General features: G+C 42.8%; 6 protein-coding genes and 4 non-coding genes across 13 annotated transcripts; 3 read left to right on the forward strand and 7 right to left on the reverse strand.

The window, feature by feature from the left end:
• Window positions 1–45,782: 45,782 nt before the first annotated feature.
• On the forward strand, window positions 45,783–50,688 carry pole3 (polymerase (DNA directed), epsilon 3 (p17 subunit)). Its single transcript, XM_024146469.1, has 4 exons — window positions 45,783–46,252; window positions 48,492–48,577; window positions 48,772–48,890; window positions 49,536–50,688. Exons 1-4 carry the CDS (start codon window positions 46,187–46,189, stop codon window positions 49,718–49,720), a joined length of 456 nt encoding a protein of 151 aa, XP_024002237.1. The 5' UTR covers window positions 45,783–46,186; the 3' UTR covers window positions 49,721–50,688.
• A 2,612-nt stretch (window positions 50,689–53,300) lies between these two features.
• rpl12 (ribosomal protein L12) lies at window positions 53,301–56,098 on the reverse strand. Its single transcript, XM_024146468.2, has 6 exons — window positions 55,939–56,098; window positions 54,686–54,759; window positions 54,288–54,386; window positions 54,104–54,185; window positions 53,695–53,781; window positions 53,301–53,454 (listed from the first exon to the last, which is right to left on the reverse strand). The coding sequence occupies exons 1-6, from the start codon at window positions 55,973–55,975 to the stop codon at window positions 53,336–53,338; spliced, it is 498 nt and encodes a 165-aa protein (XP_024002236.1). The 5' UTR covers window positions 55,976–56,098; the 3' UTR covers window positions 53,301–53,335.
• LOC112080635 (small nucleolar RNA SNORA65) lies at window positions 53,520–53,641 on the reverse strand. Its single transcript, XR_002896206.1, has one exon. It is a non-coding gene; the product is annotated as a small nucleolar RNA SNORA65 (small nucleolar RNA).
• Window positions 53,891–54,016, reverse strand: LOC112080634 (small nucleolar RNA SNORA65). The gene has a single exon (XR_002896205.1). It is a non-coding gene; the product is annotated as a small nucleolar RNA SNORA65 (small nucleolar RNA).
• On the reverse strand, window positions 54,491–54,614 carry LOC112080637 (small nucleolar RNA SNORA65). The gene has a single exon (XR_002896208.1). It is a non-coding gene; the product is annotated as a small nucleolar RNA SNORA65 (small nucleolar RNA).
• On the reverse strand, window positions 54,878–55,001 carry LOC112080636 (small nucleolar RNA SNORA65). Its single transcript, XR_002896207.1, has one exon. It is a non-coding gene; the product is annotated as a small nucleolar RNA SNORA65 (small nucleolar RNA).
• A 2,837-nt stretch (window positions 56,099–58,935) lies between the features above and the next one.
• On the forward strand, window positions 58,936–75,112 carry lrsam1 (leucine rich repeat and sterile alpha motif containing 1). 2 transcript variants are annotated; one of them, XM_024146470.2, is made up of 24 exons: window positions 58,936–59,802; window positions 60,233–60,482; window positions 61,449–61,505; window positions 61,813–61,857; window positions 62,045–62,122; window positions 62,666–62,734; window positions 63,216–63,300; window positions 63,486–63,607; window positions 63,716–63,806; window positions 64,106–64,215; window positions 64,503–64,532; window positions 64,653–64,775; window positions 67,019–67,158; window positions 68,270–68,314; window positions 68,593–68,663; window positions 68,843–68,942; window positions 69,323–69,410; window positions 69,842–69,916; window positions 70,458–70,538; window positions 71,353–71,547; window positions 71,843–71,974; window positions 72,654–72,729; window positions 72,848–73,023; window positions 73,095–75,112. In XM_024146470.2, exons 2-24 carry the CDS (start codon window positions 60,411–60,413, stop codon window positions 73,215–73,217), a joined length of 2,184 nt encoding a protein of 727 aa, XP_024002238.1. In that variant the 5' UTR covers window positions 58,936–59,802; window positions 60,233–60,410; the 3' UTR covers window positions 73,218–75,112. The 2 variants fall into 2 exon arrangements, with proteins under 2 accessions (XP_024002238.1, XP_070298747.1); XM_070442646.1 differs by having other exon boundaries at window positions 67,025–67,158.
• Window positions 75,113–75,486: 374 nt separating this feature from the next.
• On the reverse strand, window positions 75,487–95,413 carry fkbp15a (FKBP prolyl isomerase family member 15a). The gene is made up of 27 exons (XM_070442636.1): window positions 95,265–95,413; window positions 91,222–91,328; window positions 90,842–90,911; window positions 90,569–90,638; window positions 89,785–89,859; window positions 89,591–89,689; window positions 88,815–88,964; window positions 85,801–85,869; window positions 85,378–85,521; window positions 85,088–85,227; window positions 84,938–84,986; window positions 84,668–84,799; window positions 84,352–84,433; window positions 84,158–84,258; window positions 83,945–84,023; window positions 83,726–83,835; window positions 83,414–83,515; window positions 83,109–83,203; window positions 82,709–82,945; window positions 78,687–78,789; window positions 78,418–78,589; window positions 78,106–78,242; window positions 77,612–77,749; window positions 77,311–77,433; window positions 77,115–77,210; window positions 76,604–76,711; window positions 75,487–76,391 (listed from the first exon to the last, which is right to left on the reverse strand). Exons 1-27 carry the CDS (start codon window positions 95,309–95,311, stop codon window positions 76,014–76,016), a joined length of 3,213 nt encoding a protein of 1,070 aa, XP_070298737.1. The 5' UTR covers window positions 95,312–95,413; the 3' UTR covers window positions 75,487–76,013.
• A 143-nt stretch (window positions 95,414–95,556) lies between these two features.
• Window positions 95,557–106,631, forward strand: ndor1 (NADPH dependent diflavin oxidoreductase 1). 2 transcript variants are annotated; one of them, XM_024146478.2, is made up of 15 exons: window positions 95,557–95,647; window positions 97,384–97,523; window positions 98,322–98,399; window positions 98,578–98,675; window positions 99,008–99,106; window positions 99,306–99,407; window positions 99,521–99,724; window positions 99,918–100,045; window positions 100,188–100,405; window positions 100,620–100,727; window positions 100,954–101,068; window positions 101,288–101,434; window positions 105,504–105,622; window positions 105,690–105,784; window positions 105,999–106,631. In XM_024146478.2, exons 2-15 carry the CDS (start codon window positions 97,389–97,391, stop codon window positions 106,141–106,143), a joined length of 1,791 nt encoding a protein of 596 aa, XP_024002246.1. In that variant the 5' UTR covers window positions 95,557–95,647; window positions 97,384–97,388; the 3' UTR covers window positions 106,144–106,631. The 2 variants fall into 2 exon arrangements, with proteins under 2 accessions (XP_024002246.1, XP_070298748.1); XM_070442647.1 differs by lacking the exon at window positions 95,557–95,647 and adding an exon at window positions 96,722–96,802.
• Window positions 106,632–106,877: 246 nt separating this feature from the next.
• Window positions 106,878–111,263, reverse strand: ntmt1 (N-terminal Xaa-Pro-Lys N-methyltransferase 1). Of its 2 annotated transcripts, XM_024146480.2 has the most exons (5): window positions 111,136–111,253; window positions 109,167–109,307; window positions 108,474–108,637; window positions 107,981–108,233; window positions 106,878–107,743 (listed from the first exon to the last, which is right to left on the reverse strand). In XM_024146480.2, exons 2-5 carry the CDS (start codon window positions 109,249–109,251, stop codon window positions 107,487–107,489), a joined length of 759 nt encoding a protein of 252 aa, XP_024002248.1. In that variant the 5' UTR covers window positions 109,252–109,307; window positions 111,136–111,253; the 3' UTR covers window positions 106,878–107,486. The 2 variants fall into 2 exon arrangements, with proteins under 2 accessions (XP_024002248.1, XP_024002250.1); XM_024146482.2 differs by lacking the exon at window positions 109,167–109,307 and having other exon boundaries at window positions 111,136–111,263.
• Between the last annotated feature and the right edge of the window lie 9,745 nt (window positions 111,264–121,008).

The following is a 121,008-nucleotide window of genomic DNA, read 5'->3' on the forward strand; positions in this document are numbered from 1 at the left end:
AACCTTGCATCACCTTGGTTACCCACGTTCTTCAAGATACTTAGTGTCTCTTGATGAAAGACATCAATTTAAAATTCACCCAGAAATACCTCATCTGTTCACATATTCATACCAGCAGCCTTATCAAGCATTCTCAAGAACGGATAGTGTTACCATATATTGTTTGAGCCTCATGTCTTCAGGTTGTCAACACATTTTTAAAGATTAATACCTCCCGTAACATCAGTCGTGATCTTGTGACAGAGGAAAGTACTTTTACTGTGCTTCAGCACTCGGCGTACCTCGTTTCTGTGAGCTTGTTGTGGCCTACACTTCGAGTTAAGCTGTTGTTGCTCCTAGGCGTCTTCACATTCACAAGAACGCAACTTACAGTTGCCCGTGCAGCACTTTCTTGGGCGGCGGCGGACTAAAATGTAAGAATGACTTGGTTGGTAAAGGTTGCATGCCTATAGACGGGTCGACCACGCTTTGAAGTGCACTGGCGTCTTCAGTATGGGGTCCATTCTACTGCATATTCTTGCTGAGTCTTTTGGTCCGATTCCAAGTATTGCTTGTTATTGCTCGAATTCTCTTTTCTACTCACCTCTGTGTTCAGTCTCTCCTGGCTTTGGTCTGATACGCTTGCAACATCGTATCACATTTGTGGCCATATGTGTGTATGTGTATGTATTAAAGAAATACACTCAAATAAAAAGTTGACATTCTGTACTATCGCCTCAATAAAACGATTTTGATGCATCAAAGAGCCAAAATGAAAGTTGTAAGCTTCACTAAGACCAAATAAATATGGAGAGATATACAGCTCATGTGCCCTGAAAAGGGAGCTCGTACTTCGTCTGTTGAAGTTGCGTGTTTTCAACCACTAGATGGTCATTTAGTGGTTCCAGTCAGTGTCCTTAGTTGGTCGTATCTGTAGGGCTAACACTATGATGTTTCTACTCCCCTTTCATCTGTGTTCGACCAAGCTCCCTGAAGTTATGAATCCTCTTCAACTCCTCCCATTCCCCCTTTGCTAAACAGTCGTCTCGCCGACATAAATATTCCCCTCCTCCTGAAACCCATTTAATATGCGAAATGATGATATCACAAGTCCTCCTCAGTGTGTCCAGCCGCATATGGGTCTCTTTTAGTTAGTCCTAATCTGATCCTCCCTCTCCCTCCTCAGTGTGGCCAGCCCATTGGGTCTCTTAGTTAGGCCTAATCTTCCTTCCTCTCCTCCTCCAGTGTGGTCCAGCCCATTGGGTCCCTTAGTTAGTTCCTAATCCTGGGCCTCCCCTCCTCAAGTGTGTGGTCCAGCCTCTTGTGGGTCTCTTACTTATTCGGCTATCCTGTCCTCCCTCTCCTTCCTCAGTGTGTCCAGCCATGGGTCTTTCTTAGTTAGTCCCTATCCTGTCCTCCCTCTTCCTCTCAGTGTGTTCCAGCCCATTTGGGTCACTTAGTGAGTTCCTTAATCCTTCCGCCCTCCCCTCCTCAGTGGGTTTTCGCAGCCCATGTGGATCTTCTGAGTTATTGCCTAGATCCTGTCACTTCCTCTTCCTCCTCAGTGTGTCCAGCCATTGGGTTCCTTAGTTAGTCCTTAATCCTGTCCGTCCCCTTCCTCCTCTCATTTTGTCCAGCCATTGGGTCTCTTCAGTATGTCCTTAATTCCTGTCCTCCCTCTCCTCCTCAGTGTTGTCAGCCCATTGGTCTCTTAGTTAGTCCTAATCCTGTCCCCTCTCCTCCTCAGTTGTCCAGCCCATTGGGTCTCTTAGTTAGTCCGTCAATCCTTGTAGCGATCATGCCTTCTAATGAAGGATTAGTCCTTTCAGATCCGCTACTGCCAGCCACCGCTAAAGTGATGGAAGCCCTAAATTGCTCCCCTCCTAATCTCTCCCTCCCTTCCTCCATCCCTGTTCTTTCAAGATCTCTGCTGTCCGATACGAGCCACCACTGCTCGCCGATAGATAAGCCACCCACTGTTCCTGGCAACCCCATCCCATCTCTGACTAATAGGCACTATGTCTTCATCACAGATTAATAAAGCGCACTTGGTAGGTGCAAAAACGGGCAGGTCTTGAGAGGTTAATCGAGTTTCGCCGAAGCGGCCTACATTAAGAAACATAATACATTGTTTGGTAGACTGTCACATGTTACATTCCACAAATGGCGTTGGACAGTTAACACAGGCTTCTGGACTCTTATTCTGAAGTATTCCCTTTATTAAGTTTGTTTATGTGGAACTTGACGACAATAGGCGCACTATTTTCATTGATCGTTATTTAGACAAGCAGAGGGGACCAAAAGGAGAGTATCATGGGGTATAAAACAATGCAGCATACACAACAAACACAACATTGCTTCGCCTCAGCAAGATAAAGCAATCCCATGGACACTGAGCATAGATTGAAACTATATTTAAAGAGAGTCTGACAAAAACACGACTGGCGTTCTACTCTAAAGCAAATATAGGCACGAGCGGGCGTGTGGTTATTTACATGTCCCAAATATTTGCGCACTGGCTATTAGTTTTTATGTTGGGCCTTAAGACACGAAGAAACGCGTAATTACGTCCTTATACGGTGGTGTAGATATACCCAATATGACCACAACCACGCGTATGGTGCCCCCTTTATGGCTATATAAATAAAGACTGGCTTAAGTCCAAGAATGTAATTAGAGCAGTAGTAAACATGACAGGTTATTGTCATATACCCATGGCTAACTAAACGTCTGAGTAGTTGAGCCGAACAGCTGGCTCTGCAGGGATCAGCGAGATTCGGGGGACATCCCCCAACCCCAGGTGTCTCATAATAAAAATGGATCAAGAGGCGTGGCAGAGGAGCCTGAGAAAATATTTGTGCTATGTGTTCTAATCAAATATATTCCTAATTTGAGTGCTTGCGCACCATATGGAGTTATTTAGTTGTCCCGGTGTTAATAAGGTCAAGGTCAACAGGCTTTGAAGACAAAGGCAGTCGGCTTAATCTAAGAGACACTTAGGTGGATAGACTCTACTGATACTTTATCTAAGTTTGGTGCTTAGATCCAAACACAGACAAACCAGGGAGGAAAGAACCAGATAATGTAACTGCAACTGATCACTGGGCAATATGCATTAGTGTCAGACCCAGTACCATACTTCGGACCATCTCCTTTGAGGTCATGTTATAATATCATCTGTTTTGTAATGGAGGTAGAAGTTAATATGTCGAAGACACTTTTGGGGCAGAACTAGCAAGAGGGTCACTTGGGTACTTGAGGAAGTCTGGCCGGTGCCACAGCGCAGAGGTAAGTTTGTTGAAAGTGGCCGGAAGTCTGATATGTTCGGAGTGACGGAACAAAGAAATATAATGAACAGAGTGTGTTAATCCTTATATTAAAGTGCACCGGACCTGGTGTGCAGAATAGCGCACAGTCTAGTTTCACAGTTACCACGAGGAAAGCAGAAAATGGTTAATGTTGAAGATAGTATGGGGGTGCACTGTTATTATATCTGTTAAAAGACTGCCAGAGTGTCAGGACAAATGAGCGATCTCACTTTGATTTTAAAGGCACAATTCAGACGACACCTACCCACGCAGGTGGAAGACAAAAAAGCAGGCCCCAAAGATGACCAAAGAGCTTCAGCTGTTAAAAAACCCACTGTCAGGGCAGTTGAATCCAGCATCAACTGAATCTTCCCCAGGCGAGGGCCGGGGGCAGCGGGCTCTTAGGCAGAGTGCAACGAGAACAGAACATGGCTCCCACTTACCCATCCACCAGAGGAGGAATTAAGTTACTTGTGACCCATAGGTCCCAGTCAGTGACAACTGGACACAGAGTGCTCAAAGCCAGCCTCCCGTACGCGTTAAATTGGTAGTAGAGCAGGCAAGGTGGCCGTGAGCCTCGTGACATTAACTCAGGCACTTAAATTAAGTGACAGTCTATTAGCAGCATCTGGGGACAGTGTCCATGCTGTTTATCTACAGGAGGGATAGAATGGATATATTCTAATCTGGAACAGCAGCACTATCAGGACCACAGATATGAGATCAACTTGTATGCTACTCAGTTCTAAATCACAGCAGTCGACACCAAGAGCAAGAGCAGACCACATTCATCCCAAGAGGGTTATTGGTCACCTGTACTGTACAAACTGGTTAGTACATTACCATTTGAACACATGTATGGCAAAACAAAATGGGGATGGATGTTGGAGGTGTAGCTAATGCTTACATCTAAAAAGTTGACTTGAAATTGGTTATCATAAAGTTGAATGAGAATTATAATGGAAGAGTAAGGAGATAATCGTATTAACTCTGATCCTTGTTAAGGTCTAGACGTTAGCACACTTTTGAGTTTGGAACATGAAATTAAAATAGTTATCCAGGCCAAGAGTAGATCGAGAAAAACCGAGAAAAGGGGGCATAATGTTAAACAAAGAAGAAAGAGTTAGAAAGGTAGAGAGAATAGTGACAAAGCAGAAGGACAATCTTAACTATAGATCTAAGTGACTATAAGGGCCTTTTGGTTGGGCCATCTGTGTACTTGACATGGGTCATCCTGGAAGTGAACTTTTTGACGAGTGAGGATCAGATGAGACATGTTTATGATTTATGACTGTCTTAGCAGGGTCTGTAAGCCAGGCGCAAGTGTTCTCTGAAGATGCCATCCTGAATTTGGTCAAAATGGCTTGATGTCCAAACATAAGGCCTTTTTTTATCTGTGCTGCATTGCGCATTTGATTAGACTTGTCAGACACTAGAATGATTAATTCCGCAAATGCAATTGTTATAGAAGGTCTGCTCCAATTATCTTCCAACCAACCCAATTATAAAGCTGACAAGCATTGGGTGTGTATGCTGTGTTCTGAAAATGTGAGGGTCAAATTTAACTATTGCACGCTTTTAGAGTGTCGGAGAAACCAATGCAGGTGAATGGAAAGAAATGTAGATGTGGTGTGGTGTCCAGAGACTTTACTTGTGGGTTGGTCAACTCTTATCAGATGGGGGTAGAGGGATCTGTGTGGGGAGGAACATTGAAAAGAACATGTTGAGACGCAGAAAACACAGTTCTGCGGGGGTATATGGAGCTGCCTCATCTTGAACTCAGCTCTGACAAGGGCAGGACAGACAGACAGGCAGGGCAGCACGATCGTGACTAATCTGCAGATCAGATTCTGAGAGCTTCACCTATGAGCACCGGTCTGGATAGGGGCATGTTACAGAGTGTTCAGCATGGATTATCTTTGGTGACGTTGCTGACGAAAAGGTAAAACGTCTTGGATGAATTCCTGCCGTGTACCTCTTTGTTTTGTGTATGTAGCCACTAATTGGAAGCTTAACATCCTCATTCAAACAGAAAAGTATAAGTCCTTGTGTGTACTTGAATGTGTTAGCCTCCACAGCGGATAGTAGGAAGTGGATAGTGGGGTCCCTATCGCCAGAGGGAGCAGGGTTTAGAATTTAGATTTGAGCCTGTTAGCACTGCTAGCGAGATTTGAAAACGGACCGCTAATGATTGTAATTTGTGTTGGTGGCATTCCAAAAGTGAAAAATAAGGCAGAGAGGAGAGTTTTTCTGCTCCCTCCCGAGAGGGGCTTAGTAGGGAATATGGAAGTTATTGAGGATTATGTGTCAGGATTATAGGTGTCCTGCGTTGCAGTAGGTACTGTGCACTAATGGGAAGTTACAGAGTCCTCCATCGTGCCCAGTTCCACAATGTTTTATCTGTTTAGTGGTCTAGACCAGATTAGAGTCACCACAAGCTAATAGGTATTTTATCTCTAATAATTTTAGACATGTGCTCGCTTAAAAAAATGTAGAGTACCTAAAAGAAGGATATACTGTTATGTTTCTAATAATATAATAAGTGAACTACGCTAAAGCCATCAGTGCTGTGTGGAAAAGACGCGAGAGAGGTCATTTAGTAAACATTTAGGGCCAGTGCAGGACAATGATTTCTGACCTCCCAGTACCACAAGAGAAAGCAGCCTACATACTTACCTGAATCCTTCTGCCAGCCAGTCAGTCATCGTACGGATTATCCACACCAGAGTCAATTCTGTTTACCATATCAACACAAGAAAGATGCCTCAACAACAACAAATGTTAACGCCAGGCAGCCAAGGTGCGCTTGACTCCAGCGGTTGTGACGTAACCTGCAGAATTGGAGGCGTAAGAGGTACAGCCAACATATCACGATCAGCATCTGCTCTGTGACACAGTAGGCACCGCCGGTCATTCTGAGGGGCGTCTCTGCAGTGGCTGGGTTCTGGCGGCTGGAGTCGTGCAACCTGGCATTCAGCTAAAATATAGCCTCTAAATGGCAAGCTTAGATCGCTCTTCCAGTGGGCAAAGAATACAAGAATGCCAAGTTAATTAAACAATCATAGCCCATTTGCTAGCACAGACCTAACAATGTCACATGATTTATAGAGATTGAATGCTCTGCGCATATGCAATAGCATATTATGTGGCACTTGGAAAACCCACATATATCTGGACACACTCTTTGCTGATTACGCTTTCCTATAAGAATCGTCCCTGTATTATTGAGAGCTTGATTGTGGCGTGGCCTGGATAACATACCCTGGTTACATGTAATCGTTTTTCCAGCTGGTGCATGCTGCGGGAGCATCATGTACCAGCACGTGCACCACACGACACACACACACACAAGTGACTCTCGTGTTTTGAACCGTGAGACCTCTTTCTATACCCTCCCGCCTACAGCTCCATTCACCGACACGCATGGTGAGGAGACATAAGGGGACAAGCTGGCAGGCATAGATTTGTGGACTTGTTAGAGTTTTGCCAGCATAAAAGGTCTTACCCTGGACCGAGGTGCCACATCATGCTATAGTTATGCACGCGACTAGATTTATTCATTGAACACCCCCACTGCACCTACAACCGGCCAATTGGAGTGGAATGAGAAGCTCAGGCAGCCGAGGGTTGGAAACGATCCGCTGCAGGAGAGCTGTTCCGTTTAATATTTATATTGGGAATTGGGTAATGTAGTGGAGGTTAAGATGAAAGATGGGAGACTTTAGAAAACAGGTGATGAAATGTGAATGCATGTTTATTTCCAGCTTATGACAAGAGATTTTTTTTCTAGTTTGTGGACCGTGTGTGAAGTATTTAAAGGGGAGGTCTACGCCAAAGCGGCTTTGTCCTCCATCTGTGTACTGAGAGCTGGCCCTGAGCCAGCAAATACCAGCTGAGGGCCTGTTTGCAATCACACAAGAACCTAGAGAGATGACTGTTTATACCAGGAGCCCACACACTTGATTGCTCCACAGCATGATGAGATTCCACACAAACAACTGACTGCTCCACACATCGTAATCGCCTTACACATACATGAAACACTTACTGTACAAACCCTTTCTCACACTGTCCACAAGTCACGCCTCCATACAGAACAGATTACTCAGTAGGAGAAATATTGACAGCCCCCAGTTAGGTACGCTCCACATAGGAGGACCCGCCAGGATGTTAACTCCCCCCTCCATCTTCCATCCTTGCTCCTTCCTCGCAACAGTTATTAACTTCACTGTGGGCTAGGGCGAGAACGACTGCCCCCTCTCATTGTAGCCACGGAATGTTGATAGGATCGGCTCGCAGCTAAATGCAGGCAGTGCAGTTAGCAATAGAAAAATCAGGATCCACGCATGTATATTGAATGGAAAATTGCAAATAGTCTCACATGTCAGTCGATGTGTGTAAATACCATTTCACAATTTCAAAGACAATCATGGAGTTCAATAATTGCTTATATAAACTATTCCAAATGTATGTCCCCTTGAACCTTATTTATACAAATTGCAACACACAGATAGAAGCTAATAAGATCCAAATAATAGTTACTAAGGCACGGTATCAACTCATGTCTTAGTTTATTCAATAGAGAGGGAGCAACCCTTAGACTGCCTGGTACTCATGCACTGCTAATTGTCCCTCTAAATCATTTCTCAAATCAATGCAATCTTAATTCGAAGAATACTAAGTGCATTACCACAATTCATTGGAGTACCATGAGCTTCATGTTGCGCCACATTTGCTTATTAGGCTGTGCCATTTGTGCTGACGAAACAATTGATGGCCCGTACCCCTAATTAAAGAGAGTAGGACTCGGAAGTTGTAATGCCGTACATCAGTCTTTCGGTATGGCCATGGCTACAATTTGCCTGTAGACAACCCTATATCAAGCACATTTGCTTTCTTTGTTTACACGAGGACCGTTCGCAAGATACCTACGCTGAAAATGAACAAAAGGGGCTAACAAGCGGGTAGTTCACATTCATAATTCTCAAAGTGCACTAGATTGACATGTATTTTTTTCCCCCTGACCTTTTTCGAGATCAGGGTAGCAATTGATCTAATACATCAAGAACAAAATTGTACACACATACCAGTGATTCAGCACAGTATTACAGACCCTTTTCTCCACGATTTCGTACATTACATCGGCTTTACTTTCAAATTGGATTGACAATGAATAGTGTTGTCATCATCAATCTACACCAATACCCCATAATATACAAAGCAAAGACCAGGATTTTCTTAAATTTTCTTTCTTGTAAACGACCCGATTCCTTATTCTCAATAAGTATATTCAGACATCCTTGCTATTCATACTCACTAACATTTTGGGTATCAGCGTGACTCCCTGCCTTTTCCACTTGATCATCCTTAGAATGTCTACAACTTGAGTTGGACACTGTACTCGGAAAGGCACACAACTGTCTATATACCAGGTCCCACAGTTGACAGTGCAATGATCAACAAGTCAAAAAACCAAACGCCATTAGAATCGCTGGTTTCACGTAAAGAGCTCATGAGGCAGAATGTTGTATGTTCGAGGCACGGCATGATTAGGAAGGGTACCACGAAAAGATGTCTGCAGTCATTGAAGGTCCGCTAAGACACAGTGGCCTATCCAGATTTTCACTTATATATGGAAGAATGTTGTGAGGTAACCAACCAACAAGATTACGAGCTCTGTGAGAGCTGGCCTACAAACTGAGCAAAACAGGTTAGCAAGAGGCATCGGGATGCAATTAAGGGAGGTTGACCAAGTACACAACGTGGTCAATTTGCACAGCCTCTCAGAGTTTCCTCTGTGGGAATAGGGTGGCGGATATAAATTGTCCAGAAGGGCATAACCAGCTCTGTCAAGCCTCTCCAATCAACAGCCGCTGTTATGGTAAAGTTCGGCCAGACAGAGAGGCCTACTCACTCAGTTAAAAAAAGCATCATAAGAATAATCTTGCAGAGTAAGAGGGAGAAACTCTCCCAAAAATACAGGGGTAGTGCTAAGCTTTTCAGACGTCATACAATCCAAGAATACCAAGGCTGTAATCACTGACCATAAGGTGGTGTCCTCAACAAGTACTCGAGATGAAGGCCAAATCGTATGCATTATCGGTAAGAAGGGCCTTTCGGCTAGGGGGTAGAAAGGAACAACACAATGATCTCCCTAGAAGCTGGTCCGGCCAATCACTCAGTAGAGGTGCACCAAGAAAATCCAGAGGTCGCCTACTGACAGAGCTTCAGAGTTCCTCTGTGGAGACTAGGAGGAATCTTTTCAGAAGTGACAAACCATGCTCTGCAGGCACTCCACCAGTAGGGCCTTTTGGTGTAGAGTGGCCAGACCGAGAAGCCATCAAGTAAAAGCACATGACAGCCCACTATGAGCTTTGCCAATAGAGGCACCGTAAAAGACTCCAGACCGATGGAGTAAAACACGTTTCTCTGGTCTGAATGAAACCAAGATTGAACTATTTGTGCCTGGAATGACAATGCGCGAACCGTCTGGAGGGAAACCATGGCCACATACATAACGGTGAAGAATGCATGGTCGGGGTGGCCAAAGCATGCGATGCAGTGTAGGTATGTTTGTTCAGGCAAGCGATTGGCACCTGGAGCTGAGTCACAATGTGATGAGAGGAAAGAATGAACGATTAGCAAAGTACAGAAAGGTCTCTTTGGATGAAAATTCCTGCTCCAGAGCATCTCAGGACTCAGAACTGGAGGCGAAGGTCACAACTTCACCCAAAGGACAAGAAGTATCCCTATAGCACAATAACTGCACATAAGAAACGTCAGGAGTGGCTTCGGACAAGCTCTACTTGAATTTCCTAGATGATGGTCCAGCCAGAAGAGCACACGGACTGCTGAACCCGATTGCCCTTGAAGTGCTTGTATAACAATCTCGTGGATAGGTACTGAAAGCAGCTGTGCGAGCGGACGCATACCCTCCTTTTTTATCCACAACAGGGCTTGAGAGGATCTGGCAGAAGAAGAGAGTGGAGAAACTCCCCAAATTACAGTTGTGACAAGCTTGTTATGAGTCATACACCAAAAGTTGGGGCCAGATCATTTCTCACCATACAAAGCAGCACCTATAATACAAGGCAATACTATAGCGGCTATAGATATTTTCGGCTCAATCTTTGGGAAATTGGTGTTTGGCTGACATGTAAAGTAAAGTGTGGATCAGTTTCTCCATTCCTCACTATGCCACCCCGGAATTAGAGCTCCAATGGCGAGGTGCGCAGCTTCTCCCTGATGGTGTTCTGGTCCCCTTTCAGCCTGGGAGGAAGAACCGCAATCACTGTAAGAGCTGCGGATTAGGCTAAGTTAAAAATGTAAGCTATCTGAGAGAGCGTGTAGGTAGGACGACGTTGTTCGCGCGCATGCAGCCAGGCAGAGAAGGAATTCTAATTATTAATAAAGTTAGCCCAAGGGCACACTACGGCACAATGGCCGAGCAAAAATGCATGAGATTTTTTTAGGGGGCATCCACGTCACAACAAATGGGATGCTACGGGAAATTCGAGGCATTTCAAACAATAGCTACATGTGCACACTCTCAATATTGTTTGGAGATAATACAAATAAATATTTTTCTTTTTATTCAGCCTATATCAATTTGTATATCTTTATACATAAACTCCGATCTGTGGTCATGCTCCATGAACTAGTGTAGGCTCACAGCCATGGATGACATAGGCCAGGTACTAAGGATACGCAAGCCTACACAAGAAATACACTAATATTAACCCATCTAGATGTCAACCTTGATAATTACATACAGTCTACTACTCAATGGGGCTGGGCATGAAATGGTATACAACACTGGACAACAGTGCCCCTTTGGCTCCCGCCTTGCCAAGCACTACTGTCACTACTAGTACTACTACTCCTCAGGCCACTATCATTGGTAGTTCCATGGTGAAAGCACATCTTAGTTCCTGGATGCTAAAACCGGCTGTGCTACCCTGGGGCTACGGTGAACGATTCACAGGAGATTTTTTTTCCCAGCTCAAGAGGTGCTGTTGTATGTGCATGTGGGAACAAATGATATCAAAAATGGTAAATCAGAGATAATGAAACAGGGATTTTAATTTGAAGCTGATCAACCCACCCTAAAAGCTGCTGAAAAAGCCGCCCGATTATATCTGGCCCGTGCCATCTGGCTGAGTTCTCGAACTGTGAAGTGGTCAGCAGGCCTTTATAGCACTATATCTGGCTTAAAGATCTGACTGCCATTCTGTTTGGCATAACGTTTATTGAAATTTTTTTAAAGCTTTTTGGGAAACAAAAGATGCTATACAGGGATGAAGGACTCACATTCAAACCATCTACGGTGGAGCTCCGGACTCTCTCGTCACATTTAAAGCTGTGTAAGATATTGACTCGGAGACAGACCAAAGCCCTCCACTCAGGATAAACCCGCCATCCTCTCTGAACGTTATCTTCGTGAGGCTGTTGTCTATACTGCCAGGGAATGTTGTCAGTTGTAATATTTGTTAACTCATTCGAATGAAATTTCCACTCTTGATCTGCTATTGTTAGCTCAAAAGGGGAGCCACTTGGGTCTGCTCACCCAGTCTTAAAGTGTTCAAATGTGAATGTACCATATAACTTGATACCCTCGGGTTTCAAATCACTTTAGAGGCTTGGCGGTTGCACATAGCAATCAACAGCCCATGTAAGTCAGTTATTACACGATTAGCGCATCATTGTTAACTCTGAGAGGTTCCTCATCATTGACGATTGCTGTGGCCTCAGGCCCCTATGATAGCTAACCTTGGAAGGTAATTTCCATTTCTCTTTACTAGGAAGGGATAGACTAATGGTCTAGTTCTATGCAATCTTATAGTCAATACCAACTAAATCAATATCAACCATCAGAACAGGGCCCGCAGACCGCCTATTGAACATACTTGCTTGTTTGAGTTGGAATTTCCTGTGACTTCAGAAATTGATAACGACTTGGTTGATGCATCTGAAACATAATAGGCGCTTACTTCCTGAACTGAATTACATTAAGATTTGGGCTATGACAAATGCATCGGACATTCGGTATTGACTGAAACTTTCTGCGAACATTCTCGACTCTGATATTAATATATGAGGGTTATCATGAGTAGGTTTGACAGAACAGGGCTAGATGCGTGAAATCCATTTCCCATTGCCAAAATCAGAATACTATCTTTAAGTCCATTCATAAAAGAGATGATGCTTGGGTCAAGGCGACACAGGTGTAGGCCTGGCTGGCAAGTTTAAGCAGACGTGAAGGAACCATTGTTAAAACAAATGTATTATGTATACCACTCTACTGATGTAAGAACCCTGCCAAATTCTCGCAAAACTGCAGAGCCCCATTCATAGCTGGCTCAATACTCCACATTTTTTATTTAACATTGGTATCGGGGAAATATTAAAAAAATGACTAAAATCAGCTCCTTGGTGCGCCACTCCATAAATTGGTGAGGATAGTAACATTAGTGATCTTAATCATTATCAGCCCATTTCAGGCTTCCTTGTCTCTTTAAGATATTTATAAGTCCTTGGTAAATGCTACAACTTTGCTCTTTTATCTGAGAAATGCTATTCTTCGCAATTGCTCAGGGTTAGACCTGGTCTTGACAATATTACTCCAACCACTTTAGTTGTTAATGATCTTGTCAATACTTTAGATCACTAAAATGAAATGTGTGCTGTTTTGTAATGTGACCTGTCCAAAGCTTTGTATACTGTTGATCCACTTTGCAATTCTTATTGAATTAAGTTGTCCTCGATAGGGCCTGACTCTGACGCCTGTTTGGTTTCAATGAAATTATTTTTAGTGAACAGGATCTCAGAACTAGGCTCAAGTCCCGAATTTCTTGAAGTGCCATAAATGTGTACCACCGGTTCGATTTGGGACCTTGTTCTCTTCACGTATTTATGTAAACACCTAGTGGTCAATCTGTTTAATAATGGTAAACTTCGATCTATATGCGGATGATTACTAGAACTCGGCAAAAAAGAAACGTCCCTTTTCGGACCGCTGTCTTCTAAAGATACATTCATAAAAATCACAAATAACTTTCACAGATTTCATTTAAAGGGTTTAAACACATGTTTCCCATGTGTGTTCAATGACACATAAACAATTAAATGAACATGCACCTGTGGAACGGTACGTTCAGACACTACAGCTACAGACGTGTCGTGTGCAATTAAGGTCACAGTATTGAAAACGTAGGACACTGAAAGCAGGCCTTTCTCCTACTGACTCTGGAAAAACACCAAAAGAAAGGTTCCTGCTCATCTGCGTGAACGTGCCCTTAGGCATGCTGCAGCGAGGCGATGAGGACTGCCAGATAGGTGGCCAAGGGCAATAAATTGCAATGTCGTACTGTGAGACGCCTAAGACAGCCCTACAGGGAGACGGACGACAGCTGAATCGTCCTCGCAGTGGGCAGACCGCACTGTAAACCAACACCTGCACGGCGATCGTACATCCGAACATCGCACCTGCGGGACAGTAACAGGTGGACAAAGAACAATGGCGCATTAACCAAAGCACAATCCCTCCAGCAGTGCTCAGACTGTCCCGCAATAGGCTGAGAGAGCTGGACTGAGGGCTAGATGTGCTAAAGACAGGTGCGCATATAGTCGCCTCTTGTGCACAAACCCACCTTCACTGGACCGAAGACACAAAAAGTGCTTTCACTGCACAGCTCTGCCGGTGTATTCTCCGATGAGGTGCATGGGTCGACGATCAGAGTTTATCTCGAAGGAATGGCGTTACAGCCCGAGCTCTGTTACTCTGGAGCGGACGAGTGGAGGGTCCGTCATGGTCTGGGCAGCGTGTCGTCACAGCATCATACAGGACGAGCTCTGTTGTCAGTGCAGCAATCTTAACGCTGTGCGTGACAGGCAAGACATCCTCCTCCCTCATGTGGTAGCCTTCCTGGCAGGCTCATCCGTGACATGACCCTCCAATATGACAAGCACCAGCCATACTGCTCGTCTGTGCGTATTTCCTAGAGACAGGAATGTCCGGTTCTTCTACCATGGCCAGCAAGAGCCAGATCTCAATCCCATTGCACGTCTGGGCGTTGGAGTCGGAGGTGAGGGGCTAGGGCCATTTCACCACCAGAATGTCTGGGAACGTTGCAGTGCCGCTGGTGAAAGAGTGGGGTAACATCTCACAAGCCCAAGAACTGGGAAAATTCTGGCTCAGTCTCCATGAGGCAGAGGCACGCCTGCAGTACTTAATGCGCTGTGGCCACACAGATACTGACTGTTACTTTTGATGTTTGATCCCCCTTTGTTCAGGGACACGTTATTCCATTTCTGTTAGTCACATATCTGTGGAACTGTTCAGTTTTGTGTCAGTTGTTGATCTTGGTTTGTTCATACTAAATTAAAAATTTGTACCACAATTGGTTCTAAGTTTGGCTGAAAATAAACGCCAGGTTGACAGTGAGAGGACGTTTTTCTTTTGTTGCTGAGTTTTACAAGCATGAAGCAAAGTACACCCATATCAATACCTTTAATCAAAAAATACCAGTAGTACCATAATAACAACAGGACTGTATCTAATAACCAGTAGTACAATAAACAACAGGACTGTATCTATAAACCAGTAGTACAATAATAACAACAGGACTGTATCTAATAACCAGTAGGACAATAATAACAGCAGTTAATACCATACAGTGAGGCTATACAAATGGGCAACATAAATAGCAATTATTACACATTAGAAATGACACTAAAGGTCAATAATAGCCAATACTAATACAAACTTCAGCATATATAACATTGTAATAGCTACATAGTGAATACAAAGCCAAGCTAAACAACAACTTTATTTGTGTGCACGCATCCCATGTACAATAACTCCACCCATGATCACACGTCAAGCTCAGGGGAATATGCATACACTTGAAAGAGCATTCAACGGTCCCGACTGGCCGCAGTGCTGAGCTAGATATGAGCATCTGACCAATCACAGGATGCATGGGCAAAGTGTGGGTGCATGGGACAGTCTGATTGGCTGAAGCCATGAGCTGGAGGTGATCAATATCTCTCACGTGAGGGGAGAACTAGACTAGAATAGTGCCAGCCAGACATAAACAGCAACACACACGCTGGAAATTAGCCCCACAGCGCCCTTGGCAGGGAAATTCTGTAAGAAGGGCCCTCTGTGTAGATAAGGTACTGGGGCCTCTCTGTGTAGATAAGTTAGTGGGGCCTTTCTGTTAATAAGTTAATGGGGCCTCTCTGTGTAGATAAGGTATGGGGCCTCTCTGTGTGGATTAAGGTAGTGGGGCCTCTCTGCGTAGATAAAAGGTAGTGGGACTCTCCGTAAGATAAGGTAGTGGGGCCCCTCTGCGTAGATAAGGTACTGGGGCCTCTCTGTGTAGATAAGGTACTGGGGCCTCTCTGTGTAGATAAGGTACTGGGGCCTCTCTGTGTAGATAAGGTACTGGGGCCTCTCTATGGGAGAGAGGGAGGGAGAGGGAGAATGCAAAACTAAATGCATGCTCTTCAACCGATCACTGCCCACACCCGCCCGCCCGCCTAGCATCACTACTCTGGACGGTTCTGACTTAGAATATGTGGACAACTACAAATACCTAGGTGTCTGGTTAGACTGTAAACTCTCCTTCCAGACTCACATTAAGCATCTCCAATCCAAAATTAAATCTAGAATCGGCTTCCTATTTCACAACAAAGCATCCTTCACTCATGCTGCCAAACATACACTCGTAAAACGGACTATCCTACCGATCCTTGACTTCGGCGATGTCATTTACAAAATAGCCTCACACTCTACTCAGCAAATTGGATGTAGTCTATCACATTGCCACCAAAGTCCCATATACTACCCACCACTGCGACCTGTATACTCTCGTTGGCTGGCCCTCGCTTCATATTCGTCGCCAAACCCACTGGCCCCAGGTCATCTATAAGTCTTTGCTAGGTAAAGCCCCGCCTTATCTCAGCTCACTGGTCACCATAGCAGCACCCACCCGTAGCACGCGCTCCAGCAGGTATATTTCACTGGTCACCCCCAAAGCCAACTCCTCGTTTGGCCGCCTTTCTTTACAGTTCTCTGCTGCCAATGACTGGAACGAATTGCAAAAATCACTGACGCTGGAGACTTATATCTCCCTCACTAACTTTAAGCATCAGCTTACCGATCATTGCACCTGTACATAGTCCATCTGTAAATAGCCCACCCAACTACCTCATCCCCATATTATTCTTTTTTTGGCTCCTTTGCACTCCAGTATCTCTACTTGCACATTCATCTTCTGCACATCTATCACTCCAGTGTTTATTGCTAAATTGTAATTATTTCGCCACTATGGCCTATTTATTGCCTTACCTCCCTAATCTTACTACATTTGCACACACTGTATATAGACTTTTCTATTGTGTTATTGACTGTACGTTTGTTTATCCCATGTGTAACTCTGTTGTTGTTTGTGTTGCGTTGCACTGCTTTGCTTTATCTTGGCCAGGTCGCAGTTGAAAATGAGAACTTGTTCTCAACTGGCGTACCTGGTTAAATAAATGTGAAATAAAAAAATTTAACAAATAAAAAAGGAGAGAGGGAAAGAGAGATGGAAGGAGGAAGGGAGGGATAGAGAGAGATGGAAGGAGGAAGAGAGGGGATGTGTCCCCCCCGCGAAGCTGTTAGGCCCGACTGTGAAGGACTGAAGGCCCCACAATTCCCAATGAGTCTCTCATTAAGCACTACTTCAGGGAAGAAAACACATTCGCGGAGTAGGAAACTATTCTAAGATGGAAACAGCCTCACAGCATTAACTCCTTAAATATGTATCTTCATTGAATCACCTTCAATTTCTAAACACCCCGACCAGTCTTGCATCAGTAACGGTGGTTCTATGATATTGTTCAGAGGTGCACTGATGTGGAAAATATGTAGCGCTCCCGCCAAGACAACCGAGCAACCGTTTCTTCACCGGAATTTCAGAGGTCACTTAAAATACCATCGGCAGATACCGGAGATAACTCAGGATCATTAAGAAAGCTCTGACGTACTGTAAGCAACGTTTGCTCCATCTTAATTTATGTGATGTGCTCCTGACCATAAAAGTATTGTTCTAGAGAAGTGAGTGCTCTATCGAGTGTTGATCCCTTTTTTCCAATGTTGACGCTGGGATAGGTCACTGGGCTTATCGAATACTCAACAGGAACTCAAGTAAACTGTGTGAGTACGTGTGTGTATGTATCAGTGGAGGCTTCTGAAGGGAGGACGGCTAATAATAATGGCTGGTACGGCGCAAATGAAATGGCATCAAACACAAAGAAACCATGTGTTTGATACCATTCCACTTACACAGCTCCAGCCATTACCACAAGCCTGTCCACCCCAATTAAGGTGCCACCAACCTGCTGTGGTATGTATATTACACAAACCTGCAAGTATACATGCATGACCTTCCATATTCCTGTCTGAGTATTATTCACTTATAGTTGTGTTCATATGAAAGGGTATATAGCATCTTTGTATGAAAATGTCCACATGCCATCTCTGTATCTGTATTTGTATTTATTAGGGATCCCTAGGTGTGTGCAAAGCTGTCATCAAGGCAAAGGGTGTCTACTTTGAAGAATCTCAAATATAAAATATATTTTGATTTGTTTAACGCTTTTTTTGTAACTACATTATTCCATATGTTTATTTCATGGTTTATGTCTTCACTATTATTCTACAATGTAGAAAATAATACAATTTAAAAAGAAAACTGGAATAAATAGGTGTGTCCAAAATGTTGACTGGTACTGTACGTGTGTGTCGAGTGCGTGTGCTACCGCTTGTGTGTGTATGTGTGTATGTACCTTTGTGTGTGTCTCTTCACAATCCCCGCTGTTCCATGAGGTATATTTGTATGTTTTTTTAAATATGATTTTACTGCTTGCATCAGTTACCTGATGTGCAATATAATAACATTTGATTTGATTTGAATAGAGTTCCATGTAGTCATGGCTCCATGTATGACTGTGCGCCTCCCATGTCTGTTCTGGACTTGGGGATTGTGAAGAGACCTCTGGTGGCATGTCTTGTGGGGTATGCATGGGTGTCCATGCATACCCTTGCATTCAGTTTGTCACCTCTTGTTACAAAAACAAGTAGTGATGAAGTCAATCACCAGTCTCAACGTCAACAGTGAAGAGGCTTCTCCGGGATGCTGGCCTTCTAGGGCAGAGTTGCAAAGAAAAAGCGATATCTCAGACTGGCCAATAAAAATGAAAGATTAAGATGGGCAAAAGAACACAGACACTGGACAGAGGAACTCTGCCTAGAAGGCCAGCATCCCAGAGTCGCCTCTTCACTGTTGATGTTGAGACTGGTGTTTTTCAGGTCTATTTAATGAAGCTGCCAGTTGAGAACTTGTGAGGCTTCTGTTTCTCAAACTAGACACTCTAGTGTACTTGTCCTCTTGCTCAGTTGTGTACCAGGGCCTCCCACTCCTCTTTCTATTATGGTTAGAGCCAGTTTGCACTGTTCTGTGAAGGGAGTAGTACACAGCGTTGTACGAGATCTTCAGTTTCTTGGCAATTTCTCGCATGGAACAGCCTTCATTTCTCAGAACAAGAATAGACTGACGAGTTTCAGAAGAAAGTTATTTGTTTCTGGCCATTTTAAGCCTGTAATCGAACCCACAAATGCTGATGCTCCAGATACCTAACTAGTCTAAAGGCCAATTTTATTGCTTCGTTAATCAGAACAACAGTTTACAGCTGTGCTAACATATTTACAAAAGGGTTTTCTAATGATAAATTAGCCTTTAAAATTCTAAACTTGGATTAGCTAACACAACGTGCCTTTGGAACACAGGAGTGATGGTTGCTGATAATGGGCCTCTGTACGCCTATGTAGATATTCCATAAAATAATCAGCCGTTTCCAGCTACAATAGTCATTGACAAGGATTGGCCCCTTTTTTTCCCCATTTTCACCTAAAATGACATACCAAATCTAACTGCCTGTAGCTCAGGCCCTGAAGCAAGGATATGCATATTCTTGGTACCATTTGAAAGGAAACACTTTGAAGTTTGTGGAAATGTGAAAGGAATTTAGGAATTTAGGATAATATAACACATTACATCTGGTAAAAGATAATACAAAGAAAAAAAACTGTTTTTTTGTATTTTCTTTATACCATCATCTTTGAAATGCAAGAGAAAGGCCATAATGTATTATTCCAGCCCAGGTGCAATTTAGATTTTGGCCACTAGATGGCAGCAGTGTGTGCAAAACTTCAGACTGATCCAATGAACCATTATATTTCTGTTCAAAATTTTGTATCAAGACTGCTCAAATGTGCCTAATTTGTTTATTAATAACTTTTCATGTTCAAAACGGTGGGCTCTCTTCAAACAATAGCATGGTATTCTTTCACTGTAATAGCCACTGTAAATTGGACAGTGCAGTTAGATTAACAATAATTTAAGCTTTCTGCCAATATCAGATATATCTATGTCTAAATTTTCTTGTTACTTACAACCTCATGCTAATCGCATTAGCCTACGTTAGCTCAACCGTCTCGCAGGGGACCCACCAATCCTGAAGAAGTTTTAACAAAGTCTGACCGATTTGATGTTATTTTAATGAACAAAAAATGTGCTTTTCTTTAAAAAACGAGGACTTTTCTAAGTGACCCCAAACTTTTGAACGGTAGTGTATGTCTGCATGTACAGTATATGCAGAGTATATTGGTCCCGTTTGGCTCAGTTGGTAGAGCTTGGCTCTTGCAATGCCAGGGGTTGTGGGTTCGATTCCCATGGGGGACAAACAAATGTGAAGAGATACAGTGCATTCAGTCTTCAGACCCCTTGAATTTTTCCATATTTTGTTTCGTTACAGCCTTATTCTAAAATGTATTCAATTGTATTTTTCCCTCATCAATCTACACACAATGACCCATAATGATGACGCAAAACAGGTTTTATAAATTTTTGCAAATGTATGAAAAGAAAAACCTGAAATATCACATTTATATAAGTATTGAGACCCTTTACTCAGTACTTTGTTGAAGAACCTTTGGCAGCGATTATAGCCACGCGTCTTCTTGGTTATTACCCTACAAGCATGGCATACCTATATTTGGGGAGTTTCTCCCATTCTTCTCTGCAAATCCTCTCAACCTTAGTCAGGTTGAATAGGGAGCGTCGCTGCACAGCTATTTTCAGGTCTCTCCAGAGATGTTTGATCGGGTTCAAGTCCGGGCTCTGGCTGGGCCACTCAAGGACATTCAGAGACTTGTCCCGAATCCACTCCTGCGTTGTCTTGGCTGTGTGCTTAGGGTCGTTGGAAGGTGAACCTTCGCCCCAGTCTGAGGTCCTGAGCGCTCTGGAGCAGGTTTTCATCAAGGATCTCTCTGTACTTTGCTCCGTTCATCTTTCCCTCGATCCTGATTAGTCTCCCAGTCTCTGCCACAGAAAAACATCCCCACAGCATGATGCTGCCACCACCATGCTTCACCGTAGGGATGGTGAAAGGTTGCTTGGCATTCAGGCCAAAGAGTTCATGCCAATCTTGCTTTCACCAGACCTTGTTTCTCATGGTCTGAGTCCTTTAGGTGCCTTTTGGCAAACTCCAAGCGGGCTGTCATGTGCCTTTTACTGAGGAGTGGCTTCCGTTTGGCCACTGATTGGTGGAGTGCTGCAGAGATGTTTGTCCTTCTGGAAGGTTCTCCCATCTCCACAGAGGAACACTGGAGCTCTATCAGAGTGACCATCGGGTTCTTGGTCACCTCCTTGACCAAGACCCTTCTCCCCCGATTGCTCAGTTAGACCAGGCGGCCAGCTCTAGGAAGAGTCTTGGTAGTTCCAAACATCTTCCATTTAAGAATGATTGAGGCCATTGTGTTGTTGGGGACCTTCAATGTTGCATACATTTTTGTAACCCTTCCCCAGATCTGTGCCTCGACACAATCCTGTCTCAGAGATTTATGGAAAATTCCTTCGACCTCATAGCTTGGTTTTTGCTCTGACATGCACTGTCAACTGTGTGACCTTATATAGACAGGTGTGCACCTTTCCAAATCATGTCCAATAAATTGAATTTACCACAGGTTGTCTCCAATCAAGTTGTAGAAACATCTCAAGGATGATCAATGGAAATAGGAAGCACCTGAGCAGAATTTCGAATCTCATAGCAAAGGGTCTGGGGACAATAAAAGGCCACTCTAAAACTATGCACAGTTTTGTCACACAACACAACACAGATGTCTCAAGTTTCGAGGGAGCGTGCAATTGCCATGCTGACAACAGGAATGTCCACCAGAGCTGTTGCCAGATAATTTAATGTGAATTTCTCTACCAAATGTCATTTTAGAGATTTTGGCAGTACTTCCAACTGGCCGCACAACCGCAGACCACATGTATGGTGTTGTGTGGGCAAGCGGTTTGCTGATGTCAATGTTGTGAACATAGTGCCCCACGGTGGCCGTGGGGTTATGGGCAGGCATAAGCTACGGATAATTGCATTTATCGATGGCAATTTGAATGCACAGAGATACCGTGACGAGATCCTGAGGACCATTGTCGTGCCATCCATCCGCCACTATCACCTCATGTTACAGCATGATAATGCACGGCCCCATGTTGCAAGGATCTGTACACAATTCCTGGAAGCTGAATATGTCCCAGCTCTTCCATGGCCTGCATACTCACCTGACATGTCACCCATTGATCATGTTTGGGATGCTCTGGATTGATGTGTACGACAGCTTATTCCAGTTCCCGTCAATATCCAGCAACCTCAAACAAACAGTCATTGAAGAGGAGCGGGACAACATTCCACTGGCCACAATCAACAGCCTGATAACTATATGGGAAGGAGATGTGTCGCGCTGCATGATGCAAATGGTGGTCACACCAGATACTGACTGGTTTCCGATCAGCACCCCAATCTTTTTTTTAAGGTACTTGTAACCAACAGATGCATATCTGTATTCCCAGTCATGTGAAATCCATAGATCAGGGCCCAATGAAATTATTTCAATTGACTGATGTCCTTATATGAAGTGTAACTCAGTAAAATATTTGAAATTGTTGCATATTGCGTTTATATTTTTGTTCAGTATACGTGAGTCAGTGTGTGGGTGCGTGTGTCAGCATGTGAATGGTCGAGTCTGTGTCTCCATGTCACAGCGTAGTTGGGGAACACAGGTGCTGTCTGGCACACTCAAGGATTTCTGTATTCACAAAAATCTCTACCATGAGAGTCTAATGCATCAAAGCTCTTCCACAGTAACTAGGGAAATGTCTGGATTCACAGCGCCTCAGAACGGGACTTGACTGGAAATCTGTAGCAGCAGCAGACGAAGCAACCACAGGTTGCAGGTTTTAACACACACATACTGTACAAATGGGAATCTACTCAAGTTTATATCAGATGAATTCAAAGCCCAAATCGCTTGCAGCCAATAGGCTAGCTGCTGTACAATTTCACCAGGTTAACCTGAAGATCCGCAGATGGCAGCAATGAGGGCAACAATGTCCAATCCATGCACATTCGTATCTATAGCGATAGAGCTAAATTCACATCATGCAGTGATGTCACCTTCTTGAAACCTGAAGTACTGCCATGGTTCTGATGGGATGCTAGCAGTGAAGAATTATTCTTCAGTAATGTCCATAGCTTTGTGGAGTTCATTATGTTTTTGAGAACGCTGGTTCAAATCTCAGGTTCGCCATGGCAGTGGTGAATCACCTTCTCCAGCTGATGACACCAGCCTTGTCCAACCTCACCTAGAGGTCCTCCTCCTCATAGCCTCACACAAGTGTTCAAGAGCCTTCCAGGTGGGACTAGGACACGAGCACCTGAGGGTACAATGGAAGCCTTCATTTAGCTTCTGTCCTCCAATCCTTTCCCAATGAGAGGGGTGTTTTTGAAGTGATATGACACTGCAAGTTACACTGTAGGCTATACATACCTTCACCCATCTTAATGTGAGCGATGAAAGCTGAGGGGTGGTGAAAAAGCTTCTTTAAGTCCCCAACTTTCCCACCCCCTGCATGGCCATAGACTCCCTATTGTGGGGTGAACGTGCCCAGGTGTGCTCCTGCAGCTGGTTCATTAGTTAAATGGACATTCCATCAAGTGTTTAAGTGCCATGGTACAAGATGAACGACCACATTGGAAAAAGAATAATGAGTTTGAAGAGGAAGATGGAGGAGGACAGAACAGTGACAAGGTAATGGAAAGGATTGTCAAGTGGGCTACCCATGGATGCCAGTATCCTGTAAAGGGTTAACTCTGCAATGGTCAAGCTCAAGGACACAGATGTATAACCTGCATAGTGGCCATATTATTTTCTCAGTAAACATGTTAACTTGACTAATGTCTCCCTTGCTCATCCATATAGCTTATAAGGTAACATGGTGTTAGAAGTGGGATCCGGGCTGTTTTCGGTTCAGGCATTAGCCTTAGTTGGATGTTGCACCAATTGGCTTCCCATTAGACCAGGCTACCTCGTTCCAACGCACGCCACATGAATGCAAACACATCCTAAGTCCATAAATACGACTTTCTCAGAAGGAGCTGCATGACAGCATCTCAGGAGGCTCCTCTGAAGATCACCTCATCAAAAGGCACTCTATAAGGAGGAGAGGGAGGAATGGAGGAAGCTATCTGACACACAGAGGACTGACCCAGAGGACTACACCTTTCCCCAGATACATACAGTTGAAGTCGGAAGTTTACATAAACTCAACCTAAGTTTATGTAAACTTCCGACTTCAACTGTATGTATCAAACTATAGTTTTGGCAAGTCGGTCAGGACATCTACTTTGTGCATGAAGTAATTTCCAACAATTGTTTACAGACAGATTATTTCACTTATAATGCACTGTATCACAATTCCAGTGGGTCAGAAGTTTACATACAGTAAGTTGACTGTGCCTTTAAACAGCTTGGAAAATTCCAGAAAATTATGTCATGACTTTAGAAACTTCTGATAGGATAATTGAAATAATTTGAGTCAATTGGAGGTGTACCTGTTGATGTATTTCAAGGCCTATGTTCAAACTCAGTGCCTCTTTGCTTGACATCATGGGAAAATCAAAAGAAATCAGTGTAGACCTCCACAAGTCTTGTTCATCCTTGGGAGCAATTTCCAAACGCCTGAAGGTACCACGTTCATCTGTACAAACAATAGTACGTAAGTATAAACACCACACAGCTGTCATACCGCTCAGGAAGGAGACGCGTTCTGTCTCCTAGAGATGAACGTATTTTGGTGCGAAATCAAGTGCAAATCAATCCCAGAACAGCAGCAAAGGACCTTGTGAAGATGCTGGAGGAAACAGGTACAAAGGTATCTATATCCACAGTAAACCGAGTCCTATATCGACATAACCTGAAAGGCCGCTCAGCAAGGAAGAAGCCACTGCTCCAAAACCGCCATAAAAAGCCAGACTACGATTTGCAACTGCACATGGGGACAAAGATCGTACTTTTTGGAGAAATGTCCTCTGGTCTGATGAAACAAAAATTGAACTGTTTGGTCATAATGACCATCATTATGTTTGGAGGAAAAAGGGGGAGGCTTGCAAGCCGAAGAATACCATCCCAACCGTGAAGCACGGGGTTGGCAGCATCATGTTGTGGGGTGCTTTGCTGCAGGAGGGACTGATGTACTTCACAAAATAGATGGCATCATGAGGAAGGACAATTATGTGGATATATTGAAGCAACATCTCAAGACATCAGTCAGGAAGTTAAAGTTTGGTCGCAAATGGGTCTTCCAAATGGACAATGACCCCAAGCATACTTCCAAAGTTGTGGCAAAATGGCTTAAGCACAACAAAGTCAAGGTATTGGAGTGGCCATCACAAAGCCCTGACCTCAATCCTATAGAACATTTGTGGGCAGAACTGAAAAAGCATGTGCGAACAAACCTGACTCAGTTACACCAGCTCTGTCAGGAGGAATGGGCCAAAATTCCCCCAACTTATTGTGGGAAGCTTGTGGAAGGCGACCCAAAACGTTTGACTCAAGTTAAACAATTTAAAGGCAATGCTACCAACTACTAATTGAGTGCATGTAAACTTCTGACCCACTGGGAATGTGATGAAAGAAATAAAAGCTGAAATAAATCATTCTCTCTACTATTATTCTGACATTTCATATTCTTAAAATAAAGTGGTGATCCTAACTGACCTAAGACAGGGAATTTTTACGAGGATTAAATGTCAGAAATTGTGAAAAACTGAGTTTAAATGTATTTGGCTAAGGTGTATGTAAACTTCCGACTTCAACTGTATACTGCTCCCCATTCACTCTTACTGGACTAAATACACACAAAACACAAACAAACACAGACACACCAAAAGGTTAAAGGACTTAAAGAGTTGGAGCTGATGGTGAGGTTGGTCAACAGAGGACGTTATGTTAGAGGGAGGGAGAGATGAAAGAGGAGTAGCTACTTACCGGAGTCTGCCTCTGTGGGTTTGGCTGAGAGGGTGACATGGAGCTCTGAAGCACCCATTAGCATGAGAGAGAGAGATTGAGAGAGGGATGCAGATCGAGAGAGAAAGCACCTACACAGGGGAACATAGAGCTATCCTCTACTACTGATCAACAAACATACCAGCACATAATATAAACCTTCCAAAACCTCAGTTACCAACTGCATATAATGTAACGTATAATGGGCTCCCGAGTGACGCAGCGGTCTAAGGCACTGCATCTCAGTGCTAGAGTTGTCACTACAGACCCTGATTCCATGCTGTATCACAACAGGCCACGATTGGGAGTCCCATAGGGCGGTGCACAATTGGCCCAGCGTCGTCCGGGTTTGGCCGGGGTAGGCCGTCATTGTAAATAAGAATTTGTTCTTAACTGACTTGCCAAGTTAAATAAAGGTTAAATAAAATTTATAAAAACATACTTAGTATGTTCACCTTAAAAATATGTAATGTTTTGGATGGAGTAATTCAAATAATGTCAAGGATGACATGAAAACAGTAAGCATATACACTGGTATATTAAACACAGATGTATTTCTGTCCAGCATCTTGAAGTCCTTCACTACCTCGCAGCCTAGCTTGGCACCGAGGGAGAGGGCAAACGTGAAGCTGTTGTTCCGTGCATCAGCAGGGGCAGCCAGGCATCGGTGGGCATCGTCCTCCCACCGTCAGTTGGTTTGTTTGTTTAGTATTTCAGAGAGAGGGCCAGCGCCCCACCTACAGTCCAGTGTGGAACACAGATGTCCCATTCACTCGCCGGGGGGATTAAAAAGCGGAGAGTTTGTTAACACCAACACTCGCTTTTCTTTGAGGGCACTGCTAAGCTCAATGTCTCTCTGTATGGCCTTGGGACTTCTCATTTGGGGAGAAAAGCAAAGCACCTTTGACTGGGGCTACAGACGACTTCCTTGGATCAAAACATTGGAATGTGTCTCAGAGACACTCATACACATACACACGACCCCCCATCGTTCCCAGGCTCTGGTGGGATTTCTAGGTCGACGGTCCTGAGGAGTATGTGTGTGGTGGGAGGATTGTAAGAGGGAACTGTGCTGATTGCATTACTCCTGCTGTAGTTCCCCTGCTAACTGCCTTGTAAACGCTGTTACCTTAGTTCAATATGCCACCTGGGGAGGCCTCAGGACGAGGCAGATATGGACTTTGACGTATGTTTCACATGAACTTGTCTTCTCAGCCATCACATTTAATACGCCAAAATCAATGGACGGCTAGGTGGATTGATTGACGTCACCGATGTACTCCAACCAACATGCTTCCGGCAAGTTTCACATCTTCTACACACAAAAGCCTCACACAAAGGAGCAATGTGGCCCTGGACAAGGACATCTGTAACAGGGGGTAACAGTGTGAGGGGGGCTTACCTACACCAGTGCAACTGGACTGGCCAAGTGGTCATGTTTACATGGAATATTCATTTCACATTTGCTCTTTAATGCTTGGCTGCCTAAGCCTGTGATGAAGCCTGTTCCAAAATGGACATGCTCCAATACCAGTTGGACTGGGTCCTCGCAGTGCCCAGCTGTGTGGTGCCCTCTCTGTTTGCCCGCTGACACCCATGTCAACCATCCCATCCGGAGGAAAGCTAAATGTTTGTGCGGCGCTGCGATACACGCCAAGACACGGTAAAGGTACAAGGCTAGGTTGACCACAGGACGTCCAGAGCATTCCGCGAGGAAACACGCAGCGAGAGGCCTTTACCTTTCAACAGGAAAAATAACACTCTGGTGTAGCTCTGTGTAACAACATACAGTAAAAAGAGGGCAACCTTGTTTTTCCATTAGATAAGATAGTTGTCTAAATGTAAATGTTTTCCTTTATTATACTGCCAAGCCAGCTTGAATTGCGCTCGGACATAAATTAATTTTGAAGAGATCGAATTTGGCTAGCGTCTTCGCTGTTCACTCAGATTGGTGAACAACAGCGTACAGTGTAATCTCATTCTCCACTTTCTCAAGACAGCTGCCGCTATAGGGGAGAATTTAATGCACAGGCAAGTTTGGCCGCGATTTTATAGGTTTCAAATTGTGGTAACCAAAAGAAAATACTTCTCCTCCATCTTTAGGACAGATGTTTGTCCCAGATCAGCCTTGATGTTTGGCCTAGTTCCGCCTTTATGTTTGGCCCAGTTCAGCCTAGATCAGTGTCATACATGATCTACTCTAGTGATGTGCAGTTTCTGCACAATTATAATTTTTTTAAACACTTTTTCAGTTCACTTAGAGATTTGAAAAATGCTCCCACCAGACAGCCATTTAAATATTCAAGTCATATACATCAACAGTACATGTTGTCTACAGATAGTATTTCCAACCACAACCTGCTGGTCTGAGGTGGCTTGAAAGGTCTCACGGTCACAGACCCTGACTGTTTCTCTTAAATCAGCTGAAATGCATAATATTTCTCCCTGATGAACAAAGTATCTTTTGGTGGCCATTTTGTCTTCGTTGTCAGGGTGGGCCTTGAAAATCCTTTATTTGACCCCTCGGGGATTTCCGCAGCAGATATTTTACGCCAGACAAATGTACAGACAGTAACGAGCTTATTTAGGATTTTTGTTCAGTCAGCCCGCGTCCTGAGTATATGTATTGAAGTTGGTTGATGAACAGATCTTCCTGTTTCTATTCAACCTAGTCTCTGCAGAAGGTGGGGGAGGAAGTGATTTCAGACTTCCTTTCTCTCCTGAGGAACGGCTAGACGGGAGAGGAGGTCAAATAAGCAGGCGGGCGAAGTTAAGATGATACAAAGATGTTATTTCTAGGTTGGGCTTCTTTTATCTTCCTCAAGTGAGTCAATAGTGAGTAATATCATAGTAATATCAGTAATATAATACAATTCCCTCTCTATGCACGTATTCGATCAAATGTGCCAATACATCTAACTTAGTATACTGGTGTAAGATTATTTAATGAGTTCTTATTTAAAATCAGCTTCCCTGTAGGCTATTCTGATTGGACAGTGGAGTGCATACTGGGTAACTCTACTGATGTCATCTACTATAACTCAATTAATTCATGTGTTGCTGATCCAGTCACACTGAATCATTCAGTCAGAATGACACAAAACCCTCCAACTACACTAGCATAAATCATTGGACTTAATGAGAATAACTACAAGGATCGTATAAAGCTTTTTGGTTTTAAAGAGGCAATTCTAAAATCATCAGGCGGTTTTGGAATGACAATTAAAACACTGGTAGGGCGCTCCCCAATTTTTCCATTGTTCCATATTGAATATATTCATCAAAGGAAGACTTAAGTGACCAGCATTGGGCTTTTATTGTGGAATCTCGTAACAATTCATGAGGCGTAATTACCATTGTTTTCTAATTATGAAATAAATAAAAGAGGCATGGTGGAGGCATTAAACTGGTGGCAGAGGCTTCATAAAAATGTTCTCCATGTTGTCACTTGGTTGACATACCCCTCCCATAGTTCAAAGCTCTGGTTCAAAGACTCAACATAAGCTCAAGGAACGATCATTAGTGTGTGTGTGTGTGTGTGTGTGTGTATGAGAGAGAGAAAGAAAATTAAAGCATACTTAGGGGGGTTTGTTTTGAAAGGCCTATCCTCACTCAATGGTGCATTGTGGGTACTGAGGGTGCAGGGGAAAAGGTAGCATTGTGGTGAAAAAGGAGGGAAAAGTTTACTTCATCATCCTGCTTGAGACGTTACTGCAGTTAGGATGGGTCTGTGAGAGAGAGGAAAAAACCAGCAGGAGGGAGGACCTCTTGATCCTGTTTGATGGAAAACCTGTTTAGGGCTGTGGTTTACTAAACGTTTCCCAGCAGCATCCAGGGCATGGAAAGCACGTGTGGAGCAATGATCTGAGGTCCTCTTTGTCCTGCTGGACAATTCCACAGGGCAAGGCATTGTGAGTGCTCAACTTTTGTTGAACCAGAGGAGGATGGCAACTCCCCCCCTCAAACATCTTGTTCCTGCAAGGGTTTCTTCCTAATTTTCCATAGCAAAGATAACCTAGATTGTTAGGGTTTCATATGCTTATCACTATAGGAGCTGGGTGGAATAAGATCAAATCTAAAAAATAAAGGTATGGGAGAAATATAGTGCCACTTGCAAAATGTGCAATGTACAGTACTTATGAATGCGGTTCGCAGAGTGCCCATCTTTGAATCCTGAATACATTCCAGATGACAACAATTTGTGTTGTTTACATTCTGTCTAGAAAACCAGCCCTTCCCATCTAAACATCTTTGAGTCTATGATAAAGTACCATAACATGTCACAACACTCAAAACTTCACCGTGCCCACTGTATCTAAGTGACATAATAAGGAGTGGACTTGAGTTAGACTAATCACTTAACGAAGATGCAATTTGTGTTGTTGGTTTGTTTACAGACTCGCTCCGGTCATTAGAACAGTTGCTATGGTGATGCCACTGTCACTTTGCTTGAATTCCCCAAGAGGAGTAGAGAACATTATTTTTTTCATAAAATGACAGAAGACATTAGCACAGACGTTTCTCCTCAAATGTGCTATGTAAACCAACAGAGATCTATGCTTCACGTCATGCACATTTCATTTCCAGTAGGGTGTAACACACACACACACACACTACCTACTCATTGCTACTTATTCTTGGGTATTGGTAGATTGTCAAAAAAACTTTTTATTTTTATTTTTTTAAGATGACTGTGGGTAAAAGAAGAATATTATTCTATACATTTAGAGTGCACCTGTTTATAAATGTGTCTGTTTTCTGCATTTCACAGCTATAGTTTACAACATTATAGCCTACAGTAGGGTGGATTTGGGACTGGCAGCTGGCAGTTACCATGGTCCCGTAATTATCAGATCCCCTTTGCTTCCACAGTCATTAGTGACACCTGGTGTTGTCATCTGGAATGATGTCACTCAGTAACAAGATGCACCCAAACACAACCACATCTGTAACAGACATAGGCCTCACTGTATTCCATCATTCACAAAATGCATTTGCAACAAAATGTATGAACATACAAAAAATAATGGTACAGGTCTCCCACCTGTACCATGTACATATTAGTCATTTAGCAGACGCTCTTATCCAGAGCGATTTACAGTAGTGAGTGCATACATTTTTATATATTTTTTCCCATACTGATCCCCCTTGGGAATCGAACCCACAATCCTGGCGTTACAAGCGTTATGCTCTACCAACTCAGCTACACGGTACCACACAGACAGACATAATTACCAAAGGACTTTAATCGTGGCATGTGATATTAATTGTTCAGAGTTACTGTATATCCCAGCTAGAACAAAATGTTCAAAAACAAACTTACACAGAACACCAAGAAAACATTGTGCTAACTTTCTGTGAACCAAATTTATTTGGGATGGCTCTTTGCCTCTACCAGCTTTTTCCTCACATGGGGAACAGAAGGAAACCATTGAAGGTGGTTTGTAGGTCATAACCAATGACATGTGTCCTGCTAATTAAGCGAGCATAGATCTGTTCCCCAAACTCAACAACACGGTAACTCCGTTGGTCACCCATCACCCCCACCAGGAGCACTGTGATCATACACACCAGTAATGGCAACTCCGTCCTTCATCAAGTGCACATTCATTATGTAGTCATTATGTTTGAAGCAGCTTAAGGTAAAGCAATAGATTCCTCTCACTGGTGCTCTGAAGTTGCCTATCTCAGTGGGAAGAATTGAGAGATTAGGATTGACATGCATACGTGTCCACACACTCACAAACATACACAAACGTTAGCGGAGATTGCATTTATGGTAAACGCTGCAATGAGACGAGCTTCAATGTCATACAACTCTTTCCGTGGCCTCCAACTGCTCTTAAATGCAAGTAAAACTAAATGCATGCTCTTGAACCGATCGCTGCCCGCACCTGCCCGCCCATCTAGCATCACTACTCTGGACGGTTCTGACGTAGGTATTTGTAGTTGTCCACATATTCTAGGTGTCTGGTTAGACTGTAAACTCTCCTTCCAGACTCACATCAAGCATCTCCAAACCAAAATTAAATCTATAATCGGCTTCCCATTTCGCAACAAAGCATCCTTCACTCACGCTGCCAAACATACCCTCGTAAAACTGACTATCCTACGGATCCTTGACTTCGGCGATGTCATTTACAAAATAGCCTCCAACACTCTACTCAGCAAATTGGATGCAGTCTATCAAAGTGCCATCCGTTTTGTCACCAAAGCCCCATATACTACCCACCACTGCGACCTGTATGCCCTCGTTGGCTGGCCCTCGCTTCATATTCGTCACCAAACCCACTGGCTCCAGGTCATCTATAAGTCTTTGCTAGGTAAAGCCCCGCCTTATCTCAGCTCACTGGTCACCATAGCAGCCCCTACCCGTAGCATGCGCTCTAGCAGGTATATTTCACTGGTCACCCCCAAAGCCAACTCCTCGTTTGGCAGCCTTTCCTTCCAGTTCTCTGCTGCCAATGACTGGAACGAATTGCAAAAATCACTGAAGCTGGAGTCTTGGAGCAGCTTACAGATGATTGCACCTGTACATAGCCCATCTGTAAATAGCCCACCCAACTACCCCATCCCCCCTTTTTTTATTTTCTCATTTGCACTCCAGTATCTCTACTTGCACATTCATCTTCTGCTCATCTATCACTCTAGTGTTTAATTGCTAAATTGTTATTACTTCACCACTATGGCCTATTTATTGCCTTACCTCCCTAATCTTACTTCATTTGCACACACTGTATATAGACTTTTCTATTGTGTTATTGAATGTACGTTTGTTTATTCCATGTGTAACTCTGTGTTGTTTGTGTCGCACTGCTTTGCTTTATCTTGGCCAGGTCGCAGTTGTAAATGAGAACTTGTTCTCAACTGGCCTACCTGGTTAAATAAAGGTGAAATAAAAAATGTCAGCTCAATCTGAAATTAACTGACATTTCTATCACGCAAGCTAACATGTCAGCGATACAGACTGCATTGAGCCCTTATATAAAATGTGTGAGACAATCAATAGGGTTTGACTCTAAATAGATTTTTGTATGAATTATATAAATACTACTGGTGGATTCCTTGTTCCTTTAGTGGTAGTATGCTGTTATATACATATGTAACTGGGATACATACAATACACTCACCTTGATTATTTTTCTTCAGCTGGTCCATCTCGTTCACTTGAACTGTAATGAATGGAACACCAATAGTTGAGAACTATTCAAACTTATTCTGACTACTTCTCAGCAAACCCAAAATGACTACATTATCCTACCCTCAGTCTCTCTCTGCAGGGATACCAACTTGGAATCCAACACGTTTAGTTCTTCAATCTGGTTATCCTGCAATTTCAGCTTCAATTCCAGAACTACAAAAATATAAGGTACATAATCAATCTATTCTAAGACCAATCCCCATTGACCACAATGATAACAACAATTCATCACTTTGAAGTCATAGCCACATTGATAACTAATATTCAATTTTACATTACCTGCATTGTCATTCTTTAGATGTTATTCTTCATGCTTTGTGTCCTCGGTGGCTTTCAGCCTGGCTTCCATGTCTGCCATCTTAATCTGCATCGCGATGATGTCTTCCAGGGAGATTGTTTTTGCTGCTCGGTTCGTCAAGGGATCGATCAGGACACCCATGTTGTCGAGGGATTCACTAAGGATTTAATTTCCATTGTCCTATGCCTGCACCATATTGGGCCCAATGACTCAGGCAAGAGAGCCCAGCAACACAACTACCAAGAGCAGGTTGATGTTTATTGTCAGGAGTCTTGTCCTGGAGGAAGAACTGAGTTGTTTCCCCTTTGATAGGTCAGCTGCAGAGTAAAAATGGCTATATTGTAAAAATGAATTAAATGTAAGGTTACTCTTAGGAAAAACGGTTCTTCGGCTATCCCCATAGGATGAACCCTTTTTGGTTCCAGGTAGAACTCTCTACATTGAACCCAAAAGGGTTCTACCTGGAACCAAAAAGGGTTCTTTAAAGGGTTCTCCTATGAGGACAGCCAAAGAACATTTTAGGTTGTAGATAGAACCTTTTTTTCTAAGAGTGTACATTTAAAATCTAATTATACGACTTTGTGGTTGTGCCAGCTAGTGACCACTCTGCAGAGCTGCCGCCAGAACAAGTTTCATAACGAGAAAATGCTAACCTGCCCACCAACACTGGCATTCTGCTATCTGTGTTTTCTTTGCTGTTGCTGTGCCTCAGCTTTTACAGTCAAGTTCCTGTTCATCATAGATATTTGTCTGAAATTATCTCAGAGGAGTAAGGAAGTATCAGCCCTATTCATCTTTACAGGCAAAATGTCATGTTTAATCAGCTTAATTGGGTTACTGACTAACCATGTTTGAACCGTTGATCCTTTATTGAAGTTATAGCACGTTTGTTTTTCACTGGATTTTTGATTGTGAGTACAATAAAATCATCAACATAAAGAGAACATCATATAAAGGAAAACATACAGAAGAAAACGGAATACATTTACAGAGATTTTCAGGGGTGTGTGCTTAGTCCCTTGACGGCTGCCCCCAGGTGGTGAGGGTAGGCAACAACACATCCGCCACGCTGACCATCAACACAGGAGCCCATCAGGTGTGTGCTTAGTCCCCTCCTGTACTCCCCGTTCACCCACGACTGCGTGGCCGTGCACATCACTGACGACGAGACAGCCTATGGTGAGTTCAGACCTGGTAGTGTGGTGCCAGGACAACAACCACTACCTCAAAGTAAAAATGTAAAAAAGATTGTGGACAACAGGAAACGAAGGGCCGAGCATGCCCCCATTCACATTGATGGGGCTTTAGTGGAGCGGGTCGAGAGCTTCAAGTTCCTCGGTGTCCACATCACTAAGGATCCATCAGGTCCAAACACACCAACACAGTCGTGAAGAAGGCACAATGCCTCAAATCATGAAGAGGGCCCTCCAATCCTCAAAAAGTTCTACAGCTACACCATTGAGAGCATCTTGACTGGCTGCAACACCGCTTGGTATGGCAACTGCTTGGCATCTGACCACAAATGCTACAGAGGGTAGTGCGGATGGCCCATTACATCACTGGGGCCGAGCTCCCTGCCATCCAGGACCTCTATACCAGACGTGTCAACGGAATTGTCAAAGACTCCAGCCACCCAAGTCATAGACTGTTCTCTCTGCTACCACACGGCAATCGGTAACAAAGCACCAAGTCTGGAAGCAACAAGCTTCTACCCCCAAGCCATAAGACCTCAAAATAGTTAGTTGACCAAATAGCTACACTTACAATCTGTATTGTCCCTTTTTGCACTAACTCTGACTCATCACATACACCGCTGCTACTGCTTGCAATCTGTCATTTTATTCCTAGCTATATGTACATACAGTTGAAGTCGGAAGTTTACAAACACGTAGGTTGGAGTCATTAAAACTCGCTTTTCAACCACTACACAAATTTCTTGTTAACAAACTATAGTTTTGGCAAGTCGGTTAGGACACTACTTTGTGCATGACACAAGTAATTTTCCCATCAATTGTTTACAGAGATTATTTCACTTATAATTCACTGTATCACAATTCCAGTGGGTCAGAAGTTTACCTACACTAAGTTGAATGTGCCTTTAAACAGCTTGGAAAATTCCAGAAAATTAGGACATGGCTTTAGAAGCTTCTGATCGGCTAATTGACATTATTTGAGTCAATTGGAGGTGTACCTGTGGATGCATTTCAAGGCCTACCTTCAAACTCAGTGCCTCTTTACTTGACATCATGGGAAAATCAAAAGAAAATCAGCCCAAAAAATTGTAGACCTCCACAAGTCTGGTTCATCCTTGGGAGCAATTTCCAAATGCCTGAAGGTACCACGTTCATCTGTACAAACAATAGTACGCAAGTATCAACACCATGGGACCACGCAGCCGTCATACCGCTCAGGAAGGAGACGCGTTCTGTCTCCTAGAGATGAACGTATTTTGGTGTGAAAAGTGCAAATCATTCCCAGAACAACAGCAAAAGACCTTGTGAAGATACTGGAGGAAACATGTACAAAAGTATCTATATCCACAGTAAAATGTGTCCTATATTGACATAACCTGAAAGGCCGCTCAGCAAGGAAGCTCCAAAACCGCCATAGAAATGCCAGACTACGGTTTGCAAGTACATATGGGGACAAATATCATACTTTTTGGAGAAATGTCCTCTGGTCTGATGAAACAAAAATAGAACTGTTTGGCCATAATGACCATCGTTATGTTTGGAGGAAAAAGGGGGAGGCTTGCAAGCCGAAGGACACCATCCCAACCGTGAAGCACGGGGGTGGCAGCATCATGTTGTGGGGGTGCTTTGCTGCAGGAGGGACTGGTGCACTTCACAAAATAGATGGCATCATGAGGAAGGACAATTATGTGGATATATTGAAGCAACATCTCAAGACATCAGTCAGGAAGTTAAAGCTTGGTCGCTTATGGGTCTTCCAAATGGACAATGACCCCAAGCATACTTCCAAAGTTGTGGCAAAATGGCTTAAGGACAACAAAGTCAAGGTACTGTAGTGGCCATCACAAAGCCCTGACCTCAATCCTATAGAACATTTTTGGGCAGAACTGAAAAAGCATGTGTGAGCAAGGAGGCTTACAAACCTGACTCAGTTACACCAGCTCTGTCAGGAGGAATGGGACAAAATTCACCGAACTTATTGTGGGAAGCTTGTGGAAGGTTACCCAAAACATTTGACCGAAGTTTAAATTGTTTAAGGCAATGCTACCAAATACTAATTGAGTGTATGTAAACTTCTGACCCACTGGGAATGTGATGAAAGTAATAAAATCTGAAATAAATAATTCTCTATTATTCTGACATTTCACATTCTTAAAATAAAGTGGTGATCCTAACTGACACAAGACAGGGAATTTTTACTAGGATTAATTGTCAGGAATTGTGAAAAACTGAGTTTAAATGTATTTGGCTAAGGTGTATGTAAACTTCCGACTTCAACTGTATCTACCTCAATTACCTCGTACCCCTGCACATTGACTCGTTACACCTTGTATTTAGCCAAGTTACTCATTGTGTATCTATTACAGTTTTTCTCGATTACTTAAAACACAAAAACTGGTTCCATTAGCACAAAAACACATACCCTTACGTCATTCCCAAAAACGCACACACATTTCCCATAACCGTAAACACTATTCACCCGTTTCCACACGTTTCAATATTCAAAACGCTTTCTGCAAAACCTTACACAAAAAAGTGCCCAAATAAATCATTAATTGTACTATATTCAGCAAACACATCTCAATATAATTTACTCAAGTCATCACAACCTAAACTCAAAGAGCACACCTTTCTCCAGGTGCAAACACTAAGCGTCAAAATTATTAACACACCAATCAGAAATAGGGCCTAGAGACATGTCCACGTGCTTTGGAACAATGGATCCTAACAATGCCGAAGTTGCAAGACAACAGAGGAAGACAACAACAACAATGACAAGTAATTTCAGATGAAATCCGTGCCACCCTAGATCATCATGTGCTCATACATGTGAGGACTATGAGAGAAGCTGGACAGCTAGTGGAACCCAACCTAACCCATTACACGGTTGCATCCATTGTCCGTACTTTCAGAAAGGAAAACAGGTAATTTGCCTTGTTGTTACTGTGATACATGTAATGTTGTAGTGCATATAGACTGAATCTCCACTTTGTTCTCAGGGTAGTTTTTACCACAGTAATGGATTAACATAGGTCAGTAATGGATGACCATAGGTCAGTAATGGATTAACATAGGTCAGTAATGGATGACCATAGGTCAGTAATGGTCAAAAAAAAAATTGTTGCAGAACTGAGAGGCGGCCATCTATTGGAGGTAGGCGGAGACTTCTCACAGCTGAGCAGGAGACTGCCCTGGTGAATATGGTGATTATTGGCAATAATGTCATCTGTTAGAGGGAAATTCAAACCCAAATAGTTGAAGACCAGGTAGTGTTCCAAGGAATTGACAGCATCAGCATTTCCACCATTGACCGGGTCGTTCAGAAGAACCACATAAGGACAAAGCAGCTGTACCGTGTGCCTTTTGAAAGGAATTCAAACAGTTAAGGAGCAACGATTCCAATATGTGCAGGTAATTGCTTTACTGTACAGAATTTTTACAGTATGTAGAGTATGGCCCATCTCTCCAGCATATCAATACAGTACTGTATAGTAATGTGTTACAGCAACTGCAGTACACAATCTTTCATTCCAGTACAGTTGTACACTACAGTACTGTATTTGTAGTACAGTAAAAAAAAAAAAAACTTCTGTAGAGAATCTTTGAGCTGGATGCCATGGCAGACCCACAGGAGTACATCTTTATCGACGAAGTAGGGTTCAACCTAGCAAAACGCGGTGCATTGTTCACAGTGCTATCATACAAGTTCATGGCCAGAGGAGGCAAAGTCACTCTATGTGCAGCCATCAGCAATCGTGGCGTCCTCCACTGCCATGTCAAAGGGGGTCCATACAACACGGCACAACTCCTTCAATTTCTAGATCAGCTGCATAATAACATTCCTCAACAGGAATGGGAGCCAGGGCAACCAGAGCAAGCCCAAGATGTTGTCATTTGGGATTAAGGGAGTTTCCATTGGGCTGCTCTGGTTCGTGCCTGGTTCAATGACCACCCCAGGTTCACCGTTCTTTTTTTGCCAGCATATTCCCCATTTCTGAATCCGATTGAGGAATTTCTCTCAGCATGGTGGTGGAGTGTATGACCGTAACCCCTACGCACAGCAAAACCTCCTGGAGGCAATGGTGGACACCTGTGGTGATGTGTCTGTGGAGTCAATCCAGGGTTTTCTAAGGCACACAAGGGCATTTTTCCCCACGCTGCCTGGCAAGAGAAAACATGTGACGTTGATGAGATATTATGGCCTGACCCATAATAGCTGAGTAATCTGTACATTTGCTGCATTTGGAAATAAAGCTTTTGGAAATATCGTGTTTTACTGTGCATGGACTCTTCCTTACATGTTTTGTCAGTGTGACATTTCAAAGGTCAGGTTTTTGACCAAAACAGCATATCCAGTAGTATTCCCTTATCGACTAATGTAAGAGGTATTTATTACAGTACTGTTTAAGTTCTCTCACCAGGGTGATCCTGAAAGGGTTATCTGGATAGTCAGTGCTGTGATTTTACAGTTTCAAATTATTTCTCTGAAAACCTATTCTAAACATTTTGGTAGCAGTGTTTTGAATGAATCCCTCCAGTGTGTAACAAACAGTCATGTAGTCTGTGTTTTTGACAGGTTGTGTGTGTTGTCTGAGGGACAAGTCTGAATTGTGGACCCAGAAGTTAGATGTTTGTACCGTTGGGTGAGTTTTTAAAATTGTGTGTGAAGATTTGTGAAAATGGTGAGTAGTTCCAGGAATTGTGTCTAAGCTATTGAGAAACTGTATTATTATGCATTTTCCTTTGAACATGAACCGTTTAAAGAGATACTCTTGCACGTATTAAACCCATATAATGTGTATGCATCCTTCATTACATATCATCTGGAATTATACTGAAAAATATAAAACGCAACAATTTAAAAGATTTTACTCAGTTACAGTTCATATGAGGAAATCAGTCAATTGAAATAAATACATTAGGCCCTAATCTATGGATGTCACATGACTGGGAATACAGATATGCATCGGTTGGTCAGATACATTTATAAAAATTAAAAAATTAAAAAATGGGCCTCACAATGGATCTCAGGATCTCGTCACGGTATTTTTGTGCATTGAAATTGCCATCGATAAAATGCAATTGGGGTCATTATCCGTAGCTTGCCAATATCATAACCCCACCGACACCATAGGGCACTCTGTTCACAACGTTGACATCAGCAAACTGCTCGCCCACACGACGCGGTTGTGAGGCCGGTTGGACATACTGCAAAATTCTCTAAAACAACGTGTTAGATTTAAGGGGTATCCAACGCCATAACATTGCCACCTGCAACAGATCAGATGCAAAAATGTAACAATATGTTTTCACAAGCTGAATGGCCATGATGCGCTAAACCATTTTGACAGCAAAGCAGAATTAAAGAGAGAGGTGGTTAACAGTGCGGTCTTATTGTTCTCAGCTTCTCAGCCGCACTTACTGTACAACCAAGCAAGGCTGCTTTGTACTTCACCATGACATCACTTCCCTGCCATTGACAGAGTGGAAAAAAGTTATTACATCAGCTCAATAAAACATAGGGTTAAATATGATCATTGCATTCTAAGTAAATATATCACATTATCCTCAGGGCTTTTGGATAAAGGGAAACTTTGAAAAACCATTAAAAAGAAAAAGGTCATGGAAATTCATGATACTTACCACAAGTCAGTGTTTGAGGTCATGTAAATAGTAAAGTGTGTTGCTTGAGCGCAAATGACACAACGGCCCTTTGTTGCTTGTTTTATTGCAATGTGTAGATTAGATTTCTTGTGAAAATTCCACATGCAAATTATTATGAACTCTTAAACTTGGGGTAAGGCCACACACAACTTGAGATCAGAGTTCGAAGCCTGTACCAGTAAATGAGGTAACTCTAGAACCATATATGGAAGAGTAGTTTGTTTTGGGAATAGAGGAATCGTTGCCGGTTTGAATCCCAGGGCTCATGAAGAACCTGGGAGAGTAAGCTAGCAATATCATAACCCCACCGACACCATAGGGCACTCTGTTCACAACGTTGACATCAGCAAACTGCTCGCCCACACGACGCGGTTGTGAGGCCAGTTGGACATACTGCAAAATTCTCTAAAACAACGTGTTAGATTTAAGGGATTTAAGGGATTTAAGGGGTTGCTGGCATCAGAACCTCAGGTGCCACTGACTGTCATTGTGCCCTTTAAGCAAGGCACTTAACCCCAAACCTGCTCTGCAGCTGACTCTGTGCTGCTTCCAGCCTCGTGTGTGTGGTCCAGGTGTAAGGAATAAAAATAAGACTGCAAAAAGGACTTTTCTGATAATAAAGTCTTCCATCTTTAAATCAATCTAACATTCAGGTGTGCATGTGTTAAAGTATGGAGTCTACAATGTAATGATATTATAACCAACACAGCCCTTTCCCTGTGCTGCTTTCTCACAAAATAAATATACATTCTTTAGTTCATTTTCCTTGCCCTTTTCACAAAGTTATTTCAGTACAATGTGTCAGTACAACACAAGACGTTTGACATTTAACTCCATTCTTGAAATGAATTCCCACACAGGCAAGTACGGTTCAGACATTTCCCAAGAAGGATCAAATAAATAACCTCATTATTGACAGTAATGCAGTTGGCAGTATGTCCCACTAAATTAAGATGCCATTGATTGATGCTTATCATTAGACACAGCTGGAGAGAAAAGTGTGTTAATCTAAATGATATTGCCACAGTTGGACTCCCAGATGATAATCTTGGTAAGTGTACACACTAACACTGCTGAGGCTTGCCAGCATGAAAATAAACACAATGGTTGAGGGGGGATATAGAATGGTAAGAATTACTGGGGAATTTTCTGTTGCAACTTTCCCCTAGTCTCTTTTTACAACCCTTCTCAAAATTACTTGATTCACACGCTCAAACAGCAGCTTGATATATTTTGGTCCACAGTTAGCAGACCAGTTTTGTAGCAATTAAATGAAAATGGAACACCCATAAGTAATTCTTATTGTGGGCAAACACCTCATTTTGTTCCCAAAATAACATTCTGGCTTCCCTGCTGAACCAAAGCTTTACCCCCTCTGTCTGCCACTAGCCCAGGATATACACCGTCAGAAACTTGAGACAAAATATCCACAGGAAAGTATTATTAAAACGACTTTTCAAAATGCTGATACTGACGTTTTTGTGTCCATCTGAGGCTTGCGTTGTAAATACATGCACAAGACTTGGTTAACAATAGCAGAGCTTGTGCACCCGTTTACATTGCGTGTGCATGCCTCACATCAGTACCAGCGTTTTTAAAAGTTGGTTTAATAAGGTTTTCCTGTGGATATTTTGTCTTAAATTTCTGACTGCATAAGGATGAACCAAGCGGACAACTAGTAGAGTATGTTCAAATTTTTATTATATTCAACATTCTGACCTGCAGAGCTCGTGAGAGAATGTGTTCTGGAAAGTTTATGCCTTTGTGTCAGACTGAATAGTGACTGCAAATATATACAGTTTCAACATGCTAATGTAGTTGCATGTCAACATTGGTAAACTGAGGCGCTTCCTCTATTTGCTGCACTGCCACTCTAATCTCATCCATCAGCAGGCTGTCTTTCTGAGCCGCTCTATTCAATGACCTGTTTTACCTCTCCATTCCGTGGTCCCCATCTTTGTCAGGGAGTTTAGAAGGAACAAAAGTTGGGTGCACGGCATCCTTGGATGGTTTACCTGAAAATAGAAAGTAGTGGTTATTATCTCTCCAAAAGACAGGAGCGCAGAAGCATTGGATGGCAATGTAATTAGATAAAAGTAAGTAATACTAATTTGGTAATGACATTTTACTTAAGATGAAAATACTTAATTTGTCCATTTATTACAATAGATGTTTGTCTTTCTCTCTGTCCCTTAACCTCTCCCAATCTATTATAATCTGAGGCTGGATGTAGGCAAACATCAACGCTTTCCGTGAACTGCACACTTGTTCACTCCCATTCGTGGAATTAAAAGCATAGGATTGGTGTAAGCATAGGCTTTTGCTTACAGGTGAGTTCCATGTGGGGTGGTGGACAAGTGCATACCTCAGGGAAAAGGGTGCATAATTGGGTCGCAAGGCCTGATCTAGCAACCCACAATCTGAGAATATATTTAACGATTGTTAAATAGGGATTATTATTTTCAATAGACCTATTCATCCCTAGCTTTCAATCATCTCACGTTCCACCTGTAACTCTTCCCCAGGTCATTGCTGTAAAAGAGAATGATGTGTTCGAGTAATAAACCTAACGAAGCCGAATGTAGATGAAAGTTGGTGAGTGCAGCCAAGGGAGATGCATCTGTGACAGCTGAAAGTCAGACAGCAAGGCTCCGATCAACATGGCAGTGTCAACATACAGTTGAAGTCGGAAGTTTACATACACTTAGGTTGGAGCCATTAAAACTCGTTTTTCAACCACTCCACAAATTTATCGTTATACTATAGTTTTGGCAAGTCGGTTAGGACATCTACTTTGTCCTTGACACAAGTATTTTTTCCAACAATTGTTTACAGACAGATTATTTCACTGTACACAATTCCAGTAGGTCAGAAATATACATACACCAAGTTGACTGTGCCTTTAAACAGCTTGGAAATTTCCAGAAAAGTATGTCATGGTTTTAGAAGCTTCTGATAGGATAATTGAAATAATTTGAGTCAATTGATGTGTACCTGTGGATGTATTTCAAGGCCTACCTTCAAACTTAATGCCTCTTTGCTTGACATCATGGGAAAATCAAAAGAAATCAGCCAAGTCTGGTTCATCCTTGGGAGCAATTTCCAAATGCCTGAAGGTACCACGTTCATCTGTACAAACAATAGTAGCGAGTAGAAACATCATGGGACCACGCAGCCATCATACCACTCAGGAAGGAAACGCGTTCTGTCTCTTAGAGATTAACATATTTTGGTGCGAAAAGTGCAAATCAATCCCAGAACAACAGCAAAGGTCCTTGTGAAGATGCTGGAGGAAACAGGTACAAAAGTATCTATATCCACAGTAAAACGAGTCCTATATCGACATAACCTGAATGGCCGCTCAGCAAGGAAGAAGCCACTGCTCCAAAACCGCCATAAAAATGTCAGGCTACGGTTTGCAAATACACATGGGGACAAAGCTCGTACTTTTTGGATAAATGTCCTCTGGTCTGATGAAACATAAATAGAACTGTTTGGTCATAATGACCATTATTATGTTTGGAGGAAAAAGGGGGACGCTTGCAAGCCGAGGAACATCATCCCACCCGTAAAGCACGGGGGTGGCAGCATCATGTTGTGGGGGTGCTTTGCTGAAGGAGGGACTGGTGCACTTCACAAAATAGATGGCATCATGAGTAAGGACAATTATGTGGATATATTGAAGCAACATCGCAAATGGGTCGCAAATGGGTCTTCCAAATGGACAATGACCCCAAGCATACTTCCAAAGTTGTGGCAACAAAGTCAAGGTATTGGAGTGGCCATCACAAAGCCCTGACCTCAATCCTATAGAACATTTGTGGGCAGAACTGAAAAAGCGTGTGTGAGCAAGGAGGCCTACAAACCTGACTCAGTTACACCAGCTCTGTCAGGAGGAATGGGCCAAACTTAAACCCAACTTATTGTGGGAAGCTTGTGGAAGGCTACCCGAAACGTTTGACCCAAGTTAAATTGAAAGGAAATGCTACCAAATACTAATTGAGTGTATGTAAACTTCTGACCCACTGGGAATGTGATGAAAGGAATAAAAGCTGAAATAAATCATTCTCTCTACTATTATTCTGATATTTCACTTTCTTAAAATAAAGTGGTGATCTTAACTGTCCTAAGACAGGGAATTTTTACTAGAATTAAATGTCAGGAATTGTGAAAAACTGAGTTTAAATGTATTTGGCAAATGTGTATGTAGTCTTCCAACTTCAACTGTAGCTGCTACTGTATTATTTTTTTTCTTCTGCTTTTCAAAATAAATATTTCTATACCCCCATATCACACTCCCAGACGAAAAACATAACAGGTCTCAATTACCTTCATTTGTATCCCCTGTAGCTTTAGAATCATGGTAAAAGTTGCTTCCCTTTTTAGTCACTTTCACGTGAGTCATCTAAAAACATCCTAATTATTGGTTGACAAATATGGCTGCATGGTGCAGTTGGTGAGAAGCAACTTGAAGGCGACTTCATCAAAAACTGCATGACCTGTGATCCTTTTTATCCCCATAATGCACGTGTCAAACTCATTCCACGGAGGGCAGTGTGTCTGAGGGATTTCGCTCCACCATTATACTTGACTGATGAATTAAGGTCACTAATTTGAAAGGAACTCCTTATCTGGTTGTCTAGGTCTTAATTGAAAGGAAAAAACAAAAACTTGCAGACACTCGGCCCTTCAAGGAATGAGTTTGACACCCCTGGCCTAGACAAAATTGATCTGCTCTAACGCACCCAACATGTTCAGTCAACTTACCGTGTAAAATACGGGTAAATAAATAAAGACAATGACAGCTTTTTTAACAGGCTCTCAAACACTAAAAGGAAAACAGATAGCAGATAAGACAAAACAAAACACATTCACGTTACCCGTAATTAAGCGTGCACTGCAAATCTTCGAATTTGCTGTTGGTAGCCAACCATCTCTATTCATAGCAGTGCTCCACTTTCTTTCGGAAATCTAAAAACTTGAATTGTTTATAGTTTGTTGCAGGTCTCAACGAACACCCGAAAACACAGCAACAAGACCCCTGTGATGACATCATCTTGATATTCAAAGTTTAATTCATTTTACAACAGTAGCTAGCGTTCTCTACAACTGTTTGACTGTGCTCACTACAACCAAAATAACCAAAATATGCCTTGGCCGCCACACAACGGTCTGGTCAAGGGTCCAAGATTCCACCCGATTAGACAATCACCCCATTAAAAGGAAATCACTTTACCAATCACACCTTTTAATGGGGTGATTGTCGTCTAATCGGGTGAAGAGCGTCTGCTAAATGACTTAAATGTAAAATGTAAAAATGTAAGATTTAAAAGGGTCTACAGCGCATGAGCAGTGTGTGTCACTTCCTGGTTTTGACAATTTAGATAGTCAAAACTGACCAGAATTGACTTTTCGTAGCAGGTTAGAATTTACGCGGCAGGTTAGGATAATTAATGTAGCAGGTTAGGAACATGTGGTTAAGGTTACCAAAAAAATAAATGTAATAAAACGTTATAGACGTCAATTTGACAAACGCTATTCCATCTAGCCATTTATTTCCAACAACAGCTAAATACTTATTTTTATAAAATGTTATGTTCATTTGCACAAACAAAGTTGCACAGTTGCACGAGTCCTATATGCGCAAAGTCAAGTTAAATATTTTTTTTAAAGGTCAAAGTTGAAAGTTGATAGGAGAACCACGTGGTTGGAAGATACGCGCGAAAGAGTATCTCAAAAACAAATGTGACAGAGTTCTGAGCTTGTTAGCTAGGAAGTTAAAGTCAATAACATGTTCGCTTGTTATTAAAGTAAAATTGCTAGGCTATTCAGTTCTGGACAGAGTGAACAAGCTTGTGTTACACGAATACCTTATTTGTTGTAGTTGTCTTTTTTGCCGGGACATGATAGCTAGCTGGCTAGATTATTTTGCTAACGTTAATTCTATTGTAACGTGCTAGCTATTTTACAGCTCAAGACGACTGTTTTCTCATATTTAGGGGAGAAAGAGCGAAGGCTTCCTCGAAATTGCAACAATTGTATTTAGTTCGTTTTAAAATACGCGTAAGCTAGCTAGCTAACAAAGTAATGGCAGAAAGACCCGAGGACCTCAATCTACCCAATGCTGTCATCACGCGCATCATCAAGGAGGCGGTGAGTGCGCACACATTTTCTACAGATTTTGTTTCAATAGGAACATACCGGTAAATCAACGATGGGACAAATGCTTGCCATTCCCATTACGAAGCTAAATGGCATATACACAATGGCCAGTTTATTAGGTACACCCATCTAGTACCTGGTCGGACCTCTCTGTAGTCATGAAGGGATGCACCTGGTCAGCAACCATGTTCAGATGCGCTGTGGTGTTCAAACGTTGCTCAATTGGTATCGCGGGACCTAACGTGTGCCAGGAAAACATTCCCCACACCATTACACCACCGTTGACACCAAGCAGGAATGTGGCCATTGACACATGATGCTTACGCCAAATCCTGACTCTGCCATCAACATGACGCAACAGGAACCGGGATTCGTGGGATCTTTTTATGTTTTCCACGCCTCAATTGTTCAGTGTTGGTGATTGTGTGCCCACTAGAGCTGCTTCTTGTTTTTAGCTGAACCCGATCTGGTCATCTACTGCAATAGCCCATCCGTGACAAGTGTAACAGTATAACTTTAGACCGTCCCCTCGCCCCGACACGGGCGCGAACCAGGGACCCTCTGCACACATCAACAACTGACACCCACGAAGCGTCGTTACCCATCGCTCCACAAAAGCCGCGGCCCTTGCAGAGCAAGGGGAAACCCAACTTCAGGTCTCAGAGCAAGTGACGTAACCGATTGAAATGCTATTAGCGCGTACCCGCTAACTAGCTAGCCATTTCACATCCGTTACACTCACCCATCTTTCAACCTTCCTCCTTTTCCGCAGCAACCAGTGATCCGGGTCAACAGCATCAATGTAACAGTATAACTTTATGGCGTCCCCTCGCCCCGACACGGGCGCGAACCAGGGACCCTCTGCACACATCGACAACAGTCACCCACGAAGCGTCGTTACCCATCGCTCCACAAAAGCCGCGGGGAAGGGGAAACCCTACTTAAGTCTCAGAGCAAGTGACGTAACTGATTGAAACGCTACTAGCGCGTACCCGCTAACTAGCTAGCCATTTCACATCCGTTACACAAGGACCAACGAATTGTGCGTTCCGAGATGCCATTCTGCACACCACTGTTGTATTGCAGTTGTTGTTTTTTTTAACTGTTTTTGTTTTGGCCCAACTGTTAGCGTGCACGATTCTTGCCATTCTCCTTCGACCTCTCATCAACGAGCTGTTTTCTCCCACAAGACTGCTGCTGACTGGATGTTTTTTGTTTGTTGCACCATTCTCAGTAAAAGCCCAGGAGGCCGGCCGTTTCTGAAATACTTGAACCAGCGCGCCTGGCACCGATCATTCCACGCTCAGTTGGTTAGGTCACTCGTTTTGCCCATGCAACTGTTCAAGTGAACAGTAACTGGATGCCTGTTTGCCTGCTTTTATATAGCAAGCCACGTGACTCACTGTGTAGGATGAACGGGTGGTGTACCTAATAAACTGGCGTGTGTGTGTAAATAAATGCTGTATCATAAAACAACCATGGATGGAGTAGCTAGTGTTTTTGTGGGTACCTACAATGTCATTATAGATTCATTCTGAACCTAGCCTATACCCAAATCCCAAAGTCTTGTGTGTTTATAGCCCTTGATCATGACTCAGTTCCACATTACACAAGTCATTGGACCAAGACGTCTTCTGTACGGGGGAGTTTTGTTAAGAGCCCCGACGCTCTGAACATTAACACGCATAAGGACCTTCTCTTTCATATCAGCAAGAAATAATTTCAAAAAACAAAAGGTTAAATTAATACACCTATTTATAGGGTCAGTGTTCCCACACAGCCATATCTCCATGTTAGTGTGTGTTTACGGAAAACGGACGGAAGACAGTCGACTATCTGTGTGAACACGTTTGTGGTGTCAGTCTTCCGTTTAATCACTGAAAAATACTCTCGGCTGCAACTGTGTTAACCAGTTAAAACGGTACACAATGTGTATTTTGTATTTGTTTTTTGTAGATAATTCTGATGTGATATGAAAGTAGAGGGATATATGCTTGTAGAACTGTACCGCAATTAAATCAATTTACGTTTAGCTGGGGTATTTGGGAGGTTTTCAGAGCCAATTCAACCCTTTTAAACAACATTTTTAAGGTCCTTGGACTATAGGGAGCAATGTAAGGCTCCTTTTAGTCCACTTTCGGCTCGTGTGTTTAGTTACAACTCATGCTTGCAAATGACAACACTGCCAGCTAATCTAGTAACACTACCCTCACCATTTTATTGTAAATAGCTACCAGATGGGGTGAACGTGTCAAAAGAAGCCAGGCGAGCCATATCYCAAGCTGCCAGTGTATTCGTCCTCTATGCAACATCTTGGTAAGAGAAACTACATGTGCCGGTGCAACAGGTTTATGCAATAAACACTTATTAATTGGCCATTTTATAATACATACTAAAGATACCTTTAAATGTATAAATTCCAGGTGCTTTCAGCACCTGGAATATATACATTTAAAGGTATCTTTCTGAGTGCAACAAATAATATTAATTGACCCCCCCTTTGCCAACAGTGCAAACAATTTTGCCATGAAAGCCAAACGGAAAACTCTAAACGCAACAGATGTGATGTCTGCGATGGAGGAGATGGAGTTTGAACGCTTCTTGCAGCCTCTACGTGAATCTTTGGAGGGTAAATGTTCAAATGATCATCACCGATCAACTTTGAATTTCTTAACAGCCTGTGTGTTTTGGAGACATTGGTCGTGTTTGAGCGCATCATTTATAATCAGTCGCTAATCATCGACTGAGCAGACGGGACAGATCTACACTAAATAAGAACTTATTATGATTTGTAGATCAGTCTGTCTGCTCAACAGCAACTGAGCAGTATTGACACTCTCAAACATGGCCATTGGCTGGCTTGGCCTGAAAATGGCACAGCAATGCATTGTGGTCAGTTCTTGCAGACTGCTTGATGCATTTTAGCCTATTGGAACAATGTTCTGAATTAATGGGGACACTTCTGGTTGTATTACATTCTGTTTTGATTAGAGAACCTGACAAAATGGGAAAATGTAATTGTGACTGCCACCACAGAGGATTATAAGTAGCAGAGGTTGCTGGGTGTAGGCCTAGTTGTCCCATTTAAACCTAATTTATCTAATTTCCCCTTCATTGGAACAATGCACTTTTTTTCTTATTATGGGGTGGATATTTATAGTACTCTATAAAGCTATGGAAAATTGTGACCAGTGTCGACTACAATTGTCCACCTTGCTAACCACTGTGACTTAAGTGAATGCTGTTTTTATAACTGAATGTTGTTCCAATACAGCTTACAAGAAGGGCCAGAAGGGGAAGAAAGAGGCATCGGAACAAAAACGCAAAGATGCAAAGGAGAAAAAGAACGATGTGGAAGAGAACGACAAGAGCAGGGAGGAGGAAGAGGAGGAGGAAGAGCGCATGGAGGAAGACCAGGACGCAGACAATGAGGTTGAAGAGGAAGAAGTTGAGAATTGATAACTGACTTATTCTTCATGTAGTAGAGCACTGATCAGAACACAGATGTGAAGTCAGGGGCCCCGTTTGAGTACTTGAAAAGGCACACTAATATGTAAATATAATAGTCTCTTGGTTTGACCATTTTAAACACATGAACATGTTCCATCCAGCAACAGATACTCTAATACACAGCATTCACAGATTCAGTTGTCAGATCAGTGATTTTATTTTGATGAAGGGTGCTTTTTCAAGGTAAACAAATAGTGCTGTGGCATTAATGTAATAGTTCTATTCTGTTGTCTTCCAGCCACTGGCTCACTCTGAATAAAGGGAGTAGTATTTAGACCAACAACCATCTCCATCAGTTATTTGCTGGAATAAAGCACAATGCAAACCTGCTGTATTCTGATCAGAAAGGCCTTATACCAGTTTTAAGACCATTATTGATATAATTTGTTGATGTTCTCAGATGTACTAATTATCCCAATGTAGATTTGATAGCAACCCAGTTACTCATGTGTTTTGGTAGACTTGGTGTCGACTGACTCTCTCCGTCCTCACTGAACTCTGAAGGATGCAACTCATAGATTTGTGTACCTGACATCCAAATATTAGTCTTTGGCACAAATGAGATCAGCCATGCTTGACCTTAAAAGAATGATGCAGAGAATGTAAAAAATGTTCATAGGCTGTGTGGTTGTTGGTCATGACTCAAACTCTGGCTTTGAAATTAATGATTTGGTCTGTCTGGAATCTTGGGAGATGACAAACTAGGATTAAGGCTTTCAAAATCAGCCATGCAAGTAACTATCATGTCCTTGTCAGGCTACAGATTACCAAAAGTGAGCTAATATTCATATGTTGTAGGTGAATAACTTTTCTTTTCAACAGAAGGCCTCCAGTGAAGACTTGTCTTCAGGGGATTAAACTGTGTACTTTTGTAGCGTTGGATACACTTTTTTCAATAAAGATTTTTGTATAAAGCACTGATTGCTTTTCCTTTAACTGCTAAATTACTTGTGAAGTTAGCTCATCAAACACTTCCCGGTGTCCACTACCCTTTCCACCGCTGCTGAAAAACTAGGGCAGGGGTGTCAAACCTACTCCATGGAAGGCCTAGTGTCTGTAGGTTTTGCAAGTTGACTCACCGAAAAAGCCCACCATTCTTGGGTATTATTTCCAATACCTTCTACAGATGCTGACAAGTGTACTCTAATCCAGATTTTTGTGACTCAGCTTGGGTTAGACCATTGGTGACTTGCACTGGATAGGCTACTATGACAAGAATATTAGCAGCACTGAAATATGTTTTCTATCAGTGGGAAAGATGCGCCGCACCAGGCACACACAGCCCACATTGGCTGGTGCGCTACAGGGGAGCAAGTGATGATTGTGGGCAGGCAGGCTCCGCTCGCTCAAGCGACTCTTGCTTCCCCGTAATCACCAGTTTACTATTTAGCTTTGCCTGGATGAGAAACACAAACTTCTTTACGAAATTGAATACGATACTAGTTTAATATTAAAAGTCTAGCTATTTCTCTCTCTCCCCTTGAGAATAGAAAAATAGCCTGTTTGAATGTCATCTTCCTCTACCCCCCTGCATCCCATAGCAAATAGGACAAATAGGAAATTACAACAAAAAAGTAGCTGAGCACCTGACTTACCATTCATGTATGTAGTAAATAAGTAGTGAAACAGAGTAGAACTTGAAGAGGTAGTGATGAAAAACACATTTGTTTTCATTAGGGAGCGGCAACTAGAAACAAATGCCTAATTACCTGTTATAAATTGGACTCAACTAAATCATTGGTGACTGACTCAGACTCAACTCTTGACTCGAACACAGGGGACTTGGGACACTAAGTGGATAATTTTAGAAAAATTGGTGCTGAATTTTCTACACGTTAGTGCACTCCACTTATAATTAAATGTCCCACAGTGCCAATCATTGGGGTAAACACAGATTAAATTATCAAAAGAGACAGTTCTCCCAAATTACAAAATTACTTTCCTTAAAGCAGATTTATGCTTGACCTGGCAATGTGGTACAGAGGGTGTGAAGCAATTTGGGAGCCTCCAGAGGCTTGTGGTCAAATCAAATGCTGTACACCTCCCAAATGTAACAAATACAGAGGGGCAAGTAGTGTGAACACCCTGATTCCCGCAGAGGCCACAGTGCAGTAAATACTATCTGGTCAATGCAGACGCTGGAAATTCCATAAACCATCCAAACTCTCACGTATCTTAAATTTGTGTAGCGCAAGTTACCTTAAGATGTGGACAAGCACAGAAGGTACATGTACCACTAACTTCCATTAGATATGTGCAACAAAGATTAGAATTCAAGCATTTGCTTATAGGGCCAGGTTTTTAAAGAAGCAGACTGCTCACAGGGTAAGAAACCATATTCCCCTATATTTAGAAGTGGCTCACCACCGCTACATTGTTGCCAATACTGCAAAAACGATTTTAAGGGTTTAAAATATTAATCTGTTGAGACAGGCTTTTAAATAGATACTTTATCATTGAGGCAATGACAAGAACAGCTAGCATGCCATTTGGTCACTTCTAGCAGCATACACTTCTAGTAGCATTAACTCACAACTGTCAAGTTGAACAATATATTGTCTACACTGCCTGTGGACATCTGTTCTACAAAGTGCCAGCAGCAGAGCATGATACCCTAAATTGGCATAATCTTTCAGACATAGACTTGGCATCGCTTTAGCCACTGTATTGAAAAAGTGTGGTGTTCTTCACCGCCAGTGGCATCCTGCTTAAGCCAGGCCCAGCTCCACTTGTTAAACTAGCAATGCCTAATTTAGAAAATTAACCAAATACAGGGAAAACATTAGTTTACAGATAAGTAGCTAACTACCTAGGTCACATTTCATATTTTCTACTGGACCCCAGCAACACGTTATAGCTTGAGGAATGTCAAGAGTCATAACGTTACTGTACCAGTTGATACTATTGTGACTTGGTTAGATTACTAACACTAGCTCATCTGTTGTAACATTACTGTAGCTGTTTAACTATTAGCCAACTAATTTTCACACCATAAACTCAATTTGATCAGTTAAGTAACCACACCAACCTCTTTATTGTTCAGAGGACACGCTGCTGTTAACTGGCAAACTGCCTGCCCACTCTCCCGCAGTCTTTCCCGAGCCACCCCCCCAAACTTATCGGCTCTAAACGAATTAGTGTACCAATTTTATTAAAAACATCAAATTTCACTTCAAGGCACGCAGTTTGCATCCCCGAATGGCGATTTTTTAAAACCCTATAATTACAGCCCTAGACAACCAGGTGGAGAATTGCTTAAGTTACCTCAATTCATCATGAACATGGGATGAAATGAAACCCTGCAGGCACTCAGCACCACTGTGGAACACATTGCACCTATGCCTCTGAGAAACCAATTTGTCCTTTGAGTGAACTATCCTATGTATAATTCAAGGTCAAACATTAACAGCTTTTAACCAGAAAATACAAACACCGCCCAACACTGGATTTCACAGAACACATGCAAAGTGTGTAAATAGTAGGCTGACAGAAAGGTAAATAACTGGCAACAATAAAATAAGACAAAATCAATATTCATGTTTATTTATTTCTCCATTTGATGCTTTACTCAGATGGGCACTCCACCTTGCCACTGTTGATGTCGTCAATGACATCATGGGGAGGGCGGCCATCGATGGTGCAACCCACAGACTGGGCAGTTCCCAGAATCTCCTTGATAGTTCCTGAGAAAATAAAGGCATTAGGACCAGCAGGGGACAATATTTTCTATTGTATGGGGAAGGGGCAATTTTGTTCCAGGCCTTTCGGCACAGAGCTTCCCACTGTCTGGGCAGCCCTGTTTCCTAGAGCTGGGTCCATCTTCGCCTCCACTGGACTACACTCAGTCACAAAGACAGGCAAAGTGGCGGGAGGCGGAATCATAGCAGGTGATTCAGTGACTTTGAGGGGATAGGGGCTCTTACCAGAAAGCTCCCTGGCAATGGAGCGGGGCCTCATCGTGCGGGCAACTGTCACAATCTCATCGAAGGTCACGCTGCCACTGTGCTTGACTGAAAACAAAGACAGAAGGCTTAGATGCGTACACTGGATCTATGAATCATTGCTGGTTGTAAAAACAGATGGGACAGCTATGTACTCGATAAGTGGTTCTTTTGGCACAGTTGTTCCAGGCCTTTCGGCACAGAGTTACCCACTGTCTGGGTAGCCCTGTTTCCTAGAGCTGGGTCCATCTTAGCCTCCACTGGACTATACTCAGTCACTCAGACAGACAGGCAAAGTGGCGGGAGGCTGGAATGTACCCACTACAGGTTAAACTCAAAGCCACATGTTTAAAGTGGCATTAGACACAGGAAAAAGCACAGGGCAACTTACTGTTCTTGACCTTCTTCCTGTCACGAGGGGGCTCCTTCAGGGCCTTGATGATCAACGCTGAAGCAGAGGGCACAACCTCGATCTACAATAGAGCGAGAAACCATGTTAATAACAGATGATTGATAAACATTCAATGGTCAATCCATTTTCAGGGACGTTGTTTGGGAATAGACTTGGTACGTACCGCTGCCTGCCTGTTCACAATGGTCAGCTTGACAGTGATCCTCAGGCCCTTCCAATCTCCGGTGGCCTTGGCGATATCGTCACCAACCTTCTTAGGAGACTAAAAGCCGAAACAAGGAATGTACAGATATAAAATAACAGAAAAGGCATCAAGCGTCAACTTGCTCAATAGTGACAAATTCAGAGACAAATGACAATATTGGCCATTGTTCCAGGCCTTTTGGCACAGAGTTGCCCACTGTCTGGGTAGCCCTGTTTCCTAAAGCTGGGTCCATCTTAGCCACCACTGGACTATACTCAGTCACTCATAGACTGGCAAAGTGGCGGGAGGCTGGTCTGTAGAAAATGGGTAATCAAACCACACCAATCAAATTAAATTGGGAGGAATGCAACACTTACCAGACCCAGGGGTCCAATCTTTGGGGCCAGCGCTGAGGTGGCGCCAACTTCTCCTCCTGTGCATCGCATGTACACTGCATGGGATTAAACAGGATATTTTTGAGGGGGAAGAAACATCCTTATGGACGGTGGTTCACCAGTCAAGAGTTTATAAATCACAAATGAGAGAACCCTCCGTTATTATGAGGGCACCATTGTTCCAGGCCTTTCGGCACAAAGTTGCCCACCACCTGGGCAGCCCTGTTTCCTAGAGCTGGGTCCATCTTAGCCTCCACTGGACTACACTCAGTCACTCAAAGACTGGCAAAGTGGCGGGAGGCTGAATCCTAATAGCAGGCGATTCATTGACTGTCCCAATGCTTAAGGTATTTTATAGAATTTGTCTCTGGGGTGCCAGTGAACCAAAAATACGCCATCACATGTATTCCACTACGGTGAAAACTGGATTTCTGTGACACATTTCAACCATCTAATGCATTACTGTGTAAGTGGCAAATATGACAAGATACATTTGTGGACCACAATCAGAAGAAGGTTAATGCATCCGAGTACAATAAACGTTACCTACTGAAATTCTGCTGTCAACGCCAAATGCCTATGAACAGCAAGTACCTTTGTAGGTCCGTGCAAACTTTCACATAAGTAGGCCACCCAGGCAGAAATTCACAAAAAGACTCAAGACCTGCCTCGAAATCACTCAGTCAAAATGCATCACCTGCTAGGTTGCTACATTTGATTTGCATGCCAAAACAGATTGTAGTTGCTTTAAAATAATGTTAGATGCGAACTTGTAGTCTATCCAGCCCATGTCACACGTGTTTAAAATTAATGGGAATTTGTTGATTTTGGTAGTCAAACTAAAATAAGCACTTAATTTCAATATCCTTCACTTAACAATTCAGTCGCGTCAGAAAGTGTGTTACTTGCAACCACGTGGTGGCAGCTGAGCCGCAGCTACTTGGCTAGGCCAACAGCATCATGGAAATGGGCTATCGTTGGTTACATAGCGGCAACCCAAAAATAGTTCCCTCAACAGAATAGCATATCATGCCATGTTCGTTAGAACGCATCACGAACATATGTAATTTCGCATTTACAATTACATTCAAGATAGTTGTTCATCCTAACTAACGTTACCATTTCATCAGCTCATTACTGAAAGGCCTGCCCCTGCATGGACGCGCCAGACAGAAGTCGACTCCATTTTGGATCTCATCTGAAACAAAACATTTTACAGTAGATGCCACACATACCAACTTTAGTCTCATTGGGGTCGAATTTAGGAGGCATGATGCTGCAGTAGAAGTTGAGCTCAGTTCAGCTTGAGTTGGTGAGGGTGTCGGATGAACCCGGATTCGGGACGACCGATTACTGTTGCACCTTCACCGCTAAAGTGATAAAGGAAAGAACGAGAAATAGGGTGCGTGACATTTTATAGACAGAGAATAACGCGAGATTTGGCCGAAATGACGCTCTGTCATGTCTGTACGTCATTCACACAGTTGATGAGCTGAGGCAGCCGTTTAGACGACAATCACCCAATGGTCAGTACTATCCGGAATCCTTGGGACGTCCCTACCCTAAACCATGCGTTTACTCTTACCCATAATAATAAAGATATTAGCCTTACTACTAGCAAAAAGAATGAAACACAGTCTGGCTTCATGAGGAACAGACATATTTCTAACAATGTCAGACTAGTATTAGACATACTTGACTACTCAGACCTAATAACCGAGGATAGCATCCTATTATTTTTAGATTTTTATCACGCATTTGACACAGTAGAGCATCAGTTCCTCTTCCACTCCCTTGGGAGACTTGGCTTTGGGGATTTTTTCTGTAAGGCTATTAAGACTCTCTATGCAAATGGTAACAGCTCTATCAAATTTAAATATGGTACCTCACCTAGATTTGATTTAAAGAGAGGAATTAGGCAATTTTGTCCTATCTCTCCGTACCTATTTTTATTAATCACCCAACTTCTTGCAAATTCTTTAAATAATAGTCCTGCACAAGGTATTTCCATAGCATTTACCATGGTATTTCCATGGTAAAGAAATAATTATAAGCCAGCTGGCTCACGATACTACACATATTCTGAAAGATGCTAACCAAATTCCCATATCGATCAATGTGACCCTTTTCCAAAGCGTGTGGTCTATACCTTAACATTAATAAATGTGAACTCATGGCTGTCAAAGATTGTGTGACACCTTCATATTATGGTATTCCAGTAAAAGAAGAACTTACATATTTATGCATAACCATTACAAAGGATCAGAAGTCTAGAGGCTTACTAAATTTTAACCCTCTTATTAAAAAAACCCAGAAGAAGCTAAATCAATGGCTACAGAGGGACTTATCTTTAAAAGGTAGAGCCCTAATAACCAAGGCTGAAGGTATCTCTAGACTAACATATGGCGCTCTATCTTTATATCTTGACAGTAAAATAAGCAAGGAGATAGACCAGATGCTTTTTCAACTTTCTGTGGAGAAACCGTACCCATTACATTAGGAAAACTGTTGTAATGAACACTTATGAGAATGGTGAGCTGAATTTTCTGGACTTTACTACCTTAAATAATACTTTTAAGATCAATTGGATAAAACAATTCCTAAGAAGACCCACTTCTATCTGGAATTTTATTCCTCATCATGTCTTCTCTACTTTTGGTGGCCTTAACTTCATGTTGTTATGCAATTATAATATTGACAAAGTTCCAGTGAAACGTTCTGCTTTTCCTCGGCAGGTTTTCTTGTCACGGTCCTTAATTTAGTCACAACTTCTGCCGAAGTCGGTTCCTCTCCTTGTTCGGGTGGTGTTCGGCGGTCGACGTCACCGGTCTTCTAGCCATCGCCGATCCATTTTTCATTTTCCATTTGTTTTGTCTTGTTTTCCCACACACCTGGTTTTCATTCCCTCATTACGTGTTGTGTATTTAACCCTCTGTTTCCCCCATGTCTTTGTTTGTAAGTGCTTGTGCACATGTTGGGCGTCGGGTTTTGTACCCAAGTTGTTATTTTCTTGATGCCGTTGGTTTTGGAATTAAACTGCTATTACCTAGTTCTGCTCTCCTGCGTCTGACTTCCCTGCCACCAGTTACGCACCCCTTACATTTATAAACACAATTTTTCTCCACACCGATATTATATATGGGATATATTGTAAAAAAAATACTTTGTTTTTAGAATATTGGTTCCGAAATAATATCCTATTGGTGAGCCAACTGGTAAATGCAGAGTGTCTTTTACTCAGTTATAAGGATTCCTATCACTTTACAAGGTCTCTGTAACACCGAAAGATTTTGCAATTGTTTTAGATGCCATTCCCTCAGGTGTTGCTCTATTATTCAGGAACGTGTCAAGACCTGACCCTCAGAGCCTACCTTCTATTGACCCTGTTGACTCATCAGTAGGAAGGATTTGTTTCTCTTTTGGTCCATTCAACAACAGAGCAATACGAACCTTGTTTCAGCAGGATGTTGTATTCAGCAGGATGTTGCCTGCTGAATGTTTGAAAAGTGATTCAAATGCTAAAATGCACGCATTTCCCCTCTTAATGACACAAAAACGATTTTCTCTGTCACACACTCAGTCACAACACACGTGCCTGGCTGCAAAAGTGCATTGTTAGTGACGTCAGCAGCAGGCAGCAGCAATTTCAGCAAATTGCAAATCATTGTTGGCTGACTGCAGCAACAGTAGAACGGGTTCGACGATCCAAACCCAATGAATATAGTTGGTCACGCATGTTTGATCTTGAACAGAACTTACAACATCAATCAACATGTCTCAATCAAAATTATACAGCCAGAAGAACAGAAGAGTGGGAGTCTGTACCTGAACAAATGTCAAATCATATTTTTCGCTGTATTGGCCAGTCAATTTGAGTAACGTTAATGTGTATTCTACGCAATGACGCAGTTTTACGTTATCACGCAATGACATCATAACGTCATTTAGCAACTTTTAGCAACAAATCAACCTGCCTCTACTTCCCAATCACGGCCGGTTGTGATACAGCCTGGATTCGAACCAGGGTGTCTGTAGTGACGCCTCTAGCACTGAGACGCAGTGCCGGTCTAAGAGCCCACACAGAAGCCAGACCAATGCGTCATTGGTCCAGGGTCCGTGCTATCCGGAATCCTTCAGACGTCCCTATGCCATTGAAGTTGACATTTTAAATGGTAAGGGTTATGATAAGGGCAAAGATTTGTATAACTAAACCAAGATAGACCACAGCCCGTCGTTTCAAATAGGAACAAATAGTGGGCAGAACAAGCAAGGAGGTGGGCAGAGCCTAGCGACATCCTATTGGCATGTTCTAGTACACATCTGCATATTTCCGTCAGGGAACGCATACTCTGTGAAGTGCGCGTGTGCAATAACACAATTCGCCTATTCACTCCTTCTAAATAACGCCATTTTGTAAAACTTTGGCAAAGGGTAAATTCTACAAAACATAGTCCACTCTGTGCATAACATATTTTAGTTTTGGGAACAGAAAATTGTATTGAGATCAAATGTTTCGTCGATGAGAAAATGTGCATAATGTCGTCCAAAATCCATCTCGTTCCATCTTCTCACACTGCCGACCACTAGGCTTCCTTTGTAGTCATAGGGTGGCGCTCGTCGGGGTTTCTAAATCCCCGTTCAAAGCCACTGCGAAGTCGGCTCAAAACAAAAATGACTTAATTACTAGGATTCTGTGTTTTCCTTTAACGCTTATATGCCTTCCAAATTAAAAATAGTTAGACAATTCAAACATGTACTTAATGTAAAATAGATGTATGTTTCTGGACGATGCGCCATGTTGCCAAAATGACGGAGCGATGCAGATTACTGTTCGATTTGAGAAGGACGCGCCTCTCCCCGTTTTGGCCCGGTAACGTGACCAGCCTATGCCCGGTGCCCAGCGGTTCAGCATAATCGAATCCGCCCATTGGGCAGGACTCATTTTGACAACGGGAACACGAAACATAAATAGACAAACAGAAGAACCATCAAATAAAAACAGCAAACTATGTCTCTATCGAAATATTGACCTGCGTACTCAACGTTATATTCAGACTAGAACTCGGATTTATCTCAAAACTAGTCGTTTCTAGTTAAAGGTTTGTCCAAAATTACTAAACCGAAAGCTAACGTTAGTTAGCCAGTTAAATCATACATTAGAAAACTGTGGTAACTTGTTAGCTAGCTAATGTTAGCTTACTTTAAGTAGCTAGCATACATCATTGGAAGAATTTGCTCTGTCAACAGGATTGTTGCTAGCTAAATTAGCTAGCTATACTATATATAGGCATTCAGCTGGCTAAACTAGCTAGCTAGAAGTCCTTCTAACCTTTAGATACGACAACTAATGTTTTGTTGATACACTAGCGTATTTTGGCAACATCACGTGTTGTGATTTTGTTGGTTTGTGTGTTTCTGTGTCTTTATATTGTTCTTAGGCCTAACTTATGTATTGACAATGACTCCTAAACGATAGTAAGCTGAAAACTGGTTATGTGAACCATAACAATGTATTTTTCTATTCTACAGTATTGGTGAGACTGATTTCAACACACTGGTAATTTCAAACCTCAAGCCACCTGCCCTCTGCTCGGAGTTCAATACCCGAGAGGAGGGCGCACAAATTCAGCCTCATACAGACAGACAGAGGGACGGACAGACAGATATATAGACAGACAGACTGGCAGAAGGACAGACAGGCATCAGGATGCCTCTGTTCTTCAGAAAGAGGAAGCCCAGTGAGGACTCCAAGAAGCGTCTGGAGTATCAACTGTGCCTGGTAGGAGCTTTATCTCTCTGTGTATGTGAGTAATCAGGGTATTGAAGTCAGCAGCACTTTTGGTTTTCATGCTCCCCCTCTTGACAGGGACTGATTCCGACCTGGGTCACCAGGGCCTGAATTTACAAAGTGTCTCACAGTAGGAGTGCTGATCTATGATCAGGGCCCCCATGTCTTGTTCATTATGATCTAAAAAGCTGAACTGTTTCAAGTTGTTTTATAAAAACTTGAAAGGGGGAGGTGCCTTACAAGCCTCTCTGGGTTTTCTACCTCTCCTGCACATGCTCTTTTCATTTGCCTTTAAAACTCTCATCATATTGTTATGTTTTCTCTTGTGTGCAAATAAATAAAACTGATCCTAGGTCAGTACTCATACATTGTGAATATAGGCCCTCTATGTAACGGATGTGAAATGGCTAGCTAGTTAGCGGGTACGCGCTACTAGTATTTCAATCAGTTACGTCACTTGCTCTGAGACTTAAGTAGGGTTTCCCCTTGCTCTGCAAGGGCCGCGGCCTTTGTGGAGCGATGGGTAACGATGCTTCGTGGGTGTCAGTTGTTGATGTGTGCAGAGGGTCCCTGGTTCGCGCCCGTGTCGGGGCGAGGGGACGGTTTAAAGTTATACTGTTACATCTAGACACAATTAACTTGGAGGGAGAAAAGAACTAGCAGTACTGCATTCCTTGAGGCCTAGTTCCAAATATCACAAAAATAGGGTTTTGAATGCACATCAAACATAATAACAGTAGCTGGACAAAAGGAATGCATACAAAAAAGGGAATGTCCAAACTGCCGAAGACAATGTGGGTCCAATTTTTTTATTTTTTATGACCTTAAAATTGATTAAACAATCACCTTTGGGAAAGCAAAACAATGAGTGGACATGCCCTCTTCTATGCACCAGATCAGAATACCCTCCTTGATCCATACTGACATCTTGCATTGCCATTTTCTTTGTTTTGGCAGTCTAAAGAAGTAGGGGCTGGTGACATTCTGGACATCTCAGTTTGTGAGCTCACAGAGGTAAGTGTGATGTAGGTCTACAAATTTGCATAGATGTGTAGTATAGCAGGTATTAATGATAAATTAACGCTCAAGTCATGTTGAAAATGGAGGACAGGAGAATGTAAGAATCTTTTTGTGGGCTGTCTTGTAGTCTAGTCAACACTAAAAGTTCCATGTGTGCCTTTTAAGTATACCAAGTTCTTCAAAGTAAAATCTAATCTCTGAAATGACAGCAGTACTATCAGCATCATGTAGCTATTAGATAACATCGATCGTCTTGTTGACATGAAGAGTAAAACATCTGTCTGGTGTCCCCTCTGCCCAGGTTCCAACCAGTGCGTTTTCCATATGCAAGGTGCTACAGAAGAAGGTAAGACTACCAACTATATGTGGAAGTCTGGGTCGATAAAGGAACTTGGTGAATTTAATTTAATATCACTTTCTGATTTTACTGAATGGAATTGACCTAATCTCAGGATTATAGGTTACAAAGTGCAGAAGTGTTGCTCTTTAGAACACTGGTAAGCCAATAACATCCCTCTCTTTGCTCTACCAAGGTCTTCATTCTCCATGGAAACCAGCTGAAGTCCATGGTGCCCAAAGGCTGTTGCATCAACTTTCTGGTCACACTAAAGGTTTGAAGACAAAACATTGCATTGGACAAAGTAGGCATTACCTAGCCTGTATAGGACACAGTAGGCCTAAGCATTGCATAGGACACTGCACATTGCACAGGACAAAAACATCAGAAGCGAGGTATGGACAAAGGGAGCATTACATTAGACACTGGTAGTATTAGATAGGGCAAGACATGTACTGTACTGTACTGTACTGGATGAGCACAAAGGACAAATCAAACACATGACAATACAGTCATTAAGTTGGAAAAAAACAAACATTAGAAATTACATTCAGTATACTGTCTTTTTCAAAATGAATACCTGTTATTAGTTGATCACTATGTTAATTTAGTGATATTATGAGTTGAAGGCACTAGTATTTTTTTGTTGACTAGATTTACATTTGATGAGTTGTGTTTGACCTAATAAGCATAAGGGGTTAGTTAGTCAATGACTTACCCATAACTACCTGCATGATTCAGCAAACATTCAATCGGATGACTCCTTCCAACGAGGTACATCCTTACCCTTCCCACTCTCCCTGTCCATTTCTCATAGGTGTTGGATTTGCACGAGAACATGCTGACCGCCCTCCCTGACGATATAGGGCAACTAGCATCCCTGCAGGTCAGATCATTATACATATAATAGCCTTTCAAGCTAGAATCCTTAAATGAAACATTAAGAAATTGTGCTCGCATCCCCTGTTTCGCTAAAAAGCTGAGTGATGGTGCTGGAGAAATGTAACCACTCTCACAGTCATAGACAGAGCTATGAATGCAAGGAATGACCATCCATGACTATCAAATGTATAGTTTTAACTATATTTTGAGGCTATTCAGTGTTTGTTTACATTTACGTTGCTTACAAACATTGGAGTTAAACAAGCTTATATTTTGTGTTCCGATGGGGTACAACAGTTGAACTAAACTAATGAGGCATTTAGAAGTTATTCTTTAAGAATCAATGAGTATACATCATTAATATTTAAGTCCAAAAATGGATGTAGCAAGTAAGGATTCTAGCTTTAATAACAGAAGGATATCAATGGAAACATACTGTACCTAAATGGATGCTCACCCGCTGCCATTTTGAATCCTCCACTTAGGTGCTGAATATAGAAAATAACCAGATCAAGGCCCTGCCGGACTCCATTGGGGATCTCAGACTTCTGCAGACCCTCAATGTGAAAGGTTTGTTTACCTTTGGTCTGAATGGGGTAGCCTTCCAGGGGAAGCCAACTTAGGAAGTATATTTTATTCAGGAAAAGGATGCATGGATTTTGACTTAGTTTGAATAGGATATGGATTTGTTGGGGTATGTGTCTGTCGGTATTGCGTGTGTGTGTGTTTGTAAAGTACTTTATCTTCCTCCATAGGTAATTGTCTAAGTCAGTTGCCTACTTCTGTGGGCCGTATGAGCAGCCTGCGCACACTTGACCTGAGTGAGAACAGTGTGAGGGAGTTACCCCGGGACCTGGCTCTGGCACGCACTCTAGAGGTGTGTGTGTGTACTCGTACATTGCCAGAAGGAATGTTGCTTTATTGTAATAACACTCATATACATTCTGTATGCTGTTAACAACCGGTCTGTGTGTTCTCACACCAGAGCCTGACCCTGGACGCTGCTCTGATGTCCTACCCCCCTGCCTCGGTGTGCACCACGGGGACTGAGGACATCCAACGGTTCCTCTGCACTGGTGAGTTAGAAAAGTATTATTAGTATAGTGTTACTCAGACAATTTTGGTGGAATTGCAATGTAGACATGTGGTCCCTACTGTACTATAAAACAGTGCAGTTATTCCATAACTTCAGGACTACTGATTCAGACACCCCAAACAAACTTGCTCAGTTTCCAAGAAAATGTCAACAGAACATGACATAAGTATAAGGAAGTCCCTAGTCAAGCCAGAGGAAATTCAGTCAATACTCTCACTTCTACCCACTCATTTACACATTTTGTCTCGTCTGTCTCTGTCTCTGTCTGTGTTTTGACAGAGCTGGGGGAGGAGTACTGCCCCTCGTCTCAGTTCCTGCTGCCCGTGCTGGAGAGTGACTCAGGGAAGCAGAGCCCGGACAATGTGGACAGCCTGGAGGTGGCCTGGCAGGTGAGTGCTGGCCTGGGCTGTCACCTTGCAGCCATCTTAGTTCTGTGGAGTAGCAAGGGACATTTTAGAGAGGAACATACACCAACCTTTCACAGAGCCATGAAGGAGCTCTCTGTCTCATTCTTTTACAAACACGCACACATGAAAACACACACCATGAGACGGACACACACACCATGAGATGGACACACACTCCATGACAATCTCATTAGTAATGATTTATTTTCATTATTGTCATAACTGTCTGACTGATTACACCGCTTGTTTCCCTGTCTCTCCATTTGCAGAGTAAGTTCAATGACTTTGAGAAGAGAAAGGTACTGTAGGAGACTTTTTAATCACTTTTTATCGTCACTCAATGGTTGATGACTCAGAGTTAATGACAGTCTCTATCACTTTCTTTCTTTGTCTCCACACACACACACACACACACACAGGAGCAGAAGAACCAGGAGAAACTGGCATTTGAGCGTCAGCTGGACGAGAAGCAGAAGGAGCACCACCAGCTCCTCCTCATGAACAACTCCCACAAGGAGAACATCCTGCTGTCTGTCAGACAGGTGACTGCTGGGCTCACACACACACACGCACCACACAGACACACAATCTCTAATATAGCAACCATCACAGTCATTGGAAAGACCCTTGGAAAGCCCATAATAGTCTTTAGCGTTCAGTGGCAACCTTCATTAGAACTTCATTTAGTATAAGACTAGATATGCCTTACTACAGTGGTATTCAGAGTCGGGGTCTTGACCCCTAATGGTGTCGCACAAAAATATATAGATATACAGTGCCTTCGGAAAGTATTCGTACCCCATGACTTTTCCCACATTTTGTTACGTTATAACCTTATTCTATAATGGGTTAAATAAGACAATTTCCTCATCAATCTACACACAATACCCCATTAAGACAAAGCGAAAACAGGTTTTTAGAAGGGTTTGCAAATGTATTTATTTTTAATAACTATTCAGACCCTTTGCTATGAGACTCAAAATTGAGCTCAGGTGCATCCTGTTTCCATTGATCATCCTTGAGATGTTTCTACGACTTGATTGGAATCCACCGTGGTAAATTCAGTTGATTGGACATGATTTGGAAAGGCACACACCTGTCTATATAAGGTCCCACAGTTGACAGTGGATGTCAGAGCAAAAACCAAGCCATGAGGTCAAAGGAATTGTCCGTAGAGCTCCGAGACAGGATTGTGTCCAGGCACAGATCTGGGGAAGGGTAGCAAAATAAATTCTGCAGCATTGAAGGTCACCAAGAGCACATTGGACTCCATCATTCTTAAATGGAACATTTTGGAACCACCAAGACTCTTCCTAGAGCTGGCCGCCCGGCCAAACTGAGCAATCGGGTTAGAAGGGTCTTGGTCAGGGAGGTGACCAAGAACCCGATGGTCACTGACAGAGCTCCAGAGTTCATCTGTGGAGGTGAGAGAACCCTCCAGAAGAACACCCATCTCTGCAGCACTCCACCAATCAGGACTTTCTGGTAGAGTGAAACAAGATTCTCTGGTCTGATGAAACCAAGAATGAACTCTTTGGCCTGAATGCCAAGCATCACGTCTGGAGGAAACCTGGTACCATCCCTATGATGAAGCATGGTGGTGGCAGCATCATGTTGTGGGGATGTTTTTCAGCGGCAAGGACTGGAGACTAGTCAGGATCGAGGCAAAGATGAACGGAGAAAATTACAGGGAGATCCTTGATGAAAACCTGCTCCAGTGCACTCAGGACCTCGGACTGGGGCGAAGGTTGAACTTCCAACAGGACAATGACCTTAAGCACACAGCCAAGACAATGCAGGAGTGTCTTCAGGACAAGACTCTGAATGTCCTTGAGTGGCCCAGCCAGAGCCCGGACTTGAACACGATCAAACATCTCTGGAGAGACCTGAAAATAGCTGTGCAGCAATGCTCCCCATCCAACCTGACAGAGCTTGAGAGGATTGGCAGAGAAGAATGGGAGAGACTCCCCAAATACAGGTGTGCCAAGCTTGTAGCGTCATACCCAAGGCGACTCAAGGCTGTAATCGCTGCCAAAGGTGCTTCAACAAAGTACTGTTGTGTCTGAATACTTATGGAAGTTTGATATTTCAGTTTATTTTTAATAAATTAACCAATGTCTATAAAACAGTTTTTGCTTTGTCATTATAGGGTATTGTGTGTAGATTGATGAGGGGGGGGGGGGAAACTAATACATTTTATAATAAGGCTGTAACCCGACAATGTGGAAAAAGTTAAGTGGTCTGAATACTTTCCGAAGGCACTGTTTATTGAGTAAATGTATTTATTGGTGTCTTTACATTTTGATAAGAGATGTTATCTGTTGACGTAAAATCGAATTGTACCGATTTCTTAAAAGATTGTGTCATTAGATTTGGGGTGAAGTCGCAAAAAATTCTTGGGGGAAAAAATGGGGTCCCCAGAACTAGTAGAAGAAATGGGTTCCCTGCTGAAAAAGTTTCAATACCACTGCCCTATTACTATATGTCAGAGAATGTAGAGTTGAGCTGGCCAGTCCTTTACTCCCTGCCTCGGCACTTCTCTACCTTGATGAAGGCATTTGCTGAAACGTGTTGAGTTTAATAATGAAATATTTATTTTCAAAGCAGACTTTCATTGTCCTATTAAAAGTTGACATACAATAATTGCTTTATTGGTGCATTTGCACAGATATGATTTATTTTTGCTGTCACAGTACACAGTAGCACCTCTGTAGCACTTCGGGGTAAAGTGCCTTGCTCAAGGGCACAACGGCGGCAGGTAGTCATGTCTTCTCCCCCTCTCCAGGAGCAGGAGCGTCTGGAGCTAGGCGTGTCAGTGCAGCAGAGGTTCCAGGAGGTTGAGAGGCAGAGGATTCTGGGTAAGGTCCGCCAGGCCGAGACGGGCATCGCTAACCGCATCAGCAACCTGCTACTGGACAACAAACGGTGAGGACTTGTTAAGAGAATTATGTTCTCAATGTTCATAAACTGAACTTCAATTAACTACTCAGTCTGCAACCCAGAATTTACAAGATACAGGTTGAAATGAAAACAGACAGAGGCCCAGCCTACAATAGTCAAATGTTTATTCACGAGAGCGCTCTAAAGTCAAGAATACAAAGACATCCATTTTATAGCTGCGCACATACTTCCACACTAACAGTAGATATCCTACACACATGCATACACACTAACATTAGGAGCGCTATCTTCTCTACAATTCTCACCACAGTTTCTCACTACCCAGCTGACAGTTCCAGTCCCCCCCAGTTAAAGGAAACCTGGAGGGGTGCTCCCTGTCCTATCTTATCTTCCCAGAGTTATAGCCGGGTCGGTTCAACCATAGTTTAATTGTTTCTAGGTGTTTTCTTAAGCATACACACATTTCTCTCTCTCCCAGTCTAACCTAGTTGGACTTCTGTTTAATACTTTTAATTACTCCTTATCCATGCTACATAACCTCTAATCCCTAATGGTTAAGTTTCTGGGTATAATTATTTAATCATTTATATTTAAACCTAATAAACTCTTTTATCAGGATTAGCGAGAGGGGGGTGCGCACGTTTGCCAGGTTTACTCGTAATAAAAGTGGACAATGAGATGCAGAAAAAAGGAGACATGTTTAAGATTCAAAAAATAATGGATGATGCCATTTGTTGACATGTATCATTAATCTTGATCTTGTGGTCTTGGTCTTGAGACCACATAAGTGCAGTCTGGGTCTCCGTCTCAGCTAATAGTCTCAAACAAGACCATGTTGTTGGTACTAAACTTTACCCAATACATCTTTTTGTCAGTGTTCTGTGGCTAAATAGGGGTGACATAGCAAACAATTGCCAGGGTACATTGGTTCACTAATGTGGCAGCTGGGCACTAGGCTCTGCATCCAAATGGCACCCTATTCCCTATGTAGTGTACTACTTTTGACCAAGAGAAGTGCACTATATAGGGTGCCATTTGGACTGCAACATGGGTCTTGAGGCTGGGCGTGGGTCTCGAGCGCTCTGGGCTTAACTCCATCTCTGATTCACTGTGTGTTTGTGTGTGTCTTTTTCAGACAAAGAAAAAGTGCAGAGTTTCTCCAACAGTTGGAGCAGGACCGGTAAGTGGGAGAGAGCCTTTCTTATCGATCCACCCTTACTGGAGCAATCCATCTATGATCCTAGAAGCTAAAAAGATTACAGCTCTTACGCTGACTGAGGTACTCAACGATCTGACTCGTATTCCAAATAGACTGACTGTTTACGAACAATGCCAAATGGAAGCTGCAGGCCAGAATTTCCTTCTAGAATACGTATTAAAATAAAAAAATATTAAAACGGAATACTGCTGAAAAAGAATTTTCGCAGTGTTGAGATGTCTTTCCCTTATTCTGTGCAGGATACGGATGGAGCATCTGACGGCCATCACACAAGAAGAGACCAACTCACTCAGGAAGAGAGAGGTAGCAGGTGAGCATGGGAAATGTAGTCTTCAAGAAAAAGTCAAGCGCAAGTTTGGAAGGAGGGCAATGTGGATTGAAGCTATAACCTCTGAACGGATTGCAATTAGCATAAGGAATGGGGTCTCTCAAAGTCTTATCTTTGTATTTCCTTTGTCTCCTCTCTCTTGTCTCTCTTTCTCTCTCCAGTGGCCATGCAGAAGATGTTGTCAGAGAGCTGCTCTATGCGTCTGATGCAGGAAGCCAGTGACTCACGCAGACAGAGTCTGGTCACTGAGGCCTGCAGGAGGTCAGTACACACAGACAGACACACACGTTTGTTTTACTATCCTTGTGGGGACCAAACAATTGATTCCCTTTCAAAAATCTATTTTCTTAACCCTAATTTTAACCCTAACTCTTAATTCTAATCCTAACCCTAAACATAACCCCAGTCTAAAATAGCTTTTTTTCCTTGTGGGGACCAGCAAAATTCTTGTCAGAATTTTTCTTGTTTCACTGTTCTTGAGGACTTCTGGTTCCCATAAGGATAGTAAAACCAAAGCACGCACACACACACCACACGCTTTATCAATGAGATATTGTTTGGTCTAGTTCTCTGTGAGCACTTTATTTTTGTAGGAGGTTCCTGTTTAGAAACGCATGTCCACCTCTCTCCTCTCGTTGTAGTCTGGAGAGTCAGGACAGGAAGTTCGATCAGGTGCTTTCGCTCCAGCAGCTAGACAAATCCAAAGCCATCGCTTGTATCCTACAGGAGGTAAAATATATATTTACTGCTATGTGCGTCACAAACAGATAGATAGTAAACAAAGATTTACAATATTTTCACAAGGTAGTGAGAATGTTTAGTGTTACATGAAACACTAGGTACTGACATTGCACTTTGGTAAGGTTGGATCATACGTTGGAAAGAGTATAGAAACAGGTAGCCGACTAAACTCAACTCCACGATTTACGGTGGAGTTGAGCGGTGACTTGTGGTGGTCAGACTGGACATTGTCCTGTGTAAATGCAGGCTATTCTTTGGGTGCTGAAAGTTTTTGATAAAACAACGTCAATCTATGTGATGTTAGATCTCTAGTTTGCCCACACAAGTCGCCATTCAACTCCATTGTAAAATGTGGAAAACAGGGAAACCCAGCCCAGTTGAATGAGCTGACATTAGTTACTCTCTGTGGCCCTCTACAGGAGGAGATGCAGAAGGCAGCCTTCCAGGCACTGCAGCTGCAGAAGGACAGTGTGCACGGCTACATCCAACAACAGGTACCTGTGGTAACACACCTTCAACATGCATTCAGTATGAATTCAGTATCATTTGATATACACACATTCAGTGTCATTTTATATAACAATCAGTATCTTTCAATATTACACATTCAATGTTTATATCATTAACAGGAATACTACACACTATTCAACAACTCTGGCAATACTGAGATGTATTAGTCCTGTGTTAGATCTATAGACCCTGGACAACATTATTATTTATTTGTAATCATTTTTGGACATCTCCACTATGACGTCTGTATCATTCAATCACACACGTTGAATATCAAGGTTTAGACAAACTTTAGGCTGTGGAAACCAACTGGGAGTGCAGGCTTTTGTTCCAGCCAGGGATCAACAGCTGATCCCACACAGCCTTTTCTGTTGTTTTATGTTTGGGGAAGACCACTTGTCTGAAGGTAGAATCATGCGGTTTCCATTAATCCCAGTGCTTTTTGCATTACATGCCATCATCCCCCTACCGAGTTTGCTGCCGGAGCCTCCAGCTCACCTCCCTGTTATGTTCATATGTTTCTAGATCAGGCTAATAGAAGGAGAGTTAATGCAGCTGACTAAACTGGAGGTTAAGAGACACAATCTGGACGCTGAGAACCTGCAGGTACGTCATAGATATAAGCAAATAGTTTGACATCACTGACATGTAGCTTCGCGGTTAAGAGCGTTGCTGGTTGCTGGTTCGAATCCCTACGTGAAAATCTGTCTATGCCCTTAAGCAAAGCACTTAACCCAAATTCCTTCTGTAAATCGCTCTAGATTAAGAGTGTCTGCTAAATTACGAGAATATGTCATGACTATTTGACGTACACTACAAAACTAGATCCCCCTCGCTTCTATCCTGTCCCTACCCCGGCTTCTATCCTGTCACTACCCCGGCTTCTATCCTGTCACTACCCCGGCTTCTATCCTGTCCCTACCCCGGCTTCTATCCTGTCCCTACCCCGGCTTCTATCCTGTCACTACCCCGGCTTCTATCCTGTCCCTACCCCGGCTTCTATCCTGCCCCTACCCCGGCTTCTATCCTGTCACTACCCCGGCTTCTATCCTGCCCCTACCCCGGCTTCTATCCTGCCCCTACCCCGGCTTCTATCCTGTCCCTACCCCGGCTTCTATCCTGTCCCTACCCCGGCTTCTTTTCTTGAATATTCTACCTTGGTTTAGCCCCTCCATGTCATTCTGCCATGAGTACATTTCATGCCTCTTATTTGAAGAGGACAGGGTGTGGGCATTGAGCTTGGATAAGATATTACACAGCATTATGCATGACGGTATGTGACTAATTATTCGTATAGATTGGGATTATTATCCAAATATTCTCTTAGTTTCTCTGGTGAGCTCTTTTAGGCAGGTTAGTGAGCATTTGTGCATGAGGAACTGCCAGTGCTCTCCAATGACGTGTGTGTACGTGCGCGCAGGAGGTGCTGTGGGAGCAGCGATCGGCTCTCAGTGACCTGCTGCAGCAGCTGCTGAAGGAGAAGGACCAGAGAGAGGTGGAGCTGAGACAGGTCCTCCAGGAGATGGAGCTGAAGAGTGACTCCAACCAGCAGAACTACTGGCTGATCCAGTACCAGAGGCTGCTGGATGCGAAGCCTCTATTGCTACGCATGCAGGTAGCTACACTACCTTATACCACCATAATAAACCACCTGTGTGGCTGTTGGTAGAGCATGGCGCTTGCAGCATCAGGATTGTGGGTTCTGGGGCAGCCCATTCAATAAAGTCGCATAGCATCTGCTAAATGGTGTATGTTATTATTTTTATATTACCAAAATTTATACATGGAATAAATTCCAAAGCATTAAGAGTTCTTTAATGAAGGATAATGTCCCTGGATTATTTTTTACATTTTGTCCCCCTCCCCAAAAATATTGAATTGGCCTAAACTCTTCTCTCTGTCTGTCTCAGGAGGTTGGTGTGGAGAGTGACCTTGTCAGTCTGCTGTGTAAGCTGTCAGCCCAGCACTATCTCCCCATCATGGCCCACCACAGAGTCACTTCCGAGGCCCTGCGCCACATGACCACCAAAGACCTCCGCAAGGTGTGTAAAAATGAAGTTTGTGTCATAGAATCAACACAGACATGGCAATTCCATAACATGTTTTAAAGGTGATACACATAGGATATTTTTGCATTGTCATTTCAGAAAATGTCCATAATATATCTGTAGTTATAGTGGAATGATATTGTTTCACAGTATTACTTACCTGCCAGTGTTGTGATTGGCTGTGATATTTGCCTATTGATTTCTCCTGCCTGAGCGGCATCTGTTGTCAAACGGGGGAAAGAATTCTGACTTTGTGGCTGTGTTATCTAGTGGAAATTGGTAATTTCCTAGTTGCTAAAATTCTACACTGTTCTTTCAGTTTGTGAGAAAACCATCACTGAATAGTGTAGGGAGTCATTGTACCATCTAAATCTCTGTGAAACATATTTTCAATAACAAAAAAATTGTTTTTGAAGCTGGTGGACTAAAACTCAAAGCAACTTTTGGTTCACCAGCTTCAAACAGCTGTAAAATATTATATTTTTTGTTATTTAAAAGATATTACACAGCGATTTTAGATCGTACACTTCAGTGCTTGTTTTCTCAAACTAAAGTTGAGTGAACAGTGTAGAATTTTGAAACATTTTCTGGAGAAATAAATAAATAATGTGTAGCACCTTTTTAATGTCAGTGTGTTCAAATGATTGTGTTCCCCCCTCTGCTTTTCTCCCAGCTGGGAATCAATGAGATGGGTATCCAGAAGGCTCTTCTCAACTGGGCCAGGGAGCAGCCCACCGCGCCTTCTGAAGGTATGCACACACTCTGCTTAAAACAAGTCATCTACTGCACTATGGGGTGATAGAATGTGCTACAAATGCATTTTTTATCCATTAGTGTGTCACCTAATTCTGTTTCTCTCTCCCCCAGGGGCCTGCAAGGCCGATCCTCAGGTAGAGGAAGCTGTCCAGTCACCATCTTCTCTACCCAGCGCCCCCGGCGAGACACCCACCTCCACCCCTCCACTGACCCCCGTCAACCCTTCAGCCCCCAGCCTCATCGACGGCCCGGGTAGCTCAGAGTGTGTGGTGTGCATGGAGACAGGGGTAAGCAGGCAGACATTCAGACACTCCAGTAAATGTAATTCTGTCTCCCTCTCATTGTGTCTCTCTCTCAGTCTCAGGTAATCTTCCTGCCCTGTGGCCACGTGTGCTGTTGCCAGATGTGCAGCGATGCCCTCCAGACCTGCCCCTTGTGTCGCAGCAACATCGCCCAGCACCTACGCCTCTACCACGGCTAAAGGGACCTTCTTTCCAACCTTCTGAGGCCTCAATGTGGCCTGGGAGAGCCACAAGCACTCTACCTGCAGGCTTTTGTTCCAGCACTCACTTCATCTTATGCCTGGCAATATCTGCAACTCTTATCATACAAGTCTAGGAAATAGCCTGTTTTCTCATCTTTAACTCTGTCAACCAAGTCACTTTTTTTAATCACATTTTGTGACCCAAAAGGGACAAGGTCAATGACTGTTAGGTGTGGTGAGGGAGAGATGTCTTGCCTTAGGGAAATAACTGTGTAGTACCTTTGCTCACTCTTCTCTTCATAGTTAAAATAGTGGTTGGCCACCCTTTAAAATGCATCATCATACATATCATACATCAAATGGTAACCAATGACACTTTTCTGATCTCTCTCTCTCCATTCAAGTGCTCTTATAGTCATTTGTAAACATAGCATGCTACAGGTTATAGGAAACTTATATTGTACGGAATGATACCATCAAACAATCTGTGTTAAAAATATGCTGAATATGAAGACATTTAATTGTAATGTGGTGATGTGTTATAATGTTCCTTAGCTGGTTATGTGATCACTTTCAACTTGTGTGTATTCAGCTTCTGAATGTGTTCTCTTGGTTGGTTCAATAGACGCTATCATACTCTCTCCTAGTATTTGCCACAGATCACCTATATGTACTGTCAATGGCTTTTCACGCACTGAGCCGAACTGGGCTGGGCCCGGTTTCCCAAAATCATCTTGTGGCTAAGTTAATCACAAGAACCTTAGTAGGAGCGTTGTTTCCCAAAACCATCGTTACTAAAGATGCACTTAACGCTTGTTATTTAACGGCTGCCTCAGCTGTTCTACAAGTGGTCTAAGTGCGTCATTTTTTTTTGCCCTTTCAGTTTATACACAAGATCTACGGATGTTTATCTGTGACCGCCGATAACTACAAATACCAAGTTACCAATGTCTTTGCAATTGTTACATACAAGCGAAAACCGAGATGTGTTGGCTACATAGGCCAATATGTAAATCAATTTCATGTTAATTTCATTGAGTTATATTTAGCTAATTTGCCTCCATTTAATGTGTAACGTGCGCACTGATGTTCCAAAGCTACAACTGTGCATTATTTTAGGGTAGCCTCAGCAATGGAATAAGCCGTCTCAATATTTGCAGCCATATGGGGATATCTCGGAGCTGATCCGTCGTCGTATTGTGGAACAATTTGAATGGAGAAAGCTGATCCAAGGGCAGCACTGCCTTTGTTTCGACACCACCAGTATCAAAAAAATGTAGTGCTTTGGGAAACATGAGAGTTCTTCGGTCGTTATAGGAACGATCCATCGTTAAAAACATTCGTAAGCTTAAATTGCATCGCTATCGGGAAAACCCGGGGCCTGGTCTGGTTAGGCGTCCACCATGTCAAAAGAAAATCTCTGGTTAGGGTTGGCAAAATTGTGTGATTAGAGTATCAGTGTCAGGTACATGATCACTTAAAGCTGCTCTAGAATGTAAATATATACAGAAGAATATATCCTTTCATTTGTATGCAAACAGCTTTGTATATGGTAGTGTCAAATATAATAGTTACACTGCATACAATAGCATGTTATACACACACACCTGTTTAATATTTACTTATTGCATAGATTGTTTAGTTTCCTTCCAATAGTGTATATCCTTAAAATACAGATATATCAAACGAAATGGGCAGATAAAATACCATATGTGTGGGTGTTATTTGATGCAGTGGGCATAGCCTGGCACCTAGCCTAGTATCAAGACTCGATGTAAACCATATCGCTAATTTAAGAGTATCACATGGTCAGGCCTCCAGCCTCAGATTTATGCCTGCATCACTCTCGGTCTTCTATGCATAAAATGCTGAACTTTCTAGATGTTAAATCACTTCAGTCTATTTCATGTATATTTCTTTCATTCCAGTGTTGGTAAGTATGGGTTGTCATCACTTAGGTAACACTCCGTATCCTGCTATAATATGCATTAAAAAGACATGTTCATGTAGCCTTGCTTATATTGAATTATTTCATGCCATGCATGTTGTCACTTTTGTGATGTTATTGCAGGATACGTGGAGTAACGGTTACCGTCACTTCTCTTCACTAGTAGTTTGATGGAAAAAGCCTATGCAAATCTGCTCTACCCTTTCCTTGGTTTGTGATTTGACAGTGCATTATCTTAGTCATTTAATGCACTGACATTTGAATAAAATGTAAACTGCATTTTGATAGTACTCTGGTCGCAAATCAAACATGTGAAAGTTCGTTTTGATCATTTAATTCAGACATGAATTCCTGAACTACAAGACAAAAAACATGTTTTATGAAGTTGTAGGGATGTGTTTTAAAACAAATATTTTTTAGCTGCCCTGAACAGAAATATACTGAATGTGTTATACTGTCCAAGAAAATCTCAATTTCAAAAGTTAATATTGTTAACTCAAACAAGGTGTTTGTAATAGGGGCTCCCGAGTGGCGCAGCGGTCTAAGGCACTGCATCTCAGTGCTAGAGGCGTCTTTACAGACCCTGGTTCGATTCCAGGCTGTATCACAACCGGCCGTGATTGAGGGTCCCAATTTGCCCAGCGTCGTTGGGGTTTGGCCAGGGTAGGCCGTCATTGTAAATACGAATGTGTTCTTAACTGACGTGCCTAGTTAAATAAAAAAATTTAAAACAAATAATAAGCATGGCATAAAACGAATGTGGACATTAATAAATGCATTTGTATAGCTTCCAAAATATTTTTTACAATGGTGGGGGAGGTACAACTTCCATCTGCTTTGATTGGTCAATTTGGACTGCGAGAGGCTGTAAGAACCACGAGAGATGATGGCGTTAGGCCATTCTCTGAGCCAGTCCAAGCCTTAGAAGACGTTTCTTCTCTGGATGTACTTGGTGTGTCTTCAGCTTTGTTTTCTAGGCCTTCTGAATTGATGGACTCTTCCTCCACTTGAACCTCAGACCACAAGGACCTAACAATAGAGGTCCAGGCTGTCTGAGTAACTCCACTGTCCTCTCTTTCTTGTATTGATCCATTGGATCGATTCATCTCGTTATCGTCATCATCCCTCCTATTTTGCTCCACAGCTTTTGTCCATTTCTCCTCCTCTTCCACCTTTTCTTCTTCCTCTGGATTGTGAGCTGTTAGCAGATCCAGGGTGACACTCTGTAGGATGGGGAGCGTTAACACAACATATTTTACATTAACAACATGCTCAATGTCATACTCTGGATTCAAATGACTGGTGCAGGACAACCCATGGGTGTTAAAAGGATTAACATGGGCACCACCCATAAGCAGCGATGATCAACTGTTGGTCCAGCCTCACTATCTGCAGGGCAATGTGAAATGGAAACCAGGTATTGGTTGCACTGTACCTTGATGGTGCTTAGCATGACTCCTAGAACATCGCTTCCTTGGTATGACTGGTGCAGGCCGAACTCCTCTCTCAGAGAATGGAACACTCCGTTCATCACTCTCTTCACCTGGAGGGAACACATGTAAACCATTGAAACGATCACTGATCAGAGAGATGTAGGAATGAGAGCAATATAGAAGGTGGAAGTTAATTTCTCTTGGTGTTGCTCATTGGAGTAGTTTGTTAGAGCAAAGGTAGATTAAATTTTTTTTTTTTTAAATCAGTCCCCCCCACCCAAAGTCTGCTTTCTCTACTCCTGTAGTTCTTCACACTGGTCCTAGGGACATTTTAGTTTTTGCCCAAGCACTAAAAACCTGATTCCACTAATTAAAGGTTTGATGAGGTGATTAGTGGAATCAGGTGTATAGTGCTAGGGACAAACTAAAAATGGTGGGTCCCCAGGACCAGGATTAAGAAACACTACTCCAATCACGTACAGACTAGTCTGAGGTGAATGTTGGAACACTCACCTGTTCTGCCATTGCATCCTGATTGGGCTGCTGGGCATGCCTCTTCTGCTCAACCAATAGCATTTCTAGCTGCTTCCTGGTGGTCTCTGCCCTGCGCTGCCATATACTGAGAGCGAGAGAGCATTGGAATTCAACTGTTTGAATCGTTTACATTTCCTAATGTTTAGGGAGTGTGCACACTCAGTATGTCCTTCACCTGTTCCTGTAGTTCTGACAGTGTCCTGGCCAGAATGTCTCTCTGCTGTGTGATTTCTGCTAGCTCACGGCTATGTAGTTCCTTCTCATACCCACCCTGCTGCCAGTCCACATCCAGCACCACCTTTAGATAAACACACGTTTAAAGCCTGCAGGTTTAATGCTTTACATAATGTTAAGCATAATTACATGCAAATAATTATTAATAATAATGTTGGGTATGTAGCAACATTTCAACTGATATGGCTGGTATTTAGTCTGGATCATCGTGTGTGTGTGAGAGAGAGTGTGTGTGTGTATACCTGTTCCCCCTGCTCTACTTCTCCTCTCCTGGCCCTCAGGTTGTCAGTTTCCCTCTGGCTGCTCCTCCTCGCCTCCTCCACCTCCTCAGACAGACGCTGATGCTCACACTGCCACCTCCTCTTCCTCTCCGACAGCATCTGACAGAGACCGACAGTGTTACAAGATCAAGACCAAAGTCCAATTCCCATTCTCCCCCCCTTCTCCTCTGTGAAGTGTGATGGGGACTCCGACAGAGGTTATACCGCTTCCCACTCAATGAATTAAACGCATTGGATTAGTATAAATGAGGGGGAGTGAGTGAAAGTGAGCACACTTTGGGAACAAGGGGTATATTCAGAATTGGGTAAGTGTACTATATTCTGTAGAAGAAATGTCAGGGGATTATTTTTTATACCAAACAGTTATTACAAGAATACTGGCACCATGTGGGACAGTGGTATTGCAGCCTGATAATACTCATTGGTCCAGCCTGCTCGTCTCCACAGACACACACCTTGTCCAGGTTGCCTTTCCCAGCCCTCAGGTCCTGTAGCACCTCCTCCGTGTTGGCGATTCTCAGCTGCATCTCTTTACGTTTCAGTTTCTCTGTACGCCACTGGGCCTGCGCCCTCCCCTCTCCCTTCCTTAGCCCTGTACGCACGCACACACACCTCTTTAGTTAGCATGGTGTAATGACCCAATAGAACATTCCCAAAAGTTTAAACCATGCCCACCCGGCACGCTGGACACAACTCAAAAGATATTCAAAATTGTGTAGTCTCTCTAATAAACGGATCCAAGTGCAGTGGTTCTGCCAGTCCTGTACCTTCTACTAGTCTCTCTAATGAGCTGAACTGAGTACAGTGGCTCTCCCTGTCTTGCAGGGCTTGGCTGAGCTGTGTCTGCAGAGAGGAGACAGAGCGCTGCAGAGAGGAGGACTCCAGCCGAAGCTTGGAGACCAGGGTGGAGTAGGCGGCTAGGTACTCTGTCAGGTGCGGCTGAGATGGAGAGAGAGACAGTAAGAGAGGTGGGGGGAGGGACTTAAGTGTGTGTCTGAGACTGTGAATGTAGTAAGTTTCCTCTGCTCTTTCCTACCTTGTCCTGCTCTGCCTCCAGCAGGCTGGTCTGGTCCTGTTGGTTGCTGGTCTTCAGCACGTCTTTCCTCTGTTCCAACAGTAAACCACTCTGCTCCATACACCTGTCACACACACCATCTTTTTTTTTATCTCAGGATGTCTACAGATTCACATTCTATCTTCCCGTTGTTTTATTTACTTGGAAATACTGTGCAACCTTACCTAGCATTCACAGCGGCTAAGAAATGCATTGACATTAATTGGAAGGCTGGTTATCCTCCCACAATGGGAAGATAGAAATGCCATGACCCACTACATTTGATTTATTACCAGATGAAGAGTATACCAGGCGACTTTCATAAGGTGTGGAGGCCTTGTATTGAATACCGTAAGACAAAAAGGAGTCTGTTTTGAAAACATACCCATGTCAGGGTGGATACCTCTTTAGGCCGCTCTGTCCTGGCCCTGGGGGTCTACCGTCCTGTGGATTGTCACTCTGGCCTAGTACACATGTTTCACTAAGCTCCTGAAGTGTGGGTGTGTTAGGTTTGGGGTGCTGCAGGGCGGTGGACCCCTAGGGACAGGGCGACAAACTTCTATTGGTGTAAGTAATGAGAGTTCTACATTATCCTCATGAGATGAATCATATGGAGGCTGAGGTGTTGATGTGTGTACATGTAAACTATGTGTATGTTTATTTTATTCAACTTTGGTTTCCAAACCTTTTCCTTGGGAAATTATAAATAAATTGACTGTGATATGTATGAATTGTAATATATTTCATTTAATCTTTTCACAGATAGTTTCATATTGAAACATTTAAATTGCACAACAATTCCATGTGAATCTGATAACTAGAATGTGTAGACTTTCCCAGATACAGTTTATGTCGTCCTGTCATCAGTCATAATGTCTCAGATGACAACCGAACTGACATCATATTCATTAAGTACCAACGCATGTTTTCAACTGGTTCTATTACCGAAATATGGTTCCTTTCCCCCCACTTGTTTGATGTTCCCAGACTCTCTATGTTTAACAAAGGCTCTTCAAGAGTCCTTCAGTAGAGTCAGAGAGAGACGGAAGGGAGAAAGGTATTTATGGGGGGGGGTCATAAACCTTACCCACAGGCCAACGTCATGACAAAGTGCATTTGCATTTTCTCTAAAGATGCTGAAAGAAAGAAATCATATTTCTCCACTCCTGTTCCCGAGACAAAATGTACATTTGTTTATAATTTCTCTGTAAGAAATGCATAATTCTGCAGAAGTTCAGTGCGTGATGACGTAGTGCACACAAAATGTACTTTTTCAACTAAGTTTTCATGTACCAAAATACAAATCTAAAGTTCAATATGTTTCCATCGCATTTCCAACTCTATGGATCATTTTGTCACAAACTGTTGCCTTAAATAGCAAATGTGCCTACTCTGGTCTTCGCACATGAGCTCCAGCCAACAACCGATACAGTGCTAGTACTTTGTGCGGGTATAGTCTACATCATGTGTCAAACTTATTCCATAGATGGCCGAGTGTCTGCGGGTTTTTGCTCCTCCCTTGCTTTTGGTTGATGAATTAAGGTCACTAATTAGTAAAGAACTCTCCTCACCTAGTTGTCTAGGTCTTAATTGAAAGGAAAAAACAAAAACCCGCAGACACTAGGCCCTCCATGGAATGAGTTTGACTGACACCCTTAGTCCACATGATGAGATTATTACTGATAAGAGCAAGAATATTTTTATTTGTCAAACAGCTGTCACCAGAATAAGACCCTTGATATTAATTGGAAATGGGCATCAAGATCACAATGCACTTTCACTACCCTGTGAAGTTCATAATTGATTTAAACTGTAGCCTAATAAACTGCATGGTTTCCAGAGTCATAGTGGGAGGAGGATCATCGCGTTACTCCAAGTTTATGTCGATATGATGGTTATTATATTAATATTTGCGAATTAAGGCGTTTCCACCGCCATTTCTGGCATAATTAATTTTACCGACACTAAAAGATCCCACCATGTAGAATGAACAAGTTGTCTGTCAGCATTTATAAAGTTGTACCGAAACTTCCTGTTTCCATCATAGCTGTTGTGATTTTTTTTAAATATGGTATGACTTTACTCTAATAACTGGATGGAAACGTGGTTTGTCTGTAATCCTTAATTTTTGACAAGTTTAGCCATTTGCCTCCGTCACACTCACTTAGATGTTACATTCTATTGCAACCAAGGGGAGACTAAGTTTCATCAGTGAATGACTGTGACAGCTAGCCATGGCTAATATTTCATCCAGGAAAGAAGGAATATGGAGGGGAAATGAGTTAGTAAAACAGACAAAGACAGACAAGTTCAAGTTTTTAATAATCTCCACATGGCAGTCATAGACACTGAAACACATGAATATTGCATTGCTAATAGACAATAAAACATACAAGAGAAAAGCATGACAAAATGTACATTTGACCTTTGAAGATACTCAAGTTGTGTTGATAAGTTGGCAAAAATAAGGTATGGGTGACTGTGCCTTTCACAGACAGACAAATGCAAACATGCATAAAGTCAAAAACACACTGCAGTGGAGGCTGCTGAGGGGAGGACGGCTCATAATAATGACTGGAACGGCGTAAATGGAATGGTATCAAACACATAGAAACCTTGTGTTTGATACCATTCTACCGATTCCTCTCCAGCCATTACTAGAAGCCTTTCCTCCCCAGTTAAGGTGACACCAACCTCCTGTGATACACTGAGTATTCAAAACATTAGGAACACCTGCTCTTTCCATGACATAGGCTGACCAGGTGAATCCAGGTGAAAGCTATGATCCCGTATTGATGTCATCTGTTAAATCCACTTCAGTCAGTGTAGATGAAGGGGACGAGACAGGTTAAGGAAGGATTTTGAAGCCTTGAGATAATTGAGACATGGATTGTGTGTGTGCATTTTTGTTACACTTTTTATATACACTGCCTGTATTTATATACTGGATTCATGCCATCGCTTACTGTTAAATACAGTATCTACTGCTGTACATATCATTCTTAGTATATATTTTTGCTGTATATACGCATAGATTGCATTTGGATTACAGATACAGTGTTATTTGGGTTGTTAACGGGACTTGTCTTGGCATTCGTGGTTTCTTGTTTTTCTGTTTTTGATTATTATTTGTGCACTGCATTGTTAGGAGCTGGTAACACAAGCATTTCGCTGCACCCGCTATAACATCTGCTTAACTGTGTATGCGACCAGTAAACTTTTATTTGATTTGAAATCCACTGTGATTATTATTTGACCCTGCTCATCATCTTTAAACGTTTGAACATCTTGAAGAACGATCTGGCTTTAACGGTTATGTACTCTAATAATCTCCTCCTGGCACAGCCAGAAGAGGACTGGCCACCCCTTGGAGCCTGGTTCATTGCTAGGTTTTTTCCAGGTTCCTGCCTTTCTAAGGAGTTTTTCCTAGCCACTGTGCTTCTACATCTGCATTGCTTGCTCTTTGGGGTTTTAGGCTGAGTATCTGTATAAGCAATTTGTGACAACTGCTAATGTAAAAAGAGCTTTATAAAATACATGTGATTGATGGAACAGGCAGTGGTCCAGGCTAGGCATGCTCATTATGGCCCCTGTAGGCCAGGAGATCATTATGGGTGAGCACCATGGTCCCCTGTCCCCTCCCTGATGCTTTACTGTTAGCATGACACAGGACTGATGGTAGCGCTCACCTTGTCTTCTCCGGACAAGCTTTTTTCTGGATGCCCCCAACAATCAGAAAGGGGATTCATCAGAGAAAATGACTTTACCCCAGTCCTCAGCAGTCCAATCCCTGTACCTTTTGCAGAATATCAGTCTGTCCCTGATGTTTTTCCTGGAGAGAAGTGGCTTCTTGGYTGCCCTTCTTGACACCAGGCCATTCTCCAAAAGTCTTCACCTCACTGTGCGTGCAGATGCACTCATACCTGCCTGCTGCCATTCCTGAGCAAGCTCTGTACTGGTGGTGCCCCAATCAACTTTANCATCACCCCAAACAAATGAAATACCGTGTACAAAAAGTTGTAGTCAGTCGGTCAGTCAGACAATCCGCCAACAGATCTCCAGCGGAGAAAAGGCCCCGAAAACCAACGGAGAGTTGTAGTCCACAGACGCACAGAGTGGATCCAATCCTGGGTAAACTCGTTTTAAGGCTACAAAACACACTGCAAGGCAACAAACAAACGTAATAGCGAAGTTTCATGAACTGAAGGTAGTACACATCCTCATTCATGTCTCGATCACAACTTCACCTTTGCGCAGCTGATGCTGGCTATTTAATTGGGAATTAAAGGGGAAGCGCCCTATTAGAAGGAGAAGCACTGAGACGGTTCAGAAATATGTGTGTGTGACGGCTCAGAAATATTCAGGGCCGTCACAACACACACACACAGTACAGTACACACAGACCTCTGGTTCTGCTCGAGGAGTTCTCTGACCTTCCAGTTCTGCTCCTCCACTCGGGTGCTCTTCTCCAAAACCATCTCCTTTAGAAACAAGTTCTCCTGTGGAACCCAAATGGAGAAGTTATGTCGTTCCATGCAATGGTCAATGCCTATCAGGTAATTGCTTTCACCAGTCCTACTCTTCCCCACACCAGTGCAGTTAAGGGTGGCAGACCAGGACAATATTTTTTTTTTTTCCCAGACCAGTGCAGAATGAGGGAGAGCAGAAAAGGAGGAGGACACTGTAGATTAGTGGGACAGTTGACTGACCTGGGTGATTCTCTGGATGTTGTGCAGGATCATGGCTGTTTCCATGGACACCGAGGACAGACCCAGAGAGTTGCCGCCACCATGCTTCTGGAGCTCATCCACCTGGTATAAAATATGTTAACATGACTTAAAACTGTTACAATGCTTTATTACTTGTTACAAGCATGTATGAGGCTATGAGCCCTTATAATGTCTCAGTTTGACAGGATCATTATGACATTAAAAGAAATGACGAGGAGGTCATACATACTTACGCAAAACAATGCAATACAAGAAAGTGTTACCAGAACAATAAACAAGTCCACTGCTGACCTTGGAGACCAACAGATTGATTTTATCTGCCACTTTCCCCACAGCCTGTCCGATCTCAGTGTTGTGCTGTCGCACCTCCGTCATCAACAAGGAAGTGACGTCACTAGGTGCTAGACGGGTCAAATGTGGTTTTAGATAAAAGCTTGAAAACATATTACAATAGTATGTCTGCCATACTGCACTTAGACAAGGTGACCGTGAAAATTGTATTTTCATTACCCTGGTATGAAACTGCATGATGAGGGTGGAACTGACCAAGGTAGGACGGACCAAAGGCAGACTGAAAGGATGGGTATGGCTGTGAATGGAGTAGTACCAAAGTACTCGTTAAATGGGGGGGCGGGGGGGGGGGGGGGGGGGGATAAGCATATTGGATCATTTCAAATTTACCCTTTGGAGATCAATATTGGTTATTCAATTAAAATTCAATACCTGGAAGGCATGACTGCTTCCACCACAGTCCACAGCCTGTGGGACCACTGTCTCCATAAACACTGGTTGCTGGGCAGCAGTTGGCACAACGACCTCAGGCACTGAAACAGAAAATATAACCCTGAATATAAGCAAATGACTGGTGGATCTACCAAACATATGGATGTAAATGGACACTGAACTAGAGGTCTTACCTGCATGGACAGGGGGTGCAGCTGACATCTGGACTGGCTGGGGGAGCAGACAGTGATGTGAAGGGTGAGATTCACTTGGGTCCTGCAGGGTGACACAGATACAGACACAGAAGAATATTAACAGGTCAGTGGCACAGTCATGGGTGTCAAACATGACAAAGGTTTGTAGGTTGTACTCCTTTTCCAGCATACCTGGCAAACAGGTTCCAAAATAAAAGCATTAACTTGGTCAAAAACTGGAATTGTGGGAATGCACAATTCCATACAGAACAGAAGGCACACACACACACACAGACAGACACACAGACAGACTCACTATGGAGCCCACCTCTGTCTTGGAGTCACTGTGGTCTGGCTGGGCGGAGATGGCTTCTGTTGGGAAGGGCAGCATGGGCTGACCCATCTTGGCCATATGAGAGATCAACTTGGCTTTGGCTGTATCCGGCTGCTGTATGTAAGATAATAGTGTTTGAGAGAGATTGTGTCTGTTTGACTGTGAGTGAGTGAGTTTGTGTGCGCAAATGTGAGTGAAAATGTGTGTGTGTAAGCATGCAAAGAAGTTAAACTAAATGAAAATAACACTCACCATCAGTTGCTCATTTATTGAATTGGGTTTCACATTCAGAGGCTTTCCCCTGTTGGCAGAAAAGTCAAAGAGTTAACCTGCCATCTGACCTCCAAATAAAAAACCCTCCTAACTCCCCCACTGAGGAACAGTGAAGGTAGTGGTACATACCTGGGCTCTGCTGGGATAGAGGTGGGGGGCTGAGACTGAGGGGACATCCCAAAGCCCAGACTGTCCACACTTGGGGAGGGGGAGTTGGTGGTTAATCCCCCATTCTGTCGCTCCGACCCACTGTCCTTAGCAAACTTCACCTAAATACACCACACAGAGTTAGAACATCTAGACAGCCATCTTTAGCCAATTACGCCCTCTAGCTTCGGTACACAAACAGTTCCATGTGGCTACAGTGAGATACTGTTTGACGTTTGAAACTGAATGTGTGAGTGTGTGTGTGCGCCCACCCGGCGGATCTCCACATTGTAGACCAGTGTGCTGGAGGAGGGGACGCGGTTGGGGATGCCCTTTGACCCATAGCTTAGGGTGGGGGGCACAATATGGAAGCGACGCCCAGTTTTCTGCATCCCTACCATCCCGTCCTCCAATCCCTAAAAGAGTGAGAGATAGGAGAGAGAGAAACATCACATTCTTCTATATTTGTTTTTTTCTGTAAGCATGAAGTTGCCTCACTATGTGTTGTGATGTCATATTGCTGAGTTGACCACCACACCAGTGGAGGCTGGTGGATAGAGGTATAGGAGGATGGGCTCATTGTAATGGCTGGAATGGAATAAATGGAATGGAGTCAAACAGGTGGTTTCCATACGTTCCATTACATTGAGCCCGTCTTCCTATAGCTCCTCCCACCAGCCTGGTCTACAACCTACCTTAATGGCTTTACCGGTGCCAAGTTTCACTCTCAGCAGCTTGTCTTTGCCCACGTTGGAGTCAAACATCTGACACACAGAAAACAATATAATACATTCAGCTGAATGGTGATCAAATTGGCATTGACATGCACTGTGAAGAGGATAAGTGAGTGAGAGAAAGAGGACAGTCATACAAACGCATTCACTGAAAAAAAACAACCTACAATTCTTGTTGTAAAATCCATGCCCTTTAGACTCTCTCCAGACAATAGTAAACAAGGTGGGAGAGAGTTCAGCCATGTAAAGGGTTAAGTGCTCAAGGAAGAGAAAAGTGGGTGGGGACAACAATGTTCTATTAAACATCACTTCAAAGAAGTAAATCTAAAGATTTAACTAGGCCTCCTCTATTCCTCTCTGATAAAACATTTACTAGGGTCAGCCTTATCTGGGCCTCATCTGGGCCTCTTGAAAGCACAGAGACATTCCCAACAGAGGTGAGACGGATTTTTCCAAACTCTATTGCTTGCTGCATATGTTTAAGGCCCTGTGATATACACAGCTATTTTTTTAATCATGAATTATATACATTATGGCCGCTGATTCATGATAACTCGATCATAACCCAAAATATAAGGTTGCTTTACTCCATTGTTTGTAAGCTATGTCATAAACATACATTAATGTACAGCTTCAAATTTTCTAGAAACTATCATGTTGACCTTGTCCTTTTGTTTTTTTTCTCCATATAGTAGATATAATTAGGTGGTTAAATTTCTCCAGCCCCATCGCTCTGTTCTATAGCATTTTGTGGTTTTGGCAATGAAGACCCATAATATGAATATCTAAGGATGTGCACAATGTTGCCCTGTAAAGGTAAAACCATGCTTTACAATTGGTTAGGATCCATGTGTCACGATTTGTTACGATCACATAGGGATCGCAACATCGTACCATGTTGACTCAAACTGAAATGATCTCGAACTGACTGATAATGGTTTCACCTTCAGTTTAGATATGGCCGCCTCCGGCAGTCTGCTGTCTGAGGAGCACTTCCTGTGCTCCATCTGTCTGCATGTGTTCACTGAGCCAGTAACCATTCCATGTGGACAACTTCTGCATGGCCTGTATCAAAGAGTACTGGGATACTAGTGACCCTTGCCGGCGTCCCATGTGTTTGGAGAAATTCGACAGGAAACCGGAGCTTTGCATCAATACTCTCATTTCTGAGATGGCTACTCAGTTCAGGAAGTCAGTTCAAGGGAAAGCCACCAAGCCTAGACCAAGGCCCAGCCCAAAGCCCTGCTCAACCCCTAGAAGTTTCCTGTGACATCTGTACTGGGACAACGCTCAAGTCCCTGAAGTCCTGCCTGGTGTCTGACATCTTTCCGTGAGACTCACTTGAAGCCTCAGAGAGTCACCGGTTAAAAGAGACAAGCTGATCGACCCTGTGGAGAACCTGGAAGACAGGATGCGTAAGAAGCATGAGAGACTCCTGGATCTGTTCTGTTGAAGTGACCAGACATGTCTGCGTGTGTTTTGCTTGAAAACAGACCACATGACACTGTCCCTCTAGAGAAGAGTATAGAGAGAAAATGGCTAAACTAGGAAAGGTTATGGCAGAGGTAGACCAGAAGATGCTTACAAGATAGAGTAAGGTTGAGGAGATCAAACACTCATATCTCAGCAAGAGAAATGGAAAGAGACAACGTGCAGGTCTTCACTGCCCTGGTGCGCTCCATTGAGAGAAGCCAGGTAGAAATCATTGAGGTGATTGAGGAGAGGCAGAAAGCAGCAGAGGCAAGCTGAAGGGCTCATTAAAGAGCTGGAGCAGGAAATCACTGAGCTACAGAGGAGAAGCAATGAGCTGGAACAGCTCTCACACACTCAGGGCCACCTTCAACTCCTCCAGAGGTTCCCATCCCTGTGCAGCCCTCCACCCACCAAGGACTGGTCTGAGATCAGTGTTCACAGTGATCTGTGTCTGGGGACTGTGAGGAGAGCTGTGTGCTGGAGGAGACACTTGTGAGTGAAGTGAAGAGGTTTGGTGATGTTGAGCTGGAGGGGGTTTCAGCAGTAGATGTGACCCTGGACCCTGATACAGCACCTCCTTACCTCATCCTGTCTAGGATGGGAAGCAAATGAAAAACAGAGGCAAAGAACATGATCTCCCAAACTACCCAGAGAGGTTTGATTATTTTGTCAATGTCCTTGGAATTGAGGGGTTCTCTTCAGGGAGATTTTACTATGAGGTTATGGTTACGGGCAATACTGAGTAGGATTTAGGAGTAGACAGTGAGTCTGTCAACAGGAAGAGGGATATAACACCAAGGCCTCAGAATGGATACTGGACTATGCAGAGGTATGGGTGTGAGTACAAAGCCAGTGACACCCTACCCTGTCCCCATCTTTCTGAGAGACACACCACAGAAGGCGGGGGTGTTTATGGATTGTGAGGAGGGTCAGGTCTCCTTTTATGATGTGGGGGCCTGGTCTCATATCTACTCTTTCACTGACTGTAACTTCAGAGACGCTCTATCCATACCTTGGCCCAAATCCTAATCCTGATGGTGAAATCTTCCCTCTGATCATCTCTACATTCAAAGTCAGACTTAAATTCCCAAATTGTACAATGGAGTGGTTATTCTCATTATTATCAGCATTTGTCAGTCTGTTTGACATGACGAGTATAGGACCATACTAGGCTAAGCTACTGGTCAGGAAGTTTGAGTCATAATTTCTGCCAGCACGATGCTCATTAGGTAAACTAATGAGCACCGTACGAGGAAGGGTGCATTGTGGAAATATAGGATCCAGCATCTAGAATATCAGTATATTGTCAATGTTTGAATATCTTCTGATCTTTTGCATTTAAAAAATAAATAAATTATAAAGCCACAAATCAAATTGCCCAATGCTCTGAGCTTTTCTGAGCCTTTATTCATTTAGTCACAAGCAGTTGATTTTGTCAGAACCAGTTGATTTTCTCTGAATACAGCACAATTATTTTGGCTGTATTCAGAGTTATTTGTCACCTGTCCGATGTTGTGATTCTGTAGAAGCCAGCCTGTGAAGGCCACCTCTACCGTGTCACCATAGTCCACCGCCTGTCCCTCTCCTAACAGCAGGTCCTGGGTCAGTAGTGTATCTACAGTGGTCTCACTGTTCCATCTGGCCACACACAGCTGTAATGGTGGGTAAAGGTTTAAACATTAAAACAAGTCAATGGATTTTTACTGTGTGCAAATAACTCAATAAAACAAACTATCCATGTGTCCATCCATCTGTTTTTCCAGAGCCATATATAGAGATCTATATACACAGTGTACAAATCATTATGCACACATGAATCCAGGTGACAGCTAAGATCCCTTATTGATGTCACTTGTTAAATCCTCTTCAAATCAGTGTAGATGAAGGGGAGACATGTTAAAGAAGGATTTTTAAGCCTTGAGACAAGTTAAGTGCCTTTGAACGGGGTATGGTTGTAGATGCCAGACGCACCGGTTTGTGTCAAGAATTGCAATGCTGCTGGGTTGTTCATGCTCAACAGTTTCCTGTGAATGGTCCACCACCCAAAGGATATCCAGCCAACTTGACACAATTGTGGGAAGCATTGGAGTCAACATGGGCCAGCATCCCTGTGGAACGCTTTTGACACCTTGTAGAGTTCATGCCCTGACGAATTGAGGCTGTTTTGAGGGTCAAAGGGGGTGGGGTGCAACTCAATATTAGGAAAGCATTCTTAATGTTTTGTACACTCCGTGTATATCTGTCTAGTATGAGAAAAAAAAATACTTCCGTCGTTCACCTCTTTGCAAAAGTCCACTCCAGCTTTCTCAGAGTCAAACATCAGGGACCAGTTGTGCCTCAGGTCATCGTAGAATGTTCCATAGTTACCTGGCTGAACCTGAGAAGTCAAATCAGATATAGTCTAGGTAAAACACACCCACACAGTTAAAACTGCACAAGCATGTACACATCATGGGAAGATGTACTACTCACTGTGAAGATGAATCCTAGATGGATCTTGGCAGTTGTGATTGGTTTCTGTTGGCTTCCATAAAGCAGGATCATGTACTGAAGAAAACAATCAAGACGAGATGAAAAAGACAGACAAATGACTAGGCAAACAAACTTGATGTGTGCATGAACAGAATAAACTTGGGTCCCACTTTACAATAACATGTATTTATGTGGTAGTTACAAAGGCAGGTTTACATTATGTTTTACACAATCTTTTTATGCAATAGTTTGTATCACTTTTCTACCTTTTGGTTATGATCAAGTGTAGTAGATTTGTAAACAAACTCAATTTAAAATGTGGCTAAAACTCTTGCCATAGATTTATTACTGTATCAAGACTTATTAAAACAATTTATCATGAGCCTTTTTCACCCTACACTAAAACAGCCTAGAGTATCTCAAGATCATACAATTAACTGAGTCACATATTTCTTATTAAGTGGTTAGAGCAGAATACATGACCCTGCATTAATTGAGTTGGAAAATCATATGATTAAATGTAAACAGTGCATGACTTGGGGCGGAGCTCACAAGCACCTCAAATGTTCTACTGCTTGAGTTCCGGCACCTCTTATAGAATATTCACTTAAAAAACATTGCAGAGTTCCAGCACCAAAATAAAAACAGCACTCAAAATGAGTACCAGCACCCATTTCAGTCCAAGCACTGAATGTGTAGAGATGGAGACTTCCTTTTCACGTCACCTGGACTTTGTTTATTCTTAACGGACACCAGTTTTACATATCCTTCACAGCTCAAGTACCTCTCTGGTTGGATGATTTCCCAGGATAGCAGCGCCCACCTTCCCCTGTTTTGTGTACTGGCCATTCACACTGCAAACACAAAACCATGACGACAAGATCAAACAGGACCTGTGAACACAACAACAAACACACGCATATGCTCTCACGCACGCACGCACCACCTCAAGCACACTAGTAATGGACATACTCACATACACATTCAACTCTGAGAGAGACATATCAACTCTATCTAGTGATATGGATTTCAGGTGCTTGTTGGTGGACATACTCACAAGCGGAATGCATGAACAGCAGTAGCCAAAAGGACAGAAGGAGTTGATGCAGGCTTTTGAGGAGATGGGCCTTTGAAAACACACACAGAGTTAACAAAAAAACAAAACAGGCAGACCATATTCAAACACTTCCATAACGTGAACTTTTGCACCAATCCATTAATGTATGGATTGGAAGAATTGCATTAGCGTTTACACGTGGTCTGAAGTCTGTTTAAACGTTACAAGCCACAATACTGAAGAAATGCATCCTTCCTGCTGTCTAGGAGTCATAACTTTCATCTATCCAATCATGTCGGATCAGTGTTTACGTCAAAGGGAGGAAGGAAGGATGGAATGGATTTCACCAGTGTTTAAACAGGGCCTCAGACTTGTCTTACTCAGAGCGGTGGGGGTTTTCTTCGGTTGTTTGGGGGCTCTGAACTGGAAGGACTCGTTGCCCTGACTGGCAGCCTGATCCAGATCAAAGAGAGAGGCTAGCTTTGCTCTGTCAACACACAAACACAATGATACTGTATATGGGTAATTACAAAATATCAGAATTGCACTGAGACTGATTTTTCACTTTAAAATGTATGCCAAACAAAAACCGTTGAATTAAAAAGTTTAACAAACTATACAACTATGCACAAGGAATACTTTTAACTATTTACACAGAACATTTTACAGAAACACATTTACTGGAAGAACTAGGCAGATGCAAAGTTTGGTAACAGTTTTTATTTTATTTTTTACAAGTCCACCTTTTTCCAAAACTTTGTTAAATCCATGTACAGTGCCTTCAGAAAGTATTCACATCCCTTTTCACATTTAGTCGTGTCACAGCCTGAATTTAATTTATTACATTTAGAAGAAAAAAAATTGTCACTGGCCTACACACAATAGCCCATTATGGCAAAGTGGAATGATGTTTTTCCAAATGAATAAAAATTTGAGTCAATAACAACGTCTTGAGTCAATAAGAAATCAACCCCTTTGTCATGGCAAGCCTAGAATTCAGGAGTAAGACCTTGCTTAACAAGTCATAATAAATTGCATGGACTCACTGTGTGAAATAATAGTGTTTGACATGATTTTTTAATGACTACCTCATCTCTGTACCCTACACATAAAACTATATGTAAGGTCCCTCAGTCAAGCAGTAAGGTTACTCCACAATACTAACCTAATTGACAGAGTGAAAAGACCGAAATCTGTACAAAACATGCATCCTTTGGGTGATAAAACCTAAAGAGCATTCCAGAGAACATGAGCTAATGGTTCTGTTCTATGCTGTACCAGGGAGAGACGGTTCCCTTTTGGAGTAAGGGGGCCAGACACTGGTCTTTACAATGAAAACTGTTGAAACAGCAGTAACTGTCTGCTATGTTTTATAGATATCTTTCATACAAATCTTAACCTTTGTGAACTGTACCTAAGATCTGTGGTTCGTCAGTGTAAGTTGAGAGGGGTGTATCTTGGCTATAAAAGATCTTTGTACTTTTCTGTTGGTACTTTTCAATGGTTCATTAGAGATAGCGCATCATTGAAAGTCAAAAAATGCTATTGCAAAGCTTATTATTATTAAAGATGTTGTTTAAGTATGACTCTGACTGGTGTGTAGTTTGTAACTCTCCTCATTTGGTAAAGCAGAAATATGCCACCACACAACCGAAGTCAGCCTAAAAAGGCACCTGGCCCGCCACAAGGAGTAGCTAAAGCGAGATGAGTGAAGTAAAGCCCCCCCGGCCAAACCCGGACGCTGGGCCAATTGTGCGCAACCCTATGGGACTCCCGGTCACGGCCAGTTATGACACAGACTGGGATCTAACCCGGGTCTGTAGTTATGCCTCAAGCACTGCCTTAGACCGCTGCGCCACTCACGATGTCTGTATGTGTATTTTCAGTAACAGAATTTCAAGGCACAAGGCAATGTTTCTTAAACTTACAGAAGGCAGAATAATTTCACCAAAACTAAATAGAAGTGTTGATATTAGCTGGCAGGGGTCTTCACCTCAACATTGTGTTTGGATGCATTTCTAATACCTTTTCAGACCGTTTCCTGGTAGATGTTTTCTGAGACCCCTTTTCCATCTGTTTGACCACAAATCAAAGTCTTTCCTAATTAAATTTTTTGGGGATGGATAATGGTTGAAAAATGCATGTGTATGCCTTAAAACTTCTCAGAACGAGTCTCTTAGCTTTCATTTGACATTCTCCTATGAACTTCACATGTTGGTGCTCATGGGTCCATTAAGTCATGTTGGTGCTCATGGGTCCATTAAGTCATGTTGGTGCTCATGGGCCCATTAAGACATGCTGGTACTCATGGGTTAATTTACATGGAACTGACCATATGTGTATGGCAACAATACATACAAGTTTTAGTGTGCGTGTGCAAATGCACGCACGAACACACAATGTATGTGCATGTATGGGAACTTACACAAGCATGAGTATGTTTTGATCACTTCATCACAACGCGTAGCTTGGAATGACACAATCTAGTCGAAACAATGCAATCCACTCACAGCCCAATGAAGAGGTAGCAGAGACGATGATGGCATCAACACAGGGTTAAATACTTGTATCATGATTTGTATCATCACCATTCAGTCACTTAGTATCTGTTTGGATGTAAACAATTCTATCACAGCTTGCCTATCATCCTAACCTTACTTCCCGGGGTAGAGAGAAGAGACAGCATAGCTTTCTAGTTGTTTGCTTAGGTGATTGATTCAATTCGCTCACATTACATTTCGATTAGAAGCCAATATTATCCAGAGCAACATAAAATATCATAGACAGTCAGTGCCCAGCATGAATGTTTGCATGAAAGTTGAACAAGTCTTTTCTGGTATAATGTGATGCGCTACAAGACAATAGGCTACAAATGAACATGATCTCTACTATGCAAAACATTTTCCACATATTCCAAAGATTAGAAAAGAGAAAAACACTACTGACATTCTTCAAAATATAACCTTTCCTCACCCTCTGTGCTAAATGCAATATAAAAGTGCATTACTAGGAGGGAACATCAGACCCACATGACATAAACATGACATCCCCAGGCAAGCCTATCCACTCTCTATAGAGATCAGCATCCCATGACATGTATTAAACCCACCCTTGGTGGCCCCTTCCTCAAGAAAGCTAAAACATATTTTTAACTACAGCAGCACTCAAAGCAGTGAACCTTTGGTTAAATAAACTCAACACTCAACCAATAGACAAACAGCCAGTCACCCCATCTTTACTTACCGGATAGGTTATCTCTAGTCTCACACTCCAGACCTCTGTGCACAATAGCCTAGGGATGAGGTTAGGTTCTCTCTCAAAGAACACAGAACATACTGACCCATGGAACTCCCACCACAGGTAGTCAGTATGCCACACTGCAGACATTTTCACCCGTTTGTAGCTTCTGACAGAGGCCCTGTGCCAGAAGAAGAAGACACCGAGAAGGGGAGGGCAGGTAGGAGAGGAGCTGGCTGGCAAACAGATTGTGTGCCCTGCCAGGTCTCTCTCTCCTCCTCATGGTCCCATATAGGGACCATATAGCAGTATGGTCCATGCTGCTATGGTGCCATACCCCAAAACATTGTTAGAAAGCATAGGTGGTCTAATTGGTATATTCCCATTCATTGTTTTCCCTACCATTGCATAGGTGGGACAGGCTTCTCAGCCTAGCTCTGTCACATCCCAAGTAAGCGATAATCAACGAGGGGCTATGAGTTCATTATTTTCCCAGAGTCCCTTGTTGATTATCCCTTACATAATCCATTGGTTTAAATTGAATGGTTTTTGTTTTAAAAGGACGCCCTAGATGTTGATGTGGTGGCTTTTATTGCACTCCGCTTGGAAATATTTGGAGGGAAACACTGTTGACACTTCTTGGAAGAACACGTATAGGCTAGTAGTAACAAACATTATACACCACATATTTTAGTGGAGGTTTGTTTAGTCTACCCAAGCTATGAGGCTCTCACACATTCCACCAAATGAGTTTCCCCAAATTCAATAATGCCACCTTTGATTGAGTCCATAGGGCACCACTGTTTCAACATAGCCACTTATCTCCAGACTCACAAATTCTAGTTAAGATTTATCCAATGCACGTGGTTAAGGACTGCAACACAATTTGGGAGGAAGATGAAATATATATCGAAATCACAATTTAATTCTATATTATTTTTAGGCTTGCAGCACTACTTTTCAATTATTTGAATTGTTTTCATGCATCTCTAAATATAGTCTGTAGCCTAATAAACGTTGATACTGTTAGTTACATTGTAAGACATTGTAAACGTTTGTAAACAATGAAAAACATGACTTTTCCCTCTTCTCAGTGTATGAAGAATGATCCAATCAAAAGACAATGCGCTTCGCAAACTAATAAAAAAAAACTGCACATGCATTTACTTTTTCTCTGTAAACTCACCCGCCGTTAGGCAACAGAAAATCCCCTTCTTGATAACCGCAAAACATGTCTAGAAGTCTGTGTCGTACCTTTCGAATAGAAAAATACAGGGGTATTTTATGTCTAGCGAAACATCACACACAAACAACACGTTCAAGGGATAAACTTCAAACACGCCTCCATCCTTCATTTCATGTAGAATGGCCTCAGCTGACTAGTCAACTTACTGTCGTAAAACAGCCCAGTAACCAATCAAAACTCAAGCTCTGCAGTCGTAAAGCGCAAACACAACAACGCGCTGGAGGGAGTGTAGTCCTAGTCGAAGAAGGGACTTTTTCAGTATTATTAGATTCACTCTCGAGATTGTCAAAGACCCCTAGGATAATCTGTTATAGCTACCGTAGGTGAGCATCTTGAACTGAGCAGGACTGTTACCCGGCTTTTATGGATGTTATGGAAGTATTTCGTGAACGAGGGATCTGTCACGTATCCACTAGTTAGTTAACTAGCCACTGGTACTGCTCGAGAGGCTAGCTAGCCCATTCAAATAGACTGTAAACCACATTGGGCTCCATTCTCGAGAGCTAGAGGTTAGCTAACTAACTAAATGAAACTAACAGTCAGGTGAAATTGATGGCAGCTGTGGGATAATTCTGCTATCTCTTTCAGCCCTTTGTCGGACCTACGACCCTGTTCGCATTGGGTTTACAGTAGCAGGTTGGCATTTATTGTCATGAATCTTGACCTGGAGAAAGCTCTGCAGGGGGTAATTTGTGGAACGTTCCAACAGTGATCTGTTCCAAAAACTTCGTGAAGTACAAAGTTGCCAACAAAAAACGCATACAAAGTAGCCTGATCAATTCACCTAGCTAACTAGCTGCCGAATAGGCATCAACTCACCACGTAGCTTATTCTTAACGTTTATCCATAGGCTACCAGAGTGAGGACAGACAATTTTTGGAATAAACGTGGTGAGTGAAAAACTTAATGAAGTAGTCCACTCCCTACCCGGTATCTTATTCTGCCGCTATACAACTTTGTATGCGTTGTTTGTTGGCAACCTTGTTATTTACGAAGTTTTTGTAACAGATTCCTGTTGGAATGTAACACAAATTATACCCACCCTCTGCAGGGTGGGTTACGGCACTAGAGGTAGTGTTGTATACTTTACCTGTAATCACATGGTGGTCCTGATACACTCCAGCTGAGTTTTGTAACAGTAACTAACTTTGCAGATAACCATGCGCCGAGTCCGATTGTAACTAAGGCTGTGTAAACAGATAACCTTCGGTGCAACTTACATATGCATTTGTCAATACCTAAGTAAATTGCCAAAAGAGTCCAGACAGACTAAAGACAGCTAACTAACTTTCAAGGATGTCAATATCATATCAAGCGTCCATTGTGTAGACCAACAATGGGATGCTTCTTTAAGTTAGCCACCCCAGTCATAGACTGTTCTCTCTACTACCGCATGGCAAGCGGTACTGGAGTGCCAAGTCTAGAACAAAAAGGCTTCTCAACAGTTTTTACCCCCAAGCCATAAGACTTCTGAACAGGTAACCAATGGTTACCCGGACTATTTGCATTGTGTGCCCCCCCAACCCCTCTTTTACGCTGCTGCTACTCTCTGTTTATCTTATATGCATAGTCACTTTAACCATACATCCACGTACATACTACCTCAATTGGACCGACCAACCAGTGCTCCCGCACATTGGCTATCTGCATTGTGTCCCACCTCCCGCCAACCCCTCCTTTTACGCTACTGCTACTCTCTGTTCATCATATATGCATAGTCACTTTAACCATACCTACATGTACATACTACCTCAATAAGCCTGACTAACCGGTGTCTGTATATAGCCTTGCTACTCTTATTTTCAAATGTACTTTTACTGTTTTATTTCTTTGCTTACCTACACACACACATACCTTTTTTTCGTACTATTGGTTAGAGCCTGTAAGTAAGCATTTCACTGTAAGGTCTACACCTGTTGTATTCAGTGCACGTGACAAATAAACTTTGATTTGACACACTTGACATACTGCTGTTACAGTATGTCCAACATGTCTGATTAGTGTGTACAGCCCTCTATATTGGAAGAATCATAATTTAACTGCCCATCTTTATCCACAGTGAGAATGTCAGCCCCAAAGCTGTTGATTCTATATGGGAGCCAGACGGGCACTGCCCAGGACACGGCCGAGCGGATTGGACGCCAGGCGCAAAGGAGGCGAATGCAAGTCAAAGCGGAGGCTCTTGACAGTTACAATGTGGTCAGTTGGCAAGCGAGATAAGATAGCCACACAGTGCATAAATCATTTAAATAAATAAAACATACAGCACTACTATGAAAAACAAGTGTTCTCCATTGAATCCGCTTGCCTTGTTAAAGCTGAATACACTGAGTATACAAAACATCAAGCTCTTTCCATGACAGACTGACCAGGTGAATCCAGGTGAAAGCTATGATCCCTTATTAATGTCACTTGCACTTGTTAAATTCATTTCAATCAGTGTAGATGAAGGGGAGGAGATGGGTTAAAGAAGGATTTTTAAGCCTTGAGACAATTGAGACATGGATTGTGTATGTGTACCATTCAGAGGGTGAATGGGCAAGACAAAAGATTTAAGTGCCTTTGAACGGGGTATGGTAGTAGGTGCCAGGCATGCCGGTTTGTGTCAAGAACTGCAAATCTGGGTTTTTCATGCACAAAAGTTTCCCGTGTGTATCAAGAATTGTCTATTACCCAAAGGACATCCAGCCAACGTGACACAACTGTGGGAAGCATTGAAGTCAACATGGGCCAGAATCCCTGTTGAACGCTTTTGACACCTTGTTGAGTCCATGTCCAACAAATTTAGGCTGTTCTGAGGGAGGAGAGGGGAGGGTGCAACTCAATATAAGGAAAGTGTTCCTAATGTTTGTTATTCTCAGTGTATAGCTTATGATATTTCTGAGGCTGAGCTATGTGCTTGAAATAGGATTTGTTCAGTTGACAAGGTTAGATCTCAGCTCAATTAAAGAGGGTGTTGTATTTGGCATGCATCTGAGGGTTGTCTTTCTTCAACAGGCTAACCTCATCTCTGAGTCCCTGGTTGTATTTGTGTGTTCCACCACTGGCCAAGGAGATCCACCAGACAACATGAAGGTATCAGATAATAGTGCCCAAACTGTGTGTCTGTGGTAAAAGCTGCTGTGTCTCTATGCATCTCTCACAATTTACACTTAATAAAATATGGCATTTAGCAGACGCTTTCATCCAAAGTGACTTGGACTTAGTCATGCGTGCGTTTTTACATATCATTTTTTCTTCACTTCCTTTGCAGAATTTCTGGCGGTTCGTGTTTAGGAAGTCTCTGCCCGCTGGATCTCTGTGTCGCCTAGACTGTGCCGTGCTGGGCTTGGGTGATTCCTCCTATCCCAAGTGAGGGCTTTCATCAAAAATTCAACCACATAAATCATTCGAAATCCCTTTGTCTATACATGCACACCATTGAAATCTATTTACGATGGTAGTGAGTGACCAACCCAAACATGGATCACGGCACGCATGTCAATGACGGGAAGAGAGTTGACGTGAAAATTGATGAATGAATCAAAACTTCTTCATTGTTTTTCTATGTGGACTTCTATGTGAAGTCACTTCCCGCATTGACTCAACTTAAATGGAAACGGTACCCTGTACCCTATATGAGGCACTATCTGGAAAATAACATACCCTAGCTGTGAATAATACAATTAGATTTTCACTTGTAGGTTCAACTTTGTGGCGAAGAAGCTTCAAAAGCGCCTTATGCAGCTGGGGGCTAGTGTGCTGCTGCCTGTGGGACTGGCAGATGACCAGCACGACCTGGGGTGAGAGACCGTTGCATGGGGTTCCTCAGGGATCTGTCTTTGGCCCGTTAAGTCTTTCCTCTATTGGTTTTATATACTCTGTAGTCTTCATAATGCCATGTTAGGTCAATATTGTAACCTGTAAAGTCAGTACATTATATTACTTAATTCTCTTAACTTTAGTTGACTTTTCGGACTGTTCAACCTTTGTGTTCAACAGTGCAGATGGGGTGATTGACCCCTGGCTCATGTCATTCTGGGAGAGGGCGCAAGCTCTATATCCAACACCTGCAGGCCAGAGTCTTATCAGGGAGGATGAACCGTAACTCTCCTTTACTTGACTGTTGACAAATCAATGTGTCTAATATTATGTCTGAATATGCCTAGCTCCCATGATGTACTGTAACTGTACCCTTACCGTTGTTCATTTTACAGACTCCCTCCGAGGTACGTTTTCAGATTTCTGGATGACGTCACTGAGAATAGGGCAGATAGGCTAAGTGTGCCAGAGCCGCCGATCTCGCCCTCTCAGACACACACATTTCCAGGCAGGGTGGTATCCAGTAAAAGGGTTACGCACGCCTCCCACTTTCAGGATGTTCGACACATTGAGTTTGACATCACAGGCTCAGATATTGAGTGAGTGCTCTAATGTACTGTGCCTTAAGAAATTGCTACCCTGTTTATTGACCGATTTCTTGAATTGTAACTGTCTAAAATTTATTTTGTGATGGTGAACCATCTTGCTCTGAGGTTGTTAAACCATCTAAGGATTAGACTTTAGATGATAATGTTTAACTAGTTGACTGGAGTGTGTGTGTGTCATTGGCAGGTTCACTGCTGGGGACGTGGTGATGATGAGACCTTGTAACACCCCTGAGGACGTGGAGCAGTTCTGTCAGCTCCTGAGACTGGACCCTGATCGCCAGTTCACCCTCAGCCCCACAAACTGCGACACAGGTTTGTGCTTCTCACATTTGACTGCCTGTATCGGTGTACGTGAGATACAGTCACATCCATCCACCTAAGCTCCCACTTCTATACACCATACTTAAACCACATAACCCGTGTCCCTCTTTTACCCCCTCCACTGTCTCCCCAGGTTCGGTCCCAGCCCGCCTGGCCCAGCCTTGCACGGTTCGGCATCTGGTGGAGAGCTTCCTGGACATAGCGGCAGTGCCTCGTCGCTCCTTCTTCGAGCTCCTCGCCACCTTTGCTACCAATGAGCTGGAGCGGGAGAAGTTGTCTGAGTTTAACTCTGCCCAGGGCCAGGACGAGCTGCATGCCTACTGCAACAGGCCGCGACGCACTGCCTTGGAGGTTAGAGGGACCTGTAATGATGTGATTATGCTGCCACTTGGGGGCACAGGATGGAAGTTCAGTTGATCCCACTTCTTACAACAATAATCAATATTATGTTCAATAGATTTGGTGAGCCAGGTCAAAGGTCAATACGACAGGGCTGCGTCCAGATTCCCATTCCCTGTGTTGGGTCGTGTGTGCGTGCGTGTGTGTGTGTGCGCATGGTCCTCAGGTGTTGACCGACTTCCCCCACACGACAGCAGAGCTGAGTGTAGACTACCTACTGGACCTGTTCCCTGAGATTCAGCCTCGCTCCTTCTCCATTGCCTCCTCCCTGCTGGTGAGGTTACAACACTGAAAGGCCCCATGTCAGGGTTGGGCAATGATGTTCCCCAAGTGCTGCTGTGGGTGCAGGCTTTTATTCCAGCCAAAGCATTAATGCACCGGATTCAACTAATTGTCTTCAACCAAGACTTTGTTAGTTGAATGAACTGTTATTGGTTTGGCTGGAGCAAAAACCTGCACCTACACTGGCCCTTGGACCATTACGTTTTCTCTCCACACAGACACATCCCAACAGGATCCAGATACTGCTAGCTGTGGTGCACTACAAAACCAAGATGCACCTGCCACGCAAAGGCCTGTGTTCCTCCTGGCTAGCCTCACTGGACCCCAAACAAGGTCTGGTAGCACTGTCTACTACATGGTTTTAGCATTAGTGGCACTATAATGTAGTATGCAGGTAGCTAGTAGCTACTGAACGTTCAGTGTTTTGCCTAGCACATTTTGGGTAAATAAAGTCTTATAAATTGAATTTGAATTGATATCAAAATCAATTAGAAGAAATGGTATTAACACAGTAGCTATATCAGTCAATTTGTTGACTCTTCCACTTTGCAGGGGACGTTTATGTGCCTTTGTGGGTAAAGAAGGGGAGTATGAAGTTCCCTAAGGACCCCTACTCCCCTGTGATCATGGTTGGGCCTGGAACGGGAGTGGCTCCTTTCAGGTCTGCTTTGCAGGAGAGGATAGCCCAGGGCAAGACTGGTGAGTTACCCTTGGATTGGTTTTACCCTCCACTCACCACTCCTGTAGTGTTATTTTAGATTTAGTTTTAGTTATTATCAGTCGACTAAAACTCTGGATGATTTCAGTCTACTTTTAGTCACATTTTTACTGGTAACTTCCATGATGTGCACATTAAGATAGCCTTGTCCAACTAGGCCTACTATCCCTTCATATAGCTGGCACATAGCTATTGTGGCAGATTGTAACCAATGCAAGCCATGATTTACCATATAGGTTACAAAGCCTTGGCTACAGGTTAAACAATTTAGGCCAACAGCTCTGATTTGCTCCCCATCATAGCCTTGTGATGGGGTACATAAGTGACAAAGGGGAGAATCTGAGCTTTCTAACAATGCCAGAAGTATTACAGTATGCCAAATATTCAGCAAATAGCATGAGTATTTCCAATCGAAAAAAGCAACTGCACTCGCAGTAGTGGACCACGAGAACGGAAATACTGATGAATAACAGTGCACGTGGTAATAGGCTACATGAAAGAGTAAAGATTTTTTCTAGTTGAGGTTTGTTACAATGGAGTGTCCTGGCTGTCTTCGCATCAGGTCAAAAGATTGACGAGTGACTGAAGTGACCTCATGGGAGTTGTGTGGGAGATCGGACAGATCAGCTCAATAAGTCAATAGCTAGGTTTCATGTGAATATTAAAAAAATATGCATAACGAAAATATGCATATTTTACCACCGGTGGTGTTTCCACCAAACAGACGTAGTGCACACAAAATGTACTTTTTCATGTAACGAATAAAAATCTAAAGTTAAATGTATTTGCATCGCATTTTCAACTCTACCGATAGTTTTGTGACAAAAAAAACTGTTGAGTTAAATAGCAAATGTGTCTACTCTGGTTTTGGCATCTGCGCTCTAGCCAACAGTTTGCAGATACAGTTCGGGTTGGCTAGTCAACATGATGAGATTATTATAGATAATAGCGAGAATATGTTTATTTGTCAAACGGCAGTCAAGCATCGATCATCTTGTCACCAGAATAAGACCCTCGATATATAGGGCGGAAGATAACCTAGCGGTTAAGAGCGTTTGGCCACTAACTGAAAGGAAACTGGATTAAATCTCTGAGCTGACTAGGTGGAAAAATGTGTCTGTGCCCTTGAGCAAGGCACTTAACCCTAATTGCCCCTGTAAATCGCTCTGGATAAGAGCGTCTGCTAAATGACTTAAAAATATATATTTATTTGAAAGGTGCATCAAGATCACTGTATAATTTTACCACCCTGTAAAGTTAATTTATTTAATGTGTAGCCTAATAACGTGCATGTTTTCCCGATGAGTCGTAGTGATAGGACCATACAACATTTCGTGAGTCCAAGTTTACTTCGATATGATGGTTATTATTTCAATATTTTTGCTTAAAGGCATTTCCACCGCCATTTCTTGCAAAATACATTTTACCAACACAAAAACATCGCACCTTGTTAACGAACAAATGATCTTTCGGCATTTATAAAATTGTACGGAAACTTCCATCACAGCTGTCATAATGAATTTGTTTTATACCGTAGGACTTTAATCTTATAAAAACATGGTTACTGAGAGGATTGCATTATACCGGTATTCTGCAAAGGCAGAATGGATTCAAATGTGTATTTTATTTTTCTGGAAAGGCAGAATACCTTTTCATCCATGTTCATTGGGCAACGTGGAATTCTCGTCTCATTACATTCTCGTTACATTTGTCGATTTAAATTAAGTTATTTAATGGTTATGTTTTTTTCAGGGCGTCTCGATATGGTCATTAGTATGTCAGGAAAAATAGGTGGTTGGCGAAATGTTTTTGTTATTGTTAATGAAATTAACACTACTCCTCTAACACAACACTGTACATTTACTGAATTAAATATGGCCCCAATTCCGAACCAATCCTTTTTAGCAGGGGAGAAGAACTGCCCCCTCTCTCAGCGACTGGAACGAGCTGCAAAAAAAATACTCAAACTGGACAGTTTATCTTTTCATTCAATCATGGACACTCTTACTGATAGTCGTGGCTGCTTCGCATGATGTATTGTTGTCTCTACCTTCTTGCCTTTCATAATGTTTGTACCATGTTTTGTGCTGCTGGCGCCATGTTGTGTTGCTACCATGCTATGTTGTTGTTTTTAGGTTTCTCTTTTATGTAGTGTTGTGGTGTCTCTCTTGTGATGTTTTGTCCTATATTATTATTTTTAATCCCAGCCCCCGTCCCCGCAGGATGCATTTAGCCTTTTGTAGGCCGTCATTGTAAATAAGAATTTATAGTTAAATAAAAATAAAATACACATTTGAATCCACGGTAGTTCAAGGCAGACCGCGGTACTGCAGGCATTGTTAGCAGAAAACAGGATTCCCCATTACAGTGAATGGCCACGAATATTGCCATTTTTCCAATCTTCGTATAGATAAAAAATAAAATTTCGAAGACAATCATGGTATCAATAATTACTTCTAATACACTAGATGTACACTACCGTTCAAAAGTTTGTGGTCACTTAGAAATGTCCATGTTTTCTAAAGAAAAACACTTTTGGTCCATTAAAATAACATCAAATTGATCAGAAATACAGTGTAGACATTGTTCATGTTATAAATGACAATTGTAGCTGGAAACGGCAGATTTTTTAACAATGGTATATCTACATAGGTGTACAGAGGCCCATTATCAGCAACCATCACTCCTGTGTTCCAATGGCACATTGTTAGCTAATCGAAGTTTATCATTTTAAAAGGCTAATTTCAGCTGTGCTAAAATACTTTCAAAAGGGTTTTCTAATGATCAATTAGCCTTTTTAAAATGATAAACTTGGATTAGCTAACACAACGTGCCATTGGAACACAGGAGTGATGGTTGCTGATAATGGGCCTTTGTACGCCTATGTAGATATTCCATAGAAAATCTGCCGTTTCCAGCTACAATAGTCATTTTCAACATTAACAATGTCTACACTGTATTTCTGATACATTTGATGTTATTTTAATGGACCAAAAATGTGCTTTTCTTTCAAAAACATGGACATTTCGAAATGACCCCAAACTTTTGAACGGTAGTGTGTCCTAAAACCAATTTTTTTATTTAAAAATCGCACAGAGAAGTTAAGGATAATTTACAGTGCCTTCAGAAAGTATTCATACCCCTTGACTTATTCCACATTTTGTTGTTAAAGCCTGAATTTTTTTTTTTAATTAAATATATATTTTTCCCTTACCCATCTACACACAATACACCCCATAATGACAAAGTAAAAATATATATTTTAGGATTCTTTGCAAATGTATTAAATGAAATACAGAAATATCTAATTTGCATAAGTATTCACACCAGAGTCAATACTTTGTAGAAGCACTTTGGCAGCAATTACATCTGTGAGTATTTCTGGGAAAGTCTCTTAAGAGCTTTCCACACATGGATTGTGTAACATTTACCCATTTATTATTTTCAAATTTTTTCAAGTTGATCATTGCTTGACAACCATTTTCAGATCTTGCCATAGATTTAAGTCAAAACGGTGACTCAGGAACATTCACGGTCTTCTTTGTAAGCAACTCGTGTAGATTTGCCCTTGTGTTATAGGTTATTGTACCACTGAAATGTGGATTAATCTCCCAGTGTCTGGTGGAAAGCAGACTGAACAAGGTTTTCCTCTAGGATTTTGTCTGTGGTTAGCTCCATTCAGTTAATTTTTTATCCTCAATGCGAGGGGGCAGCACCTTGAGCCTGCAACGTCACTTCCTGGAGTAGCTCAAACTACGCATGTTGTCTCCATGAGATGCAGTCTTAGCAAGCTAAAAACCGACTTCCTGGGCTTCAAATGCGCTGTTGACTCTTCACATAGGAGTGAATGGTGTCATGTCATCGATGGCCTTGTCAATTATTTTTAGTCATAGCTTTCTCCCCACTCTCGTCAATCATTTCCTGTATGACTCAGTCAATTTATGTTCTACCTAGTAACAAACAGACATTTGTACCTTGTTGCTATACTTGTTCCCTTCTGTTTGTATACCGGTTAGCAAATTTAATCCTGTTTCTCCTCTTGTATATCAGCCAATGTGCTGTTTTTTGGCTGCCGGTCCCAGTCTAAGGATTTCTACTGCTGCTCAGAATGGGAGGAGATGGAGAAAGCAGGGCAGCTGACACTCTTCACAGCTTTCTCCAGGGATCAGGTAGGTAGACCAGGCTGCACATACACACACACACACTTCACTCTAATGGATGGGTATGTTTCTGTAGGAAGACAAGATTTATGTGCAACAGCGTGTGCAGGAGCAAGCTGAGCTGCTGTGGGATCTGATCGCCAATAAGAAAGGCTACTTTTACATCGCAGGGTGAGTATACTTTAACGTGCTGAAATGTGTGCTACATTGATAAAATGGTGCTTGGTAAATGTGTGGGCATCTTACCCTGGTCGTGTTCAGTAGACACAAAATGGAATGAAATACAGAGCAGAATGTTTTCCCAATCAAAATGCGCATGGTGCCCTAATGAACACAACCCCAGATTGGTCTTTACTGATGCATATCTTCTATCATTCGTATCCAGCAACGCCAAACAGATGCCGACGGCAGTGTGTGACGCCCTGAAGGAGGGCTTTCAGAGCCAAGGGGGCGTGTCCTCTGCCGAGGCGGACGAGATGCTGGTCGCCATGGAGAGGGCAGGCCGATTCCAGAGCGAGACCTGGTCCTGATCACATGGCTACAGAGTGGTGCTATTCAAACGCAGCAAGCTTTATCAGTTTGACATATTGTTTGGGCAGTATACTGCTCCAAGTGCTTTCATTTGACAATCAGTGGTGACTTCACAGCAGAGGAATTCAAAATCAACACCATACCACTTCTGTACCAAGGTTTAGGTACCGGCTTAGAAAATAAGTGTCAAATATTACTAGATATACTACAAGCAGCACTGCATAGTGCTATTAAATGTTTCCAAAGTGCATTTGACTAAGTCTGACATGACTTTGACTGCCAAGAATTTAATGAAAAACAATGACGTGTACATACTATCTGTAATATTGCAGCTGATAAATATCAGGTGCAAAAAAAAATGTTTGAGTTGAGACACTGAAGGTCCTAACATTTGAATTGTCCCAAATACAGGGTCCCTTTAGTGGACCAATATATACATTGATCTGACCATTGTCTATCTTGATTTAAATAAAGGTATCAAAACATACCTTTGTTGTAGAAACTACTAGACAAAAGATTGATCACACAACCAGTAACCTAAACCACAAAACAATGACAGATTTCATGAAAAGTTGTTTAATTTGACATTCAAACGCTCATGGGAAACATATACAGTACTTACATTTCATCAGTATTTGCCACATCTTACAAACAGCCCAATCTATGTATTCTTGGTACAGTGAGTAAATTACATAAACGGGTATGTGGAGGGACGTATGGCAGTGATGGGAAACTCTTCCTGATTTGTTGCTCTATCAAATCAATATTTAATTCTGACTTGCGTGAACAGATACTCTGAGCATTCAGTGTCATGAATGAATTGTGAGTTAGGCAAAAGTGAGAACCTGGGTCATTTACAATAAGGTACGTGAACTTGACCAAATACGTTTTTGTGTAGTTTCCATTGCAAAACTGTGCCCTATGGAACATGACCCTGAAAATAATTGCTCATCCCTGTCCTATAGGAACTCAAGTGCTGTAACTCATGTCCTCCACAGTACCACAACTAAAATAATTGACTCAGTGGCATTTGCATTTCTGAGCCTTACATGATCTGCCCCCATACAGTACATCCATAATTCCTAAGGGTGATCCCAGAATCAGTCACAATTATCCTTTAGTAAATTACACTGAAGATTCATAAAACCTCTACCTGATGATGTATTCACACAGAGTGGGTCATATATTAGCCAAACACGCCTACACACTAAGCTGGACTGTCCAACTTTCAGTAGACAGGAGGCTTGTCATGAAGGTCCCATGGCTTGAGCATGGGCAGCAGCATTTTGGCATTGGCACCCATCCTCCACACCTCTACTCCCATCCGTCTACATCTCTGTCCCTATCGGAGGGCCAGCTGGTGGACCTGGTAGATCTCGTCAGGAAAGTTCATCTGTTGCTCTTCACAGACGATAGTGAGGCCTGCCCGGGTCACCAGGCTCTTCACCAGAGCCAGTTCCCGACACACGCTGCTGTCGACGTCGTCGGGGATCACGCCCTCGTAGGCCACGTTGTCCTTGATGACAATTAGTCCCTCAGGGCGGAGGCCGCCGCGGCAACGGCGCAGGAACTCCACCAGGTGGTCGTCAGTCAGGTGGCCTGAGGTGAGGGGAAAGAGGGAAGGGCGGCTAGCTCTAGCTTAACAGTTTGGTTTTATTGCATAATGTTGTACACATTTGCAGCTGAATTGCAATATGCCTGCGTAAAATAAATACAGAAACTACTGTATTACAAAGCTAATCAAAATAAATGATTAAGACTGAGAATTAAGCAAGTTAGAGCTGTCTGACAGTATGTCAGTTAACTCCGAAAAATGTTAGAATTGAGAGGACTCACCAATGACCCACTGGATCCAGATGACGTCGTAGCGTCTGTCCTGTGGGATAAAGTCCTGCAGGCCGAGGCAGAAGTAGTTCTCCACCCGTTTGCTCTCGTCGCCCAGGTAGACCTTAGCCTGGTCCAGGAACTCCTGAGTCACGTCCACCAAGTCCACAGTGCTGAAGAGGGGCAGCAGCAGTCGCTTGGTGATGCGCCCTATTCCGGCGCCACAGTCCAGGGCGCAGCCATTGCCGGTCTTCCCTTCACCCTGCTTTTAGTGCCAGGAGGGAGCGGTTAGAGTGGGTTTCTTGACATGTCAGCACCAGATAACTGCATAAGAGGTACGCCAATGCTCTATACTTGGCCCATTATTTTTCTGAAACGTTTTAAGTCATGTCCCCCCCCCCATTATGTTTCATTATGTGTGCAAACAAAGTATGCATGCAAATAAATAGCCTAACATGATGAGCTTTAAGTGTTTTTACAGAGAAGTTTGGAAACGGTTTCTTACGCCAAGGAATTTCTGCAGGAACTTCTTGGAGCCGTCAATATCAATGTTAGAGATCTTGCCGTAGCCTCCTAGCATGCCATCCACGGTGGGCTCCACTTCTCTCCAGTAGTTTTCAGCCTTGGAGTAGAAAACGGTCTCATTCTGCACACCGTCACCCATCCTATCTGAAGAACCCAAGGTGCTGAGGTAAGTAGGACTGCCCACTTATGCATCATTATAAACTGGGTGGTACGAGCCCTGAATGCTGAAGGCCGTGGTATATCAGACCGTATACCACGGGTATGAAAAAAACATTTTTACATTGGTAACCAGTTTATAATACCAATAAGGCACCGCTGGTGTTTCGCCAATATACCACGGCTAAGGGCTGTATCCAGGCACTCCCATGATGCGTCGTGCATAAGAACAACCCTTAGCAGAGGTATATAGGCCATATACCACACCCCCTCGGGCCTTATTGGTTCATTATAAAGTTGATTATTATGACTAAAGCTAGTCACACAGAGTGAAAGAATAACAAAGCAACTAGTAGGTCTGACCCACGACTTTGGAGAAGGTTATTTAGTTATTTCTCCTTATTGCGAGCAATGCAGGGAACATACCACATCTAGGTTGACTTCTAGCTAACTTAGGTAGGTAGTAAGTTTCTGGCTACCTGACCATCAGATTTTTTGCCTTAGTAGGCCCCTGCACCTTGTGTTACGTTGGTTGAAGTACTGCCTACTCCCCTCCCAGGCTTCTTCACTCCTCTCCGAGACGCCGACTTGATGTTATTCATGATGGTATGATTAGCTGACCTCTTGTATTCTCTCCAGCATGTGTCCCCGGGAAACCCTAGGAGACACGTTTAACCTTACTCCCAAGTCCTAGTGATGACGTGAGAGGTCTGCATTTATCCTCACCTGTCACACACACAGAGTAGCCAAATGTGGCCCTACTTGGCCCCAGTTCAGCTGTCAGCGCTCATCTTGTGACCAGGGTCAATGTGGGGCATGGCAGTGAATGAACCCAAGTACACTACATAGCCAAAAGTATGTGGACAGCTGCTCATCAAACATCTCATTACAAAATCATGTGCATTAATATGGAGTTGGTCCCCCCTTTGCTGCTATAACAGCCTCCACTCTTCTGGGAAGGCTTTCCACTAGATGTTGGAACATTGCTGCGGGGACTTCCATTCAGGCACAACAGCATTAGTGAGGTCGGGCACTGATGTTGGGCAATTAGGCCTGGCTTGCAGTCAGCATTCCAATTCATCCCAAAGGTGTTTGATGGAGTTGAGGTCAGTTCTTTGTGCACAAATCATTGTCGTGCTGAAACTGGAAAGGACCTTCCCCAAACTGTTTCCACAAAGTTGGAAGCACAGAATAGTCTAGAATGTCATAGTATGCTGTAGGGTTAAGAATTCCCTTCACTGGAACAAAGGGGCCTAGCCCAAACCATGAAAAACATCATTCCTCCTCCACCAAGCTTTACAGTTGGCACTATGCATTATGGCAGGTAGCATTCTCCTGGCATTGGCCAAACACAGATTCATCCGTCGGACTGCCAGATGGTGAAGCGTGATTCATCACTCCAGAGACCACATTTCCACTGCTTCAGAGTCCAATGGCAGCGAGCTTGACATTGTGCATAGTGATCTTAGGCTTGTGTGAGGCTGCTCGGCCATAGAAACCCAGATTCTGACAAACAGTTATTGTGCTAGACCATGACCACCCAACCCTCTTCCTAGAGATCTACTGTCCTGTAGGTTTTCAGTCCAACCCTAATTTAACACACCTGATTCAGTTAGTTAAGGTCTTGTTGAGCAGCTAATTAGTAGAATCAGGTGTGTTAAATTAGGGTTGGACTGAAAACCCACAGGACTGTAGCTCTCCAGGAAGAGGGTTGGGCAGCCCTGTTCTAGACGTTTTCACTTCACAATAACAGCACTTACAGTTGACCAGGCATCTCTAGTAGGGCAGGATTTTGACAAACTGACTTGTTGGAAAGGTGGCATTCTATGACAGTGCCATGTTGAAAGTCGGGCCATTCTACTGCCAATGTTTGTCTATGGAGATTCCATGGTGGTGTGCTCGATTTTATACACCCTTTAGCAACGGGTGTGTCTGATATATCCACTCATTTGAAGGGGTGTCCACATACTTTTTGCCAAGTAGTGTAGCTCGCTGGTCTAGCTGGGTTGGCGAACCTCCGCAGATCAGGGTCTATGATCAAGCCAACCTTAACAAAATATACAAGGCAGACACGACTAGTGACATGCACCAATATTGAAGAAAGCTTACTGGGTTGAAAACAAATCTAACTAGTAACAAATGTGCACGTTTAAACTGCTACGTTAGCTAGCTGGAAGCAAGCTTGTTTGTTGAAGTGCAATGCCAATAGTTTTCTAGTTTAGCTATTTGGGAGGTTAGCAAGCAAAGTGGTTATGACAGCAAGGCACTTTACTTTAAGGATCTATTTTTGGAAGCAGACAGTTGTCGAGGACTGATAACCACTGACTTAGCCATCAATGATAAAGTAGCTAGCACGTAGTAGCTTTAGCTAGCTACCGGTAGGTAGCATGTTGAATCAGTGAGTTGACAAGGCTGTAAAGTTGAATGCGCCCAACATCTGACCCCAATCAAAGCTAATCTTTACAAACTGGGATGCGGCAATTTACCTTCACGGAAGTCTTAGTCCTAAATCACCAAACACCTCGATCATGTCACAAATCAAGTGTCAACGTGCTTTTTTCTGCTTGCCGAAAGCATCCCTGTACACCACACTGCCAAACGCCTTGCAGTCCACGTAATTTCCTTATTTGGCTTGCGCTTGTGGCATGAGATAGTTCACTGTCTCCACCCAGTGGTTTATCGCGGAATTACAGGTAGACTATGTGTTGGGCTACAGTATGTGTGTGCATCAGCAGACATCATAATTCATGAGAATTTGGTTGTGTCGTGTAGAAGCTGGGTTTGTCTGGCCTGTCTCTCCTTACCCTTCTCTCCCTAGTCCCTCCATCACCCTCTCTTATGGTCATCTCTCCCTCTATCAGTCATTGCCTCCATATCTTCTTTCTACTATAACTGTTTACTTCTGCTTCTATTCCACCTCCCTCTTTCTCTTTCTGTCTCCCACTATTCTCACCCTTTTCTCCACCCATTCCCTCTGGTCCATTTCTCTGTTGTCTATGCTCTCCACCACCTCTCTCCACTTTAAATCAGCCCCCCCCCCCTCTTTCTCTCTCTTGGTTTCTCTCTCTCGCTTTCTCTCTTGCTCTCTTTATCTTGCTCTTGCTCTTTCTCTCTCTCTCTCTCTCTCTCGCTTTCTTTCTTTCTCTCTCTCTCWCWYKYKYTYTYTYTCTCTCTCTCTCTCTCGCTTGCTTTCTTTCTCTGCCTCTCAATTCAATTCAAAGGGCTTTATTGGCATGGGAAATGTTTACATTGCTCAAGCAAGTGAAATAAACAATCAGAAATTATCTCTCGCTTTCTCTCTCTTTCTATCCCTTTCTCTCTCTGAATTTCCCTGTCTTGGTCTCTCACTCTCCTCACTCTCTCGGTCTCTCACCCTGCCTCTCTCAATTGAATTTCAATTCAAAGGGGCTTTATTGGCATGACATCTGTGTGTTTATTGCCAATTTTAACTGCACACTTGTTGTTTGTGAACATTGATTTTGTAATGTCATATGTTTTCCCCCCAACACGCTTTCCATAAATTTCTATAGCAGACCGTCATGCCAAATTGAGTCAAAACTTTTTTGAAATCAACAAAGCATGAGAAGGAGACTTTGCTTTTGTTTTGTTTGTTTGTCAATGGGTGTGCAGGGTGTATACATGGTCTGTCGTACATCTATTCATCTATCCATCTATCTCTCTTTCTGCTTCTCTCTGTCTCTGCGTCTCTCTCTCTGTCCTCCTCACCAGCTGTTGGCGGTGCTCACTGATGACTCAGTGCAACGCTTGCCTGTCAGGAAGTTGGACAGCCCCAAGTCAGTCGATATCTAATCTGATCTGCTCTCTCTGTCTCTGCCTGACACTCTCCCTGCTCATTAGAATTACAAAGCAGCAGCAGGGAAATGGAGAGGAAATCAACACTTTTATCAGATAGTCCTTAGTCAGCAACGCCAGCCTGAGAATCCCTTCCCTACCTTCCTCTCTCCACGCTTTTCTCTCCGTCTGCTCTCTCGACAGACATCCTCTTCAAATAATTGTCCTTTCTTGTGTCCTTCTGTGTCTCCTGTTGTCTCGCGGTGTCTGTCTTCGACTTGATTGTTTGCATCTTCCACGTCATTTTATAGGTGGTTGCTAGTATATTTCTGCACTGTACGTCCTGAATTAAATAGAAATTATGTGACTTATTGAAGTTGTGTGACGATGATTTAGGTCTGGGCAGATCAACATGCTGACAAATCAATCTCAATGTGAGATTCCGCGATCCCTTCCTGTCCTTGCCTCCTTCTCAACAGTACTGGAAGAGAAGGTCCAAGGTCCCACCTCTCTTTCTATGCTTTTTGAAAAGGAGGTGAAGAGAGATGATGCAAGGAATCGAGGAAAGATGAATTGAGAAAGAGTACTTTACAAGGAACTTCTCCAAGGTCACCATCTTTAGAATGCTGGTAGTGGGTTTGGGAGGTGGCAGATGGAGAGAAGGGGGTTGGGTAGGGGGTAGCTGATGGGTAAGCTGGTGCTCACTAGGGGTTGAGGTCAGTCGGCGACACTCATCATCCTAATCACATCCGGACCTTCGCCTCATCCCCCCACCATCCACATAAGCACAAGGTCACAGCCTTGCCGGGCCATCATCTACATACTGTACATGCTTACAAACGCACACTCGCACACTCGCTTACACGGGAAACACTTACATACGACGCCGTCACTTCACATGGCGGATGCATACCAACATGCCAAGACTACTAAGCCCCTGTCCCACACCTTGCTGAGTTCATGTGATTGATGTTATGGTAGATTTGTTGCTATTGGGTAGATCTCATCAAGAGCTTTCTATTACTACAGAATACAAATTTTTCCCCAAGTGTCATATGCCCCATTGTGACTCACTCAACCCTCGATTTGAGGATTGGAATCCAAAATTGAAGTATTTTGTTTTGTTGATAAATAAATCAACAATAATTAGGTATAAATCACAGTATTTCTAGTTGCACACTCATTTCAAATCCATTATTTGTCTGTAGTATACTCCGTAGTTAGATGAATTTTGGGCTCAGACTGTATTTAAATATTACAACAGGCAAAATAAATTCCAACCCAAGGGTATTACCAATATCACAGAGCCAAATTTACATGAGAAATATACTAGACTCCCATATAATACACGAGAAGTATATCTGAAATATAAACCAAAGTGCTGCCTTATGGTTTACGTGACTATCAATGCAGTGTGAAATACGTGTGAAGTGCAGAGGCCTCATCAATATAGGTGACACTTATTTGTGTCTCCTCCATATAAAAATCTCATTACACTGAGCTTTGACAGATCTACAGTCTCGTTGCTTGAGATCTGGAAGACGTTCAATTAGAGGGAAGCAGGAAAACTCGGAGCCAATCAAACTTAATGGCAAAGAAGTCTGTCTGCCAATAAAGGGCCTGTTCGGGAGGGTGAAACGTTACAGAATGTTCAAAAAGAAATGCATATGAACAGATAGGATTGACTGACATTGTGTCAGATCTATTACAGTGCTTTCTGCAACATTCTCAATATTTCAACTCTGAATACAGCCCAGGTTAGTATGGCAACCCAACAATAACGTTCTCTTAATGTTGTAATAAGGCCATGACCTAATACTGAGATATGAATATTTTAGAAATGTTTTGCCAACATTGTGGTTGCAGAACATAACTGTGGTCTTCCTAGGTGTAATTTATTGTACAATGTTGTGGGACTGTCATCTAAATGTTCTCTGAAGGCATTTCGGTAACTCCAAGAAGACGATTTAAACCGGTTAAATCCAAAATCTACAATATTTTCTGCTGTTCAACGGTAATTTGATTCTTGAAGAATATAACTTATGAATGCCTTAGAGTTTAGTACGACTGTCTTATCCTATCATAATCCAGTATCTAAGTCTGTTCTAGTCCATTGTTTATGTCTTGTAGCTGGGCTAAATTCATAAATCTTACTGATGTCTGTCGGTCAAAGTCCAACACCCTAGCTGCTACTCCAAGAGGTCTGCATTACCTGGGACCGTTTTCATGAAGTGCCTCGGAGTAGGAGTGCTGGTCTAGGATCAGTTTAGCATTTTAGATTATAATTAATAAGATTATATGGACAGCAGGGACCTTATCCTAGGTCAGCACTCCTATTCTGAGACGCTTTATGAATACAGGCCTAGGTCTATCAGACGATGATGTCCCAACCACCGACCAGCCCTAAATGTGATTGGTCCCTCTGAAGGGTTATGCTGTGTTACTGTTACTGTGGAGGGGACTGCTTCTAGCAACACCTGACACACATGAACTGAAATGAGCTACACAGAAATGTTGCTGCACCTCTTTCAATTGAGAGCTTGATGTGGAATATCTTTTCTTCATTTTGTGGCATTTCGAAATAATAAAACCAAATGCAATTCCATTCAGTATCAGAATTCTTAGTTCAGTATCATCACACAAGGATGCCTGTATGTTCTATGTGAAGAGATAATATAAATTAAATGAAATGTATAGGAATCTGCATCAATTCACTAGCTGATGCCGCAGTGAAGACCTCATTGAGATTCTACCATAGCTCTTTTTAAAAAACAGCACTGTCCAGGCTGGAGTTAGCTTGAAAGAGTCTATGTGATTGTGACACATTTGACTTTGTGACAAGGAAGAGGGTGAATTGTAAAAATTAAATTAAAAAAAAGAGGGATATGGATGGAACTTTTGATAAAAGAAAATGACATAAAGTAGATCAGAGAATAATACAGGCTTATATCTTTAATAGATAATAACAACCTATCTGCTTTCTTCCAGGCTACCGCTAGATGGCAATGTTGTGCTTCATGCAGTTGGTATTCTCGGTCAATGCATCCCTGGTGTCTACTAGAGCTTAATCTACAGTTAGTGCACTGAATGTTGAATTTGGGACATTTCAAACATTGGAGGCTTGTGGGAGGAGCTATAGGAGGACGGGCTCATTGTACTGGCTGGAATGGAGTTAATGGAACGGTATCAACCACATCAAACATATGGAAACCACATGTTTGACTCCGTTCCACTATTCCATTCCAACCATTACGATTAGCCCTTCCTCCTATAACTCATCCCACCAGCCTCCACTGATTGTAAACTAGTAAAACTGTCTTCTCCCACTGAAAAAGAAGAACTGAACCATTTATTGTGTACATCTAAAAGTCACTTTAGTGTCTGTAGCCTATTGAATATAGACCTATGCTTACATGTGTCAAATAGGTTTTAAGACTCCAAAACCTATTTCCTAAATGTATCGATTTGCATGCTTTTGGTAGGCTACATTAAACATTCCCCTCTTGTCCCACTGAAAAATGAAAAAGTCTACGAACACCCAATTAAAAGAAGTTGTGAGGCGATCACTTTCAGTTTTCAACCTTCACATTTTTACAAGATTTTCAATCCACCCACAATAGCCATCAGAGGGCAAAGGTCAACATCATTAGTAGTTGTCCGTGGTTCATTGAAACTTAGGAGTGTATATTAGTACTATCTATTATTCTCGGTAATGAAAGTGCTTATGTTCTACCCCTAGATTGCTGTAAGGTCATTGTAGTGAAAAAGTCACCGGTGGGGGAACAACAAATGCTTATCAAATCAATGTGAGGAGAATTGCACTTTGGCAAATAGGCCAGGTGAGGGCACTGAAACGTAGCACTGCGCTCCTAAGTGATTTTCTAACTTTCAGAAGTTTTAGTCATAACCACCATAACTGTGAGATATTACACATTTTCCATGTTGGCTAGACATGGCTAAATCCCTTTTGGACCAAATTTAAATGCTCATTTAGGCACCACTTTGGTTGCATTGTTGACGTTTCTACCTGGAGGACTTTAAAAGGACATGGATAGTCATTCGGACCACTATACAGCTTATTTATCTACGATGTGTAAGGGGCATACACTAGAAAGGCTAAAAGTCTACCACACAACAGAGGAGGCTCATCCAGGAAGGAAGAGTAGGATGGCCTTCCTCATAAAAAAAGTAAAACGTGTATCTGTCATACAGAGCCTTCAGAAAGTATTCATACCCCTTGACTTTTTCCACATTTTATTGTGTTACAGCCTGAATTTAAAATTGGTTAAATTTATATTTTGGTCTACACACAATACCCCATAATGTCAAAGTGGAATTTGTACAAATTAATAAAAAATATAAAACTTAAAGGTCTTAACCATTCAACCCCTTTGTTATGGCAAGCCTAAATAAGTTCAGGAGTCAAAATWTGCTTAACAAGTCACATAATAAGTTGCATGGACTCCCTCTGTGTGCAATAATAGTGTTTAACAGGATTTTTTTATGACTACCTCATCTCTGTACACCACACATACAATTAAATGTAAGGTCCCTCAGTCGAGCAGTGAATTTCAAACACAGATTCAACCACAAAGACCAGGGAGGTTTTCCAATGCCTCGCAAAGAAGGGCACCTATTGGTGGATATTTTTTTTTTTAACAGACAGTGAATATCCCTTTGAGCATGGTGCAGTTATCAATTACACTTTGGATGGTGTATCAATACACCCAGTCACTACAAAGATACAGGCGTCCTTCCTAACTCAGATGCTGGAGAGGAACGAAATTGTGATTTTAAAACAGTTACAGAGATTAATAACAATGACAAGAGAAAACTGAGGATGGATCAATAACATTGTAGTTACTCCACAATACTAACCTAAATGACAGAGTGAAAAGACGGAAGTCTGTACAGAATAAAAATATTCCAAAACATGCATCCTGTTTGCAACAAGGCACTAAAGTAATACTGCAAAAAATATGGGAAAGAAATTAACTTGAATACAAAGCGTTATGTTTAGGGCAAATCCAACACAACACATCACTGAGTACCACTCTTCATATTTCCAAGCAGGGTGGTGGCTGCATCATGTTATGGGTATCCTTGTCATCGGCAAGGACTAGGGAGTTTTTTAGGATATAAAGAAATGGAATAGAGCTAAGCACAGGCTAAATCCTAGAAGAAAATGTGGTTCAGTCTGCTTTCCAACAGACACTGGGAGACAAATTCACCTTTCATATACCTTTCAGCAGGACAATAACCTAAAACACAAGGCCAAATATACACTGGAGTTGCTTACCAAGACAACATTGAATATTCCTGAATGACCTAGTTACAGTTTTGACTTAAATCAGCTTGAAAATCTATGGCAAGACTTGAAAATGGCTGTCTAGCAATAATCAACAACCAACTTGACAGAGTTTGAATATTTTTTTTAATTATAATGTACTAAGATCTCAGAGACGTACTCATAAAGATTCACAGCTGTTATTGCTGCCAATGGTGAGTCTAACATGTATTGTCTCAGGGGTTGTGAATACTTCCATAAACTAGATATTTATGAATATAATTTTCAATACATTTGCAGAAATTTCTAAAAACTATTTTCAGTTTGTCATCATCGGGTATTGTATGTCGATAGCTGAAAAAATCTATCTAATCCATTTTGAATTCAGGCTGTAACACAACAAAATGTGGAATACGTCAAGCAGTATGAATGCTTTCTGAAGGGACTGTATGTCATAGGCTATGTATACATTTGCTGATATCATAGCATATGAATGATAATAAGCTACTGCTGGGGAGTGGACACTATGCATATTAGGATTCAATTGGATGTGAATGTGAATGGGAGTTGTGCCTGCATTTTTTCTACAGTTTGTCTTTATCATTGATGTACGATGGAAATATCACTCTGTCATAAGCAATTCCATGATTGCTTATTACCTAGTTTCCAACTTTTGACTAGCTTCACAATGCCATGCTTTACATTGGAAAGTCGTATTAGAATGCTGCCGTGGAACAAGGCCTACCCTGAAGACAGTGTAATATGCAAATGGAGGCCAGTTACCTGCAACATGGGCTCCCGAGTGGTGCAGCGGTATCAGGTGTCACTACAGACCCTGGTTCGATTCCAGGCTGTATCACAACCGGCCATGATTGGGAGTCCCATAGGGCGGCGCACAATTGGCCCAGCGCCGTTAGGGTTTGGCCGGTGTAGGCCGTCATTGTAAATAAGAATTTGTTCTTAACTGACTTGCCTAGTTAAATAAAGGCTAAATAATAAAAATGTAAACATAAACATTTTTTATTGTATTTTTTATTTAACCTTTATTTAACTATTTCTAGTTAAAGCAATGATTGGTTCAATGGGGGAACTCATGTTTACAATCACCCAACTGTCCTCTTGTTACGTGTGTGTGTGCTCCTACGTGTGTGTGCTCCTACGTGTGTGTGTGCGCCTACGTGTGTGCTACTACATGTGTGTGTGCTCCTACGTGTGTTCGTCAGCTTATGATGCGCAGAGGGGGAGTGTGTTCGTCCTCTTATGAGCTAGAGGGGGAGTGTGTTCGCTCCTTATGATGCGGAGGGGGAGTGTGTTCTCGCTCTTATGACGCTAGGGGGAGTGTGTTCGCTCCTCTTACGATAGAGGGGGGAGTGTGTTCGCTCCGCTTATGACGCTAGACGGGGGTGTTGTTTCGCTCCTCTTATGACGAGGGGGGAGTGTGTTCGCTCCTCTTATGACGCTAGAGGGGGAGTGTGTTCGCTCCTCTTATGACGCTAGAGGGGGAGTGTGTTCGCTCCTCTTATGACGCTAGAGGGGGAGTGTGTTCGCTCTCTTATGAGCGAGAGGGGAGTGTGTTCGTCCTTTATGACGCTAGAGGGGAGTGTGTTCGTCCTTTATGACGCTAGAGGGGGAGTGTGTTCGCTCCTCTTATGACGCTAGAGGGGGAGTGTGTTCGCTCCTCCTTATGATGCGAGAGGGGGAGTGTTGTTCGCTCCTCTCTTATGACGCTAGAGGGGGATGTGTTGCTCCCCTTATGACGCTAGAGGGGGAGTGTGTTCGCTCCTCTTATGACGCTAGAGGGGAGTGTGTTCGCTCCTCTTATGACGCTAGAGGGGGTGTGTTCGCTCCTTATGACGCTAGAGGGGGAGTGTGTTCGCTCCTCTTATGACGCTAGAGGGGGGAGTGTGTTCGCTCCTCTATAACGCTAGAGGGGGAGTGTGTTCGCTCCTCTTATGACGCTAGAGGGGAGTGTGTTCGCTCCTCTTATGACGAGAGGGGAGTGTGTTCGCTCCTCTTATGAGTTAGGGGAGTGTGTTCGCTCTCTTTGACGTTAGAGGGGAGTGTGTTCGCTCCTCTTATGACGCTAGAGGGGAGTGTGTTCGCTCTCTTATGAGGAGAGGGGGAGTTGTGTTCGTCTCTTATGACGCTAGAGGGGGAGTGTGTTCGCTCCTCTTATGACGCTAGAGGGGGAGTGTGTTCGCTCCCTTATGACGCTAGAGGGGAGTGTGTTCGCTCCTCTTATGAGCGAGAGGGGAGTGTGTTCGCTCTCTTATGACGCTAGAGGGGGAGTGTGTTCGCTCTTATGACGCTAGAGGGGAGTGTGTTCGCTCCTCTTATGACGCTAGAGGGGGAGTGTGTTCGCTCCTCTTATGACGCGAGAGGGGAGTGTGTTCGCTCCCTTATGACGTAGAGGGGGAGTGTGTTCGCTCCTCTTATGACGCTAGAGGGGAGTGTGTTCGCTCCTCTTATGACGCTAGAGGGGAGTGTGTTGCTCTCTTATGACGCTGAGAGGGGGAGTGTGTTCGCTCTCTTATGACGCTAGAGGGGGAGTGTGTTCGCTTCTTATGACGCTAGAGGGGGAGTGTGTTCGCTCCTCTTATGACGCTAGAGGGGAGTGTGTTGTCGTCTTATGACGCTAGAGGGGGAGTGTGTTCGCTCCTCTTATGACGCTAGAGGGGGTGTGTTCGCTCCTCTTATGACGCTAGAGGGGGAGTGTTTGCTCCTCTTATGACGCTAGAGGGGGAGTGTGTCGCTCCCTTATGACGCTAAGAGGGAGTGTGTCGCCTCTCTTATGACGCTAGAGGGGGGTGTGTTGCTCTCTTATGAGCTAGAGGGGGAGTTGTTGCTCCTCTTATGACGCTAGAGGGGAGTGTGTTCGCTCCTCTTATTGAGCTAGAGGGGGAGTGTGTTCGCTCCCTTATGAGCTAGAGGGGGAGTGTGTTCGCTCCTTATGACGCTAGAGGGGGAGTGTGTTCGCTCTCGCTTATGACGCTAGAGGGGAGTGTGTTCGTCCTCTTATGACGCTAGAGGGGGAGATTGTGTTCTTCTCTTATGAGCTAGAGGGGGAGTGTGTTTCGTCCCTTATGAGCTGAGGGGGAGGTGGTTTCGTCTCTTTTAGACGCTAGAGGGGGAGTGTGTTGCCTCCCTTGATGGAGAGGGGGAGGTGTCGTCCTCTTATGATCTGAGGGGAGGTGTGTTCGTCTCTTAAGACGCTAGAGGGGGAGTGTGTTGCTCCTCTATGATGCAGAGGGGAGGTGTTGCTCCTTTAATGATGCAAGAT

The sequence above is a fragment of the Salvelinus sp. IW2-2015 genome, unplaced genomic scaffold (assembly GCF_002910315.2).
Source record: "Salvelinus sp. IW2-2015 unplaced genomic scaffold, ASM291031v2 Un_scaffold16393, whole genome shotgun sequence".
NCBI classification, from domain to species: domain Eukaryota; kingdom Metazoa; phylum Chordata; class Actinopteri; order Salmoniformes; family Salmonidae; genus Salvelinus; species Salvelinus sp. IW2-2015.

Coding starts and splice junctions, on each gene's coding strand:
- rpl12 (XM_024146468.2), bottom strand. CDS start 55,975: ATGCCTCCTAAATTCGACCCCAATGAGACTAAAGTTG. Junction 54,186..54,287: donor TTGTGAACAGGCAGGCAGCG/GTACGTACCAAG, acceptor GCTCTATTGTAG/ATCGAGGTTGTGCCCTCTGC. Junction 53,455..53,694: donor CATTGCCAGGGAGCTTTCTG/GTAAGAGCCCCT, acceptor TTATTTTCTCAG/GAACTATCAAGGAGATTCTG.
- lrsam1 (XM_024146470.2), top strand. CDS start 60,411: ATGCCTCTGTTCTTCAGAAAGAGGAAGCCCAGTGAGGACTCCAAGAAG. Junction 60,483..61,448: donor TGGAGTATCAACTGTGCCTG/GTAGGAGCTTTA, acceptor TTGTTTTGGCAG/TCTAAAGAAGTAGGGGCTGG. Junction 72,730..72,847: donor GCCCACCGCGCCTTCTGAAG/GTATGCACACAC, acceptor TCTCTCCCCCAG/GGGCCTGCAAGGCCGATCCT.
- fkbp15a (XM_070442636.1), bottom strand. CDS start 95,311: ATGTTTTGCGGTTATCAAGAAGGGGATTTTCTGTTGCCTAACGGCGG. Junction 77,434..77,611: donor AAGTAGAGCAGGGGGAACAG/GTATACACACAC, acceptor GTTTATCTAAAG/GTGGTGCTGGATGTGGACTG. Junction 76,392..76,603: donor TCATGCTAAGCACCATCAAG/GTACAGTGCAAC, acceptor CCCATCCTACAG/AGTGTCACCCTGGATCTGCT.
- ndor1 (XM_024146478.2), top strand. CDS start 97,389: ATGTCAGCCCCAAAGCTGTTGATTCTATATGGGAGCCAGACGGGCACT. Junction 99,408..99,520: donor CTTATCAGGGAGGATGAACC/GTAACTCTCCTT, acceptor TTCATTTTACAG/ACTCCCTCCGAGGTACGTTT. Junction 101,435..105,503: donor GATAGCCCAGGGCAAGACTG/GTGAGTTACCCT, acceptor CTTGTATATCAG/CCAATGTGCTGTTTTTTGGC.
- ntmt1 (XM_024146480.2), bottom strand. CDS start 109,251: ATGAATAACATCAAGTCGGCGTCTCGGAGAGGAGTGAAGAAGCCTGGG. Junction 108,638..109,166: donor TTCAACCAACGTAACACAAG/GTGCAGGGGCCT, acceptor TGGGTTCTTCAG/ATAGGATGGGTGACGGTGTG. Junction 107,744..107,980: donor CTGGATCCAGTGGGTCATTG/GTGAGTCCTCTC, acceptor CCCTCACCTCAG/GCCACCTGACTGACGACCAC.